The sequence below is a fragment of the Rhinoderma darwinii genome, chromosome 4 (assembly GCF_050947455.1).
Source record: "Rhinoderma darwinii isolate aRhiDar2 chromosome 4, aRhiDar2.hap1, whole genome shotgun sequence".
NCBI classification, from domain to species: Eukaryota; Metazoa; Chordata; class Amphibia; order Anura; family Rhinodermatidae; genus Rhinoderma; species Rhinoderma darwinii.
Window position 1 is genome coordinate 39636545 of NC_134690.1, and position 144179 is coordinate 39780723.

At 42.7% G+C, this 144179-nt stretch overlaps 1 protein-coding gene and 1 long non-coding RNA gene across 6 annotated transcripts; one reads left to right on the forward strand and one right to left on the reverse strand.

The window, feature by feature from the left end:
- Nucleotides 1-18977: 18977 nt before the first annotated feature.
- Nucleotides 18978-69130, reverse strand: TDRD15 (tudor domain containing 15). 4 transcript variants are annotated; one of them, XM_075861041.1, is made up of 6 exons: nucleotides 69064-69130; nucleotides 57576-57646; nucleotides 56098-56152; nucleotides 43529-43578; nucleotides 32201-37903; nucleotides 18978-19287 (listed from the first exon to the last, which is right to left on the reverse strand). In XM_075861041.1, the coding sequence occupies exons 4-5, from the start codon at nucleotides 43542-43544 to the stop codon at nucleotides 32238-32240; spliced, it is 5682 nt and encodes a 1893-aa protein (XP_075717156.1). In that variant the 5' UTR covers nucleotides 43545-43578; nucleotides 56098-56152; nucleotides 57576-57646; nucleotides 69064-69130; the 3' UTR covers nucleotides 18978-19287; nucleotides 32201-32237. The 4 variants fall into 4 exon arrangements, with proteins under 4 accessions (XP_075717156.1, XP_075717154.1, XP_075717155.1 ...); XM_075861039.1 differs by having other exon boundaries at nucleotides 43529-43582; XM_075861040.1 differs by lacking the exon at nucleotides 69064-69130 and adding an exon at nucleotides 61673-61759 and having other exon boundaries at nucleotides 43529-43582.
- On the forward strand, nucleotides 54076-75685 carry LOC142759149 (uncharacterized). Of its 2 annotated transcripts, none has more exons than XR_012883102.1 (2): nucleotides 54076-54093; nucleotides 74770-75685. It is a non-coding gene; the product is annotated as an uncharacterized LOC142759149 (long non-coding RNA). The 2 variants fall into 2 exon arrangements; XR_012883101.1 differs by lacking the exon at nucleotides 54076-54093 and adding an exon at nucleotides 54100-54194.
- The last annotated feature ends 68494 nt before the right edge of the window (nucleotides 75686-144179 follow it).

The following is a 144179-nucleotide window of genomic DNA, read 5'->3' on the forward strand; positions in this document are numbered from 1 at the left end:
AATGTTTGAGGGGCTATTGAGGGACTATATACAGGATTATGTGACAATAAATAGCATTATAAGTGACAGCCAGCACGGTTTTACTAAGGACAGAGGTTATCAAACTAACCTAATCTGTTTTTATGAAGAGGTGAGCAGAAGTCTAGACAGAGGGGCCGCTGTGGATTTAGTGTTTTTGGACTTTGCAAAGGCATTTGACACTGTCCCCCATAGACGCCTAATGGGTAAATTAAGGACTATAGGTTTAGAAAATATAGTTTGTAATTGGATTGAGAATTGGCTCAAGGACCGTATCCAGAGAGTTGTGGTCAATGATTCCTTCTCTGAATGGTCACCGGTTATAAGTGGTGTACCCCAGGGTTCAGTGCTGGGACCACTATTATTCAACTTATTTATTAATGATATAGAGGATGGGATTAATAGCACTATTTCTATTTTTGCAGATGACACCAAGCTATGTAATATAGTTCAGACTATGGAAGATGTTCATGAATTACAGGCAGATTTAAACAAACTAAGTGTTTGGGCGTCCACTTGGCAGATGAAGTTTAATGTAGATAAATGTAAAGTTATGCATCTGGGTACCAACAACCTGCATGCATCATATGTCCTAGGGGGAGCTACACTGGCGGATTCACTTGTTGAGAAGGATCTGGGTGTACTTGTAAATCATAAACTCAATAACAGCATGCAGTGTCAATCAGCTGCTTCAAAGGCCAGCAGGATATTGTCGTGTATTAAAAGAGGCATGGACTCGCGGGACAGGGATGTAATATTACCACTTTACAAAGCATTAGTGAGGCCTCATCTAGAATATGCAGTTCAGTTCTGGGCTCCAGTTCATAGAAAGGATGCCCTGGAGTTGGAAAAAATACAAAGAAGAGCAACGAAGCTAATTAGGGGCATGGAGAATTTAAGTTATGAGGAAAGATTGAAAGAATTAAACCTATTTAGCCTTGAAAAAAGACGACTAAGGGGGGACATGATTAACTTATATAAATATATTAATGGCACATACAAAAAATATGGTGAAATCCTGTTCCTTGTAAAACCCCCTCAAAAAACAAGGGGGCACTCCCTCCGTCTGGAGAAAAAAAGGTTCAAGCTGCAGAGGCGACAAGGCTTCTTTACAGTGAGAAATGTGAATCTATGGAATAGCCTACCGCAGGAGCTGGTCACAGCAGGGACAGTAGATGGCTTTAAAAAAGGGTTAGATGATTTCCTAGAACAAAAAAATATTAGCTCCAATGTGTCTGAAGAACCGCTGTGGGCAGTTGCAGATTTAGATGATTTGTTTTGATGCTGTATCGTTTGAGAACTACTGGTTTCAGGAGAGACACATGGAAAGAGTTGTGAATTTTGAGGGTAGGAGGCAGACATACTTTGTAGTTCACAGGATTAATTTGTCGCAAGACTTCAAAGAGGGACTGAGAACTCTAGGAGCAAATCTGTAGGAAGGAAACTTCAAGCGAACATTCGAAGAGGTCAACCAGACATTAGCCCTGGGGAAAAATGAGGAGGTGGCCTTCTCTTTCTATCAGTGTATCTCTTCATCCGCGCCACCGCCTGTAAGATCGTTGACTTGGTCTGTTGCCAGATCTGGAGGAATCATAGGAAACATTGGCTGCAGGAACTTTGGAGGTAGCAGGCACACGAGGATCTTGGGTCTTAAACTATGAAAAATTGAGAAGTAGCAGTGGATTCGCTTGTATGATTATTATACGAGAATTCGGCCCACGGAAGATGTACCCAGTTGTCATGTTGAGCTGATACAAAATGGTAGCGATAGTTTTCGAGCACTTGATTAATTTGTTCAACTTGGCCATTGGACTGTGGATGGTACGCAGAAGAGAAGTCCAGTTTTACGTCCAGAATTTTACATAGAGCTCTAATTTGGATGTGAAATGGACGCCACAATCAGAGACAATGTGGAGAGGCAATCCGTGCAGACGAAAGACATGCTGAATGAAGAGGCTTACCAGGCGAGGAGCTGAGGGAAGACCAGACCGAGAAATGAAATGTGCCATCTAGGAAAACACTACAATGACCCAGACAGTGGTGCATCCAGCGGAGGGAGGAAGATCTGTAAGGAAATCCATGGCAATATGCTGCCAGGGACTATTAGGAACCGGCAGAGAGTGGAGTAGACCTGCATGTTTGGAATGGGTAGCTTTATTTTGGGTACACTTAGTACAGGTGGAGACAAAGTTCTGGACATCCTTGGGTAACGTGGGCCACCAATAGTGGCGGGTGATGAAATCCCGGGTTTTTCGAATGCCAGAATGACCTGCCAATTTGGAATTGTGACACCAGGAGAGAATTTTCCTCCTGTCTGCAGGAGGGACATAGGTTTTCCCTGGAGGAATGTCTTTGATCTGCAGAGGCGTAACAGCTATTATATGTGAGGGGTCAATGATGTGCTGTAAATCCGCTTTAGTGGTCTCAAATGATTGGGATAGCGTGCCTGCTTTGGTGTTTTTGTCCGCTGGATGAAAATGAAGTTGAAAATTAAACCTAGCAAAGAAAAGCGACCACCTGGCTTGACGCAGATATAGTCGTTGGACCGACTGTAAGTAGGTAAGGTTCTTGTGGTCTATGTAAATGACAACTGGTGTGCTTAATCTTCCAACAAATGTCTCGACTCTTCTAGGGCCAACTAAATGGCTAGAAGCTCACAATCTCAAATAGAATAATTCCTCTCTGCAGCATCAATAAAAGAGGCGTCAACCTCCAACGAGAACAGACGGGAGACATTTGGATGGTGTAGAATGGAGGCAGAAGTGAAAGACTGTAACGGCCGCTGACCACCACCTTCTCTTACCTCCCATCAGACTTCTGAGCTCATGCCAGTGTCTCCCTCCCCGGAGACGCCAGCACACACGGCGGTACTGCCCTACAGCCTCTCTTAGGGTGCATGCGCGCGCTCATCCCCGACCTTAAAGAGCCTGCACGCGCACCAATAAAAAGTTCCCTAACCAATCCCCAGATCACACTGGACTATAAAAAAGGCTCTGCCCTTCCACCCCTTGCCCGAGTGTTATTGTTGTTGTCTACCCATGTTCGTATAGCAAATGGTCCTGTAGTTGTATCCTGTTCCCAGTGTTCCCGTATCCTGCAACTGTGTTTGTTCCTGAGCTAAGTCTAGAGATGGAGTCAAGTGCATTCTCTGCGCTATGTATTATCTGAGCCAAGTGCCACTCTACGTGTCATCTGTGCCAAGTGTTTGCTATGCCACGTGTCTGCTACATCTTCTGTCTGCCAAGCCGAGTGTGCGCAATATCACCTATCCAGGTGCTCTTGTCCTAGAGACTGTTATTGACTTTTGCTTGGCCAGCTGGAACGGCCTAGTGGGTCCACATACACTACCGTTCAAAAGTTTAGGGTCACTTAGAAATTTCCTTATTTTTGAAAGAAAAGCACAGTTTTTTTCAATGAAGATAACATTAAATTAATCAGAAATACACTCTATACATTGTTAATGTACTAAATGACTATTCTAGCTGCAAACGTCTGGTTTTTAATGCAATATCTACATAGGTGTATAGAGGCCCATTTCCAGCAACTGTCACTCCAGTGTTCTAATGGTACATTGTGTATGCTAACTGTGTTAGAAGGCTAATCGATGATTAGAAAACACTTGAAAACCCTTGTGCAATTATGTTAGCACCGCTGTAAACAGTTTTGCTGTTTAGAGGAGCTATAAAACTGACCTTCCTTTGAGCTAGTTGAGAATCTGGAGCATTACATTTGTGGGTTCGATTAAACTCTCAAAATGGCTAGAAAAAGAGAGCTTTCATGTGAAAGTCGACAGTCTATTCTTGTTCTTAGAAATGAAGGCTATTCCATGCGAGAAATTGCCAAGAAACTGAAGATTTCCTACAATGGTGTGTACTACTCCCTTCAGAGGACAGCACAAACAGGCTCTAACCAGAGTAGAAAGAGAAGTGGGAGGCCCCGCTGCACAACTGAGCAACAAGACAAGTACATTAGAGTCTCTAGTTTGAGAAATAGACGCCTCATAGGTCCTCAACTGGCTGCTTCATTAAATAGTACCCGCAAAACGCCAGTGTCAACGTCTACAGTGAAGAGGCGACTCCGGGATGCTGGCCTTCAGGGCAGAGTGGCAAAGAAAAAGCCACATCTGAGACCAGCTAATAAAAGGAAAAGATTAATATGGGCAAAAGCACACAGACATTGGACAGAGCAAGATTGGAAAAAAGTGTTATGGACAGACATATCGAAGTTTGAGGTGTTTGGATCACACAGAAGAACATTTGTGAGATGCAGAACAACTGAAAAGATGCTGGAAGAGTGCCTGACACCATCTGTCAAGCATGGTGGAGGTAATGTGATGGTCTGGGGTTGCTTTGGTGCTGGTAAAGTGGGAGATTTGTAGAAGGTAAAAGGGATTTTGAATAAGGAAGGCTATCACTCCATTTTGCAACGCCATGCCATACCCTGTGGACAGCGCTTGATTGGAGCCAATTTCATCCTACAACAGGACAATGACCCAAAGCACACCTCCAAATTATGCAAGAACTATTTAGGGAAGAAGCAGGCAGCTGGTATTCTATCTGTAATGGAGCGGCCAGCGCAGTCACCAGATCTCAACCCCATAGAGCTGTTGCGGGAGCAGCTTGACCGTATGGTACGCAAAAAGTGCCCATCAAGCCAATCCAACTTGTGGGAGGGCCTTCTGGAAGCATGGGGTGAAATTTCTCCCGTTTACCTCAGCAAATTAACAGCTAGAATGCCAAAGGTCTGCAATGCTGTAATTGCTGCAAATGGAGCATTCTTCGACGAAAGCAAAGTTTGAAGGAGAAAATTATTATTTCAAATAAAAATCATTATTCCTAACCTTGTCAATGTCTTGACTATATTTTCTAGTCATTTTGCAACTGATTTGATAAATAGAAGTGTGAGTTTTCATGGAAAACACAAAATTGTCTGGGTGACCCCAAACTTTTGAATGGTAGTGTTCCTCACAGCCATGACAGTACGCTCAGGCCATGGATCCCGCTGGTCAACCTAAGACGCCGGTCCAGTTGATGCAAAAAGACATGCGTGATCTCCGGACACGTCAGGATCAACTACTACAGGCAATGAACTCCATCATAAATCGTTTGGATCATGATCCTGTACCTACTCTGTCTGTTCCCGCTGCTCCACTACCTGTTACCCCGCCTGCCCTGGTTCTATGATCTCGCTGCCCCTACCGCCTCACTACAACGGGGATCTTAAGGCCTGTACATCAATCAATGTACGATACAGTTGAGGCCAAGGTTGCTTTTATTTCTTCTCTTCCCGCTGGCAAAGCCCTGGCATAGCCCGGAGTTCTCTAACCTACGACTATTTCTAGAGACTTTCCGTACGGTATTCGAGGAACCGAGCCAAACATCTTCTGCCATTGCCTCACTGAGGACCCTCAAACAAGGGGAGTCGGCTGTAGGGGAGTACGCCATATCCTTCCGTACACTGGCAGCAGAGTTGGTGTGGAATGAGGCCTCGGTGGCGACTTTCTGGCAAGGACTGTTTCCACACATCAAGAATGAGCTTGCAGCTAGCGATCTTCCTTCCACCATGGATGCCCTTATCCTGTTGGCAACACGGATCGACATGGAGAGACGGTCCTATAGACTGGCACCAACGTTCCAGAGACCCTTACTGCCTTCTCCATTTGTTCCACCTGAGGAGCCAATGCAGGTGGACAGACTCAATTTGTCCGATCAGGAGAAACGGTGCAGACGCTCTCTGTATTGTGGCCACAAAGGCTATTTTGTGCGTCAATGTCCACAGAAGCCGGGAAACTCCAGCACCTAGGGTTGGTTAGAGAGACAACCCTAGGTGGAACAACACCAAATACCAAATCCTCTCCCAAACTGTCCATCCCAGTAACCATGGTCTCTAGTGAGAAATCATAAACCGTCCCGGTCTATCTGGACTCTGGAGCGGCTGCAAATTTTATTCCGCAGGACTTAGTAGATAGTCTATATTTGGCCACTCCTTTGGAGAGACCCGTGGCAGTTGCCTCTGTGAATGGGCAACCACTGCCCGATCCTATTCTTTCCATCACTGAACCGCTGACACTACAAGTCTCAATCCTCCACTCGGAAAAAGATTGCCTTCTTCGTCTTGCCAAAAGCTATTAACCCAATCCTGTTGGAGCTGCCTCGGCCATGTCTACCTGCGCCAGTTCTCGACTCGAGTTCCGGAGAGGTCCTCCAATGGGGATCCAAGTGTGTTCATCACTGCCTGCCACAGGTTCGTCCTGTTCTGCCTAAGTCCCTCTGATCTACCCACACATTACGCCAGCTTTGCAGACGTCTTAGCAAGGAGACAGAAGTTCTTTCACCCAAACGTTCATACTATTGTCCTATTGAACTGCTCCCTGATGTCTCACCCCCTCGTGAACAAGTCTATCCTCTCTCCTTTCCAGCGACCCAGGCCATGTTGGCTTATGTGAAGAATAACCTTGAGAGAGGGTTCATATGGAAATCTTCTTCCCCGGCCAGAGCCGGACTTTTCTTCGTAAAGAAGATGGATCTCTTCGACCATGTATCGATTACCGAGATTTTAACCAAATCACGGTCAAAAACAAGTACCCCTTGCCGCTAATCTCAGAGCTCTTGAACAGAATTTGTGGGGCCAAGATTTTCACAAAGTTGGATCTACGCGGGACTTATAACTTGATCCGTATCCGCAAAGGTGACGAGTGGAAAACCGCATTCAACACACGAGATGGTCACTACGAATATCTCGTGATGCCCTTTGGACTGTGTAACCCTCCATCTGTGTTCCAGGAATTCGTAAACAACATCTTCCGGGATCTGCTGTATGTCTCTGTGGTGGTGTATCTGGACAACATCCAGATCTACTCACCAGATCTGACGACGCATCGGAAGCATGTTCTCCATGTCCTGTAGTGGTTAAGAGGGAATCGCCTATGTGCTAAACTTTAAAAATGTGTGTTCGAGAGGAACTCTCTGCCCTTCCTGGGCTACATCATCTCTCATCGTGGACTCAAAATGGATCCAGAGAAGGTGACATCCCTCTTAGAGTGGCCACGTCCACTGGGCCTTCAGGCAATACAGCGATTCCTGGGATTTGCAAATTTGGTGTCCTATGTTCTCTACCTACTGTGTTGCTTCTTGATTGGTGGCTGATGACCGGCCTCCATTCCGCGGCTCTGGACTCATGTGACCATGTTGGTTGAAACCCTCACGTTTCTGGCCCCTCGTGGTCAATGCTTCCGGAGGCCGTTCTTCCTGTCTCCCAGCATGATGCGACATATAGATGGACAGTGACAGAGTGTGAAGCGTCACAAACAAGGATAGAGACTGTGAGCGAGAGTTTAGGAGGTGATTTTATAGAATACATGGGTTCACCTAGAATAGTCTCTCCTATCAACCCTAGGTGCTAGAGATTCCCGGCTTCTGAGGACACCGACGTACATAGTGACACTTTCTCCCACAGTACATACACAAGTTAGCAGTGCGTCTGCTGCCGCTCCTGATCTGATATTCTGACCCGGTCAACCTGCATAGGCTCTTCAGAAGTAGTAGTAGGAGGTAGTAGGGGGGTCTTTGAAACGTAGGCACCAGTCTAGAGTACCTTCTCTTTTGGAGGGTTTCTTGAGAGCGTTCCCGGATCTCAGGTCAACTCTGGTGGCCAGCAGAATCAGGGGATTTAGAGAAGATCGGATATCACAACCTGCCGGTTCATCTTTGATCTTACTGGCTAACCCTTGCCAGAAGTTCACCACCAGAGCCTCATCATTCCAAGAAAGCTCTGCTGCGAGTATGAAATTGGATGGCATACTCTCCCACAATCGAACTTGCCTGGCGTAGAGCGAGAACGTAAGTGGTGGCTGAGGATTTACAGCCTTGTTCCTCAAAGACGATACGGAAGATGTGCAGGCAGTGCTGCAGATTATTGGACTCCGGTCCTGCACGTTCTCAGAGGGGATTCGCCTATGCCATGGCCCTGGCAGACTACAGGGAGATGAAGGATATTTTTGTCTGGATTGACCAGTGGGATCCATGGCCTGAGAAACCGGTAACATCCACCGGGGTTGTGGACCCACTGCAGCTGGCCAAACAAATATAAGACCGTCACTGGTCGCTGGTACCTGGATGCCAGGCTGGGGCCGGATAGCTGGTTTATGCTGGATTACCGGAAACAGAACTGGTCTCAGACACTGGACATGGACACTGAAGTTGTCACGGACGCTGGACTTGACACGGATACTTAAATCGTCACGGACACTGAACTTGACACGGACTCTGGTTTCAGGTACAGGCTACAGAACCTTTGAAGACTAACTCAGGGTTAGCAACAACATTGCTCAGGGTTATAAGGACCAGTGTGCAAAGGATAGGCTGGAGAGAACTTTACTGGTGCGCGCTGCCAGAATTGGCACATGCGCACAACCTACGTGACAGACAGGAATAGGAGGCAGAGCGCGCCGGCGTCCCTAGGGAGGGAGATGCCGGCGTGGAGGCATAGTGCTTCGGTCGAAGCTGCTGATCCGCGGCCATTACACCAAGCATCTAGTTTTACTCGGAGATTGCAAAACTAAATTTTATTTCCAATATACTAGGTGCCAGTACTGATGCACCTTACTCTTGGGAAAAACTACATTTCATTTTCAAAACCAAAACGTTGAATTGAAGGGGGAAAAAAAATTACTGTATTTATGAATTTTAATAAAAACTGCTGAAGTGAGTGATACCAATCAAACGTGAGGGACAAATTTGTAACACTAGCCCATTTAGGATGGAAAATGTACTGTAATTTTTGACATTTCATCACCGAAATTGTGAACATGAGCAGATGAAATCTATCAAGGCCAACTGAAGAAAATGAAAAATAATTTGGATCATAACAGTAACATTGTTTTATGGAAACTCTCATTTATTTTTATGCTTGTTTATTACTGGGAGCATGGAAATGATAAAAGGCTGTGTCATGCATCCATTTCCTCTTTGCGATGGTGTGACGTTAATTCTATTTGTATGTAATATGTAATTTGTGCGACGAACGATCTGGCAGAATAAAATATCGGAGGCATTACCCATTATCATTTATTAAGGCTACCAGTGAAGCATGAAACCAAATTGGAATAAAGATGTCGCTTTAATAGAAGCTTTGTCCTTGAATTCCAACCAATATTTAAGTTACACTTCTGTAAAACTTTTTAACGTGGGCACATATATCATTAAAACATGCTGTTTACATTAGGGATGTCATACTTATAGAAATGTGAGACTATTTTGAAATAAAAACCTTATTAAATACACAATTTGTATGCAGATGAAGTCTTAGTGATAGCAGGAGGTTGCGGCAATATAGACATGCAGCAAAGTAGTAATATACAGTAGTGTGCAAAAGTTTTAGGCAGTTGTGAAAAAATGCTGCAGGGTAAGAATGAGTTCAAAAAGAGAAATTAATAGTATTTATATATTAATAAAATACAAAGTGAGTTAACAGAGTAGAAATCTAAATCAAATCAATATTTGGTGTGACCACCCTTTGTCTTCAAAACAGCATTAATACTTCTAGGTACACTTGCACAAAGTCATGGATTTTGTAGGATTATAGTCAGGTCTATGATTAACCCCAATTATATTAAACGGGTAATAATGATCATCATTTTCATATCTAGGTTAAAACAGTCATTAACTGTAACAGAAACAGCTGTGTAGGAGGCATAAAACTGGGGGAGCAACAGCCAAACAATGCTATAAAGGTGAGGTAGGGGAAGAGAGTTTCGGGTCACAGCTCCACCATGGCAAAACACAAGGTAGTTACACTGCATCGGCAAGATCGCCCTCAGGCAAGGATTTCAAAGCAGACTGTGGTTTCAAGATGTGCTGTTTAAGCTCTTTTGAAGCACAAATAAACGGGGAATGTTGAGGACCGTTCGACCAGTGCAGCAGTTCAGACACATAATGCTTACTTCCCTTCAAAATTGGAAGATGTCCAACAGTGCCATCAGCTGAGAACTGGCAGAAACCAGTGGTACCCAGGTACACCCATCTACTGTTCAGAGAAGTCTGGTTAGAAGTTGTCTTGATGGGAGAATAGCAGCCAAAAAGCCATACCTTCTACGTGGAAACAAGGCCAAGTGACTCAACTATGCACAAAAACATGAACTGGGGTGCAGAGTAATGGCAGCAGGTGATCTGGACTGATGAGTCAAAATGTGAAATATTTGGCTGTACCAGAAGGCAGTTTGTTCGCCGAAGGGCTGGAGAGTGGTACAATAATGAGTGCAGGAAACAGTGAAGCATGGTGGAGGTTCCTCGCAAGTATGGGGCTGCATTTCAGCAAATGGAGTTGGGGATTTGGTCAAGATTAATGGGGACTTCAATGCTGAGAAATACAGGCAGATACTTATGCATCATGCAATCTCATCAGGGGGGGGCGTCTGATTGGTTCCAAATTTATTCTGCTGCAGGACAACGACCCCAAACATACAGCCAATGTCATTAGGAACTATCTTCAGCATAAAGGACAATGAGCCTTGAAAGTGAGGATATGGCCCCCACAGAGTCCTAATCTCAACATCATCGAGTCTGTCTGGGATTACATAGAGAGACAGGAGGATTTGAGGAAGCTTACATTCACCTCCAAGATGTTTGGAACAACCTTCCTGCCAAGCTCCTTCAAAAACTGTGCAAGTGTACCTAAAAGAATTTATGCTGTTTTCAAGGCAAAGGGTGGACACACCAAATATTGATTTAATTTAGATTTCTCTTCTGTTCATTCACTTTGTGATTTGTTAATTGATTAAAAAAATATAAGAGTTAATAGTTTTTTTTAAGCATTCTTACTTTGCAGTATTTTTCTACAACTGCCTAAAACGTATGCACAGTACTCTACATGTATTAATTCTGCTCACATACGTTTCTTATACCAGTGGAGTAGACTATACCTTTTAAAAAAAAAAATTATAATTCCACCATTAGTCAAATTCACTTAGACCATGGATGTGTCCACTATGTTGTCCAGCATCATGTTGACCTGTTATTAACTGAATGTTAAGGGTCACATGACTGACACCACGTTTGGTCCTATTCAGTTAGCTCATGGATGCATTGCACAGGGCTAATTTCTGGGCTATACCATTCTACCGTGAACGAATATTGCGAGCCAGGCCCTCTTGTCCAACATCAGTGTCTGATCTCACAAATGTTCTTCTGCATGAATGAGCAAAAATTCCCACAAACACACGCCAAAATCATCTAGAAAGCCTTTCTAGAAAAATAGATGCTGCTTTAGGGGGATAGATGCTGCTTTAGGGGGGGGGGGGGGGGACAAACAAATTATTAATGCCTATAGATTTTTTGGTCTGTGTCTGATATTGCATATAAGCACCATTCACTGCAATACCAGACACAGCCTATCAACAAAGGTGGTGCTGCTTTTTTTGTTTTTTTACACAATCATTTTCAAAAGGAAAAAACAGATTGTTTAGTTACAAAGACACTGAAAAAAAAGTTTTATAGGTGGAGAAAGGAATATGATTATTTAACATGAAATAATCCTCATTTTTAACGCTCTAAAATAAATATCCAAAACTTACTGCCTACCTTGGCAGACAAAGCAAAAAGTCAAAAAATACGGCCAGGGTATCAGGGGCCAGCTGGCTGGATGAACAGTATATGTAAATTCACAGAATTCATTTTCTTCTCTTCACTATGTCACTATGTATATGAAGCAGAAAGTGATTGTGTGAGCACTAAATTTCTAGTACGAGGACAGAGCTGCTGGGACCAACAAGACAGCTCTGAGTACGGCACACTAGAGGGCAGTTTAACTCCACTACAACATTTCGTGAAAGAATCCGCTCTCAAGGGCATTATTTTAGATTTAGAAACAGTAAACAACTTTTCTATTACTTAGATCATATGACCCGAGCTTACTCAAATCGTTCTCCATTTTACAGGTACCTCCAGGAATAATCAATCCTACTACACCCCTTTGTATCATCAACAAAAATGCTCATCTTAACACCAAAACCATCTGCTACGTCACTTAAAAACAAATGTGACAGGACAGGCCCTAAAACTGACTCTTGCAATCACCACTTGGAAGTTTACACCATTAACCACAACAAAAAAGTAAGAATATAATTATACTATGTACAGAAATATAACATGTAAAATTACTAGGGGATGTCTCATGAAGACAACCCCTGCCCGTATGCCCTATTAGGACAAATGGAAATCATAAAGGGGGTCCCCTGCTTGGTAAGAGAGTGAATATTTCAAAGAATAACAGTGCTCTTTCCTGTCAAAGGTCAAGAAGTTTATGCTGCAGACCTCTTCACTTTCCTAATTCACTAACTGAAAGTTGTCGTCTGCCATGTTACAGATACAGAGGAGCTGATGGTCAGTCGCTGGTCACGGATATACTCCTACACGTTGCTTGAACCAGTGCAACTGTAATCACAGTTCTTTATTAGCTTGCATATATTCCCTCTACACACACACGGCTTTTAATTCCATGTTTGATAAAAAATATGAAAAAGTTATTTTAGCTATCTCACTTTCAATATGTTCTAAAACGGACATCAGCAGGGAGGAAGTGAAGGGCTGCAGTAATTCAAGTCTCTTCCTACTCTACTCCAGAATGCTCCATCTTTTTTTAGCCTGTGAGCCACTTCCAAATACAAAAAAAGGTATTACTAAGAAACTGAGAATATTTAAATTACAATTAAAGATATTTTTGAAGAACATCTGACAACTGTCAGTGATATGGTATGCTTTGATCCTAGTGCTAGTATTGCTTTGACATACCAAATGTCTCTCGTGCACAAAAGTATATGAAGAGCCACATGCGGGGAGCTTGGCCAGCCACATGTGGTTCCAGACGAACTGGTTGGCGAACACCATGTATGCCTCATTAATTTCAATACACCACCCAAATCAATCGATTTTTGGGGAAATGAAAAAAAGCAGATAGTTTATGATCAATATGGATCTACTGTATTTAGGCAAATAAGTTTGTACTTATGAAAATTTTTTACAAATGAATTGAGCCTTGATTTTCTTACATTTTTCACTAATCAAAGCATCCACACTTAGCTGCTATCACAGCCGTGCAAACGCGGTGCATTCGCTCGGTCAACTTGTCAGCTCCAACTGCATTTCACTTCTCTTGTAGCAACTCCCAAATGTGATTTTGGATCATAACTTGCATATCTCGAACACCTGTACAGATGATCTCAAAGTAGTTCAATTGGATTGGAATTTGGACCTTGGGGTGGCCAAACCATGTTCTTCAGCATCTGAATTTGAAAAGACAGGAGATATGTTTTAGGTAGTTATCTAGCTGTAGTGTGAAACCACAACCAAGACGACGGGTGCCAGAAGGGATGGACCAGGATGTTGTGGAGTCGATTCCTTCGATCTTTAGTCAGTCATCCCCACACCACAATGGAACCTCCTCCATGCTTGATTACGGGCTGAATGCAAGCAGGAAGAATGTGCTCACCTAATGAAAGAACTTTCGCCTTCCAGATCTAAACAACTAAAACTTCATCTGTGAAAATAAACTTCTTCCACGGACTAGTGGTCCAGCTCCTGTGCTTTTTAACCCACAATAGCCATTTTAATTATCGGACCTAAGCAATGATTTTCTGGCTGCAACTCATCCCTTCAAGCCAAAGATCACTAGGCGGCGTTTGAGTCGCAATTTACAAACTTTTTTTCCTCATTTTCATCGCATCAGCACAGATCTGACGAGCTGTTTTAAATCCGTTTAGAACACACAACGATACATTTTTTCCTCCTGTTTTAGGGTTTGTTCACACACTTACTAAAAAACGTCTGAAAATATGGAGCTATTTTCAAGGGAAAACCGCTTGTGATTTTCAGCCATTTTTTTTAGCAACTTGCGTATTTATGAAAAAACAGCTCCAAAAACGCCCGTCGGAACACCGATTTTCCCATTGAAATCAATAGGCAGATGTTTGGAGGCGTTCTGCTTCCGATTTTTGAAACAAAAAAACGGCCCAAAAAGAAGCTGTGTGAGCATAGCTTTATAGTCACTCAAGGTTGCATAGTTTCGGGTTAATCATTTACACTCTTGTTTTTGGCGTTTCTTATGAGGGTACACGCCACCAAAAAAGTCCAGGCATGCAATTTTTGGCAAACTATGCCCTGCATGTCTCAAAGCGACTATAGCAGATCACTTTTCGATTAATAACGACTTCCTGACATTCATATAAATACTATGCATGCAAGTGCTGAAAGTGTTTAAAATGGACTCATTTAGGCCCTGTTCACATGGAATTTTTGGGCACGGTTTTTGCTGCAAAAACCGCGGAAAAAGACACGACATCTTGAGATGTTTTCCACATCAAAAACCCCATTAAAATCAATGGGAGACAGGGAAAACGGCAGCAGGGTTTTTGTTATGCAGTTTTTTTAAAATCGCCCGCGTTTTTTTCCTGTGCCTGTTGAAAAGGCAAAAAAAGCACCTAAAAAGAAGAAGCGGCAAAAATCGGACAACAAATGGAGCTGATTTTTCCAGGCAGAATTTTCTGCCTGCAAAAAACTGTGTGAACTAGGCTTTATGTGCAAAACACACGTATCATGTTTATGTTCTTTACAGAGAAATTTACAAATCGGTGGCTGTATTGAAATTAATGAGCAGTAGTGTATATATAACTTAATAATACTAAAATAAACATTATATGTCATTTAAACAGACACAACCAAATAGCCATTAAATAACTTACAGGGAAACTCATGTTGAACATCCTATCCAATTTTATAGCGCAGGAGGAGCTGAGCAGGATGATACAGTTATATGGGAAAAATTCATTACAAGTTGTTTTTTTTAATTAGAGGACTCCTAATCCAAAAATGAGCAGGTAAGTGGGCGGTCCTGAGTAGGACTGCCCACTGGACTCCTAAGCCAAGAATGAGCAGTGATTCAAATGAACAAAGTAAGTGAAACTTTTCCCATTAAGCTAATGAATCTGTTAACCTTCTCCTGCTGTGTAACGTGCTGCCCACAATCAGACTACATGTTCAATGTGACAGGTTCTCTTTAAAGCCTTCGCGACATGTGATTTACAGATGTAGCCATCTTTATCTTTAACACATTGAATAAACAGTGTCAAGCAACATTAACTTGACTTTTTTAATGGCTTTTGTTGTGAGATATCACGCTGCAGCAAGTGATCAGTCATGATAAAGATGGCTACATCCGTAACTGTACGTGACAGCCGCCAAGGAAAAGTGTGGAGCGGGCTCATGGTCTGAGCCCGCTCCATACTAAGCGGGTGTTGGCTGTATGATACAGCCAACACCTCACTGCAACAGCCGAGATTGGAGATAACGATCCTGGCCGTTTACCATTAAGATGCAACTTAAATGGCATCTAAGCCATTAGAAAGAGGGGGGCAGCCCCTTCACACAGCCCTTTGCGAGGTGCCGATTGTTGTCTTAGCCGCCTGGGGCCTAATGAAGGCCCCCAGGTCTGCCATACTTGTGTAAAATAGCACAATATAACGTACAAGCAATCCAACGATTGCTTGTTCAAGTCTCCAAGGGAGTACTAAAACAAAAAGTAAAAATATGTACCAAAAATTACCAATTAAAAACAAAAACAAAATAAACAAACACATCCCATTTATCACCTAAAATAATGTAAAAAAAAATATTAAAATCAGGGGTTTGATAAAGGGTGCAGAGAACATAACAGGAGGCCGAATGTACCCAATCCAGCTGGGGGACCGGGGATATATTGCTATGGGAGCGCCAGGGGATGTGATTGAAGTTTATTTTTGTCGGCTGATTTCCAAAGCGATAAATCTACGCAGAAAACTGCAACCAAATAAGCACAATTTGTGGCGGATATTTTGGTGGATTTCTCTGTGCTTTCGAGATGATCTAACCCGTGTGAATGCAAGAGTGATTTTGCTACATTAACAAAAACAGTTATTCATTAAACCAGCGTGTACCAAAATTCACTAAGGTCATTAACCCTTTCACTCCGAAGGACAAATGTAATACATCATAACTTTTTCCCCTGTCTAACATATAAGGGCTTGAACTTAGACATCATATTAAAGCCCAAAATCTTTTTTCATTGGAAGTCGGGAAGCAGAATAAAAAGTTTTACTTCCCGGTTCTGTGTCCGTGTAAGGCCCTTTATGTCACGTTTCTGCCCCACTTTCATAGTGTACGTCGGGAAAGGTTTTCTTTTTTAGAATTCGGGATTTGTTTCAAAAGTGCAATAATTGACCAGATTCTTAATACATTCAATTGTTGAAAAGTACTGCACTTGTGAGAATGCCTCTGGCAGCTTCTCTTCTGGCGCAACAAAGAGCTGGGCATGTGGAAATCCAAAATACCTTCTTCTTTCCCTGACAGGAATGACTGAACAACCATTTCCTTAAATGCAGTTCATGCTTAAAATGTAAATATTTCATAAGGTAAAAGCACATTTGGTTTCTCTAAAAAAAAAAATATTTTATTTGCCATGTTACAATCATTATTGCCAGAATGCAGCCTAAGATTCTCCTACACAGAATTGTACTGCCACCATGTGGTCATATTTTGCATGGTAAACTCTGCTTCACCTTAGTAAAAAAAAATAAAAAAAAATAAAAAACTTTAGAAGGATATGTAGACTTGTAGCAGAGCCAACAATAAAAGATCACCAATCACCACAGTGCTCGTGTTTAAACGGATTTAAAACGATAAAATATATTCTGCATGGAGATGTTATTTTTCTTCAAATAACTTCTCCTGGATTTTACCCAGCCCCCTAGGATACATAATTTAGCAGCCTCCCTTTTGACCTTACCGTTACTGCTGAACAGGTAATGTGATAGGTTATAACGCTCACTGAAGCTCCAGCATTTAGGCTTCATGCACAAGGTTAAAATAGGGCTCCAATACTAGTGCATGCGTAAGCTAACATACGGAGGTTTTTTCTGTCTGATTCCTATAACGGCTTTTTTTCCTCATTGCAAAGGTTTTAGTTAAATACATGTAGTGCAATGGGGTTTCACTAAAAACATTGGACGTTTGTCTTCTGCAGCTTGTATGTTTTACAATAAAAGCTGCTGGATGCCGTTCAGCGTTCATTTAGACGAGCTTACTGTCAGATCAGTCTCCAGCCCATCTCTCTGCTCTCCTGAATGTTAATTTGCGCCGACATCTTTACAACCAAAGGAAACCATCTTAAAGAGGCTGTGTCACCAGATTATACGTGCCCCATCTCCTACATAATCTGATCGGCGCTGTAATGTAGAGAACAGTGGTTTTTATTTAATTTTTGAGCAATTTTAGATTTATGCAAATTAGTTTCTTAATAGACAACTGGGCATGTTTTTACTTTTGACCAACTGGGCGTGGTACAGAGGAGTGTATGACGCTGACCAATCGGCGTCATACACTTCTCATTGATCAAGCCCAGCTTCTTTCACTGCACGATCACACCAACAATGGGCTGGAACAATGAGAATTGTATGACGCTGATTGGTCAGCGTCATACACTTCCCTGTACAATGCCCAGTTGGTCAAAAGTAAAAACACGCCCAGTTGTCTATTAAGAAACTAATTTGCATAAATCAAAATTACTCATAACTTACTCAAAAATTAAATAAAAACCACTGTTATCTACATTACAGCGCCGATCACATTATGTAGGAGATAGGGCACTTGGTGCAGTTCAAAACTCATGAATTGTTCCCGGAAGTCCTTGAGCTTTTCTAACAATGCTGACGCTTCGACACGGCCCCACGTGACTGAACTAGTGCTTCATGAGCTGTTCGTGAACATGACCGCAAGGGGCTGTCACATTGCCTATTGCTTGAGTCCCGAGCAGAACATCAGCTAGCGCTTTGCTCATGACTCCAGAACTGCTCCAGAGCTACCGGGGACTCCAGCACTTCTGCCCACGTCCCTGTCAATATATGGACAGTGACATCGGGAGCAGTACTGGAGACCGTGAACAGAGCATCAGCTAATGCTCCGCCCGGAGACTCCAGCCCTGCTCCCGACGTCACTGTCCATATATGGTCAGTGACATCAGGGGTTTCCTATCACTGGAGTTCTCAAGCAGAGCATCAGATGATGCTCTGCTCGTAGGGACTCCAGTACTGCTGCCAACGTCATTGTCCATATATGGACAGTGACTTTGGCAGAAGTGCTGTAGTCCCCAGGCAGAGCATCAGCTGATGCTAAGGCTCGGGAACTACAGCGATAGGAAACCCCTGAATTGACCAAATATGGATGTCGGGAGCAGTGCTGAAGTTCCGAGCAAAGCGCTAGCCGATGTTCTGCTTGGGACTCAAGCAATAGGCAGTGTGACAGTCCCTTGCGGGCTTGTTCACGAACAGCACATAAAGCGAACCCTCAGTCACGTGGGTCCGTGTCGGAGCATCATTATTAGAAAAGCTCCAGGAATTAGAGAAAAATTCACAAAGTTTGAACTGCACCATTTCATACAAAATTTTTAATTAAAGTACATTAGTAAGTTACTTCATTTCACATAAATATATTATTGCAATGCAATTTTTGGTCCCCAGATAACCCCTTTCAATTAGAATTAAGGAGAACAGAGAAAGAAGCTGGTGACTGATGGGAGTATGCTAGTTTGACGGAATGAGAACTGAATGGCATCGAGTAGTTTATATTAGTATTGCAAGACACACAAGATGCGGAAGACAAATGGTTTATGTAAAACCAAATTGTAGAGATATTTTATTTAATAAAACGCAGACAATGCAAAAAAACAACAACGTCTGCAATGGTATTTGGCAGAAAAGAGTGGCATGCTCCATTAGACGCAGTATGTGTAGTACTTACATACACCAAAAGGAGCCCAGTACAGGGCTCTGCCATGTGTATGGTGCCTCAGACAGGCAAATAACAGACCTTTTTGCTCCTTAGTAAAACCACCTAAAAAACGGCAAATGGGAAACTAACCAAGTAATTAACAAAATTAGCTTGACATAACATCATTTATTACATGACAATTACATTTTTAGCCTAGTAGCGAAAGCTGCACGATAGAAACACTAGGTCTTCGACAGTACATGACCAAATTAAGCTACAAAAATTTCTATATTGTCTGTTCATATTATTAAATTAATACATTAACCGCACTTGCAAAAATTTTTTTTAACTGAAAACAGAAGTCTTAACTTTACATATTTTTCTTTTAGAAATTGCAACTTTGTCCTTTCAATTCACTTCATACTCTTTCCTTTAGAACAGTTTGCAGCAAATTAATCTTGTTTAATATCTTCTTAGTCTCCTGAAAAAACAACCACATCAAATTAAAAGATTTAGGCAGACAAAGAGATTAAAAAAACAATATAAATTATAATATATAAAACATCTGAAAATCCACATCAGCAGAAACAACGTATGGGCAAAGCTATAGTCCTATTCACCTGTAAATATTGGACTAATGAAATAACTTTGTAGCCCAACGTTTTTGGCTACGCCCAGTACCATATCCCTTTAAGAAAAATTATGTTTCATCTAAAAGCTCAATCAGGCATCTCGTGGTTTTCTGTGTATGCTCAGACTAGTGGGGTGCTAGGATTCTTCTTAGAGGAATATGTTCGTGGAGTAGGCAGTCTGGTGTTGCTGTTCGCACTTCATCTGTGTACCTGACTTAGTTGGGTGAAGGGGTTCTACTTAAAAAGGAGGCTGTGTCACCACATTATAAGTGGGCCACCTTGTACATAATATGATCGGCGCTGTAATGTAGATTACAGCAGTGTTTTATTATTTAGAAAATCAATAATTTTTGACGGAGTTATGACCTATGTTAGCTTTATGCTAATGAGTTTCTCAATGAACAACTGGGCGTCTTTTACTATATGACCAACAAAGGGGGCGTTGTACAGAGGAGTGTATGACGCTGACCAATCAGCGCATACACTTCTCTCCATTCATTTACACTGCAGATAGCGATATAGCTATATCGCTATCTGCAGTCTCATACACACACAAACTAACACTACTGCAGCGTCCTGATAATGAATATACATTACCTCCAGCCAGGACGTGATGTGTATTCAGAATCCTGAACACTTCTGTAGCGTCTCTGTGATTTACAGCACAGTAGGCATAGTCTCGCGAGATTACACTGTAAACTGTCATTCACAGCGAGATCTCGCTGTGCTGTAGTCTCACAAAGACGTGCAGAGAAGTGGTCAGGATTCTGAATACACATCACGTCCTGGCTGGAGGTAATGTATATTCGTTATCAGGACACTGCAGTTAGTGTGTGTGTGTATGAGGCTGCAGATTGCGATATAGCTGATAGTGTATGATTGTACACTCCTCTGTACAACGCCCACTTGGTCATATAGTAAAACACGCCCAGTTGTCCATTCAGAAACTCATTAGCATAAAGCTAATATAGGTCATAACTGTCAAAAATGATCGTTTTCTAAATAAAAAACACTGCTGTAATCTACATTACAGTGCCTATCACATCATGTACAAGATAGGCCACTTATAATGTGGTGACAGAGCCTCTTTAAGGAAATCTAGTTAATTTATAGAAGGCAGCAGATGGTCCTCTATACTTGATGTACTTCCTTTAGTGAGGCATTGGGGGTTCTCTTCTTTTTAACGTCTATTTAATCTCTTGTAGAAAAGATTTGTGCGAGTGGATTATATAGCTAGGAAAAACACCTCATGCTCCAGTGTCAGACATTGTCAGCCTCCGGCCACACAGCCAGTCGCTTTAGAACCAATAAGGGCAGGGATTGGGAATAAGAGCGGGAGCACCAGCAGAGTTGTGATTCAGGGCAGAATTAGGGATACTAGATGGATACAAGTTGTGTGTGCCACGGCAAGTGTGCATGGAACCCCGGAAACAATGGACTAGATATACGGATTGGGCAACGCCCAACATGTGAAATTATGACGCCACAAGCAACTCTGCTAGTGAAGCAGTCATGCATGGCAACACACCCTCTCATATCTGCCAAGCACCCTCCATGTTGTTGTCTCATCAATAAGTCCCAATTCTGTGTTGTCCGTACCACCTTGTGCTGGCAATCAGGTGGAGGAGTTGGTGTAAGTGCTGCGTAAAAGACCTCAAACCCAGGCATCATGTAAGCCAACGGTTAGAACAAGTAACGGGTGGCCAAAAAGGGAGCACTGGCACCAACATGACTTTCTAACCAATGGGGAACGGGCTGACAATTTAAAGCAGTACTGAAAACGCCAGAGGTAGTGGTGGCCCCCTCCAATGAAATCATGTGGTAAAAAACAGTGGTGGCAGGCCCCTCCACATTATCTGATAAAGGTGATGAACTGCAGAACCAGAAGTGTGTAAGAAAGAGTTGTAAATTGAAGGACCGAAATAGGACAATTTTCAATTGCAAAGGGTTCACATGATAGCAAAAATGATGGTGTATTAAGAGGTTTCTGCTAAACAATAACAGGGGCCGCTACCTTTCAATTTGGCAAACAAACACATGTTCTCTGCAGTGCTTAAGCAGGCTGAATATGGTTGTGCAGCACTTTAAAAAAAAGTTGTTTACGATAATAAATTTCTGGAGAGTAAGCTTCGACTTCAGCAGATCTTATGTTTAAAAAAATGATCTCTTGGACCTGCAGCGACAGATCTGGCTTCCGCATCATGCATTATGTGATGTGCATACAAGGAAGAAATCCACACTGTACATAGCTTGCTGGTTGTGCAATCTGGAAACCGTCTTCGACTACCTACTGCAGCTGAGACACTGGCAACTCAAGATGGATTATGGATACTTACTCAGACCGTTGGAGGATGCCACTTTGTTCATAAATAAAAAAACTAAATATTGCAGATGGATCAATCGATAAAAAAAAATTATGTTTGTGGCGACTCTTACGGTGTGCTTGACCAGAGATTGGACAAATCTACTAGCCTGTACCTTGCTAGCATTCTTCCTCCACCCTCTGCTTTTTGAAACCATCTTTCATAGTTCGTACGGTTGAAAAGAGACACATGTCCATCCATTGTAAGGTGGCAATATTATATCGCTGTCCCGCGAGTCCATGTCTCATTTAATACACAAGATCTTGCTGGCCTTTGAAGCAGCTGATTGACATTGCTGTTAGTCTATGATCTACAAGTGCACCCAGATACTTCTCAACAAGTGACTCCCCCAGTATAGCTCCCCCTAGTACATATGATCTGCAAAAATAGAAATAGTACTATTAATCCCATCCTCTATATAATTAATAAATACTATAAACACTATATCCACAGCGACCCCTCTGTCTAGGCTTCTGCTCACCTCTTCATAAAAACATATCAGGTTGGTTTGAAAATTTCTGTCCTTCGTAAAACTGTGCTGGCTATCAATTATAATACTATTTTTTGTCACAATCCTGTACATAGTCCCTCAATAGCCCCGCAAACAATTTTCCCACAATTGATGTTAAGCTAACTGGTCTATAATTACCCGGGGAAGACCGAGAGCCACTTTTGAAAATAGGCACCACATTTGCCCTGCGCCCGTCCCTTGGCACTATACCAGTCACTAGAGAATCTCTAAATATTATGAAGAGGGGGACAGAAATAACTGAACCAAGCTCTTTAAGAACTCTAGGGTGTAACCCATCTGGTCTCGGGGCCTTGTATACATTTATTTTATTTAACTTAGTTTGGACTGTATCTACATTCAGCCAATTAACTATATTAAATCGATGTATTAACAGCACTGGCACCGGCTACATCCGCTGCTCTCTTTCTTATGTTATTTATACAGAGCTAAAGAACCCATTTAGTAACTCTGTCTCCTCTTGATCCCCTGTAACCAACTCCCCATTATCACTAAGTTCAGACCTTGGTTTCTTCTCATTTACATACTTGAAGAATTTTTGGGGAATTGTTTTACGATCATTGACCACCTGCCTTTCATTTTGTATTATTGCTAATTTTTATAACGTTAGTTTTTTATTAAGCTCTTTATCATTTACAAGGGCTAGAGATGTAACCTCAGATTTGTATTTTTCAAATGCCCTTTTTTTTGTCATATATTGCCCTTTTTACAGAAGGTGTAAGCCATGTGGAGTTTAATTTTAGTCATTAATACTGGTTACCTATAGGAATAAATTTTGCACTATAATTATACAAAGTAGATGTTAAGATCTCCCATTTATCATTTGTACCATTATTAGTCATTCGTTCTTACCAGTCTATATCCTGAATTGCAGCCCTCATCCTGGGGAAGTTGGACTTCTTAAAATGAAGTGTTTTTGCCCTCCCAGCCTGTGTTTGTTTTTTACAGTATAGGTAAAATGTAACTATATTGTGATCACTGTTACCAAGGTTCACACGAACATTGACATTCCCAACAATCTCTGCATTATTAGAAATTAGAGGTGAAGCTCTGTTGGATCTGGTAGTCGGGTCTTACACAAACTGGCCCATAAAATTTTCCTGCAACAGGTTGAAGAAATTTCTCCCCTTCGCAGTTGAAGCCAAACCATGACACCAATATCCCGGTAATTAAAATCTCCCATTATCACTACTGTACCCGTCTGTGCAGCCCGCTCCATCTGTTTATATAGCTGACCTTCCATCTCCTCAGATATATTGGGGGGGTCTATAGATTACATCAAAATATTTTTTTTTTCAGTGCTTACCTCCCTTTGGAATTCCACCCATAAGGTTTCAACCTCCTCACAATCTTCACCCACTATTGTCTTGTTCACACTCACCTTCATATCACTTCTCACATAGAGACATAAACCACCACCTTCCCTATTTGCCCTGTCTTTCCAAAAACAGTGTAAAACCCTGTAGATTTACAGCCCAGTCATGTGAAGTTTAGCCATGTTTCAGCAACACCAACTATATCTGTATGTTCCTCCAGCACCAAGGCCTCCAGCTCCCCCATTTTGTTTGCTAGACTTCTGGCATTTGTGAACATACAATACCTTAACTTGCATTTCAAATTGCCACGTTTGGTATCAGAAATGTGATTTGACGACATTATTTGAGAATTTTTATTTTCATTGTTGTTTTGTAACAAAAGGATCTCCTTATATGGTTGTCTAGTCCTCTCCCCACAGTCTATCCCCCCCCCCCACCAATATAGTCTGACCCCTCTCTAACCTAACTACCCCTTTAATTTCTACATTGACCTCCCTTCTCAGCCCTATTTTAAATACCGCGCCACCCAGCTAGAATCCTCTCCGTCAGCACAACGGACCCCCTTCCATTTAGGTGCAAATCTGCAGAATACAGTTTGTACCCCAATGAAAAGTCAACCCAGTGCTCTAGGAACGCAAAGCCTTCTCCTCTACACCAAGACTTAAGCCATGCATTTAACTCCCTGAGCTCCCAAGGTCTTTCCTGTGATGTGCATGGCACGGAGTATTCCAGAGAATACTACCTTGGAGGTCCTTTCCTTCAGCTGTCAGCCTAGTTCTTTAAAATTATTCTTAAGGCTCCTCCAACCTACCATTTATTCTGTGGTTGGTTCCCACATGGACGACAGCTGGATCACCACCAGCCCCTCCCAGTAATTTATCCACCCGTTCCATCACATGCCAAACCTTGGCACCAGTGCGACAGCAAACCATTCGGTTGAGGCGATCTTGGCGACAAATTATTCTATCCGTCTTCTGGAATATAGAATCCCCCTACAACTACTAATTGTCTTGCCTTACCTGCATTACGATCCCGCCGACTACTAGCTGGGCTGTTCTCCCGGCTGTTAGGGAGATCAGGATCCACTAGGGCTGCCGCTTCGGAGACTGACACCCTCGTATCACCACCAAACTTGGCAATTTTGCTTGGAAAAACAGAAACAGGATTGGCCTTCCTTTTCTTGGACTCATTTCTACTGTCCCTAACTACATTAACCCAGCTACTTGCCTGGTCCTGCTGCATGTATTCACCCTCCAAGTCTACCCGACTAACTGCTTGCTCAGTGAGCAGCATGCTCCGCTCAAAATTGTCTATCGCCCTTAGTGTTGCATTTTGTTCCTCCAGATCTCTAATGCGAGCTTCCAGGTGAATAACATGCTCGAATCGGTCACAGGATGTATTCACCCTGGAACTCATGCTCGAGTCGTGCATACATATGGCAAACTGTGCACTGAAGAAAACCTCCAATCTCGCTGTCCATTATCCCAGTTAGAAAAAAAAACTGTGAACAATTCAAAAAGTAAAGAGTACTTACAGGGACTGTAACTCCTCCTTTTAACTCCGGTTTAATAACTCCACTTGTTCACAAGCACTTAGTCTACCAAGCCCAAATGAGAGCAAGCTCAAAGAGAGTCCTGCAGGCAAATTTATATATCACAAGAGAGTAATTAACCCCTTTCCCTGGTTAGCTACACAGCAGGAAAGCGGAGAAAAAATAAAAAAAGGGTTTTAAATTGTGTCAGTTTTCACCAACCTTCGACAAGTCAATGGGTCGATGCATGCAGAGAACTCAATCCCACCAACAGAAACTAGATGTTCTACTCACCTAGACTTCACTTATACACTAGGATAGATCATATCTTGTTTAAACCCATTCTTCTACCTAACATACAGACGGCCACCATCCATGGTCGGATCATAGTCCCGTATCGCTCACTTGTCCTTCCCACTTATTATGCCCCGCACTACCAACTGGACTCTTCACTCCCTGCTCTCCTATCCATAAGTATCTCATGCTCTGGATGCTCAAATTAGGCAATACTTCGAGCTTAACTCTCCCTCTGTCTCCTTCTCGGTTTACCTGGGGGAAGCCCATACATTGTTTTTGCTTGGCTTCCTTATCCATGAAGAGGTTTGAAAGAACATATAGCACGCCAATCCCAATTGAAAGCTAGAGTACTCATTCTAGAGTCTCAGATAAAACAAAACTATACCTCACAAATAGCACAAGAACCTGGCTGTGCCCGGCAAGAACTGGATCTTTGTCTCACCGAAAAAGCTTAACGAATAATACACGCTGGTCTCAGAGAGATTATACTCTCAATAATAATTTTAAAAAAAGTTCTCCTGGCCAGCCGACTTATTGTGCACTGTACAAACATTTTCTCCTATTAAATTGCGCACTCAGATTGGACACATGTCATCTAACCCACATACTATAGTAATAGAATTCTCAACATTTATCTTCTCTATACACGGAGGATGCTGTACCTGATGGGAATGTAATCAATAATTTTATCTCATCTACCCACCTGCTGACTTGGCAGACATATGGAATCGAAAAGTTCTCTGAGGAGGTTGAAACCATTATCAAAATGCTGAAGATTAATAAACTGCCTGGTCCTAATGGCTTCGCAGCCTTACTTTAAGAAATATGCTTTGGTCCGGTCAACACCCCTTTCGAAATGTTTTAACTCTTAGGAATAATAAAATGCCTGACCATACTACTCTCACGGCCTCCATCTCTATGATACGCAAACAAAAAACAATCACCTGTGCTGATCCATTTACTGTTCCATATCCCTAATTAATATAGATGTTAAGTTACAATGAAATTGCGAACAAAACCAACTTGCTCTCTATCGACAGGCTTCGGACAACATACAAAGGGATTCCCACCTGATACATTACAGGAAACATAGGGGCATTGAGGCTATGTTTCTCTCACTTAATATCCAAAAAGCATTTGACACCATCCCCTGGTCATATCTATTTGCAGTTCTGAACAGATGGTTATCCCCTCTTATTTTAAAACTTGACTCAAAACTCTTTATAGATCTCCCAAAGCCTTTGTCAGATACAATGGGCGTTCCTCAGATTTGTTAACTATTTATCGAGGCACCTGCCAACGTTGCCTGCTTTCACAGTTGCTGTTTATTCTCGCCCTAGAACCCCTAGCGATTCACCTCCGTCGAGTTACTAACATTAAGAGTATTGAGATAGTCTCGGTAACCCATAAATAGTGTTGGTTTGCGGACGACATTTTATGGACTATAATATTCCCCCCCCCCTTACTATCTGACTTCGCCTTCCAGTGGATGGTAGACAGGTTGGACTATCAGGGTGTTAGCCTTACGAACAATGTTCATACTTTGAATATGTCGACCTATCCCCTGTTGATTTGCAAACTTAGGAAACATGCTGGAAGACTGACCGAGCCATGAAATATGGCATTTTCCCCAGATACATGCATTGAAAATGGCGTTCCTGCCTAAAATCTTACACATATTTCGGCGTCCTCCCAGTTCCAGTTCCTAACCATTACCTTAGAATCTTCCAGCGGTTAATTAGTACGTTTTTTTGCAAGGGGATATTCCTAGAGTGAACTACACTACTCTTTACCTACATAAATCAAAAGGTGGCTTGGTAATGACCAAATACTATGAGGCAGCCGAGATAGCCCAGCTAGCCATATTTGACCACTATTGAGCCACCTATATGGTTGACTCTTGTAGCCACTGAATGCTACTCAATCCCCTTGAATGAACTTTTGTGGCTCCTGCCCTCGCTGAGATCTTTCACTACTAATCCCATTCTAGCACATTCCTTACAAATCTGGGACTCTGCTAAATACTCCGCCAAATAAATTCCACCCTTTTTACCGCTGGCTCCGCTCTGTGGTAATACCTTATTCCTCCAGGACTTGACTCTCCCAACTTGTTTCGAGCTTGGACTGCGGCAGAACTTCCAAAAGTTCATCAGTATATGTCAACAGGTATCAAATCCTATTTAGTATTGCAAGAAATATATTCCCTCCCTAATAGAGAGCTATACTGCTAGCTACAGATTCAACACTATTTCTTCCTTGATGAGAACTAGTCCTACTCTTCTGGCACTTACTCCTTTTGAATTACATTGTCATCAGAACCAACACTCCCAAGGCACTCATATACTTCTCTATCCCAATCTAGCCATCAGCCTCCCTACGTACGAAGGTGGGAAACAGATTTGGGTGCGGTACTGTCAGACTCCAAGGGGACACAAATTTGGCATTCCAGCGCTAGTGGTTTATTGAATACTCTGATGCTCAAAACTATTATTAAAAGGTACTCATGAGATGTACCCGACTCTTACCAGTGTTGCTACGCGGTCCCGGGGTACACACACTATTGCTTTAGGGGATGTCAGGAGCCATAGAGACATGTTACACACATGGTGCAATTGCCCTAAAGTGCGAAGACTTTGGGTCAGAGCATACTTTTTGATCTTGACCCTTACTGGGAATAACTTGGTCAAAAAATCTTCGGGCTGCCCTTCTTCCTAAAAGAATCCCAGCTGTCCCTCCCCATACTCAAACGCTAATTTATTTGGGCTTTCTGGCAGTCAACCAAATCATAGCAATGGCCTGGAAGATGCCCACTCTTGGTTTTGCTAAGGTTAGGAGATGGCTGTCCTGGTACATGATTAATGGAAAAATTGACAGCTATACTAGATAAAGTAGATAGGTTTCAAGCCCCTTGGGCTTATTATGTCAGCAACACACCAGTTGGTCAATATGCTCAATCCTCTGTCATATAGTGAGTCAGGTTTGTTCACTTAATGATAGTTTGGGCCCATAGCGAACGGGTTCTCGTGCCTTTCCCTTCTATCTCATTTTCTTTCTTCACCCTCTTTGGTGCTCTTTTCAGCATATGATCAATGAAATCCTGTGCCTTATTTGTCCTGTAAGAGACTTGGATTTCTCTAGTTAATTAAATGTATTGTTCACGCATTCCAGACCTTCGAGTTGACTGACTTACAACATTTTTTGCATATGATTGGACAATTGTTACTATTCTCAGCTTCTATGACTTTCTGCAATTTTGTACTTTTGAAAGTTTATAATCTTCTCTGCAATCCCAGTGGCAATGCTAGATTATAATACATTGGGAACATAAAGCGCTAGTTCCCATTGATACAATCAATTTAGAATCAATATTTCTGCCAGACTCAAACAGTATTTTAACTTTGAGCTGACATAATTTATTTTAATAAATGAAGTGATATATTTACGTTCTCTAACCAATCCCTTTTCCTACATGACCCTATGAATTTAGGCAGAATGGCTTCTTCATCATCGCCCGACATGTGCAGTACCCACACGGCTCTGCTCTCCCGGTTGTATGAACAGAGGAAAGCTGTCAAGTACCTCAAGGCACAGCAGGAAACAAAATATTTCTGGAGTGCAGACATTAGAAATGTTGCACCATAATTCGGGGTGTTATTACCACCTTCCATGATGGCAGTCATGTAGACATTGGTAGGAGGAGTGAATGCTAAAGTTGATGCAAAGGACCAACATTTGGGCAGCATCATGTCTGATAACAGGAGATACTAGCCACCAGTTAGTAATAAATCCCAGCCTGAATTTCTGTGCACCACAGTCAGTTGGCTAATAAGGTTCTCATTCCTAGAAAGCAAATGCCAAGAAATACATTTACACAGCTCTTAAAATTTTAACACTAACTTAGAAGGCTACTACTTGGTGTCTTCCCAGGGAAAAATACATATACCCCAGCAGATGGCTCTTTGACATGGACACACCCACTTGACATTGGAAATGGTAACACCCAGTACTTTGACAAAATAAAAAAGCAAAAAAACATAAATAAAAGATAAAAATATCCACAAAGCACTCAGAGCTTATATTGACATTCTACTTTCGTGTGAATACAAAATTAACATTTCTAACAGATACCGGTCACCTCGTCTACCAGAACTAATTTGCTAACAAAAAAAAAAAAGGTAAAAAAGGGAGGGGAAGCCAACATTACTGCTTACATAGAGCCCCACACCTGGAGATGAGGCGTCTTGTCGCTGTTCCTGGTATGAGACTCAGACGAGGCGAGATAGCAACACAAGGAAGCTAATTACAGGCATGTACTAGGAAGCTAAACTTGTGCTCTTTAGGATCAGTAAAAATTAATGTGCCCCCCCTCTAGTTTCCTGATCAATGAAGGCAGCTTCATAACTAAATCTGTACAGTGCTGCGGAATATGTTGATGTCATATAAGCAATGGGAAATCAACCAGAAACATTCTTGGGACACCATTTTTCACAAGAAAGTTTAGGTGGATTAAAACACGGTTTACTGTCCCCGAGTTTGACAGGCTCCCTCTGAACACTTGGTGCCACTTTATAAATGTATGGGAAAATGCATCTTATGGCGGTTGATCAAATCCGTATCAGACAACTTTAAAATATATGTCTTTTTTCACGGCTAGAAAAAGGCAAGTTTACCTGGTAACATATCACCAAACCCAGGGAGCGGCCAGGTATTTAAAAAAAAAAGGTTAGTTACAAAATAATTCCGCCTTGAAGGCGGACAACATGCAGAAAAAGTAATATATAGGAGCACCATCTGTTACTATTTACGCCCAAAGAAGTCAGGGAAATGGATGTTTTACTTAGGGCTCAAGCACACATCATTTATTTGCTTCAGCGTGCTACCTTATTTTATTTTTTAAAGCACACTGACCGTTTAAATTCTAAGGGGCCATCCACACCCTTTTTCTTGCGGATCAGTGTGCCGATCCGACAAACTCAGAGCAGGTCCTATTCCGGTCAGTTGTTAATTTTTTATCAGTCTAGCCCATTCTATTCAATGATCTGTTAAAAAACAAAACAAAAAAAAAAACAGACCCCACATGGAAGTCATCCGTGCGCGATCCGAGTTTTGCGGCCTAAGACCCCATGCGCACTACGGTATTTTCATCTATCTGTAAATACGGTCCGTAAATACGGATCCGTAGTCATCCGTATATACCGAACGGTATCCGCAAATACAGCCGGTAGTGCATCCGTATTTTATCCGTATATACGGATTCGCTAAAAAAGGCTGAAAATGTCACCAACATGATGCATAGCAACGCTTCCATAACTACATTTTACGGACACACATCCGTAGCCGTCCGTATTTACGAAAGCACCCATAGCCTTCTATGGAAGAGTCTGTGCCGTAATTACGGACAAGAATAGGACAAGATAATTCTTTCAGCACGCACACCCATCCGTAAATATATATAGGGAAAGGTGCCTGTGGCCAATAGAAAGCAATGGGCCCGTAATTACGGTTATAATATACGGTCGTGTGCATGGGGCCTTATAAATTAAATAGAAGTTAAATATTAAAAAAGTTTTCCTAGGACTAAAAAATGAATGGCCTATCATTAGGAAAGATTATTAGTAGTGTTTGTTCGGTGTGGGTACAAGTCCTGTCTATCATACGTACGAGGGGTCGAGTCTGCTACTGCAACTCAGCCCCATTCAAGTGAATAGAGTCGAACTGCAGTACAACCACTTGTGCTGATGTGTCTGAATAAACAATGAAGGAGCCATCATTCTGCTGATCGGGAAAGGTGCCAAGGGTCGGACCCCAACGTTTAAACATTGCTAGCCTATCCTAACGAATGAACATCAATGTTTTAGTCCCAGGGAAATGGAGTTCATTGGTGCCGATTTTGATATGGAAACCATCTCATTCAGATCCACAAAAAAAAAAAAAAAAAAAAAATGGTTTTCGGCCACTCGCGAAAAAAAACAACAAAACGGCTTACCCTATATTGGAGTGGTTTCCACCTCTGAACCTCAATTGAAAGCAATGGGAGGGGAGTTTTTTGACCAAAAACAGACCGGTATTTTTGCATTTGCTCCATTAAAAAAGCCTAAAATAAAACTCATTAAAAAAAAAAAAAACGGAAAAAAATGTAAAAGCCTCAAAAAAACACTTGCATTTCAAAATCCGCCTTAAAAATCCTGAAGGAATTTCGAGGCAGTTTTTCTACCTGACAAAAACCTCAGAGAAAAATTACAAAGATAGTATACAAACATCGCAAATGCTCTACTTTTGAATTTACAGGTTTACCTCTGTGTTGGGACTTCCGTTCATGGGTTCCGTTCGACCTTTCCGTCAGGGGAACCCATGAACGGAAACCATAACTTCCATTTGCATTACCATTGATTTCAACAGTAATGCTTACGTTACAAATAGATTCAGTTTGTCACCGTTTCGTAAGGTTTCCTTTTCTTGGCGGAATCAATAGCATAGTCGACTGCGCTATTGTTTCCGCCAAAAAAACTGAAACATTACGGAACGGAGACAAACGGAAACCATTTGTAACAAAAGCATTACAGTTGAAATCAATGATAATGCAAAAGGAAGTTATGGTTTCCGTTTGGCTTTCAGCTCAGGGGTTCCCCTGACAGAAAGGTCTAACTGAACCGATTAACGGAACCTGACACAGATGTAAACAAGGCCTTACTACAGAATACAAGTTATGCTATATTCAATACTTACAAATAGTCTTTGGGTAAGTTGACTATTTAGCAGATTGCTACTCCTGAACACCGTTCTGTTGAAGTGGAAATCCAGCCTTACAATCCTTTCCGGCCTCTTCGTACATGTTCAGTCTCAAAGGGCTCAACTTTTCTTTGCATGAAGAGAACTCAACGTTTGTTGAACATTTACTGTAACCAACATTTTGTAAATGCTGATTAGGTTCCAAGCAGATGGAGGGGAAATTATACACCATTTCAGATTTTTCTCTGTCTTTAGCCTCCTTAGCAAGACCTCTTGAAACTAAATTAAAGGCCAGATTTCCTTGACCATAAACAGATACTTCCAAAATGTTTTTTCCAATATTTTTAACAGGCAAAATCATCAAGTCATTGTTTTGTACAAAACAGACACAATAACTAATGGCCTTTTTGGACCAACAGTTTCCTTCATCTGGGATCACGCCATGTAATGTGCAATGGTAGGTTAGTGCTGGTAGGCAAGAAAGTTCTGTTGGAATCTTTTTCAGTTCTCTATAATCTGAGTACGGAATTATTTTGTCAATGCCATAGTCAAGCAGATACAATAAAATAAAGTTCTTGTTAATGCTCATTATTTCTGCCCTGCACCACTCTTGTTCGGCAAATGACTGTACAAGACAAGGAGAACCTGGTTTTAATGAATCCCCGGCTAACTGGGTAAGGTCATCCAGTATTTGCATTGACTGTGATAAAGTATTCATTATATTAACACAGTCACTCAGCTGAACAAAAAAACTGGAGGGGTCATGAAATGAAGTAACAAATCCAGGACAAACTTCTAAAGGTTTAAGATACCGCCTTGGAATTTGGGACGATGAAATACTGGCTTTTGAGTGAGACTTTGTTTCATCAAGCTTTGTATCAGCTGAGCTTTGCGCGTTATGAAGGTAATGCAATAGTAGAAGACCATCAACTAATATTTCCACTTTCCATACACTTACAGACTCCAAATATTCAAGAAAAATCATTTGAATTTCTTTCTGCAAAATCGATTTGAAGTGTGTTTTAAGCACATTTTCATCAATTTGTTCAGTCCCAGACCACTTACAAGCAATTGCTTGCTTAGGAATTGAACATGCTTCCAAAGACAGCATTTTGGCATTGTGCATGCTTATTATTTCATGCGCACCGTGGTCAACAAAAAATACTTCCATCTTCATTGTACTTGGCATGAGTTTTTCAATGGAAGCACGGAGCCAAACTTGCATTCTCTCCGATTTTGCTAAACAGGTCATTCCCTCTGATATTTCCTTAACTAGAAGTCGGTTGGTAATCTGCTTGACAGTGGCGGCAATGTGTGAATTTATTTCGGACTCTTCAGAACAATTGGCTAAGGTGACAAAAAGTGTTCCAAAATCTGCAAGACTAATGTTTTTGATTTTTTCTATCAGACCAGACTTTATTGTCTTGTTAGCAAGTCTGTGAATGTTTTTATCAACGGTTGCTTCCTTTCTTGTGTCTTTACTTGAGATATTTAAATAGCTAAGGTCTGATTTTGGAAGATCATCCTTTTTAACTGCAGTAGATTGTTTGGAAGAACACTCATAGCTTTGAAGGAGTTCTTCTGAAAGTGACTGGTCTTCGAAGGTTATACTGACCTCCCACTGAAGGCCATGTTTGCACATAAACTTGCAATTGAATTGCTCGCTCTCAACTTTCTCAGAAAACATTTTTGTAATGTTTTTACTCCACTCAGTATGGCACTGAAGTTTCTGAATTTCAGTGAGAAAAACAGGGATACTTAACCTGGGTATAGTTAAGAACTTTTCTGGAAGAGTGAAAATACATGAAGCATCCACATTTGCTACATTACCATAATCAATAAACTCAACACACAAACGGTCTTGTAGTAGGTCTTTAATTTCTGCTCTGTAGTACGCCTCATCATCCGGATACTGAGCAACAACTACAAGACCTCTCGCAATATCTTGTTTTTGAATGAGTTGGAATGACATTGAATTTAGTTCCTCAACTAGCTTAACGATATCTTCCTCTTGTTTGGCAAGTTGCACAAAAAAACGGAGAGGACTGTCTATGTGGGAAGCATAAACAAGACAGGTGGTCTCATCCTCTAGACATATCGGAGGAAGATCCGAAGACTTTACAAGTTTTGAACTGCAAGAAAGGTTTCCATCATTGACCCGGTCTATAGACTTTGCAAGATGCGTTGAATTTGTGTTTTTCTGTAATGTGTTTATAGGTAAACAATCAAGACTGTCTGAACCATGATGATTTTGGATAGTGCTTGAATCTTTGCAACCGTTCGGTTTATCTTTGCTCATAATGGATCTAATGCCTAATAATTTTTGAATTTCTTTGTTTATGGAGATATTTCCATTATACAAATCCAACTCCAGCTGTCCTTCATGGTCTCTAGCCACTACATTAGCACTTAATCGTTTGCCAATGCACTGTTCTTCAAACCAGGCTTTAGCCTCTACTGTAAAAAGGAATTGTTTAAGACCGGCCAAATAGCACGGAATAGCTTGCATTGCTTGAAATAAAAGATCACCAGCGTCCTGGGGAATAGGAAGCAATTCGTTTTTTTCCACCATTTGGCTGTCTCCAAAATCTACAAAAAAGGCCAAGAATAGAGATGAGGACTCCACGGGCAAGGTCAGTGCCCTGTACAAATTGCCATCTTGAAAGTATTGAACGATACATAGCTCATTCGATTTAGTTACTGGCTTTACCTTTTCACCTACCTCCGCTGCATTCTTCATTAAAACATCAAAGATCTTGTCATTTTTTGCAAGGTGGCAATAAAATCTTCCAGTATCAGATATAAAAGTAACATATACATCTTCTTTACTTCCTTTCTCAAGGTCAAAACTGGAGTAACAAAACGTATGCAAGTGAATAGATGGAACGGTTCCTCTTAAAACCAGATGACCTTTGTCAGTCAATATTTTGTTTGCATTGCCAAATCGAGTTTCCAAATTTACTGCGTTACACAGATCCCCAGTACCACTACTGAACAAAGCAATCATAGTGCATTTCATTACATCGGGAGTCGATTGAACTAGATTTTTAAAATCTTCACATGCATTAGCAGACCACACATGATGAGCATACGGAGGAGAAAACACTTGACTTAAACAGCATCGAAAAGCTTGGCCTTCCAATTTAAGAAACTGTGGTTTCATTTCACGAAGATCGGAAAACAACACCTTCTCAGATTTCCCATAGTCAATAAAAATAACCACAACTTCATGAGGTGAAACATATTTCACAACGGCTGCTCGATAATACTTGCCAGTACTGGAGGACTTTGCAGCACAAGCAACTTGACCATGTTGGTAACTGCTCTGAAAGCAACTATAACATTTCTGCATTTCATCCATTAAAGTGGATATTTTGGAGATGTTGCTCGATACTTGACACCAGAAACTGGCTGGTGAGTCCACATGAGAACAATTCACATCCATAACAGCTCCAGGTTTGAATATTTGCTGTTTATAACAAATTGCAGAAAAAACAGGTGTTAGCGAATCGCTGTCTGGTGTACAGAATGAAGACTTTTGCTCAGTTGGTTTTAGTTTCAGAGTCAAAGTATCCAATGATACATGTGCTTCATTGGATGTGTGACTGCTCCTAGATATGGTTCTTTTTAATGTACCAGTGTTTCTATATTTCATGTTGTAGTCTGAGGACAGAAACTCCTGCTTTACCGAGTTCGAATTTAAATCCACTTCCCAGAATTCAGCAAATCCAGCTTGCACCAAAAGAGCGACAATATCCGAAGAGTCGGAGTTCTCCGAAAGTCGCATTTCCACCACATAATTGTATTTTTGTTTTGAAAAAACATGGCAAAGAAGAGTTTTCCCACTCACTGTTTGTTTAAAAAAATCATTTGCGGTCTTAACCCACACATCATCTATTGGATAGGCATTTGCTAAAGAGCAGCACATTGCTAATGCAGGCAAAATACTGAACTGAGGCAGCAACACCTTCACATCATAGAACGGAATGGTCTCTGTATTCCCAAAGTCAATGAAATAAACGGAAATTTGTGGACTAAGCACTTCGGTGACAACAGCTCTGTAATAATGTCCATCTAATGCATAAAGTGCACAGCAAAGTTGACTGGGTTTAGGATCTTGCAATACCATCTCCATCTCCTCACATTTATTATATTTTTCTGCAATCTCAGTCATCATCGCTTTAAAGTCCTTTTGACACTCATCAATTCTTATCCAAAAATTTGAGGGGTTTAATACGTATTCGACATAAGCTACGTGGACCGACTCCAAGTCCATCTTCATTGATTTGTAGACAACGGTTTCATTGTACTCCATCTCTATGGATGTGGACGTCTCAGGCAAAGAAATGTTTTGACATTTCTCATCAGTTACGGATTTTGCAAGGTCTGTATAAAAATGCGGAGAAAAAAACGGAACTTGCTTATTCGTCAAATGGCAATTTGCACTGAACTCAAACTGTTTATCATACAATGATACGTAATACAGACGTTCTTCACTGCAGTAGTCTTTTATATGAACGATGACAATATGTCCCATCAAGGCCTCTTTAAATAGAGCCAGCTGCTTAATTCTAACACTTTCTATATGGTCACTGTCCCGGGATAACGCACATGGGATCGCCATCATGGGTAAAGACAAGAATTCCGGTAGCAGCCTCTGCACGTTGGAGGATTTTATGGTTTCGCTACTACCAATATCAATAAACCAGACTTTCACATAAATACAAGAGATCAGTTTCTGGATTACGCCTCTATACCATAAGCCATCTTTCCGTTTGGCAGCGCAAATGACTCCAAAACTGCCAAGGGTGGAACTTTCTCCTGTTACTGTAGTTTTATAATGAGAACACATAGAAGAAGTCAGTTTTCTTAACTCAATTTCCCAAGAGAGAACATGACAATAAAAGCGATCTGGACTTACGGCAGCAGAAATTTTAATTTTTTCCATGGTATCGATACTAAATTCAGGTCTTAGATGATCTAATATCTTTTGGAAACGGGGAAGTGTGTTAGCAACAGCTAGCGTGATGTCCGAGCATATTTCCTTCTGTTGAAGCAAGTCCGGCATTTGTTTGCAATGAGAGTTTGCTGGGAACTTGTGTACAATCTCTACAAGAAGGCAAAAGGACTCAGAATCAACATACTTTGCCAAACAGAGCTCAATGGCATGGCTTATGACTTTCGGTATCTCTAAAAGAAGAACTTGATGGGGTAAGAAAGTTTTTACATTTCCATGAAGCTGCTCACCGACCAAAGACGAAAAATAATTTATGGCTCTTGAGGTCCACTTTTCTTCAAGTGGAAGTAAATTAGCAATTATTCCATTGACCACCTTAGGAGGGAGAGTGAACAATTCACCAGTGGCAGAAGCAATTTGTAGAATATTAACTTTGATTACATTGCCTTGATCTATGAGCACGGCTTCAACTGTCTGATTGACTTTATCCAAAATTTTTCCTCTGTGCCACATTCCATGAGGTTTATCTTGCACCAAGCAAAACTGCCCGATATCAATGTCCTCATTATTTTTTGCGACTAGCTGTATTTCTTTCTGTAGTATATGATAGTCAAATTCAGAGTCGGATATGTATTTTCCTTGAAATTTTACTAAAACATCAGCCGGATGGCAACTGAGATTTAAGATCTTCAAGTCCATTTGCAAGTTACACTTCTCTGTTAACGACATATAATCCATTACATCTGAAAAAAGAAAAAAAAGGAAAAAAGTTACTGTAGCATAACATAAGGGCTAATGATTGTAACAGTTTAATCATTTAAGATATTACAGAACCTCTATTTGAAGATTTCTCCACTCTAGTTATAGAGGCAGAGTTCCGAGTGGGAAACCCCGTTCTGATGTCCATACGCCTAAAGGGTACGTGGAAATTAGCTAATTTACCCAACATTCATTCCCCAAACACAAAGGGCCATTTGTGGTGCCAGGAGAAAAATTTATGGAGCAAACCTTTTAATGAGTAGTTTAAAAAAAGTATCTCTGATGATATTGCTGGCAGTTTCTCCCACCAGAAGTTTAAAAGGTACATTGAGAGGACGAAAGCCTTTCCTGTAAAGCTCGTTTCACTATGACTCCTCTCCTAGCATACAAGACTTCTTTTGCGCTTCCCTTTCTTTGAGAATTTCCTTCCTCATTCCATCCGACGCACTGCAACAATCCAAACACTCTTACGACATGTTTATAAAACATGGTCTTAACCCCTTCCCGACATTTGACGTACATGTACGTCATGGAAAGTACTGACTTCCCGCATCTTGCCGTACATGTACGTCAAACGTTTGGCACCGGCTCAGAAGCTGAGCCGGTCCCATCATCACCGGATCTCAGCTGTATCTTACAGCTGACATCCGACTGTAACGGCGGGGACCGAAATTAGCTTCGATCCCCGCCATTAACCCCTTAAGTGCAGCGCTCAAACGCGATCGCTGCACTTAAGGTGTTTGCAGCTCATCGGAACCCCAGTAATGAAATTGCCGGGGTTCCGGTGGCTGCAATGGCAACCGGAGGCCTAATACTGGCCTCCCGGTCTGCCTAGCACCGAAGCCGGTCAAGATCCGCCCGGCGGCGGAGCCTGATCGGCTTCCGTAGCTGCCGGCAAGATGGCGCCGGGTCAGGAGCTGATCCGGCGTCATCAGCGGTGGAAGTCAGCTGTACTGTACAGCTGACATCCACCTGTAACGGCAGGAACCGGAGCTAGCTCCGATCCCTGCCATTAACCCCTTCGATGCAGCAATCGAAAGCGATTGCTGCATCGTAGCGGTTACAAGCAGATCGCCAGCCCTGACAGGCAATCGGGACTGGCGACTGCTGTTATGGCAACAGGAGACACAATGGTCTCCTGCTCTGCCATTACGGAAGCCGATTTAGGCCCCGCCGGGAGGCGAAGCCTAAACGGCTTGCTGTCAGTGAATGACTGACAGATCTAATACATTGCACTACATAGGTAGTGCAATGTATTAGAAAAAAAAAAATCTGACCGTTGGACCTTCAAGTCCCCTAGTGGGACTTGAGAAAAAGTGTAAAAAAAGTATAAAAAAGTGTAAAAAAAAGTGCAAAAAATAAAAGTTTGAAAACAATAAAAGTTTCAAGTAATCAAATAACACACAATCCCCCTTTTACTCTTATCAAGTCCTTTATTATTGAAAAATAATAATAAACCATATGTATTTGGTATCGCCACGACCGTAACGACCGGAGGTATCAAAATATTATATTATTTATTGCACGCGGTGAACAGCGTAAAAAAAACCCGTAAAAAACGTTACCAGAGTTTCTGTTTTTTAGTCACTTTGCCCTACAAATATTACAATAAAAAGTGATCAAAAAGTCGCACGTATCCAAAAATGGTACCTATAAAAACTATAGCTCGTCCCGCAAAAAACAAGCCCTCATACAACTCCGTCGACAAAAAAATTAAAACGTTATGGTTCTCACAACTTGGCGACAGAAAAAATACATTCTTTTTACAAAAGTAATTTTATTGTGCAAAAAGTTGTAAAACATAAAAAAGTTCTATAAATTAGGTATCGCCGGAATCGTACTGACCCGCAGAATAAAGGGAACATGTAGTTTATAATGCGTGGTGAACTCTGTATAAAAAAAAACAAAAAAAAGCTGTGCCAGAATTGCGTTTTTTGGTTTACCTGGCATCCCAAAAAATAGGATAAAAGGTGATCAAAAAGTCACATGTACCCCAAAATGGTACCAATAATAACTACAGCTCGTCCCGCAACAAACCAGCCCTCATACCGCTACGTCTATGAAAAATAAAATTAGTTATGGCTCCAATAAGTCAGGAAATAAAAAAATATGCAGTTGTGCCCGAGGGGAACATTTCTTCTGTTTCAAGAGGCGATTTATCAAGGACCTAAAATTAGGGAACCAGGAAGGGAGGGCCCAATCATATCCGATGGAAGCGACGGTGCCCGTATTATACCAGGATAATACTTTCCCAGCAAAATTCCCCAAACTACAAAGGCGCGGAGTGTGGACCAAAAGGGGGATAAGAAATGACACCATTTATCAGTGCGACACCGGCCTGTGCAGAAAGGATTGCTTCACAGCGTAACACACATCTATGGATTATTTTTATTTTTTTATACCACCTGACTATGCCCCTTATATACTCCGCCCCGCTTACATGTACCCCCACATTATAAAACACCAGCAATACTCAAACAAATATAGTACCAAGCAAAATCCGCTCTCCAAAAGCCAAATGGTGCTCCCTCGGCCCTGAACCCTACAGCGTGCCCAAACAGCAGTTTCCTTCAACATATATGGCACCGTCATACCCGTGAGAACCCTTTTAACAATTTTTGTGGTGTGTGTCTCCAGCGTCATAAGCTGGGCATGACATATTTGCCACTGAATGGCATATCTAGGGAAAAATATAAATTTTTAATTTGCACCATCCGCAGCGCATTCATTTATGGAAAAGACCTGTGGGGTGAAAATGCTCACTACACCCCTTAATAAATGCCTTGAGGGGTGCAGTTCCATAATGGGGTCACTTATCAGGGGTTTCTTTTTATTATTTCACATCTGAGCCTCTGCAGTTGTGAACCAATACTTTGTAAATCGCCAAATTAGGCCTCCACTCCGCATGGTACTCTTCACTTCTGAGCCCTGTCATATGTCCAGACAAAAGATTAGGGCCACATGTAGGGTGTTTCTAAAACCGGGAAACACTGCATAATAATTAGAGAGCTGTCTTGTTATGGTGGCACAAGCCGGGCACCACATATTGGCATATCTATGGAAAAAAATCCCATTTTCACTCTGCAACATTGAGCGCACACTAATTTCTACAAAACACCTGCAGGGTTAAAATGCTTACTACACCCCTTGGTAAATGCATTGAGGGGTGTAGTTTACAAAATGGGGTCACTTCTGGGGGGTTTCCACTGTTTTGGGCCCACAGGTGCCCAGAAACCAATCCAGCAACATCTGCACTCCAAATGGCGGTCCTTCCCTTCTGAGCCCTGCCGTTTGCCCAAACAGCAGTTTATGACCACATATGGGGTATTGCCGTACTCGGGAGAAATAGCTTTACAAATGTTGGGTTCTTTTTTTCCTTTATTTGTTGAGAAAATGAAAAAATTTGCGCTAAAGCTACGTCTTATTGAAGAAAAAGGACTGTTTTTATTTTCACTGCCTAATTCTAATAAATTCTATGAAACATCTGTGGGGTCAAAATGCTCACTACACCCCTAGATGCATTCTTCAAGAGGTGTAGTTTCCTAAATGGAGTCCCTTTTTGGGCGTTTTCATTGTTTTGTCCCCTCAGGGGCTTTGCAAATGTGACCTGGCCTCCGCAAATCATTCCTGCTAAATGTGATCTCAAAAAGTCAAATAGTGCTCTTTCCCTTCTAAGCCCTGCCGTGTGTCCAAACAGCCGTTTATTACCACATGTGGGGTATTGTTTTACTCGGGAGAAATTGCTTTACAAATTTTGTGGTGCTTTTTCTCCTTTAGTCCTTCTGGAAATGAGAAAAAATTAGCTAAACCTACATTTTCTTTGAAAAAATGTAGATTTTCATTTTCACAGCCTACTTGCAAAAATTTCTGCAAAAAACCTGTGGGGTCAAAATGCTCACTATACCCCTAGATAATTTCCTCAAGGGGTATAGTTTCCAAAATGGGGTCACTTGTTTGGGGTTTTCACTGTTTTGTCCCCTCAGGGGCTTTGTAAATGTGACATGGCCTCCGCAAACCATTCCTGCTAAATGTGAACTCCAAAAGCCAAATGGCGCTCTTTCCCTTCTCAGCCACGCCGTGTCTCCAAACAACCGTTTATTACCACATGTGAGGTATTGTTTTACTCGGGAGAAATTGCTTTACAAATTTTGCGGTGCTTTTTCTCCTTTAGTCCTTGTGGAAATGAGAAAAAAAATCGCTAAACCTACATTTTCTTTGAAGAAATGTTGATTTTAATTTTCACGGCCTACTTCCAATAATTTCTGTAAAAAACCTGTGCGGTGAAAATGCTCACTACACCCCTAGATAATTTCCTTGAGGTGTCTAGTTTCCCAGATGGGGTCACTTTTGGGGGATTTTGACTGTTTTGGCACCGCAAGAGCCCTTCAAACCTGACATGGTGCCTAAAATATATTCTAACAAAAATAAGGCCCCAAAATCCACTAGGTGCTCCTTTGCTTCTGAGGCCGGTGTTTCAGTCCAGTAGCACGCTACGGCCACATGTGGGATATTTCCTAAAACTGCAAAAACTGGGCAACAAATATTGAGTTGCATTTCTCTGGTAAAACCTTCTGTGTTATAAAAAAAATTGTATTAAAAATGTATTTCTGCAGAAAAATATGAAATTTGTAAATTTCACCTCTACTTTGCTTTAATTCCTGTGAAATGTTTAAAGGGTTAAGACATTTTCTAAATGCTGTTTTGAATACTTTGAGGGGTGAAGTTTTTAAAATGGGGTGACTTTTTTGGGGTTTCTAATATATAAGGCCCTCAAAACCACTTCACAACTGAACTGGCCCCTGTAAAAATAGCCTTTTGAAATTTTCTTGAAAATGTGAGAAATTGCTGCTAAAGTTCTAAGCCTTGTGAGGTCATAGAAAAATAAAAGGATGTTCAAAAAACGATGCCAATCTAAAGTAGACATATGGGGGATGTTAATTAGCAACAATTTTGTGTATTATAACTGCCTGTCTTACAAGCAGATACATTTAAATTGAGAAAAATGCTAATTTTTGCAATTTTTCGCTAAATTTTGGTGTTTTTCACAATTAAATACTGAACATATCGAGCAAATTTTGCCAGTAACATAAAGTCCAATGTGTCACGAGAAAACAATCTCAGAATCGCTTGGATAGGTGAAAGCATTCCGGAGTTATTACCACATAAAGTGACACATGTCAGATTTGAAAAATGAGGCTCTGTCAGGAAGGTCAAAAGTGGCTAAAGAGGGAAGGGGTTAAGAGTCCACTAATTGGTTCTCCAACATCGCCTCCGCCTGACATGTCTAGAGCTGCTTATTCCTTTCCCAGACCTTCTGTATTCTTCCCCTATTCCTTATAGAATATAAACTCAGTTTATATATTTTGTAAGCAATTGTTTTTACTTGTACCATACTGTATTTTGCAGTTGTCACCCCAACATCGTGCTATGTATAATGCGGAAGTTCACGGCGCTATATACATAACAAAAAGTGACCATGACATCAAAAAGGAGGTAAAAGCAATACAACAGTTTTAGTACACTATTAAAAGTGTAAGAAATTGTATGAGATTATACAGATGCAGCAAAGTTTAACTTGACTGAAAACGTGATCAAACATCAAATCTTACCTGGTAAATCTGACATTGTAGTAAAGGTGAAAGCTGTGGCGTTGAGGTTTCTACCTTAAAAAAAAAAAAAAAAAAAAAATCAGCACATTCTAATTGTAACAGACAATGAGAAAATTAAAGAAAACTGAATTACTGATTGGGTTTTTTACATGCAGTAACGCAAAAGTAGTTTTCCATAGAAGCGGTTCAAGGATACATTTTCCTAAAACTGTTCTTTGAAAAGGTTTGATTACATAGTCTCCTTCTGCTTGACCCCCAGCGATCAGCTGTAATCTGTGGGGAAACCTGGCAGTGAGTACCCAATTGTGTCCATTAGAGGAGTTGTCCGTGTAATTCAGGACAGGTCCGCCAGAGAGAGAGACGTTCTTTGTAACCACTTTCTATTAATCTTTCACAATCGTGAAGCAACGACTGCGGCCTCCATGAGCCATCAATTTTCACCCCCCAATCGGACATAATGCTACTCCGCTCACTTCTCCCCTCCGCATGCTGCACTCATACAAGGTCCTGACATCAAGCAGCGTGAGGACCTTATATGCGAGGTAGAACTCAACATCAGTGCTGCGTAAAACATCCTGAGGCTGCCTTGCGTCAGTACGTTGTATGACCAGTGTCATGTTGAGGGGACCTGGAGGGTAGAAAAGTAAACGGTGGGAGGTGAGTACAATTTTTTTTCCCATTTGATTGTCCAAAGAAGAAAATGAGGGAAGATACGGGCCTCTATTTTGCTACGTCCCACAGAGTGAAATCACCACCAGCTGGGAGCTGGTGTAGATCTCCACTTTAATTTACAAATGTTTCCTGGGATAAATTATAAAAAGTCTGTTGGGTCGCTGTGGCCCAACCCCTTTTAGGAAGCCACGCCCATGTTTCAAAGCTGGAGGGCAGCGTAAAAAGGCCAAAAGCCATTTTGCAACATTTCTACACCAGAAAACTAGCATAGAAAGATTGATAAACTGCACCTTAATGGCATCTTAACTCAAGAGTTTATTCAGAGCCATAATACGCCCTAAGGATACATTCCTAGCTATAGAATATTTTATAATCCTAAAACTGCACAAACTGTCCCGAGTGAACCCGATTTAAGAGTCTTTAATCTCAAAATCATATTTGGACTGTGAAGTGCATTTGGACATGACTAATTTTCTGGATATTTTCCATACTCAATTCTCCACCTTAACCCCTTCAAAACGCAGCCGGTTTTGGCCTTGTGGCACAGCCGATTTGTTCAAATCTGACATGTGTCACTTATGTGCTAATAACTTGGGAATGCTTTCACCTATCCAAGCGATTTTGAGAATGCTTTCTTGGAACATATTGTACTTTATGTTAGTGGAAAAATTTGGTCTATAAATTCAATGTTTATTAGTGAAAAACACAAATTTTGAGAAAACTTGCAAAAACTTCCATTTACATTTAGTAAAATGCATCTTCTTGTAAAACAGATAGTAATACCACACAAAATCATCACTAGTTAACATTTCCCATATGGCTACTTTATGTTTGCATCGTTTTTTGAACGTGCTTTTATTTTTCTATGACCTCACAAGGCTTAGAACTTTAGCAGCAATTTCTCACATTTTCAAGAAAATTTCAAAAGGCTATTTTTACAGGTACCAGTTTAGTCCTGAAGTGGTTTTGAGGGCCTTATATATTAGAATCCCCCAATAAATCACCCCATTTTAAAAACTGCACCCCTCAAAGTATTCAAAACAGCATTCAGAAAGTTTAACCCTTCAGGAGTTTCACAGGAAATAAAGCAAAGTAGAGGGGAAATTTTCAAATTATTATTTTTTGCCGAAATTCATTTGTAATAAAAACAAATTTAGAACACAGGTTTTACCAGAGAAACGCAATCAATATTTATTGCCCAGATTCTGCAGTTTTTAGAAATATCCCACATGTGGCCCTAGTCTGGTAATGGACTGAAACACCGGCCTCAGAAGCAAAGAAGCACCTAGTGGATTTTGGGGCCTTTTTTTTTTTAGGTTATATTTTAGGCACCATGTCAGGTTTGAAGAGGTCTTGTGGAGCCTACACAGTGGAAACCCCCCAAAACTGACTCCATTTTGGAAACAACACCCCTCAAGGAATTTATCTGGGGGTATATAGTGAGCATTTTGACCCCACGGGTATTTAGCTGTATTTATCGGAGTTAGTCTGTGAAAATGAAAATCTACTTTTTTTCTGAAAAAACAGAAATTTGTAATATTTACAAGGAATACAGAAGAAAATGCACCCCAGCATGTGTAAAGCATTATCGCCCGATTATGGAAATACCCCATATGTGGTAATAAACTGCTGTATGGTCCAAACAGCAGGGCTCAGAAGAGATGGAGTGCCGTTTGGATCTTGGAGCGCAGATTTTGCTGGATTGGTTCATTGTCATGCCGCGTTTGCAATGCCGTGGAGGGACCCACACAGTGGAAACACCCCGAAAGTGATACAATTTGAACAACTACACCCCTCTTAAGAATTTTTCTAGGGGTATAGTTAGCATCTTGACCACACCGTTTTTTTTGCAGAATTTAGTGGAATTAGGCCGTGAAAATGAATATCAACATTTTTGTCCACTAAAATGTTGCATTTTTTCATTTTCACAAGGGATAAAGAACAAAAAGCCGCCCAAAGTTTGTAACACAATCTCTCCCGAGTATGACAATAACCCCAAATGTGGTAATAATTGTTGTTTTTTAATTAGAAATTAAACTTTTCAGGACTGACCCTTTTTTGCTTTTCCATTTTAGTTTTTCACTCCCCACCTTCCGAGGGCCATAACTTTATTTTTCTGTCAACAGAGCGCTGTTAGGGCTTTTTTTTGTGGGGGGGGGGGGGGGGGGCATTGCAGTTTCTATTGACACCATTTAAAAGTACCATACAATGTATTGGGAAACCGAAATTAAAATTCTTTGCGAGGTGAAATTGGAAAAAACTGATTCCTAAACAGTTTTTTGGGTTTCGTTTTTTCCCGCTTTCACCGTGCTGTAAAAAAGACAACGTAACTTTGACGTCTCAATACGATTACGGTGATACCAAATGTATATAGTTTTTATAATATTTGACAAAGAAAAAAATAATAAATTGTTTTGTATCAACACATTGAGAGCCATAACTTTATTTTTGGGTAGATTGAGCGGTGTGAGAGCTTATTTTTGGCGTGACAAGCTGTAATTTTTATTGGTACCATTTTTTGGTACATACAACTTTTTGATCACTTATTACATTTTATTTAGAGTGAAGGTGACCAAAAAAAAGTTATTTTGGCGTTATAAATTATTTATTTCTTACGGTGTTCATCATGCGCTACAAATGACAGTTTTACTTTATTCTGCGGGTCGGTACGATTACGGCGATACCATATGTATACAGTTTTTTTATGTTTTGCAGCGTTTGCACAATAAAAAAAAACTAACACTTTTTTATAAAATAATTTATTTTTTGTGTCACCATATTCTGAGAGCCATAACTTTTTGCTTTTTCTGTCAAAAAAACTGTTTACGGACTTGTTTCTTGCGGGACGGGTAGTAGTTTTTACTGGTACTATTTTTGAGTACATGCAACTATATTCTATATTTTGGGATGGGTGGTGACCAGAAAAATAGTGATTCTGGCATTGCTTTTCGGGTTTATTGCGGTGTTCACCGTGTGGGAAAAAGAACATTATAGTTTTATAGTTTGGGTCGTTACGAACGCGGTGATACCAAATATATGTACTGTCTAACGGTTTAATTTTTTCCCTATTATAGGAGAAAAAAAAACCTTATTTTTACACTTTTGTAAAACATTTTTATACTTTTTTTTTTTTACATGCAGCTCTGATCGCTGCTAGAGTACATTACACTACCTAGTGGTATAATGTATTCCAACTGTCAGTGTGACGTCACAGTCACTGACAGTAAGCCTATGAGGACTAGCCAGAGGCTAGTCCTTATAGGCTTCCATACATGGCAGACCCGGAGGCCGTTGTCAGGCCTCCGGATGCCATCACAACCATCGGCAACCCCCACAATTGCATGGGGGCTGCCGATGTGCTACAAACCCCCTAAATACGGTGATCGCAATCGATCGCCGCATTTAAGGGGTTAATTGCCGAAATCGGCGGCAATGAGATGCTGAATGGCAACAGTGGACAGCTGACCTCCTGGTTCCCGATGCACACTGTCACCTGATAGGCTTCTATACATGGCAGACGCGGAGCCCAATTTTTTGGCCTCCGGTCACCATGCTAACCATCAGCAAACCTCGCGATTTCATTGTGAGGTCTGCCAACGTGCTAGAAACCCCTAAAGTGTGGCGGATGCAATCGATCTACGCACTTAAGGGGTTAATTGCCGAAATCAGCTGCAATAAGCCACTGATCGGCCATAGCAGAGTGTCAGATGTCGAGGACAGCCGTCCTCCCGGTTCCCGGCTGCACTGTCACCGACAGTGTGTACCGGGAACAGAAGTAACTGTACGTCCTGGTGCGCTAGGACACTGGCCATCAGGACGTACAGTTGCGTCGTGGTGCGCCTAGGGGTTAACAATTTTGTAAATCCCAACAAAAAATACACCAATAAAGTTTTGCCTGCTTGCACTACGAACCTATTTGCCTAATGCTCGACATACGCCATACGACATACGCCACAAGAATTTGTTTTAAAGTGTTTGTAAACAAGCAAGAATTAGCAGATTATGAAATGCATTCGGAAAGACTTCAGACCCTTATAATTTTTTCACATTTTGTTATGTGGAGGCCTTGTGCTAAAATAAAAAAAAAATTCTAGTTTTTCCCATTATTCTGCACTCAATACCCCATCATGACAAAGTAAAAAAAATAATGTTAGTAATCTTTGCTAATTTAATCGAAAAGGAAAAACTAAAAGTACGGTATTGCATAAATTGACATAAGTATTCAGACCCTTTACTCAGTACTTCGTTGAAGCCCCTTTGGCAGTGATAACGGCCTCCAGTCTTCTTGGCTATGATGCCACAAGGTTTATACACCTGGAATTGGGGATTTTCTGCCATTCTCTGCAGATCCTCTCAAGCTCTGTCAGGTTGGGTGAGGAACGTCGGTGGACAGTCGTTTTCAGTTCTCTCCAGAGATTTGTTTGGGTTCAAGTCAGGGCTCTGGCTGGGCCACTCAAGGACATTCAGAGTTGTCCTAAGTCACTCCTGTGTTGTCTGGCTGTGTGCTTGAGGACATTGTCTTGTTGGAAGGTGAACCTTCGGCCCAGTCTGAAGTTCAGAGCACTCTGGATCAGGTTTCCATTAAGAATATCTCTGTACTTTGCTCCATTCATCTGTCCCTCAACCCTGGCCAGTCTCCATGTCCCAGTCGCTGGAAAACACCCCCACATCATGATGCTGCCACCACCATGCTTCACCGTAGGGATGGTATTGGGCAGGTGATGAGCAGTGTCTGGTTTCCTCCAGACATGAGACTTAGAATTAAGGCCAAAATATTCAATCTTTGTTTTATCATAACACAGAATCTTGTTTCTCATAGTCTGAGAACCCTTTAGATGCTTTTTTGCAAACTCCAGGTGGGCTTTCATGTGTCTTTTACTGAGGAGAGGCTTCTTTCTGACCACTCTGCCATAAAGGCCAGATTGGTGGAGTGCTGCAGTTAGGGTTGGGCGATCAATCAAATTAATCTCACGATCCTTTCATATTTTTTTTTAACAGAATCGTTGACTCGATTCTGTAGTGGCACCGTCGCGCTGTACTGCAGGGGGAAGCTCTGCCCCGCCGCCTCGTCACTGCATGATCTGCCCCGTCCTGTCTCTGCTTCCCCATGGAACAGCATTTACGTGGGGAAGCAGAGACTCAACGTACATAGCCACGCCCCCTTGCATATCCCACCACCCCCACCTTGTAGATTGTGCTGCTGTAGCTCCCACTAGGAGATGAATCCCCGGCCAAAGCGTCAGCAACCTCTGGCTGGGGATTTAGCGAACTACAAGGAAGGAGGGATGAGTGCGATTTGCAAGGAAGAGGGGGTGGGTGCGATCTGCAAGGAAGAGGGGGTGGGTGCGATCTGCAAGGAAGAGGGGGTGGACGCGATCTGCAAGGAAGAAGGGGTGGGTGCGATCTGCAAGGAAGAGGGGGTGGGTGCGATCTACAAGCGAGGAGGTGCTGCGATCTACTAGGGTGGGTTGGGTGCTATCTGCTAGGGTTGTGGCACTATCTACATGGGCACTGTGGCACTATATTGGGGGGTAACACTATCATATGTGGGCACTGTGGCATTCATTACGTGGGAACTATCATTACATGTGGTCACTGGCACGGTCATTACATATGGGCACTCTGCCACAATATGTGCGCACTGGCACTATATATGAGCAGTGTGGCACTATGTGGGCACTAACTACAGGGACATTGCGGCACTATCTACATGGGCAATGTGGTGTTTTCAGGGGATTGTGACAAAAAAAAAACTTTTCAACGGCCATGAAAAACAGATGGTAAATGGATGAAAATTTGGACACGGATGCAAAATGGACATGAAAAACTGACAAATGATCAGTTTTTAATGACCATCTTTTTTCACTGTCATGTGCCTAAATGACTATGATGCCAGGAGTCCCTTTCACAGGTACCGCGGTCAGGCTGGTGGCTGACACACGGACGGTTTTTCACAGTCCAATCATGGTCATGTGAATCGGGCATAATGTAATTTACTTAAAACACCATCGTGGGCTGGTACTGCACAGGGTCCTGTTCACACTTCAGACACTATAATGTAATCTCGCCCCAGATTGCTCGCTCGGCGCCATCTGCCCAGCTCTGCCGCAATTTACACTGCCCTTGCCTGCAATGTCGGAGACCGGCTGAGGTGGAGAATGGCAGAGAGGGATGTTCGTGCACGCAATGCAACATTGATTATAGATTCTGTTAACCTGTTCCCTGCCTGGGAACACAGAATATATAAATCAATTATAAAGACATTTTTCTAATTTTATTTCTGATAAAGTATTTGCAGAGGTTAAAGGTTGTGAATTCACATATAATTATTATAGCAATATATGTTATGTAAAAGTTACTTATATAAAGAAAATGTATTAAATTATCTATTGGTATTACTGATAAACAGGAAAAAAAAAAAAGATTCAAATCGAAAAATCGCCCAAAGTGTTGAAAAAAAACACTTTTTCAAAATTTGTTTTTGTGTCTCCATATTTGAAGAGCCGTAACGATTTTATTTTTTCGGCAATGCCGTTGTGGGAGGGCTATTTTTTTTGCGGGACGACTTGTAGTTTTTATCGGTACCATTTTGGAGTTGGTGCGACTTTTTAATCACTTTTTATCATTTTTTTTTTTTTTTAAGTCAGGATTCAAAGAAAACAGCAATTTTTGCATGTTTTTTTATTTTATTTTTTACGACGTTCACCGTGCGGGTTAAATAATGTAATAGATTTATAGTCAGGGTCGTTACGGACGCGGCGATACCAAATATGTGTAACTTTTTTACTTTATTTTGTTTGTTAATAATAAAGCAGTTTGTAAGGGGGAAAAGTGGGTTTTTCATTTTTTTTTTCACTTTTTATTAAACTTTTTTTTAAACTTTTATACTAGTCCCACTAGGGGACTTCACTATGCGATTATCCGATCGCATTTATAATACACTGCAATACTTCTGTATTGCAGTGTATTACTGCCTGTCCGTGTAAAACGGACAGGCATCTGCTAGGTCATGCCAGAGGCATGATCTAGCAGGCATTCACGACAGGCAGACCTGGGGTCCTTTATTAGGCCCCCGGCTGCCATCGGAGACACAGACACTCGGCGATCTTATCGGCGGGTGTCGGTGGGATGAGAGGGAGCTCCCTCCCTCTCTCCATACCCACTCAGATGCGGTGCTCGCTATTCAGCACCGCATCTGAGGGGTTAAACGGGTGAGATCGATACTAATATCGATCTCACCCGGCAGAGCAGGGACGCCCCCAGCCCTCAGCTGCCTCTAGCAGCTGAGAGCAGGGAGATTTGACAGCTCCCTGCTCTGTTTACTTATTCCGATGCAGTGACGTAAAAAGTCTATTGCATCGGAATAAGGACCGTTAGTGACCGACGTAGAAACACTATGGGCCGTTCACTAACGGGTTAAGGAGAAAAAAAAACAAAAAACACCCCAACATTTGAAAAGCAATTTCTCCCGATTACGGCAGTACCCCATATTTGGACATAAACTGCTGTTTGGACCCACGGCAGGGCACAGAATGGCAGTCGCACCATTTGCCTTTTGGAACTCAAGTTTTGCTGTAATAGTTTTCGGTGCCATGTCGCATTTGCAAAGCCCCAATTGTACAATCAACACAGTCGGTAGAAATGTGATACTTACACTATATCATATACTACAATTTATTAAGTTTATATTATTTACACATACTGTTTTCACAACTATCCCTCTATAATATGCACCTCATACAGCGGTAGTTCAAATATCCACTTTCTGGCGCGGTGACGAACGCTGTTTAGACTTACACAACACACATACATATATATATATCCTGTCATTCTTTAATTATTTTTTTATTTATATGCATACAGTTATGATATTCACATTTTATCACTCATCATATATCCTACACGGATGTATATCTGTTTCGTTAGGATGTATTCACAATTTCTGTGAACCTCGTCTGCACTCCACGTACTTTATTATATATGACACTGATGTACTCTATGTACATTTTTGGATCCATGGAGCCGACACATTTATATCTTTACTAACATCTATGTTCTATTGTTGGTCATGAGATATATATATATACATACACACACACACACGTTTTGTCTCACCTTTCCATTCCCCTTTCCCCCTCCCCATCCCTCCCTTTTTCCACTTCTCTTTCATGTTCTGATTCCTATTATGATCATGGGATGTAGGTTTTGTTAGTACCTCCTAATATGTCAGCCACCGTCATTTTCTTGAACATAAATGTTCTCTCCAGGTAGTCGTCATCGTTAGTTTATGCCATTCATGGTGTGATCTGTGATGTCTGTTCACTTTGCATCTCCGGTGACGCACGCGCAGTGTGTAATGTCCCCTCCACCTCTGGGTTGTTGCTTGCGCCGCACCCGGACAACGGCGCACGTGACTGCGTCAACACGAGCTCGCGGGCCCTGTGTACATTTTGTGGTTCTCTCACAACTTCCAGTTGGTGGGCGGACATGACGCTGCGCTCGTGCGTCCGATAATTACCCCGGTAAGCGCGCTTTTATTAATAAACGGGACACACACCTGGCTCCTCACAATTCTATTGGCTAAATTTAACTTAAAAAGCAGTTTGCATTTGTAGAACGCCCCAGGCGAAGGCAAGTGCGCCTAAACGCGCTTCGGGGTGGACGTCCATTACATTGCTCCAGCAGCTTATGGGTCAGTATGGTGATATTTTCTCCATTATTTCTCTTTTCACACAGACCATTGTCGTACATGTATTTATACTGGGCTTTGTCCGTATTTGCTCTGTTTGTATATGCCATACCTTACTCTCTGACCCATATACATACACTGTGTATTACTCCTTAGAAGGAGTTCATGTGATGGTCGTCATTCTGTTAGTGTGTCTGTGGACCTTTTTATATGCCTTATTTTAATATTTTCAATAAAATCTATATTTGATACAATACTTATGCGTCATTGCATCTTTTTTCGCTCTTTGGTCTGGATATCTCGTTTTGATGTAGGCAAATATTATTTAAATGAATCGCTTTTGATCAACCCTCCTAATAAAACTATATTGGTCTGATATACAAATCACTTACAATTGGTAGGTGATCACTACTACATCTCTTTTGGTTATATTGCTTTAAAACGGTGTCTGCAGACACAGTACCCTGTTATTGCTATGATGTAATAGCACGTCAGTTCGCGTGAACAGTCCACCGCCCGTGATGTAATAGTACGTCACAGGGCGTTAAGGGGTTAAGGACAAACTTATGGTCCTTAAAGGGGTTGTTCCAAGAATGAATGTATGATCGCTGCAGGACTGACCTCTGGGACCCCATCGATCAAGAAGGACCCATGTCCCGCCATTTGAATTGAGCACTGATCACGCGTCCCGTCAGTTCTGTAGAGAATGAACGGAGTGGTAGGACAGTACTATTCAAACGAGGGGCACCGTACCCTCATGATCACTGGGGCTACCAGAAATAGACTTGCAGCCATTTATCACTTATACTGTGCATATTTATTTTTTTTCTGCTACATATGGATGGGGTTTGAGAAAACCTACAGAAATGTATAGTACTGTATTTGCTACAGATTTGCGGCGCTAGATCTGAACTTGGCATAATAGTACAACAACAGTCAGCCACATTGTCCTAGTCTAAAAGTATGACACGGGTAGTCCACATTTTCTGTTTATGAAACATTCTGGATAAACATCACCACGCTCTGAGATTTTGCTCTGAGCACGTTCCAGGATTGCTCTTTTCCTAAATGATTTTGTCCAGCAGAAAAAATATATAAATTAATGGTTAATCTTTCCTCAGTAAATCTTTAACATCAAGGCTCTGTTTATAAACAAAATGTGACCTAGAACTGTCCATTCCTCGTAATGGACACAGAACAACAGGTAAAACCCAGTTCATCGTCCCAGATTTATATCGACATCATGCCGGGCGCAAGTTAACAGCCTGCCAAAGCGATCAAGGCGTCAAAGCGCCGTCCTCATTGGTTTGTTTCATTTTGTATTTACTTCAAACGGTCTGTACCTGGAAATGTTTTAACCCCTTAGTGACCAGCCTATTTTAGACCTTAATGACCAAGCCGTTTTTTAAGTTTTTCCATCGTCTCATTCAAAGAGCTATAACTTTTTTATTTTTGCGTCGATATAGCGGTATAAGGTCTTGTTTTTTGCGGGACAAGTTGTAATTTTTAATAGCACCATTTTGGGGTACACAGAATTTATTGATTAACTTTTATTAACTTTTATTGGGGAGGAAATAGAAAAAAAAACTGCAATTTCGCCACACTTTTTTGCGTCTTAAATTTATACCGTTTACCGTGTGGTATAAACAATAACTACTTTATTCAGCGGGTTGTTCTGATTGCAACGATACCAAATCTATATAGATTTTGTATGTTTACTACTTTTACACAGTGAAAACACTTTTCAAAATTATTTGTTTTTGCGTCTCCATATTTGAAGAGCCATATCTTTTTTATTTTTTCGCCGATGCAGTTGTAGGAGGGCTTTTTTTTTTCCGGGACGACTTGTAGTTTTTATCGGTAACATTTTTGAGTAAATGCGACTTTTTGATCACTTATCACATTTTTTTTTAAGGCAGGATTCACAGAAAACAGCAATTTTTGCATTGTTTTTTATTTTATTTTTTTACAACGTACACCGCGCTGGTTATATGATGTAATAGCTTTATAGTTGGGGTCGTTACGGACGCGGCGATACCAAATATGTGTAACTTTTTAACTTTGCTTTATTATTAAAAAAAACAAAATAGTTTGTAAGGGGAAAAAGTGGGGTTTTCATTTTTTTTTTTTACACTTTTTATAAAAACTTTTTTTTTTACTAGCCCCACTAGTGGACTTCACTATGCGATCCTAGGATCGCATTTATAATACACTGCAATACTTCTGTATTGCAGTGTATTATGCCTGTCCGTGTAAAACGGACAGGCATCTGCTAGGCCATGCCTCTGGCATGACCTAGCAGGCATTCACAACAGGCAGACCTGGGGGCCTTTATTAGGCCCGCGGCTGCCATCTGAGTCACAGACACTCGGTGATCTTATCGCCGGGTGCCGGTGGGATGAGAGGGAGCTCCCTCCCTCTCTCCATAACCACTCAGATGCGGCGCTCGCTATTGAGCACCGAATCTGAAGGGTTAAAACGGGTGAGGTCGATACTGATATCGATCTCACCCGTTCGAGCAGGGAAACCCCCAGCTCTCAGCTACCTCTGGTAGCTGAGAGCAGGGAGATTTAACGGCTCCCTGCTCTGTTTACTTATTCTGATGCAGCGCCATAAAAAGGCTTATGCATCAGAATAAAGCCCGTTCGTGGCCGCCGTGAAAACACTATGGGGCGGTCACTAACGGGTTAAACAAACTCGCTGAAGGATTATTTATTAACCGAGGACAACCACTAAAATCTTGGCGTTCAATAATCCAGATACTACACTGGACAAATGTTGGCCTTTTGTCTTATCTAAAACCCAAGCTCCAAGAATATTTTTTGCAGGTATTAGTAGCCAAACTCGACAGGTGAATGTTTTTCCAAATACTGAGGGATAAGATTTACCAAGTCTACGGCCAGTAAAATATAGTGAAGTTGCCCATAGCAACAAATAAGATTCCCACATGGGCAACCCCTCCACTACATGTGCTTCTTAAAGGCTCTTCGAGACTTCAGACGGTCAATACTTCCAATACAGTCTATAGTATTTCCTGTATCAATAAATCTAAATAGAAAACAAATGAAACTGGCTCCCTGAAGTCACAGCGGCTGCAATCTGGAGATTCATCTCAGGAGATTATAATCATGTATATTGCCAATACCATGTTCCATAGGAGAAGTTTTGCTCAGAATATTTTTTTAGTTCATTCAAATTGTGTGGTTACCTGTCTTCATTTACTTCATTTCACTCTTCCATTGTTGTCACCGATGACTCCAAGTCTGAAGAGTAATGTAGAATAAAAATATTTATTATAATAGAACAAACAGCGATACTCTAGATCAGCGGTCCCCAACCTTTTCTTAACCAAGGACCAGTTTCACGCAAGACAATGTTTCCACGGACCGGCGGTGGGGAGGGTGAGCGTCTCGAGGGTTAGTTCCCATGTTGCGTAAATACTGCCGATCTACCGCAATGGAATTTGTTGCGCATAATCCACAGAATAATACAGTAGCAGCAAAGTGGACGAGATGAAACAAATCTCATCTAAACGCTGCAGAAATAGTGAGCGGAAAAAACTCAGAACTTGACCTGCGGTGCGGAGTTTTATTCCGCAGCACATCAAATGTATTTGCGCAAACGCTGCTTATTTATTGCAGGTTTTCGCAATTGAATTCAATGGGGAGATAAAACCCGCAACAAATACTTATTTATTCCGCCGCAAAATATGCAACTCAGAAACAACAACAAAAAAATCTTAAAAATTCAGGCCGCCTGAATGCTCAGCAGTTATCCGCAGCGGACATTCCGGGCGAAAAACTGCACCACAATATGGTGCGTTTTTCTGCCTGGAATTCCCTGCGGCCAACGCGGCGGTTACCAGATACCGCAGCCCGGTACCAAATGATCCACGGCCTGGTATTGATCCATAGCCCGGTGGTTGGGAATCACTCCTCTACAGAGAATATATATATATAACAATGCATAATTACTGATGATATCAACACAGGCCGTTCATCAGATTACTGCATCCGAGATTCTCTTGGCTGCTCAATGTCCCCAGTATATAGTGTTGCTTTGGATGCCCATTGATGTCATTCTTTAGGGTATGTTCACACGTAGTCAACAAAAACGTCTGAAAATCCAGAGCTGTTTTCAAGGGAAAACAGACCCTGCTTTTCAGACGTTTTTTTACCAACTCGCATTTTTCGCAGCGTTTTCACGCCGTTTTTTACGTCCGTTTTTGGAGCTGTTTTCATTGGAGTCTATGAGAAAACAGCTCCAAAAACGTCCAAAGAAGTGTCCTGCACTTCTTTTGCCGAGGCTGTATTTTTACGCGTCGTCGTTTGACAGCTGTCAAACGACGACGCGTAAATAACAGGTCGTCTGCACAGTACGTCGGCAAACCCATTCAAATGAATGGGCAGATGTTTGCCGACGTATTGCAGCCCTATTTTCAGACGTAAAACGAGGCATAATACGCCTCGTATACGTCTGAAATTTGGCCGTGTGAACATACCCTTAGACTGTATTCACTACATTTTTTTGCCGTTTTTGTGTCATGATTTATGGAAAACTGCCACAAAAAAAATTGTTTTACAAAACCGCCGTGTTTTCACAGAGGTGGCAAAGCAACAAAACCGTGAAAATCATGACATGCGAGCGCACCCGTATTCTTCACACACCATTTGCAAAAGCACTTACCCGTAGCGAACAGATAATTGGAGGCTTTCAGTCCAGAGAACTTCCACCACCCCAACTTGTGATCATCATATCTGGAAAGGCAAAAAAAGAAAATTTAAATAGGAGAGTCTACAAATTGCCCCTAAAGAGATAGAGTATTCAAAGCCATTAAACACATTCTATATTTTTTATATTGTAATGTAAATAATAAAGTGATAGGGTAGGCCCTCACTGGTAATTTGAATGGCATGAAAAGCATACAGCCGGCGGCAGCTTCCTCTCGGGGTTTCTGAATCCAGACCTGGAGCGATCATATGATCAGTAGGCAGACTTCGGGTTAAAATAAAATTGTGATGTAACCAATGGGATGCAACCCCTCTAACCTATATAACTTCTCCACTGGCTTATTACTGTAAGGTTTACGACCGCTGGAACCCCCACTGATCGCAAATTACAAATGGTTTCTCTGCTACAGCCTCGATTATAGTCCAGAGTTGCATTAACAATTTTGGAGGCTTCAGAGCTATCATTTCTTATTTCCTGCTGGTGCATTGTGTGAGGATTTGAATTCTGGAAACTGTAGTCTTCACACATGGCACTATATAGCAATTTAAACATAAGAAAATCTAGATCCTCTGGATTGTCGGGGTTCAGTTTAATAGGCCGTCACCTCCGTAAATAGCTGAAACGACGATTCTCATTCTGCAACTTTTCTATATCTTTATACTCCCTTGTATTTTACCGCTGTGAACCTGCAAACAGGCTAAGCATGCTGATGAGAGAACTACTGAGCTCAGTAATATAACGGGGAGGACTACTAGGACTCGTCAGCCGAAAGCAACACGCGGCCTGTTTGTGGGTTTGAAGCGGAGGAATAAAGAGAGTAGAAAAATACAAATTACAGATTTGGAATCTGCGTCTTTTAAGCCATTTACTGATTATTGGAGTTGGGGGGGGGGGGGTTTGTGGAGGACAGATTCACCTTAACCCTTTTCCCTCCGCAGCCATTTTTAGGATTTTCAATTTCGCTTTTTGCGCCCAACCTTCCAAAAGCTATAACTTTATTTTTCTGCCCATAAAGCCGTATAAGGGCTTGTTTTTTTTTTGTGGGACGAGTTGATGCACGGCACCATTTATTGAACCATATAATGTATTGGGAAACTGGAAAAAATTATTTGTGGGGTGGAATAGGAAAATAAAACAAAATAGTGATTTCTCAATCTTTGGGGGACGAGGGTTTTCCTTTTTACAGCCTTCACTTGTGGCAAAAACGGCATGTTGACTTTATTCTGCAGATCAATACGATTATGGCGATACCAAACTTATTTTTTTTTTTTGTTTTACTACGTTTACAAGGAAGAAACTAAAATTTGGGTTTTGTCCCCATAACTTTTTACTTTAGAGGAAAAATGTAAAAGGGGGGGGGGGGGTTTGAACTTCTCATATATTTTGTTTTTTTACACTACTGAAAACTTTAATAAACTTTTTTTATTTTTTTACACATTAGTCCCCCCTGGGGGCTTGAACCAGCGCTCATTAGATCGCTGGTACAATACACTGCAACACTAATGTATTGCACTAGATTGTACTGAGGCAGGGCTTAAAGAGGCTCTGTCACCAGATTTTGCAACCCCTATCTGCTATTGCAGCAGATAGGCGCTGCAATGTAGATTACAGTAACGTTTTTATTTTAAAAAAACGAGCATTTTTGGCCAAGTTATGACCATTTTTGTAGTTATGCAAATGAGGCTTGCAAAAGTCCAAGTGGGTGTGTTTAAAAGTAAAAGTCCAAGTGGGCGTGTATTATGTGCGTACATCGGGGCGTTTTTAATACTTTCACTAGCTGGGCGCTCTGATGAGAAGTAACATCCTCTTCTCTTCAGAACGCCCAGCTTGTGACAGTGCAGATCTGTGACGTCACTCACAGGTCCTGCATCGTGACGGCCACATCGGCACCAGAGGCTACAGTTGATTCTGCAGCAGCATCAGCGTTTGCAGGTAAGATCGACTTACCTGCAAACGCTGATGCTGCTGCAGAATCAACTGTAGCCTCTGGTGCCGACACGATGCAGGACCTGTGAGTGACGTCACAGATCTGCACTGTCACAAGCTGGGCGTTCTGAAGAGAAGAGGATGTTACTTCTCATCAGAGCGCCCAGCTAGTGAAAGTATTAAAAACGCCCCGATGTACGCACATAATACACGCCCACTTGGACTTTTACTTTTAAACACACCCACTTGGACTTTTGCAAGCCTCATTTGCATAACTACAAAAATGGTCATAACTTGGCCAAAAATGCTCGTTTTTTTAAAATAAAAACGTTACTGTAATCTACATTGCAGCGCCTATCTGCTGCAATAGCAGATAGGGGTTGCAAAATCTGGTGACAGAGCCTCTTTAAAGAGAAGCTTCCACCTGCCCATACATGTGCAGCTGAGTGCAGCGTGTAATGGGCAGGGCTGCACAAACACTGGAGCACTTTAAAAAAAAAATTCTACCCTCCTCCGTTATTTAGATACCGTTGTATTTGGCACACAATACTTAAAATAACCCCCTGAATGGTCAATGGGATGTGTAATGGCAAGGGGGCGTGTTACTATGGCTGTGACACTGTCCAATCAGGTGCGGACAGTGTTACAGCAAGAGCTGGAGAGAGGAGAGCGAGAGATCAGTCTTGTACTTGTCTTTCGAACTGGCAAGGCAGTGTGTAATGACAAGGGGGCGTGTCACTACTGCGGACAGTGCAAGAGCTGGAGAGAGAGAGCGCGCATGCTCCTTAGTCTTCAGCTCTTGCAAGAGATCAGTCTTGTACTTGTCTGCCGAACTGGCAAGGGGGCGCGCGCTCCTCTCTCTAGCTCTTACTGTTCGTAGCAGTGACACGCCCCCTTGCCAGTTCGGCAGACAAGTACAAGACTGTGACCTCTCGCAAAAGATCACAGTCTCGTCTGCCGAGAGCTGAAAAGTGAGGAGCGTGCGCGCTCTCTCTCCAGCTCTTGCACTGTCCGCAGCAGTGACACACCCCCTTGTCTTTACACACCGCCTTGCCAGTTCCAAAGAAAAGTACAAGACTGATCTCTCGCGAGAGATCAGTCTTGTCCTTGTCTGCCGACAGCTGAAGAGTGCGAGTGTGCGCGCGCACCTCTCCTCTCTCCAGCTCTTGCTGTAACACTGTGCGTAGCGGATTGGACAGTGTCACAGCCATAGTAACACACCCCATTGACAGTTCAGGGGGTTAAAGATCGGGCGCCAAATATAACAGCACCGATATCTAAATAACGGAGGGTATAAAAAAAAAAATGTAAAGCGCCCAGGGTTTGTGCAGCCCTGCTTATTACATGCTGCAAATGTATGGACAGGTGAAAGCTTCTCTTTAACAGAGGCAGAGAGAAGGCAGACCTGGGGGCATTCATTAGGCACCTGGGCCGCCATAATCATCGGCACCCTCCGATTGTGTTTCGGGGGCGATGAACCGTCGGAGAGGGACACCCCCTCTAAGGCCTTACATGTGGCGGTTGAGATTGACCGTGGCATTTAAAGGTGTTAAACAGCGCTATCGCTGTTCCTGGCCGTTAGTCCGCTCCATACATCAACCCAACGCACCAGGTTGTACTATTCCATTGTGGCACAGTAAAGGGTTAAGGTGTTAGGGCGATTCTGACGACAAGCTTGGTGACCGTTTTCAATAACCAGTAGACTTGTGAATGCAGGTCTGGAGAATTATTAAGGTAGTCACTAGGGATGATATGATAACTAATGCAATGTATTTACAAATTTACTCTACATACATTTTACGTAGCTGGTCTCTAGATAAACGGCAAAATGGTGTTTTAAAGAGGTGAACATACTCTTTTAGGAAACTTTGTAATTTGGGTTTGCAAAGTGCAATCCATTTCTAAAAATAAAGCAAAGTCGATGTGACTATACAAGGAGTCATTTGCAAAAAAAACACATCCCATTGTTTCAAAAGCACTTAATGTTTGTAAGAAGAAAGCGGTCATAATTTACTACACTCGGTGAAGGACTTGACATTCAGGAAAATTACCTTGAGAAAAAACTAAAATCTCCACAACATTTCTATTTATTGTTAAATATCAACGAATCATGAGCGAGGCAGTACCTGCTTTTGTTAAAATAGTCAATGAATAATAGCAATGTCACAATGTAAAGGTTCCGGCATACATCCTCCGGCTGCGCCGCTGTACATTAGTGACCTGGATAAAAATGTATATAAATCTAAAAGCCGGCCTCAAACCACAAACCAAAATAGCATAGATACAAATGTTGCCTGCTTCAGGTACAATAAATTTAACAACTCAAATTTATCACAACAGTAAGAGTTTTGTCAAAGGATCTTAAAGTTTACCTACACATACACGCAGCTTAATCAAAATGTCTAAGTACGGCGGAGGAACTTTGTTTATTAATGTATCCAACTTTTGCATAGTTTACAGTTGCAAGAAAAAGTGAACCCTTTGGAAATACCTGACATTCTGCTTTAATTACTAACAAAACTTGATCTAAAAGTTACAATTATAGACACACACAATCTAACTAAACTAATAACAGGCAAAGCGTTGTACTGTTCATGTCTTCTATTGAGCACATTGAATAAACATCCGCAGTGCAGGGAGAAAAAGTAAGTGAACTTCTGTGTTAATAAATTTTACAAGAGCTAATTAGCAAAAGGTAATTCACGTTAGCAGATGAAATGTGTGGGTTTCACAGGTGCTCTGTCCATTAAAGAGAACCTTTCACCTCCCCATACATGTGCAGCTGAGTGCAGCATGTAATGGGGAGGGCTGAACAAACCCCGGGGCACTTTACATTTTTTTTTTCTACCTCCCTCCGTTATTTAGATATCGGTGCCGTTATATTTGGCGCCCGATATTTAAATAACCCCCTGTACAGTCAACGGGGCGTGACAAATATAACGACAACAATATCTAAATAACAGAGGGAGGTAGAAAAAAAAATTTAAAGTGCCCCAGGGTTTGTTCAGCCCTCCCCATTACATGCTGCACATGTATGGGGAGGTGAAAAGGTTCTCTTTAAATAAAGTGACAAATCTTTCTTTCTGAAGACCTCATAAGACGTGTTAGAGATGCATGAAGCTGTAAAAGGCTACAAAAAATTGCTTAACCCCTAGGCGCACCACAACGCAACTGTACGTCCGGGTGGCCAGTGTCTTAGTGCACGGGGACGTACAGTTACTGCGCAGTTCCCGGTGCACACTGTCGGCGATAGTGTGCACCGGAACCCAGCTGTTCCAGACAGCGGACACTCCACTGTATGCCGATCAGCAGCTTATTTCCGCTGATTTCGGCAATTAGCCCCTTAATTGCGGTGATCGACTGCAATCGCCGTATTTTAGGGGTTTCTAGCACATCGGCAGACCTCACAATGAAATCGTGTGGTTTGCAGATGGCTAGCATGGCGACCGGAGGCCAAGTAATGGCCTCCGTGTCTGCCATGTACGGAAGCCTATCAGGACCAGCCTCCTGATAGACATCCTGTCAGAGTAACAGGACGTCACTGCCGTTCGCGATGCAGTCGGTGACAGTGTGCATCGGGAACCGGGCGGTCAGATTTCCCTGACAGCTGACACTCCACTGTTGCCGATCAGCGGCTCATTGCAGCCGATTTTGGCAATTAACCCGTTAAATGCGGAGCTCGATTGCGATCTCCGCATGTAGGGGGGGTTGTAGCACATCAGCAGCTCCCATGCAATTGTGGGGGCTGCTGATGCTTGTGATGGCCCCTGGGTCTGCCAAGTATGGAAGCCTATAAGGACCAGCCTCTGGCTGGTCCTCGTAGACTTACTGTCATAATGACTGTGACGTCACACTGACAGTTGGAATACGTTATACTACCTAGGTAGTGTAATGTATTCTAGCAGCGATTAGAGCTGCAGGTCAAAAAAGAAAGTGTAAAAAGTAAATAAAAAAGTAAAAAAAAAAAAAAAAGTTTATAAAAATGTTTTACAAAAGGGTAAAAATAAAAGATTTTTTTTCCCTATAATAAGCCTCTTATTATAGGAAAAAAATGAAAACATTAAAAAAAACTGTACACATATTGGGTATCACCACGTTCGTAACGACCCAATATATAAAACTATAATGTCCTACATGCATTTGGCAGTAAGGTGCAAGAACCCGCTGCCAATTGCGAGGAGCCTGGAAGTCATTGACAGCATTCAGCGTAATCTCTCCAGGAAGAGGCGATCATAGACAGCTACTGCATGGAAGAGAGCACAGTGGCTGCACGAAAATAAAGAAGCTGCTGCTGCCTGGAAGGTAATTTGTCTAAAAATGACTTACTGTATCTACAGGGCTTATCCTTTGTGCCAACTGCCAGTTGTGATCTTCACTTGGATGAAGGACATTTCTCTGTTTACAAATAAACACCAGTGGGCAAAATTCACAAAGGCAAATGATGCCATTAAAAGTTGTGAGTTGGGCATTGATGAGAACAATTTGCCCGATTTACAACTCCTGGAGGAATTATGGCAGGCAGGCCAAAAGGAGACAAAAACTTAAAGGCCAAAAGTACTGATTGATGTGCCCACAGAAAGATTCTGCAGTCAACATATCATGCAATGGTCTCTAAAAATCTGATCTTTGGATAACGGAAAATAAAGAAGCAAAAAGTTGCGATTGATGGGCACATAGGACAATCAAAAAATGTGCTAATGTTCTTCAACCATAATGGGGTATATTCAGTCTTGATTCGGACATTGGTGACATAATCTTGGTCTTGTGGGGCCAAAGCAATAAAGACCCCCAAAAGTGACCTCATTTTGAAAACTAGACCCCTCAAGGAATTTATCTAGGGGTATAATTAGCATTTTGAACCAACAGTTTTTTTGCTAAATTTATTTGAATTCGTTTGTGGAGATGAAAATCTACTTTTTTTCTGAAAAAACTTAGAAATTGTTAATTTTTTCAAGGAATAAAAGAGAAAAAACACCCCAACATATGTAAAGCAATTTCTCCTGATTATAGCAATACCCCATATGTGGTAATAAACTGCTGTTTGGACCCACAGCAGGACTCAGAAGGGAAGGAGCACCATTTGGATTTTGAAATTCTGATTTTGCTGGAATAGTTTTCAGTGCCATGTCGCGTTTGAAATGGACTGGAGGGAACAAAATAGTGGAAACCCCCGGAAAGTGACCCCATTTTGGAAACTACACTCATCAAGGAATTTTTCTAGGGGTAAAGTTAGCATTTTGACCCCACGGTTGTTTTGCTGAATTCATTGGAATTATTCTGTAAAGGTAAAAATCCACTTTTTTTCTGAAAAAAGGTAGCCATTTTTAATTTTTACAAGGAATAAAGGAGAAAAAGCACCCCAACATTTGTAAAAAATTTCTCCCGATTACGGAAATATGCCATATGTGGTAATAAACTGCTGTTTGGACCCACAGCAGGGCTTAAAAGGGAAGGAGCGCTATTTGGCTTTTGGAGCTCAAATTTAGCTGAAATGGTTTTTGGGTGCCATGCCGCATTTGCAAAGCCCCTTAGAGGCCAAAACAATGGAAACCCCCCAAAAGTGGAAATTACACCACTTAAAGAATCTATCTAGGGATATAGTGAGCATTTAGACCCCACAAGTCTTTTGCAGAATTTATTAGAATTAGGCCGTGAAAATGAATATCAACATTTCTTCCACTAAAATGTTGCATTTTTTGCAATTTCACAAAGGATAAAGGGGGAAAAAGCACCCCAACATTTGTAAAGCAATTTCTCCCGAGTACGGCAATACCCCACGTGTGGTCATAAATGGTTTTTCATTAGAAAGTAATTAACCCTTTCTGGACTGATCCATTTTTTTCTTTTCCTTTTTAGTTTTTTCCTCCCCGCGTTCCAAGAGCCACAACTTTTTATTTTTCAGTCAATAGAGCGGTATGAGGGTTTATTTATTGAGGGACGAGCGGTTGTTTTTATTGGTACCATTTTTTGGTACATACAACTTTTTGAGCACTTTTTATTACATTTTTTAGGTAGAGCCAAGGTGACCAAAAAAACAGTGATTTTGCCGTTTTAAATTCTTTATTTTTCACGCGAGACGCTCCATACATCACCCCCCACACTAAGACATGCTATGCGAAGGGGTTAATGTGCAGCGGATGGTGCAGAGTGAAAATTAAAATTTTCCACTCCTATGCCATTTTAGTGCACTACATGTTATGCCCAGTTTGTGCCACTGAAGACAAATACCTCATAAAATATTAACCGGGTTCTCCCGGGTATGGCGATGCCATATCTGTGGACGTAAACTGGTGTTTAGGCACGCTGCAGGGCTCAGAAGGGAGGGAGCGCCATTTGGCTTTTGGGGCGCAGATGTAGCTTGGTAGTTGTTCTGTTTGGGGTTTTGCTGGTATTTCAGTTTATAATGTGGGGCATATGTAATCTGTGCGGGGAACATCAGGGTATAATAATGAAGTAAATAAATAATAATCCGCAGATATGTGGCCGGTGTCGCACTGATAAATGGTGCCCGATCTTATCTGCTTTTGGACACTCTGCACGTTTTGCATCGCCATATTCTGAGAGCCAGAACTTTTTTATTTTTTCACCACCGGAGCTGTGTGAGGGTTTATTCTTTGCGGGACAATCTGTAGATTTCATTGGTACCATTTTGGGGTTCCAGAAATTTTTTTGATCACGTTTTATTCCATTTTTTTGGCAAGCCAGGTGACCAAAAACCATCAATTCTGACAATGTTTTTTATTCTTTTTTTTTATGGCCGTCACCCTGGACTATAAATGACCATTTTACTTTATTCTGCGGGTCGATACGATTACGGCGATACCAGATGTATATCATTTTTTTATGTTTTGCAGCATTTGCGCAATAAAACACTTATTTATAAAATAAATTATTTTTTGTGTCACCATATTCTGAGAGCGATAACTTTTTTATTTTTCAGTCAAAAAAGCGGTGTTAGGGATTGTTTTTTGCGGGACGGGTTGTAGTTTGTATTGGTACCATTTTGGCGTACACGCGACTTTTTGATCACTTTTTATTGTATATTTTGGGAGGGTTGGTAACCAAAAAATTGTGATTCGGGCACTGTTTTTCGTTTATTTTTTTCGCGGTGTTCACTGTGCGGGAAAAATAATATTACAGTTTTATAGTTGGGGTCGTTACGAACGCGGCTATACCAAATATGTGTACTTTTTTTTAACGTGTTAATTTTTTTCCTATAATAAAAGACTTATTATAGGAAAAAAACGCATTCTTTGTTTATGTCACTTATAACTTTCATTTTTACACTTTTTAAAAACATTTTTATTATCTTTTTTTACTTGTCCCACTAGGGGACACTTCGCCTTGCAGCTCTGATCGCTGCTGAAACACATTACACTACACACGTAGTGTAATGTGTTCTAACTGTCATTGTGACGTAACTGTCACACTGACAGGAAGCATCAGAGGACCAGCCGGAGGCTGATCCTCCGAGGCTTCCGTACATGGCAACCCGGATGTCATTTTCTGGCCTCTGGTTGCCATGATAAGGATCGCCAGCCCCCGCAAATGCATGTGGGGGGCTGCCGATCCGCTGTAAACCTCTTCGATGTGGTGATCGCAATCGACCACCGCATCGAAGGGGTTAATTGCCGATTTCAGCGGTGACAGGCCACTGATCAGCAACGGGAAGAGCAGGGCAGACACCCTGCACAGTTAACCGCAGCTGCGGTGTAGCGCCGCGCGGCGGTTAACTGTTAAAGCGCGGACGTAACTGCACGCCCAGGTGCGCGAAGTTACTGCTCACCTGGACGTGCATTTACGCCAAGGTGCGGGAAGGGGTTAAGGGTATATTCAGTGTAGTCAAATAATAGTTTAATACCGCAGAATCGGAGCAAAAACCGCGCTGGAGCAATAATTAGCACTGATCTCATTTAGGAAAAGAGCAACTAACAGATGTGGTTTCTTACAGTGATAGGTCCGTCCGGTAAAACTAGAATTAGCCATGTGACTTGCTAAGCAGAGGCTGAAATAGTGGTGGTCCGTTGCTTAGCAACAGAGGATCCAGGATGAGGGTGACTACACCAGGTCTCCATGTTCTTATGGAAATCCCACGTCTTCACTTAATCCTTGGTCACACGCCACTCAAAAAAAACAAAACACGTGTAAACGGGTCAAAAAACACTAACGTTTTTGTAGAGCGCTTTTTAAAGTACAGGCGTTTTTGCCGCATAATTAACACTCCCATTGACTATGGGAATTAGACGCATTTTCGCCATGTTTTACACACCAAGAATTGATTTGACGCTTCTTTTTATACACATTTTTCAGCATGCGGGCGTAAAAAAAAACGTGTCTTATGAACTACAATGCGTTTTCCCATTGATGTCAATGGGAAGCTTAAAGCATGCGTTTTTGAGCGCGTAAAACGCGGCGAATACACGCCATGTGAGCAAGACTTTGATCTGTGTTCACACGCTAAAGTAAAAATGGATGTAAAATACGGAGCTGTTATCTAAGGATAAGACCGTGATTTTCAGCCGTTTTGAAGGCATCTGACGTTTTTTTTTAAGCTGTTTTTCTATAGACAATAAAAAACTGCTCCAAAAACGGCTCAAGTGACATGCACTTTTTACCGAGTTTTTTTTACGTACCGTTTTTTCAAACAGCCGCGTAAAAAAAACACCCCTTCAGAACGATATGCAGTTTTTCCTAAAAAAAAAAAAAATAGGACATGTCCTATTTTTTGGAGATTTTACCGACAATATTCCCATACTTTATAATGGGAGCACGGCCGTAAATACGGATGGCTGTCCGCGGCCGGCTGTGCCCATAATTACAGGTCGTAATTATGGACACGGTCGTGTGCATGGGGGCTTAGGCCCTGTTCACACAGAGTTTTTGCCACGGAAATCACAGATTGTGCCCCCCCCCCATTGATTTCAATGGGAGGTGAAGTTTTCTTACCGCGAGCAGGAAAAAAAACACTCGCGGGAAAAAGAAACGACATGCCCCATCTTGAGGCGTTTTCCTCCTCAAAACCCCATTGAAATCAATGGGAGACGTGAAAAAAAAGTCACGAACGGCTGCAGCTTTTTTACGTGTTTTATGGCAAAAAAACGCATCAACACACACCTGTGGTGCAAAACCACTTAAGAAAAACAAATCTGAATTCCCTGCCTGCAAAAAAAACTCCGTGTGAACAGGGCACAGTGAGCAAAAGGGAGGCTGCAAAATATTTATACAGTCCCGTCTGCCAGGACACAACCACTGGTTCTGGACTTGATGGTAATTATTTTATCAGAAGGACTGAGACAGTTTTCAATTTACATTCCTGTTGTACAATTTTAACCACCTCACATGTGGTGTAGCCCGTCCTAGTGTACAAGACATTGCTGATAGACCATTAATGATAGACAACCCCTTTTATTAAGCAGATAATGGCGTGTGAGAGGTGTCATTCTTATAATACGACCGGACTGTTCTGAATGAGCCGCCAGCGCCCTCCGCTCATGCACACAGGAGCCGCGTCACTTACTTCCTCACTCTATTCACCGGCAGTCACGCGGCCACAGCCAGCCATGCGGAAGTGACGTCACCTCACAGGCCCTAGGGGGCTCAACGCGGGAGCGGAGTCACCTGATGATACGTCAGTACCACATGATGCGATTGCAGCCAATGAGTGAAGACGCAGCGCAGGCCTGCGTGTGACGTAATGTGTTGATGTGTTTCTGAGGAAATATGACGCGTTTTTCCGCTTCAGTTGCCATTCATGAGCCTGTAACTAGCCAATAGTAACTCACGTCATGAGAAAAGTGTTATTTTACCTTATCAAGCCTGTAAATTGTCCTCCATAGACAAGTTGGCTATTAATAGGCAAAGCTGTAATACCTGAAGCCATGGCAGGACGAGAGTGGCGCTATGTCTGTATAAAGCCTCATTCACACCAGCGTATCCGATTCACGCGCGTGAATCGTGTGCGTTGCGTTATACATCTGTGCTTTGCGAGTGGCATACGTTTTTCACGCACTCGCAAAGTACATCTTTTTTTTATTTATAACTGAATTGATAAGCAAATCACGCACTCATTGACTTCAATGGGCATGTAGGTGCAGGATAACGCACCAATATAGGACATGCAGTGAGTTTGACGCTGCGGACTCGCTGCGTGAAAAATAACGCATGTGTGAATGGCCCCATTGAAATCAATGGGTCCGTGTACTGTGCGTTATTTCAACGCACAGCACACGGACGTGATTCACGCTCGTGTGAATGAGGCCTAAGGCTATGTACACACGCTTAGCAAAAAACGTCTAAAAATACGGAGCTGTTTTCAAGGGAAAACATCTCCTGATTTTCAGCCGTTTTTTAAGCAAACTCGCGTTTTTTACGGCCGTTTTTGGAGCTGCTTTTCTATAGAGTCAATGAAAAACGTCTCAAGAAGTGACATGCACTTCTTTTTACGGGGCGTCTTTTTATGCGCCGTTTTTTCAAAACGGCCGCGTAAAAAAAAACCCTGTCGGAACAGAACGAAGTTTTCCCATTGAAATCTGGGCAGATGTTTGGAGGCGTTCTACTTCCAATTTTTCGGCCGTTTACGGGCCGAAAATAAGCCGTGTGAACATACCCTTAGATGTGCTCTGGTGGACTGATTTATTGCTTGTTCGGGGGAAATGTCATGGTTGTTATAACTTGGAAAACTGTTTACGGTTCGCACCATGTAAATGAATGGATTCTTATGCTATTTATTTTACTTGTCATGTTGCTTCTACCTTATGGCATTGCCAGAAGAACTCATGATGTCCCTGATGACATCACAGGGGTTCCCTTGGGTGAGTGGGGCTAGATCATCAGTAACATTCATCTAATAGACAGCTAGGGTGGGGCTACATGGCGACTTTGGCCGCGACAAAGTCTGCATGATCAAAGATCGCTGTGTTGCCCTGCCTGCATCGCAGGCTATGAAAGTCAATGTGTTTGCTTTGCGAGCGGAAGCAGAACGCCTCCAAACATCTGCCTATTGATTAAAATGGGAAAAACGTTCCGACGGGGCGTTTTTTTTACGTGGCCGTTTTGAAAAACATCCGCGTAAAAAAACTCCCACGAAAAAGAAGTGCATGTCACTTCTTGAGCCGTTTTTCATTGACTCTAGAAAAACAGCTCCAAAAACGGCCGCGAAAAACATGACTTTGATTAAAAAACGCTTACTGCACTCCCTGGTTGTGGCCCTGTATATGACGCATTCTCTGGCTATGGCCCTGTATGTATGACACACTCTCTGGCTATGGCATTGTATATATGACACACTCTCTGGCTATGGCACTGTATATACTGTATGGAGGAACTCTGGCTGCGGCACTGTATATATGGGGGCAATATCTGGCTATGGCCCTGTTTATATAAGACACTCTGGCTATAGCACTGCATATGTAGACACTACCTATAGCACTGTATATATGACGCACTCTGGCTATTGCACTGTATATACTATATAGAGGCACTCTCTGGCTGCGGCACTGTATATACTATATAGAGGCAATCTCTGGCTATAGCCCTGTATATATGAGACACTCTGGCTGTGACACTGTACATATAGACACTCTGGCCATAGCAGTGTATATATGATGCACTTTCTGGCTATGGCATTGTATATATGACGCACAGTGTATATATAGAGGCTCTCTCTCACTATAGCACTGTATACAGTGAAGGAAATAAGTATTTGATCCCTTGCTGATTTTCAGCGGGACAGTCCCAGGCGGCCATCAGCTCCCTGCTTCAGAATTAGTTCAGAGCGGAGGAGCAGGGGGAGCTACTCTGCTCGCCGAGGACTTCGCAGGCACATCGCTACTTTAAGAGCAGTGCTCGGGGGAGCCCTTGATGTTACTGTCCATATGTGGACAGTGACGTCAGTGGCTACTCTTGGAGCGGAATCCCCGGCCAGAGTCGGTAACGGGGATTCCACTCAAGGAGTAGCCACTGACGTCACTGTTCATATATGAACAGTACCATCAAGGGCTTCACCGAGCACAGCGCTTACAGTAGTGCTGTGCCTGCGGAGTCCTCGGCCATATATATGGACATTGGCGTCAGTGGCTCCTCCTGGAGCGGAATCCCCAGCCAGAGTCGGCCGCTAAAGGAGTAGCCACTGACATCACTGTCCATATATGGACAGTGACATCAGGGCTTCCCTCTGGTAGGGGAATCCCAGGCCTATACTCTGGCTGGGGATTCCGCTCCCAGAGGGAGTCCCAATGGCGCTATCTACAAGGGGGGTTGGCACTATCTTCATGGGGGTGTGGCACTATCTACATGGACATTGTGGCATTATATGGGGGCAGTATCTACAGGAGACACTGTGGCGCTAGGTACATGGGCACTATATACATGGGCACTGTCCCTATCTACAAGGGCACTGGCACTAGGGGCAGCAAAGGGGGGATTATACTGTATTGGGCAGCTAGGGGGGCATTATGCTGTATGGGGAAATTTTGGCATTAAACTGCATGGGGGCATCTGTATGGGCATTATACTGCATGGGAGAATATGTGTGGGCATTATACTGCATGGGGGCATCTGTGTTGGCTTTATACTGTATGGTATTATACTGTGTGGGAGGCACTATGGGAGCATGATACTGTGTCGGCTGAATCGGGGGTGTATGGGCGCGGATTGGGTGGCTTAAAAGAAAAAAAATGAAAATGTGAAATGTTAGAATAATACTAAAAACAATGATTTATTTCCACTTTTATTTCTTTCATCACATACCCAGTGGCTCAGAAGTTTACATACACCAAGTTGACTGTGCCTTTAAATAGCCTGGAATATTCAATGCATGTTTTACCTCTTCCTGCGCCACGATGTACTATTGTGTTGTGGTGAGGGAGGTAATGTTCAGAGCGGGTTCATCCGCTGAGCCCGTTCCGTACGCAGCGGGTGTCAGCTGTGTTTGACAGCTCATCGCCCCCTCGCAAAGCGATTGGGGGGGCGCCATTGGTTGTCATGGCAGCCCAGGGCTGACTTTCTTCATCTCATGTTAACCCGTGTCTCTGGCGCGGCTTAACAGGAGCCTGTAAAAATGACAATACACTGCAATACATTAGTATTGCGGTGTATTGTACCAGCGCTCTAACGATCGCTGGTTCAAGTCTTCTAGAAACAGCGATTCTGGTGTTTTATATTTTTTCATTTTTACAGCGTTCACCGTGCGCATTAAATAATGCTATAGTGTAATAGTTTGGACTTTTATGGACGCAGCGATACCAATTTTGTAGTTTTTTGTTTTTTTTTTACATTACTTCAGAGGAAGAATGGGAAAAGGTGATTTTTTTTGAACTTTTAATTTTTAATACAATACTAAAAACTTTATTTACCTTTTCTTTACACGTTTTATTAGTTTCTTTTTTATAAAAGTAGTAAAACATAAAATACTATACATAAGTTTGGTATCACCGTAATTGTATTGACTGGTAGAATAAAGTTAACATGCCATTTTTACCGTATGGTGAAAGACGTAAAAACGAAACCCCTCAAAATAATGAGGAACCACTGATTGTTCCTATTCCACCCCACAAATTTGTTTTTTTTACAGTTTCTCAATACATTCAATGGTACAAATAATGGTACCGTTAAAAACTACAATTTGTCCCGCAAAAAAAAAGCCCTCATATGGCTATAATGACGGAAAAGTATAAAAGTTATAGTTTTTTAAAGGTGGGGAGGAAAAAATGAAAATGAAAATCCCCAAAATGTCTGGGTCCTGAAGGGGTTAAACACTATGGAACCACACAGCTATGATACCATTTAGGAAGGGGACGCATTCTATCTCCTAGAGATGAACGTACTTTGGTGCCAAAAATACAACTCAATCCAAGAACGACAGCAAACAGCCATATTTGCCAACAGTCCCGAATTTGCAGGGACTGTCCCGAATTTACAGAGACAGTCCAGGCAAATTACTACCCCCGGCAACTGCTACATTCAATTGTCTCTGCGTCCTCAGGACACAGATACAATTGAATACTATGGCAGAGCAGGAAACTATCCGCTTCCTCTTCCTCCTGGAGCGCCAGAATCCTTGGCCAAAGCGTTGCCGATGCGCTGCCTCGGATTCCGCTCATAGACGGAGCCCCTGACTTCACTGTCCAAATAAGGGCAGTGACGTCAGGGCAGGGCACCTCCTGAAGCGGAATCCCCGGGCAGAGCATTACCGATACTCTGCCTCGGATTCCGCTCATAGATGGAGCCCCTGACTTCACTGTCCATATATGGACAGTGATGTCAGGGGCTTCCCTAAAGAAGGAGTCCCAGAGCAGAGACTATACTAGCGCTCTACTCCGAGACTCCTGCTCTGGGGAATCCCCTGACATCACCGTCCATATATGGACAGTATGTCAGGAGCAGAGCAGGAGTCCCAGGTAGAGTGCTAGAAGCGTCTCTGCTCCGTGACTCCGGCTGGGGGAGCCCCTGACATTACTGTCCATATATGGGCAGTGATGTCAGGAGCAGGAGTCCCAGGCAGAGTGCTAGAAGTGGATCTGCTCTGGGACTCCGACTGAGGAAGCCCCTGACATCACTGTCCATATATGGACAGTGATGTCAGGAGCAAAGCAGGAGTCCCAGGCAGAGTGCTAGTAGCGCTCTGTCCGGGACTCCTGCTCTGGGGTTGCCCCTGACATCACATTCCGGTCAGGAGGATCCCTTGACGTCACTGTCTATGGACAGTGACGTCAGGGGCTCCTCCAGCAGAGGAATCCCCGGCCAAAGCGTGGCATCTACAGGGCGGCTTTGTGGCATCATCTACAGGGGGCTGTGTGGCATCAAGTACAGGGGGGCTGTGTGGCATCAAGTACAGGGGGACTGTGTGTCATCATCTACTGGGAGGGCTGTGTGGCTCTATCTACAGTTTACTGTGTGGGATTATCTACAGGGGGCTGTGTGGCTCTATTTACAGGGGGCTGTGTGGCACTATCTAAGAAACATGTGTGCCACTATCTACAGATGGCACGGTGGCACTATGTACAGGAGGGCCATGTGGCTCTATCTACAGGGGACACTGTGGAATTATCTACAGGAAGCAGTGTGTGGCAATATATACAGGAGGGCCATGTGGCATTATCTACTGGGGGCAGTGTGGCACTAATCTACGCTGGTTTTTACACTACCATTAGTGGTCAGCACATATCGCCTAGCCCTAGTGATAAAGTGAGACATCACCTGCCTGTTTTTGTTTATTTGCATGCAGAAATTCTGGAAAGCCATATAAACTACGCCCCCATGAGTTACATCCACCAAAGACGTCACACCCAAGTGTCCATGGATTTTTTTTTTTAAATGTTAGCAACTATGAAACAGCCTTGTGAAGATGCTCAAGGAAAGAGGTACAAATGCATCTATATCAATAGTAAAACGTGTCCTATATTGACGTGACCTGAAGCTCAGCAAGGGAGAAGCCACTGTTCCAAACCTGCCATAAAAATCCAGGGTACGGTTTGCAAACTGCGCATGGGGACGGACGAAGAGCTTAAGTTTTAGAGAAATGTCCTCTAGTTTGATTAAACAAAAATAGAACTGTCTGGCGATAATGACTATTGTTCTGTATGGAGGAAAAAGGGACCCTTACAAGACAAAGAACACCATGCTAACCTGGGGTGGCAGCATCATGTTGTGGAGGTGCTTTGCTACAGTCTGCTCTGGTGCACTTCTCAAAATATATGTCATTATGACGAAGGAAATTTATGTTGAGATATTGAAGCAACATCTCAAGACATCAGCCAGGAAGCAAATGGATCTACCAAATGGACCATGCGACAAACATACTTCCAAATTTGTGGAAAAATGGCTTGAGGACAACAAAGTGAAGGTAATGGAGTGGCCATCACAATGCCCTAACCTCAGTCACATAGAAAATGTGTGGGCAGAACCGAAAAATTTCTGTGCGGGCAAGAAGGCCTACAAACCTAACTCATCTACACCAGTTCTGTCAGGAGGAATGGGCCAAAATTCCAGCAACTTGTTGTGATAAGCTTGTTGAAGGCTACCCCAAATGTTTGAGCCAACTTACACATTATAAAGGCAATGCTACCAAATACTAACTACATGTATGTAAACTTCTGAGCCCTTGGGTATGGTATAAAAGAAATAAAAGCTGAAATAAATTATTGTCTCTAGCATTATTCTGACGTTTTACATTCTTAAAATATAGTAGTGATCCTAACTGACCTAAGAGATGGAATGTGTACTAGGATTAAATGTCAGGAATTGTGAAAAATCGCGTTTTAATGAATATGGCTATGGTGTATGTAGACTTATGAGTTCAACTGTATATAGGGGCCCTTTCTGGATGTCGCTTTTTATATAGGGACACTTTTTTGCAGGCACTGTCTAAATGGGGCACTCTTAGGCAGGCACTTTATAGAAACAATTTTTGTCTGGCACTGTATATATGGCGCCACTCTTTGGTAGGCTCTGTTATAGGCAGTTTGCAGACACTGTTTAACCCCTTCCCGACCACCCCACGTAGATTAACGGGCTGCAGAGCTGGTCCTTGTGCCTGCAGCCCGTTAATCTATGTGTGCTCCTAACAGAGCGCACAGGCGCTCCCCACAGCCCGGCATTTCCTAGTACGGGCTGCTACTAGCAGCCTTAGTACTGGGGGAAAACATCGGGTCGGATCACAGCGGTGATCCGAACCGATTAACCCCTTAAATGCGGCAGTCAACAGCGACCGCCGCATTTAAGTTGTTATAGAAACATCGGCAACCCGCTACGCGATTGCAGGGGCCGATTGTTGCGGGGGGGCGATTGCTATGGAAACCGGAAGCCTAACAAAGGCTTCCGGTCTGCCATCTATGGAAGGCAATTAGTAATATGCCTCCTGTCAGTGTGAAAATGACAGGTATAATACCCTGCAATACATAAGTATTGCAGGGTATTATAACAACGATCCAACAATTGGATCTTCAAGTCTCTAGTGGGACTAACAAAAATAAAAGTTACAAAAAAATTTACAAAAGTAAAATGTCAAAATAATAAAATTCAGAAATCGCCCTTTTTCCCTTATAAAGTCCTTTATTATTAGAAAAAAATAAATAAACTATGCATAATTGGTATCGCCGCGGCCTGAACTATAAAAATATAATGTACTTTATCCCGCACAGTGACCGCCATAAAAAAATAATAAAAAAACCATACCGGAATCGCTATTTTTAGCCACTTCAGCTCCTAAATAATTGCATAAATAGGGATCAAAAAGTCGCATGTACCCAAAAATTGTACCAATAAAAATTTGTTTGTTCCGCAAAAAACAAGCCCTCACACAGCTTTCCTGATAGAAAATTAAAAAAGTTGTGGCTCTTAGAATATGGCGAAACAGAAACAAAATAATTTTTTGAAAACCGTGATTTTATCGTGTAAACACCGTAAAACATAAAAAACCTATATACATATGGTATCGCCGTAATCGCATCGACTCTCAGAATAAATTAAATATATAATTTATAGCACACGGTGAACTAAGTAAAAAAAAAAAGAATAAAAAACAATAGAAGTTTTGACTCCCTAATTACACTAAATTCAGCAAAAAATCTATGGGATCAAAATGTTCACTATACCCCTAGATGAATTCTTTTTTGGGCTGTAGTTTCCAAAATGGGGTCACTTCTGGGGGGTGTCCACTGTTTTGATCCCTCAGGGGCTTTGCAAATGCGACATGACACCCGAAAACCAATTGAGTAAACTTGAGCTACACAAGCCAAATAGCGCTCCTTCCCTTCTAAGCCCTGCCGTGTGTCCAAACAGCCGTTTATTACCACATATGGGGTATTGCCGTAATCAGAAGAAATTGCTTTACAAATCTTGGGGCGCTTTTTCTTCTTTATTGCTTGTAAAAATTGATAATTTCCAAGTTTTATTGGAAAAAAATTAGATTTTCATTTTTACGCACTAATTCCACTAAATTCAGCAAAAAACCTGTGAGGTTAAAATGCTCTATACCCCTTGATGAATTCCTTGAGGGGTATAGTTTGCCAAATGGATTACTTTTGGGGGGGTTTCCACTGTTTTGGCACCACAAAACCTTCAAAGCTGACATGGTGCCTAAAATATATTCTAATAAAAAGGAGGCGCCACAATCCTCTAGGTGCGCCTTTGCTTCTGAGGCCGGTGCTTCAGTCCATTAGCACACTAAGGCCACATGTGGGATATTTCTAAAAACTGCAGAATCTGGGCAATAAATATTGAGTTGCGTTTCTCTGGTATTACCTTTTGTGTTACAGAAAAAAATGAATTAAAATGGATTTTCGGACAAAAAAAAGAAATTTGTAAATTTCCCCTCTACTTTGCTTTAATTCCAGTGAAACACCTAAAGGGTTAAGAAACTTTCTGAATGCTGTTTTGAATACTTTGAGGGGTGCATTTTTTTTAAATTGGCTGACTTATGGGTGTTTCTAATATATAAGGCCCTCAAAGCCACTTCAGAAGTAAACTGGTGCCTATAAAAATAGGTTTTGGAAATTTTCTTGAAAATGTGAGAAATTGCTGCTAAAGTTCTAAGCCTTGTATCGTCCCAGATATTCCAAAAACCATGGCAACATAAAGTAGACATATGAGAAATGTTAATTAGTAACTATTGTGTGTGGTATTACTATCTGTCTTAGGCCTCATTTACACGAGCGTGTGCGTTTTGCGCACGCAAAAAACGCAGCGTTTTGCGTGCGCAAAAAGCACTTGACAGCTCCGTGTGTCATCCGTGTATGATGCGCGGCTGCGTGATTTTCGCGCAGCCGCCATCATAGAGATGAGGCTAGCCGACGTCAGTCACTGTCCATGGTGCTGAAAGAGTTAACTGATCGGCAGTAACTCTTTCAGCACCCTCGACAGTGCATTCCGATCACCATATCGAGTAACCTGTTTAAAAAAAAAGAGGTTCGTACTTACCGAGAACTTCCCGGCCGTTGCCTTGGTGACGCGTCCTTGGTGACGCGCCTCTCTTGACATCTGGCCCCACCTCCCTGGATGACGCGGCAGTCCATGTGACCGCTGCAGCCAGTGCTTGGCTTGTGATTGGCTGCAGCTGTCACTTGGACTGAATTGTCATCCCGGGAGGTCAGACTGGAGGAAGAAGCCGGGAGTTATCGGTAAGTCAGAACTTTTTTTTTTTTTACACGTTCACGTATATTGAAATCGGAAGTCACTGTCCAGGGTGCTGAACCAGTTTAACTCTTTCAGCACCCTGCACAGTGACTGTCTCCTGCCGGGTTCGGTCAAAACGAGTTCGGCCGAACCCGGTAAAGTTCGGTTCGGTCATCTGTAAGACCCTCCGTTCGGATGTTTGTAAACAGAAAAGCACGTGGTGCTTTTCTGTTTACATTCAGTTTGACAGCTCTTGCGCGAATCACGCAGTTCGCACGGAAGTGCTTCCGTGCGACCTTCGTGGTTTTCACGCACCCATTGACTTCAATGGGTGCATGATGCGCGAAAAACGCAGATTTATAGAACATGTCGTGAGTTTTTTTCAGCACACTCACGCTGAGCAAAACTCACGGACTGTCTGCATGCCCCCATAGAGTAATATAGGTGCGTACGACACGCCTGAAAAGCTCGTGTAAATGAGGCCTTACAAGCAGATACATTTAAATTTAGAAAAATGCAAATTTTTGCAAATTTTCTCTAAAGTTTGGTGATTTTCACAAAAAAAATACTGAATTTATTGATTACATTTTTCCACTAACATACAGTACAATATGTCACAAGAAAACAATGTCAGAATCGCTTGGATAGGTAACAACATTCCCAAGTTATTACCACAAAGTGACACATGTCAGATTTGAAAAAAATTGGCTGCGTCCACAAGGCCAAAACAGGGGAAACTAGCAGGCATTTTTATGGGTGCAGAGCGGCTGTTATATCTATATGGACCCTTTGTCTGTTAGGGCATTTAGAACATTTGTGTCTGTATGCGCTTCCTGAGAGTGGAGAGAGCCAAAAATGTACAGATGTCAAGCTCTGTTGCTGGTGAAATCCTTTATGACTAAGGCCTCATTTACACGAGCGTATTATACGCGCGTGCGACGCGCGTGCTTTTCACGCGTGTCGTACGCACCTATAATAGTCTATGGGGCTGTTTAGACGATGCGTGAATTTTGCGCAGCGTGAGTGCGTTGCGTAAAACTCACGACATGTTCTATATTCTTGCGTTTTTCACGCAACACGCACCCATTGACTTCAATGGGTGCGTGAAAACAACGCATGCCACACTGACGGTCCTGCGTTGCATGCGCGAAAATCACGCAAGAGCTGTCAAAGTCCTGAATGTAAACAGAAAAGCACCACGTGCTTTTCTGGTTACAAACATCCAAACGGAGTGTCAAATTAGAGATGAGCGCACCGAACTTCACCGGGTTCGGCCGAACTCGTTTTAACCGAACCCGGCAAAAAATGTTCGGGTACGCGACGTCAGGAGACAGTCACTGCCCACGGTGCTGAAAGACTTAAACTGTTTCAGCACCATGGACAGTGACTTTCGATCACAATATACATATACGTGTAAAAAAAAAAAAGAAGTTCTGACTTACCGATAACTCCCGGCTTCTTCCTCCAGTCCGACCTCCCGGGATGACAATTCAGGCCAAGTGACAGCTGCAGCCAATCACAGGCCAAGCACAGGCTGCAGCCAATCACAGGCTGCAGCGGTCTCATGGCCTGCCGCGTCATCCTGGGAGGTGGGGCCGGATGACAAGAGAGGGACGCGTCACCAAGGCAACGGCCGGGAGACCGGACTGGAGGAAGCAGGCAGTTCATGGTAAGTGTGAACGTCTTTTTTTATTCACAGGTTGGTGTAGATTGTGATCGGCATTCACTGTCGAGGGTGCTGAAAGAGTTACTGCCGATCAGTTAGCTCTTTCAGCACCTTGGACAGTGACGGGCGTCGACTACCTCATCTCTATGATGGCGGCTGCGCGAAAATCACGCAGCCGCGCATCATACACGGATGACACACGGAGCTGTCAATTGCCTTTTGCGCACGCAAAACGCAGCGTTTTTTTGCGTGCGCAAAACGCACACGCTCGTGTAAATGAGGCCTAAGACAGATGAAAAAGAAAGGAAAAGTGAAGGACTAAAATCAAAAGGGACATCGACTATGAGTCATCGGATTTAAATGTTGTTTATCATGCATTTGACTGAACCTCATCAATTACCGTTACTGTCTTTCTTTGGATAATATGTTGGGTAATGATGTCCAGCAAACGACTTATATGGTGCTATTATTTGGACACTGAGTAATGGTATTTTTTTGAGTTATAATAGAGAAATTACCTATAGATATGCGTAACTTAGAAAGCGGGTGGAAATTTGGTGGTGAGGATAAAACCTAAAAAGGAAAACAATCACTGCCTGGTGCCCCAGGGTGTTTTGCTCGGCTTAGTCCCGGATTGATATGTAAGTGTAGGGCAATGTTGGACCTTGAAATCTTACTCAGGTAGCCCACTATAATCTCCGCCAGTGTCTCCCTTCCCACGGACACCGGTGCGCTCTGCTCTCTGCCTTCCCCAGACTGTGCCCGTAGGGCAAGTTGCCCTGGTGCATGTTCTTAAAGGGCCAGCGCGCGCACCAGTAAAAGTGTCCCTAGTCATTTCCTGGGCACCCTGGACTATTTTAGTAACCCTGCCCATTAGGCCAGTGCCTGGGCGACGTCGTTTCTAACCTTGTGTTAGTATGCAAAGGTTCCATAGCCGGTTCCTGTATCCAGAGTCGACTTCAGTATCCGTGTCTGGTGTCCGTGTCAAGTCCAGTGACTGTGACGAATTCTGTATCTGTGTCCGGTGTCCGTGCCAAGTCCAGTGTCTGTGACAAGTCCGATAATCCAGCACAAACCAGCTTCCGATAATCCAGCACAAGCCAGTTTCCGATAATCAGGCTCAAACCAGCTATCCAGGTACCCTCGTCCAAGTGACTGTTATACATATTTGCTTGGCCAGCTGCTACTCCGTTACGGCGGAGTGGCCCAGTGGGTCCACAATCCCCACAGTCGTGACACCCATGACTTGGACTTTGTGACCAGAAGCCATTCAGTAGAGAAGATGCAGAAGGGGGCAAGTATTTTTTCACAGTATTGAGTGTACTTTAATTAACTTGTCAAAAATGAAAACAGCCTCTAGTTTACAATGTAATTGGAATCGTGTAATATTACTGAGACACGTATTCGCCTCAATGATGGGGTAATGGCAGTTTACTTGGATATGTTGAAAAACAAGTTTGTGGAGTCACAGGAGGACACCAGATCAGGGCAACAAATATTTAAAGGGTTATTGTCTATAAAATAAATGTGTTCTGCCAGCTGTTAACTCACATGCCCTACTACTGTGTTTTTCTTCTGAGTCTTATTTAAACTTCCTGTGTTAATGATTAGCAATTATATGTATTGACATCCCTTACCATATAGACACGGTCACGGATATTTATATAAGAAAAGTCAGAGGTATCTAATGTCTTGTCACTGTACTTTATCTAATGTCTTGTGGTAAAATTTTGTGACACATTTTACAAAACATATTTCCTAGTTGACTCAGAATTCGGACCCCCACCAATCAAAACTTCTAACAATGGGCAATGTATGCAATTGTGTGGGATATAGTTGCATACATTGGGGCTATATGTTTGACATATATGTCAGGAGACTTTTCTGGAGTGTAGGGGTGAATAGAGCGTTAGCTGTGTAACTGAGCTTCAACATTGCTTCGCTATCTGGTAAGGTAAATGGAGACTAGAGCAACATATAAATAAAAAGCATTACAAAATAAGTGAAGCAAAATATTTACAAAGGTGCTCAACATTATACTGTTTGTAGCTAAGGGGGAGTTCACAAAGAGTTTTTTTACTAGTTTTTTGATGCGGAAACCTCGTTGGAAAACTCGCCAAAAAACGGCCGAAAATGACCTCCATTGAGGCGGAGGCGTTTTTTTCCCGCGAGCAAAAAAACCGACTCGCGGGAAAAAGAAGGGCCCTGTCTTCGGGCGTTTACGTCTCTGACCTCCCGTTGACATCAATGGGAGGCAGAGAAAGCATATTTCGCAGCGTTTTTTGACCGCAGCGCTCAATGGCCGTGGGCGAAAAACGCAGCGAAAATCGGCGTGCAGGCAGAGCAAAATCTGCCTCAAAATTCCAAATGGAATTTTGAGGCAGATTTTTCGCCTGCAAAAAAACTCTGTGTGAACCCAGCCTAAAGGAGTTTTAAAAAGTGCTTAATTTGGGGCTACACATAAAGATAACAAATGTACTTTTTTTTGCTATAAGTAAGAAAAAAAATCTTGATAAAATATAAGTGCATCTCATATCTCAAAGTAAGGGGCAGCGCTAGACTCACTCTGCCGAAACATGGACAGAACTGTGTGTCTGGCCCCACACTCCACTGATCTGCATAAGTACATTGCATTCAGCGTCCTCTCACAGAGACATGTCACAGGTGAGTATAGCCACTGGACATCAGGTATTAAATCTTCCACTACACTAGACAATCAGGGTAGCAGACATTAACGCTTCTTCTACCCTATACCACTAGGGATGGTAGCATTAACCTCTTCACTGCCCTAGACCACCAGGGAGGCAGGCATAACCCAGAGACATGGCACCAAGTAAGGGCTATTTATCATATGGGTTCTAGACTTCCGGGCTTCTTGGGTTGCTGTATGGTTTTGTGGCTAGACACCATAGTTCAATGTTGCAGCTGGGAATGTTCGGCGGAGTGTATACCCGCACTGAGATCTTAAAGCTATGCTTACAGGCATTCCCAAGTGTAACTGTGGAAGCGTGTGTGGGGAAAGGTTCAGAAGCCACCGGAGGTCAGAATGATGGATGCACCGGAGGTCCTTGGTTGAGAGGGAGCCAGGAAAAAGATGGTGTATTGACGGCTCCAAAAATACATCGTTATCCCATCCCCTTCCCGTATTATGATCGTAGCTGAAGTGTGGATAAAGCATATGGAAGGTATGAAGAAGTTGACTGATCTGGTTGGAGAACTGGCAGAAAGTATGTATGCGCTGGTGGAGGAGGTCACTGGGATTAGACAGTAAGAGGACGTAGATTAAGGGGGATTAGGAAAGGCGAGCATGTCACTGTGTCAAGTATATTTTTGGCAAATGTACAATCATTACCTTAAAAGTTGGATAGCTTACATGATCTGTTGAGACTCAGAAGGGTGTTCAGAACTGAAGCGTGCTTTGTTTTTTACTGAGATATTACTGCATGAGCATACGCTGGACCTTGCTATACAGCTAACAGGGTTTATTCTATTTAGGAGAAACCATGTTGGAAAACTGATGTGGAAATACAAAGTCGAAGGAGTTTGCATATTTGTAAACAGCAGATGGTGTGGTGATGTGGGGATATTGGCCAACGTGTGTGGGTTGGACATGAAATGTCTAACTATAAAGTGTCACCTATTTTATTTGCCATGTGAATTTACTGAACCTTGGTCATTATTTCAGGTGTTTATGTCTATCCACAAGCATTGGAGGATTATGTTTTTGGGGCCTTGTACGGTCACATCATCCACCTAGAACGTGTCTACCAAGAAGCGCTGTAGGTTCTTTTGGGTAACTTCATTGTAATCTGAAATTTATGCTACCAAAATTTTATCAGGATATTGTAGAGCCAAGAAGAGGCGCAAAGATTGTAGATCACTAACTCTGCTATAAAAAATTGCCTTTCGTAGCGTTAGACCTGGTCTGAGGATCTCTGATCACCGTGCGCTGCTTGTGCTTATAGATAATTGAAGCAGGCACTGCTGGCGGTTAAAACTGTGCAAATATGAATTAAGGCAACAGATGATTGTTTTAAGGAATCTGCTAATAAATTGCATTAATATGTTGATAATGTTTAAGCTCTCTGCAAATTTGTATGGATGTTATAAACCAGCATTCCTGTTAAAACTGTGAAGGTTTATCAGCATCAAAAGCCTTGGATCAATGAGGTTAGAGACAATTTGAGGGCAAGATCTTCACCTTTGCCATGGAAGATGCAGATCTGCTGCAGAAGGCTAATTATGAAATCTATTAAGGTGAAAAGGGATTATCCTGTAAAGTTGGAGCATATACTAAGTAGCAATTCTGAAGGTATATGGAGGGATCTGAGGCAACTTACATATTGGAAGAGGAATGTGAGATCCCTTGTGTCATAGCATAAAGAGTTGGTGGAACAACGGAATTAATGCTATCAGAGATTAGAGACGTCAGTTGTATGTGACATCGATCATGAACAGGCCATGGAAGTGGAGAGGCCTTTTAGGATTTCCCATGATGAGGTTTATAAAGCTCTGAAAATAGTGGGTGTGAAGAAGGTGGCAGGGCTGGATGATATCCCACCCTTACTTTCACTATGTGCGTTTGATCTAGCACTAGTGTTTTGTGAGATTTTCAATCTGTCATTGAGTTTGTCAGTGGTCCCTCTGCCTTTTCAGGCATGTTATTTTGCCCGTAACTAAACAGTAAATTCTTGTTTTGCTTAATGATTATTGACCTGTAACCTTAACATCAGTGGTGATAAAAATGTTTTAAGAAATTAGTTTTAACACACAAGGGTAAAAAGGATCATCTTCAATTTATAGGCAGAATAGATTCACAGAGGATGCTGTTGCTTTAGCCATGCACGCTATATTAATTCATGTGGATCCCAGTTGTAATTATGTAAGGGTCTTGTTTGTGGAGTCCTGCTCAGCTTTTACTACGGTGGTGCCATCACGGTTGGTGGCTAAGCTTTGAAAACTTGGGCTGTCATGACTATGCTACTAGCTTTTTGACTGATAGAAATCAGGTAGTTTAGTGTTGGTATTTTGTTTACCAACAGTAAAAAGGTTACCCTTAGGGGTCACACAAGGGTGTTGTTTGAGTCCGGCTTTTTTTCCTTTTTATACCTCGGGTTGTGAACATGCCGTAATGATACCGTCCTTCTAGTATATGCGGATGACATAAAGCTGATTGGCCTGATCACTGGTGAGAATGAAGCCTCGTAACGATCTGAGATTCAGCATCTGGACAGGTGGTCTAGGGAGAATAATTTCGTTTTGAATGCAGAAAAAGCAAAAGAGATGATTTATAATTTTACAAAGAATGTACACGAGTATCTGAAGATAATTATGGAAGAGTTTGTTGTGTAGAGTGGCTAAAATTGCTTGTTCTATATTTGGTTAAGCAATGTTTCTAGGTAGAATACCATGTACCGCCATGTAAAATCAGGGCACTGGCTATGGGGACTGTATTATGGATCCGTCTAAAATGAATCCATAATGCGGCTACGTTCATGAGCACTAAGAAGAATATTTAACATGTTGTAGCCCAAAAAAGACACATACTGGGGCAGATTTACTACTGTGAGTCTAGAATGTGTCAAAAAATGCATCAAATTTTGGCGCAATTTAGTGTAATTTTTATTAATTGTATCTCACTAGACACATTTTAAAAGTATCTCAAAAAAGGACAAAGTGCGCCAAAAAACCTATAACAAGTTCACACTGTCTAACTATTAAACATCTTCAGTAAACGTGGGTCAGTGGCCCTTGAAAATATATTGTTATTCACTATTGTGCTAACGAACCGTAGCACCTATTAAAAACTTAGCCTTTATGAAGAATTATGTGTTTGATATTTTTATTCTATGTATTATATTTGTTTAATGATATAGTTTTACTAAACGTAGAGGTGCCCAGGTACTTGTTCTCCAACAGGAGACTCGAGTTTGTTCCAATAGAACTCAATGGAGAAACCTACCAATTGATTTCTATGGAGTGCGACTATCATGTGTCCAATCCTAAACGACAACATTAAAGGGGTATTATCTCCTATCAATACGATCGATGGGGTCCCAGCAGATCAGACAATTATCACCTATCCCATGGATAGGTGATAATTGTCGATTCTAGGAAAACCCCTTTAATGACCCTTTGCTCGCTGGATGGCTCCCGCTCCGTATGGTTGTTGTCTACATTCATTCCTAGTCTATCTAATGGTTCATTAATCCTGATCCATCGCTGGAGCACATGATACCTACAGGTGGTTAAATGTCAGATAATAATGCTGACTCAGACATCATTTATCAGTAATGCTTGCAGGTTAAGTTTATCGTTATGAGGTGGGGGAAGAGACGGAGTGAGTGGACAAGCAGTTTTAGTTACTTTTATCTGAGAAGTTGTAAAGAAGCTGCTTTATCTCATCTCTCTTGGATTAGAAAGAAACTGGGGAAAATCAGCCTTTATTACTAAATATGAACTTTGGCCCAAACAATTCTGTTGGCTTCAACCTTTGGTCGCTGTCATAAATATATGAGCTGCGTGGCAGTGATTTTTTTTTTTCATAGCAGCAAGGGAACAAAGAACATGTTACTTAGTCATGCTCATTTAACTAGGAAAACAGGCTGACTGTTTCTTTGGGATGGATAGGAGACATGACGAAGGATAAATCTCCCTTCAGTTTCAAAACATTCCTTAGGAGTGTCCTATAACGGTTACACATCCTGTGCCCGCTGGTCTTCTGCTAGAAACCTTGCCACTTTAATTCAAAGAGGACAGGCTGGATCTTCTACAGGATTGAAGAAGCACGAGATGACCACTGGTGATGGCCAAGATGTTTTTTTATTAGGGTATGTTCACACAGGGTGGATACGCTGCGTAAAAGCACACAGACTATCCGCCCTGCTGGCCGCAGAGAATTCTGGACGAAAAACAGCACCAAATTGTGGTGCAGTTTTTCAACCGAAATGTCCGCTGCCGCAAACTGCACGTAAAAAAAAAAGTTTCATACTTACCCTTAGCCATGGCGATGCGTCCCTCTGCCGTCCTGCAGCCTAGCGTGCTGGGATGACGTTTCATCCCATGTAACCGCTGCAGCCTGTGATTGACTGCAGTGGTCACATTGGATGAAACGTTATCCCAGGAGGCCAGCCTGTACGAACAAGCACAGAATTCTGGGTAAATATAAGATTAATTTTTTTTCTGAGTTGTGTTTTTGCGGCGGAATCGCAGCTTTTCTGCTGCAAAAATCGCAACATCTGCGAGTACACAAATACAATTGACATGCCGCGGATTAAAAAAAAAGGCCAATTTCTGAGCGTTTTTTTCCTCTTGTCATTTACGCATCGTGTGGATGAGATTTGTTCAAATCTCATCCGCTTTGCTGCTACTGTATTATGCTGCGGATTTTCCGCAGTGAAATCCGTGTGAGCCTGGTCTTAAAGAGGTTTTTCCTAGTATAATATAAATACAGTTTTGCACATCCCTTATACCCATTGGCTCATTCTAAGCCAGGCTAAGTAAAGGAGGTAGTTGGAGTGTCTTTGACAGTCAGAAAATCAAATCTACACGTAGATTTGTGCCAGAATATGCCAAAAAGGGTATGTTAACAGATCGCAGATTTAATCCGCCCCGTATGAACAACGAGTAGGTATCTCATTGAAAATAATTGTAGGCATTTTACAAGCAGAATTCTGACGTGGAAAACATGTTGGAATCCACGCAAATTTTCCTACATGTAAATAGGGCGGTGCACCCTGCCATAATATGGCTATACACAAGCATCGAGTTTTATGAAGGTCCGATTTCATACATGATCTAACAACAAAAAATCAGATGCCTACAACAGAGGTATTCACCCGTATTTGCTCCATACGGCAGCACATGAAGTGTCTATTAGACAGTTCTACAACTTTCTGATATACTCTGTATTTTAATTCCTCGTCATTTTTAAGATCTTTACTTGCTGAAAACACATCCTGATGTAATATTTCTCACATATTATAAGATTAGTACAATGTATCAGTGCAGTCAAACCTTTTGAGAAACACATAGCATCAGGGTTATTCTCCCTCCTGCCCTGAACTCCAGTCTGATAGCTGTTATTTACTGTGACACAGTGTAACAAACTGCAGGTGTTAAAAGGACGGTTTTCAGCCTCTGGTGCTTCCATTTACTGACAACAAGCAGAGTAATTCAAACACAAAGCCAGAAATGTATTAAGACTGGCATTTTATACGCCAGTTTTAAGATGAAGAGCGCTGGAGTAAAATACGTCTCAAATATACTCCAGCTCCAAGTTTCTGCTGTAAATCATAGTAAATGTTTTGGGCTACAAGTAAACCTGCCCCTTTCTTCTAAGCCGCACCCTCTATTTTGAAAAAAAGTAGAGGCTGCGTAAAAATGCAAAAGACACAAATTTTTAGCACAAAAACGAAATTCTTATATTTTTTTTACGCCAGAAAAGTGATGCCGAGTACTCATAGTGGACCAGTCATGTTTTTAAAAAAAAAAACAACACACAAACTACATCCCTTTTCTTATTCCCGGCATCCTCCCCATTCCAGCTCTGTAATTTCCCTCCCCGTATCCCCCTACAGTACTTATTCCATTTAGTGCCTAATACGCTATTTGTAAGTAAAGGGGCAGAGAGGAGACTTTCTCTCTTTCTTCAGTAGCCGTTGCCTTGTACATCGCTGTGACGCTGTCCAATCAGTTCACACAGCCTGAAAGCGATGCTTCGCTGTAAGGCCGTCCACAACGAGGCAATGCCTACTTTACTCAAAATTAGCATGTTAGGTGCCAAATGTAGCAGGAAATGGGGGGCAATAACATTTTTTTAGGCAGGGAATCGGGAGGAGGCAGGGAATCGGGAGGAGGCAGGGAATCGGTAGGAGGCAGGGAATCGGGAGGAATGTGGTTTAAGAAAAAAAAAAATAACAGGTGTTAAATTCACCCCAAAGTCTATTAGAAAGTTGCGGAGCTTTTCATTATGCCATGAAAACCCCTTTTACTCAGTTCTAAAATGCAATGACACAAGTTCGTCTGTGCAGCAGCAATATAAATATTTTGTGTTATTTTATATAGAAGCCTACATAATTTGTAGATTTTTTAAATTTTGCTTTATTACATTGAAAGTGTTTTCCATCATAAACAAGACATAACTGCAATTGAAATCGAATGGATGCCTGGAAGAAATGATAAGAGTGCTCATTTCTGAATGTATAATTGCCATAAATTTGCAAACCCAGGGGATAAAATAATGCACTGCCATAAAATACATATTGCAAAAGAACTAGAGTATAACATATCCAATGTAAGAAATGTGTTTAATCAAAACCATAATGTGTCAAAATCATCAGGCACATTAGTATGAATCTGAGTGTAAATGATGGATCTCTGTGTCATTGCCGATGTCCCTAAGAACAGTGATGTTTACGAACTGCCAGCAGTGGGAGCCAATGAGATTGGTAATCAAACTAAAACTTTGACCCCTTATCTGCTAGGAAATAATGTAAGATTGTAGCACATTATTCTAGCAATGGTATATTCTGCTGTATAGTTGATAGACAAGGATATGCGCTACTCCCCACAATGTATTCAAGTATATATACACCGATCAGCCATAGCAGTAAAACCACTGACAGGTGAAGTAAATAAGATTGATTATCTCGCTACATTGGCATCTGTCAAGGGGTGGGAAATATTAGGCAGCAAGTGAGTCAGTCCTTGAGGTTGATGTGTTGGAAGCAGGAAAAATGGGCAAGTGTAAGAATCTGAGAGACTTTGACAAGGGCCAAATTGTGATGTCTAGTCGACTAGGTCAGAGCATCTCCAAAACGGTGGGTCCTCTGAGGTGTTTGAGGTATGCAGTAGTTGGTACCTATGAAAAGTGCTTCAAGGAATGACATCTGGTGAATTGGCAACAGTGTCCTCGGCACCTAAAGACTCATTGATGCACGTGGGGGGTGAATGCTGGCCTGCCTAGTCCAATCCCACAGAAGACCTATTGTAGCATAAGTGTTGAAAATGTTACTGCTGCCTATGATAGAAAGATGTCACAACACACAGTGCATCGCAGCTTGCTGCTTATGGGGCTGCGTAGCTGCAGACCGATCAGATTGCCCATGCTGACCTCTGTCCACCGCCGACAGAATCTGCAATGGGCACTGGTTTATCAGACTTGGACCATGGAGCAATGGAGGAAGGAGGTCTGGTCTGACGAATCGCGCATTCTTTTACAACATGTGAATGGCCGGGTGAGTGTTCATCACTCAAATGGGTAAGAGATGGAACCAGGATGCACTATGGGAAGAAGACGAGCCGGCGGAGGCAGTGTGATGCTCTGGGCAATGTTCTGCTGGGAAACCTTGCGTCCTGGCATTTATGCTAATGTTACTTTGACATGTACCATCTACCTAAACATTGTTTCAGACCAAGTACACCTCTTCATGATCATGGTATCCCCTATTGGCCTTTGTTCAGAAATGCTATGAGGAACATGAAAAAGAGTTCAAGGTGTTGACTTGTACTACAAATTCCCCAGATCTCAATCCTACCAAGCATCTGTGGGATGTGCTGGAAAAACAAGAAGTATCCATGGAGGCCGCACCTCACAACTTACAAGACTTAAAGGGTTTACTGCTAACATCTTGTTGCCAGATACCAAAGCACACATTCAGAGGTCTTGTGGAGTCCATGACTTCATGGGTCACAGCTGTTTTAGCGGCAGGTGGTTTTAAGGAACTAATCCAGTCTGAAGCATTTTTCACATATACACAGCGCTCAGCTGCTACCATCAGCCAGGGCCGGCTCTAGGTTTATGTGGGCCCTTGGGTGACATAGACTTAGTGGACTCCTTTGCGGGGGAACTCACGGCGGCAGTAAAACGGCAAAAAATAGTAGTTTGTGCCCACGTATGAAGTTAGACCCACAGCTTGTTCCCCCATATATGCAGTGCCCTCTGTAGGTAGTGCCACACAGCCCCCCTTGTAGGTAGTGCCACAAGCTCCCCTTGCAGGTAGTGCCACACAGCCCCCCTTGTAGGTAGTGTCACACAGCCCCCTCCCAGGTAGTGCCACACAGCCCCCTCCTAGGTAGTGCCACCCTCCTCCATTGTAGGTAGCACCATTGGGTCTCCCTCTAGGAGTGGAATCCCCAGCCAGAGTGTTGCCGACGCTCTGGTCGGGGATTCCCCTTCAGGAGAAGCCCCTGATGTCACTGTCCAAATATGGATAGTGAAGTCAGGGGCTTCTCCAGGAGCGGAATCCCCGACCAGAGCGTCGGCAATGCTCTGACAAGGGATTCCGCTCCTGGAGGTGCCTGGATGGCAGCGTAAGCACCTGATGGCTGAGTGGGCCCCCCCAAGGGTAGTGGGCCCCAGCACTTGCCTGGATTCGCCGGGTTCTGACGCCGGCCCTGCTATCAGCCCCATAGATTTTGATTGGTGCGGCAACGCTGTCTGGCGCTGCTTCATTCAAACGAACTACTTCATTCCGCCGTTTAGCATCTGCGGGAAATGAGAAATTCTTTGGGCCTAAATAGCCTTTAATGTTATGGCTGATCGGTATATATATATATGTCTTTCCTTTACACTACCCAGGGACTAATTATTTGGCCCGACCATCTGCACATATGTTCTGCCCGTTGCATAGCAACTCTAGCCTTGGCCCCGGGTTGACACACACATATTTCTTGGGAACTGCATGTGTTGCCTACATTGACTATAGAAGTAGAATCATAGTTTTTGGTGCTATACCACAGCAAAAAGGTATGGATTAGCAAAACGACTGTGTTATTGCTGCAATTTCATCGCAAACTGTGAATACACCCCAAGTGCTTGTGCATGAAACAGAGAGGAGAGACAGCAATATGGTCACCACCTGAATAGGGATATCTAGGTAAGTACTTCATTATTTTTGGCATCGTGTAATTGATTTTAGATTGTTGTGGTCTGTCTGCTGGGTCTTCTATGATGTCTAGAAGAAAGTGCCACAGATTCTTCAGTTTTTTTAAAAAACCACTCCACTGTTGGTACAGTGCGGGTTTAGAAGTGGCGCAGTTTTCGGAAAAAAGTTTGAAAGGGCTGTAGCCCCTTTATTAAAATTTTTGGTGTTTTCTCGAAATTGAATCCTTCCTAGAATCTTGAATGACAAATCTTTCTCATTATTGAGTGATGTACTCCATGTCCTATAACTTTTTTTTGTAATTTAAAATGGCAGCCACAATGGGAACTGTGGCACATAAGAAGCAGCTGTACATTTTCAGAAGAAGAACTTCTCAAGGAAATGTGAAATCACCAGTTTTTTTTAAGTTTACCGTATATTTATATTAATACATCTCAGTAATCAGAGGTCAAAATAATATACTCTAAAAATAAAAATTAAAATATAAGGCACCTGTGAACTTCCTGAAACTGTTTGCTCGGACGTGCAGCACCTATCTGTTGTTTCAATCATCACGTTGCCATTATGTTCAGGCTTTATCTACAGGAGATATTCACGCTAGTGATTAATGGATGAAACTTGAATCCATATATAAGGTCACAGTTTAACTACTTATTTTTATAGTTCAAGTGGCTAACAGAAAAAATAAGGAAAGCTTTGCACTGCGGCACCAACTATATTATATGAGTACTAACAATAAACACATTTTTTAATGTACAGGGTGGGCCATTTATATGGATACACCTAAATAAAATGGGAATGGTTGGTGATATTAACTTCCTGTTTGTGGCACATTAGTATATGAGAGGGGGAAACTTTTCAAGCTGGGTGTTGACCATGGCGGCCATTTTGAAGTCGGCCATTTTGTATCAAACTTTAGTTTTTTCAATGGGAAGAGGGTCATGTGACACATCAAACTTATCGAGAATTTCACAAGAAAAACAATGGTGTGCTTGGTTTTAACGTTACTTTATTCTTTCATGAGTTATTTACAAGTTTCTGACCACTTATAAAATGTGTTCAAAGTGCTGCCCATTGTGTTGGATTGTCAATGCAACCCTCTTCTCCCACTCTTCACACACTGATAGCAACACCGCAGAAGAAATGCTAGCACAGGCTTCCAGTATCCGTAGTTTCAGTTGCTGCACATCTCGTATCTTCACAGCATAGACAATTGCCTTCAGATGACTCCAAAGATAAAAGTCTAAGGGGGTCAGATCGGGAGGCATTTCTTCTGCGGTGTTGCTATCAGTGTGTGTGAAGAGTGGGAGAAGAGGGTTGCATTGACAATCCAACACAATGGGCAGCACTTTGAACACATTTTATAAGTGGTCAGAAACTTGTAAATAACTCATGAAAGAATAAAGTAACGTTAAAACCAAGCACACCATTGTTTTTCTTGTGAAATTCTCGATAAGTTTGATGTGTCACATGACCCTCTTCCCATTGAAAAAACTAAAGTTTGATACAAAATTGCCGACTTCAAAATGGCCGCCATGGTCAACACCCAGCTTGAAAAGTTTCCCCCCTCCCATATACTAATGTGCCACAAACAGGAAGTTAATATCACCAACCATTCCCATTTTATTTAGGTGTATCCATATAATTGGCCCACCCTGTATATTTTTGGGTCCCTAAACACCTGGCAAACCTTGCAAAAGATTTTGTCCTAGTGGTTGAATCTAATTAGTTCCATTCCCTATGCTAGTATTTCCAGTATATCAATGGCCAAATTTTCTGCTCTGTACAAATGTTTACATATGTTATATATGTTCTTTGTTGTAATCACTCATCATTACTATAATGGAATACCTGTGAAGCCGACGTCCCTTTCCTTGTCTCATCACTTTCACCAGTCCCACTGTAACGGCCGTAGTCGTGGACCGCCGCCTTTCCTTACTTTGTGACGGCGGCGACCACAGACGGTTGGCATCCTGCCAGCGTCTCCCTCCTAGCCGTCCGGCCCTGTTCTGAGTGTTTAAGTGCGTGCGCGCGCTCGGTCCCGCTCGCACATGTTAAAGTTCTCTAATTAATCCCTGTTCATCCTGGACTATAAGAAGGCCTCCGCCCTTCCACTCCTTGCCTGAGCGTGTTTGTACTTTTCCCATGTCTGTATTGCAAATGGTCCCTTAGTGTTTTCCTGCCCCCAGTGTTCCCATTTCCAGCATCCTATCTCTTGTATCCAATGCTGTGTTTCACTCCTGAGCCTGCCTTGTATCGAAGTCGTGCCACCTGCTGGATACACCACGTCTAGGGTCGTCTGTCATCCCTGGTGCCATCCGCCACGTCTGGCTCAACCTGCCTCACCTAGCCACTTCTGTGCTGGAGCCCTGCCGTTTTCTGGACTATCTCAGGTACCCTTGTGCTACGAACCTCTTCCACAAGACTGTGCATAGACTGTAAGTTGGCCAGCTGCCTCTTCGCTACGGCGGAGCGGCCTGGTGGGTCTATATACTCTAGATCGTGACACGCTCCATAGCAGCGTGTGCAAAAACTCTTCTACATCTTAAGGGAAAATGCAGATGTGGCGGAAAGAAACTCACTGCGGATTTCGTTGCACATCTGCGGTATCATTATCTAGGGGTTTGTGGACCCACTAGGCCGCTACGCCGTAGAGGAGAGGCAGCTGGCCAAGTCACAGTCTATGCAAAGTCTTATACAAAGAGTTTGTAGCACTCTTGGCATGGATGGGGCTAGATGTGGCAGGTTGCACCAGACGTGGCAAAAGATACCATGAGTGGGAGATGACACCAGATGTGGCGTATAACCGCAGGTGGCACAAAACGACTCCAACACTAAAGGGCAGCGGAACACTGGAAGCAAGATAACACTAAGGGACCATTTGCAATACGAACATGGGAAGACTACAACAATGCTCAGGCAAGGAGTGAAAGGGCAGAGCCTTTTTTATAGTCCATGGTGAATAGGGCTATTAACAATATTTTACATGTGCTCGCTGGCCCTTTAAGGCCGGGCACAAGTGTGGAGAACAGAGGCTGAGGTGAAAGCGCTCTTGAGGTTAATGAACACTGATTCTGCCTCCGGGGACCAAACCTTGGCGTTGATCCCCTTCAAGGTGAGGGGCGAGATTGGAGCAGTCAGAGACGAGAAGTTCGGGATAAATTGCCGGTAAAAATTAGCGAATCACAGAAAACGCTGTATGGGCTGCAGGCCCTGTGAACGTGGCCATTCTAAGAGGGATTTCACCTCAGGATCCATCTTGAGTCCACGGTCAGATACAATGTAAGCCAGGAAAGGGAGAGAGCTCTTCTCAAACACACATTTCTCGAGTTTAGCATATAGGCGATTACCCCTTAAGAGCAGCAGAACTTGGCGAACATGCATCCGATGCGTTATCAAATCAGGAGAGTAGATCGGGATGTCGTCCATATAGACCACCATACAGACATACAACAAGTCCCAGAAAATTTAATTTACAAGCTCCTGTCACACAGAAGGAGCATTGAGTAAAATGAGCGGGATCTCGCTCGAGCGCAATGCCGCTCGTTACACTGAAGTGTCGGCTGTAACATACAGCCGACACAGGCATCGTATGGAGCGGTTTAACTCTGTGAACCCGTTCCATACTTCTCCTACCCGACTTTGGCGTATGGATACGTCAAATGTCGGGAAGGGGCTAAATGAAACCATGCATGAAGGTATAACTACAGCAGCCTAACAATCAAAAAAACAATAAATATATGTGTAAATTTATATGGCATTGTCCAATGATAGGTGTAAAATACCTAATGTTATCTCTGCAAAATGCAATGGAACAACTTACCCATATTGCAAACAGCACTGTCTGGCATCACACCCGACGCGCGTTTCGGCAGGAAGCCTTCGTCTGGGGGTCTGACGAAGGCTTCCTGCCAAAACGCGCGTCGGGTGTGATGCCAGACAGTTCTGGTTGAAATATGGGTAAGTTCTTCCATTGCATTTTGCAGAGATAACATTAGGTATTTTACACCTATCATTGGACAATGCCATATAAATTTACACATATATTTATTGTTTTCTTTGATTGTTAGGCTGCTGTAATTATATCTTCATTCATGGTTTCATTTAATAGTGGGGGAGCATGATTTTCTTGGCCCTTTTACATCTTTTGTATGTCACTGTTTGGTGTCCATCTGTACTGTGGTAATCATCTCTATGTTTTTAACTTGTTTGTTTGTTGTTTTATTGTCATTAATTAATAAATTTATACCTTTTTAACAATTTTTGGTGTGTCAGACTCCGATTTTTAGGTTGTTGTTCCCTTAATGAGGTATTTAACAGCCGCTCCTACATAGTGCCAGCGTGGTTGTTGGCCGCGTTGCGACCGCATCAGGGACGCTCCGTGTGGCCGTACCCGTATCATATTGCATGAACTCCGCCAGCCCTAACCTCAAACGTATATGACCACGTGTCTTTATATAGATTCTATTACCTCGCTTCTCAAAAATATCTGTAAGGGCCTGTGTAAAGGATCTGCCAGGCACAGCTTTGGGGTTAACTCCCATAATTAATCAGTCAGCACCTGAATCTACATCCCTGAGACTGACTCCAGCTTCCACCACTCAGGCTGGCAGGCTTAGGAGTGGGAGAGCCTATCGCAACCTGGCCAGACTCAGCTAGCTCCCGCCCTCGGTCTATTTAAGCCTGCCCTTCCTGTCCCTCGGTGCTTGTGATTCTTTTCGTGTGGTTTCCTGGCCCAGCTACAGCTCCTTCTATTTTGATCCTGCTCCATACAGACCCTGGCTTACTGACTACTCTTCTGCTCTTCGTTTGGTACCTCGCACACTCCTGGCTTGACTCGGCTCGTTCACCACTCTGTTGCTCACGGTGTTGCCGTGGGCAACTGCCCCTTTCCCTTGCTTGTATTCCCTTGTATGTTTGTCGTGTTTGTCGTGCACTTACTGAGCGCAGGGACCGCCGCCCAGTTGTACCCCGTCGCCTAGGGTGGGTCGTTGCAAGTAGGCAGGGACAGAGTGGCGGGTAGACTAGGGCTCACTTGTCCATTTCCCTACCCCCCGTTATTACAGGCTGTTCACATCACCGTTCATTTCCGTTCTGGGGTTCCATCGGAGGGTTCCGTCGGGTGAACCCCGCAACGGAAAGTGAAACTGACAGCACACCTTCCGTTTCAGTCACCATTGATCTCAATGGTGACGGAAACATCGCTAATGCTTTCCGTTCGTTACCATTCCGTCTGGTTTCCGGTTTTCCGACGGAATAAATAGCGTAGTAGATTTTGGTCCTGTAATTTCAAGTGATCATCTCTCAGCTTAGAAGTAAGATATGAAAAGCAGTTTTAACATATTAATATACACTAAAGAGCCATTTTTTATTATTTTCTCTTAAAGGGAGTAGTCGGTAGGGATCACAAAAGTTGGACCCCTAAAATCAGCAAGTGATGGCATATCCTTGTGATATATTATGTCTTGCTTAGGTGGAACCTTGTAAAATGATCTCTATTCAGCTTATACTTAGTCACTAAAATGGTAATAGGTTAAAAAGTTGATCTAAGGCCAAGTACACATTACATAGTGGTTATAAAACCTGTGAACTCTCAGTATCAGATATGATAAACACTTACTGATGAAGATAAATGTTTGCTGTGGTCATATCCGATGCATAGCCCGACTATTAGAAAGATGGAGAGTTGTATCCAAAAAACATATTGCCCATGTGTCAAGCCACTATTATCTAGGCGGAAATCAATAAGGCCAAGGCTCCACAGCAACTTTTGGTCACGTGATGGTCGAATTGGAATTCTTGCAATGTTGCGTGACTTTTCCCACTGAGGGAAACATTGAGGTGATGCCAATTTTACTGCAAACATCTCGCAACCATAAATCGCTGTTGAGATCTAGGTTAAAGGGTTACTTCCATCTCATAGCTAGGATATGCTATCCCTTTCTGATCAATGGAGGTCCAACCTCTGGGACCCCAACTGATCCTGAGAATGTCTTTTTACACAGCCCCCGATGTGCAGGGAACTGCAGCACGGCCCCCATTCAAGTGCTAAAGCAGCCCTGCGGCCCCTTCATTGTCAGGATCTGTGGGGTCCCAGTCGTCGGACTCCAAGGGCATAACTATACATGGTGCAGAGGTAGCAGTCGCATCTGAACCTAGGTGCCTGATAGAATCCTTCTGCTATATAAGATAACACCAGTATTATAAATGCCACATGGTTGGTGGGGCTTTGTTACAATTTTTTTATTGGGGTTCAGGAGCTCCCAGCTACCCCTCTGTCAGATCCCCACTGATCAGAAATCGATGGTATATCCTACCTATAGAGAGGGTCCCCTAAAAATAGTCCTAGTAGTCTGATCCTGCAGTCATATGTATTAACTTGACTATTTTTTGTTCTATTTTTTGCCACGATTTAAAAAAAACTAAAACAAAAAAAAATGCTGCGATTTTCCCCCATCCATCCCCCCTCTTCTAATGTCTCCAGGTTATCAAGAAGAGGGGGCTTAGGGAGTGAAGTGATACTTGATTGCAGGATAAGACTTCACAATGTTTGTGTATATTCTGTCATCATAGAGGCATACTGGTCTGCATAGGAGCTGTAGACACAAAACGGTAGGATATTTTTTTAACAAGACTCAATGAAAAGTTGCTTCATTTTTTTCATTTAAGACGCATTGGAACAATAAAAAAAAATAATTGCAAAAGTGTACATTGCCTTTCAGCCCTTGACAACTCCATGTAAGCTTTCCATCAGAAGGTACGGATCATTTATATAACTACTAAACATTTTATGTAGAATTAAAATGTATAATTATATTCCGGAGCGGAGCTACACTATAACTTCTCTTGACATAAATAGCTTCATTAGTAAAATTCACTATATAAAACTATTAACAGGCAGACTTTGATGTGCAGCTAAGGACATGTTCTACTCAACCTTAAAACTTACGATAATGTATCAGGAATCTCTAGTTTAATTATCTCTGTCAGCAGTGCGCATATCTTATAATGGGAAAGTCATGGCAGCTATTGGACTTATTAGTGTAGATGAGGTAGAGAAAAAAAACATTATTACTAGCTGACCCGATTGACAACAACCAGATAGAGCAGGGTTCCTTGTGATATCCCCGTGATACGTGATATTGACAAGCAGAAACTGGAACAGACAGAGCACAGTACAGTGAGAATGTTCTATTCAAATGAAAATATATATATACTAACACGAGAAACGAATCGGGTATATCACATGAAAGCTACATAAATTTGTTGCGGATTTGCGACGCAGTATTCACATCATAAATCCATAGCACAAGTACAATATTATGCAAGTAAATAGGTTTTTACCAAAACCTATTCACATGCTGTGGAAAAAAATCGTTTGAATATACAGCACATTCTGACACGGGTTTGATACAGATTTCGTTGTGGATTTACCCTATGTTCACACAGAGTTTTTTGACGAGTTTTTTGACGCGGAAACCGCGCTGCAAAACTCGTCAAAAACGGCCCGAAAATGCCTCCCATTGATTTCAATGGGAGGCGTCTTTTTCCCGCGAGCGGTAAAACCGTCTCGCGGGAGAAAGAAGGGACATGCCCTATCTTCGGGTATTTATGCCTCTGACCTCCCATTGACATTAATGGGAGAAAGAGAAAGCGTGCTTTGCGGCGTTTTATGCCCACGGTGCTCAATGGCCGCGGGCGAAAAACGCTGCGAAAATCGGCGTGCAGGGAGAGGAAAATCTGCCTCAAACTTCCAAACGGAATTTTGAGGCAGAATTTCCACCTGCAAAAAACTCTTTGTGAACATTAGACTTGCAGAGGAGGAAATCCACGCATAAATCCACACCTGCAGTGGAACATGACCGTATTATAAAAGGGAAAAATTTAAAGTGACACCCGTATTATAGGGAGGGAAAAAAGGGGTCATGGGCCTTCACCACTTTGGAACCATCACCTCTCACTTCCCTCAAGTGCCTCCCTTTCATTCCCATCAGCAAAACTTAGAAATGTTAAAAGATTTCAAGCGTACCTCGAACAATACTTAAAGGGTAACTAAACTTTCAAACAACTTTTGACATGTCCTAGTGACGTGGCAGAAGTTTTGATCGGTGGGGGTCCAAGTACTGAGAGCCCCATTGAATGCTAAAACATAGCGGTAGAAGCCTCGTTTCTGATCGGTTCTCCTTGGAACGATGTACTGGCTCAATAGAAAGTTTATGAGTCCGTACACCACAGGTTTGGCTTTCCGAGAAAAGCTGATCATAAATGAAACAGCACAGTGCTTCTGTAGCTTTGTTTTAGCGATCATGTGGGTCTCACTGCTTGGACCCCCACCGATCTAAACCTCTCACAAGTGACTATGATATGTCAATAGTTTTCTAAAAGTTTAGTTATCCTTTAAGTTTTAATATGTGACAACTCCATTATCCTAGATCCAGCCCTGTATAAGGTGTACCTGTCATTTCTATGTTGAATACATTTTTAGCCGAACAACAACTAATTGGTCCCACAAACATAATCACGTATTAGAACATATAGTCAAGGAGTGGATAGGAAAGGAAAGAAATCCACTGTTGTTCGTGCCACCGGCCTCTTTTCGGCTGATACTCTCATAGGACTGATTGTCAGAAACATTTTTCCAGGACAAAAGACTTAACAAAATTTGGGGTAACGACAGATACGGAACGCCAAATCCCCCCTTTAAAACACGTATAACATATGCTTACATCGGTATTTTGAACACTTAAACTTCAATGGGTGTTTTCCATCCACAAAACGGATGAAAATAGCCTATGCTACATTTTTAAATACATGCATATTTCAAAAACCCATGTGAAGAGCCTCAAGGATTAATATTAGCTCCTTATTATGCATCAAAATATATGGATGTAATACCAATAAAAATATGGTTGTGTGAAAGAAGCCTTTATAGTGTAAAAATCCAATGGGATAAAAAAAAAAAGAATTTAAAGAAATGAACACAAATGTAATTCTTGTATGTATTCCAAACCTAAGGCTGGGTTCACACAACCTATTTTCAGACGTAAACGAGGCGTATTATGCCTCGTTTTACGTCTGAAAATAGGGCTACAATACGTCGGCAAACATCTGCCCATTCATTTGAATGGGTTTGCTGACGTACTGTGCAGACGACCTGTAATTTACGCGTCGTCGTTTGACAGCTGTCAAACGACGACACGTAAATTGACTGCCTCGGCAAAGAAGTGCAGGACACTTCTTTGCAACGTAATTTGAGCCGTTCTTCATTGAAGTCAATGAAGAGCAGCTCAAGATTTACGAGCGTCACAGACGCCTCGCAAAATACGAGGAGGAGCTTTTACGTCTGAAACGAGGCAGCTGTTTTCTCCTGAAAACAGTCTGTCATTTCAGACATAAAAGGCACTTCTCGTATGCACATACCCTAAACTGCAATCCAATGAACCACTGCAGTCTTAAGTACCACTGCATTATAGTAGGGTTGTCAAGATACCAGAATTTGGACTTTGATACCGATACTTTGTGTAGTATTACCATTTCGATACCAAAACGATACTTTGCCAACAGTAATAATAAAAAAAAAAAGTTTTTCCATTTTCTGATGTGAGGCGCGAGGTGTGATGAGGAGTTTTGAATGTGCCTCACATTAGTAGTAATTAACTCCATCATGTTTCATAATTGGTTAATGTGTAAGGTACATGATAGGGTTAATTACTATTAAAGTGAGGCACATGGAGGTTAAATTCATCATACAAAGCAGTTTTTGTTTTATTTTTTTACAGCGTACGCATTATAAATGAAGCAAAAAAATTGTTATTCAGGTTATTACGGCCGCGCAAATACGGATTATGTGTATATTTTATGTGTTGAGACTTATTTTAAAGTTTATTGTAAAAAAAGGTGTGTATTTATTTTTATTTATTACTTTATGCTTTTACTTTATTTTTAAACTTTAATGTACTGGCATATATCTATATACTGATAGTACAAAGGCAGTTGTTAGGACATACCTAAGTATGCCCTAACAACAGGAAATATGGTAAGACAGCCCTGGGGTCCTTCAATGGACCCTGGGCTGTCTTCCCATATATGGTATGTCCCTCAATCGCGTCACAGGAATTCCTGCGATGCGATCCAAGGGGCATCCCCTTTTCACATCACCTCATGCTCACCACGCGCGCACTTATTGTCAGGAGCGGGGCAATGGCTGTATCACACAGCCGCAGCCACGCTCTCATACATTCATGTGTTACAATGCTAAGCTGAACCATTTGGGGGTGCACGGTATCGAAACAGTATCGAAGTTTCAAAGCATCGTGCATCCCTACATTATAGGATCTCATCTAAACTGTCTCCATTAGCAACTAGCAGAATTGTGAATGCAGCTCTGGAGTAAAATACAGGCTATAACTCAGGATAATATAAGTTATACAGTAAGATGTACCAGTATTTCCAAAGTTATTCTGTATCTCATGTTCTCTTTGGATGAACATGTATGTCGTTAGTGGAAGGCATTTTCCACATGCCAGCATATACAGTTCGGTCCAAAATTATTTGGACAGTGACACAATCTTCATGATTTGGGCTCTGCTGCCACCACATTGGATTTGAAATGACACAACTGAGATGCAATTGAAGTGTAGACTTTCAGGTTTAATTCAAGGGGTTGAACAAAAATATCCTGTGAAACTACAGCCATTTTTCTACGCAGCCTCCTCATTTCAGGGGCTCAAAAGTAATTGGACAAATTAACATTACCATAAATAAAATGTTTTTGGGAATACTTTGTAGAGAATCCTTTGCAGGCAATGACTGCCTGAAGTCTGGAACCCATGGACATCACCAAACGCTGGGTTTCCTCCTTTGTGATGCTTTGCCTGGCGTTTACTGCCGTTGTCTTCAGTTGTTGCTTGTTTGTGGGTCTTCCTGCCTTTAGTTTTGTCTTAAGCAAGTGAAATGCAGCTCGATCGGGTTGAGATCTGGTGATTGACTTGGCCATTGCAGAATATTCCACTTCTTTGCCTTACAAAACCCCTGGGTTGCTTTCGCAGTATGTTTTGTGTCATTGTCCATCTGTCCTGTGAAGCGACGTCCAATCAACCTTGACCACTGACCACTTCAGAATTCATCCGGCTGCTTCTATCTTCAGTCACATCATCAATAAACACTAGTGACCCAGTGCCTTTGGCAGCCATGCAATGCCCATGCCATCACACTGCCTCCACCATGTTTTACAGAGGATGTGGTGGCTTTGGATCATGAGCCGTTCCAAGCCTTATCCGTACTTTCTTCCACCCATCATTCTGGTACAGGTTGATCTTAGTTTCATGCTGTTCCAGAACTGGGCGGCTTCCTTAGATGTTGTTTGGCATAGTCTAATCTGGCCTTTCTTTTTTTGAGGCTGATTAATGGTTTGCACCTTGTGGTGAACCCTCTGTATTTTCTCTCATGAAGTCTTCTCTTTATGGTAGACTTAGATACTGATTCACCTACTTCCAGGAGAGTGTTCTTCACTTGGGTAGATGTTGTGAGGGGGTTTTTCTTCCCCATGGAAAGGATTCTGCGATCATCCACCACTGTTTTCATCCGTGGACGTCTAGGCGTTTTGGGGTTCAAGAGATCACGAGAGCACTCTTTTTTTTTTCAAGAATGTACCAAACTGTTGATTTGGCCACTCCTAAAATTTGTGCTTTCTCTCGGATGGATTTCTTCATTTTTTTCAGCCTAACGATGTTCTGTTTCACTTGCATTGAGAGCTCATTTGACCTCATGTTGTGGGTTCACAGCAACAGCTTCCACATGCAAATGTCACACCTGGAATGAACTCCAGACCTTTTACCTGCTTAATTGATGATGGATTAACGAGGGAATAGCCCATGCAGCCCATTAAATAGCTTTTGAGATAATTGTCCAATTACCTTTGTTCCCTTGAAAAAGAGGCAACTACATATTAAAGAGCTGTAATTCTTAAACCCTTCCTTAAATTAGGATGTGAATACACTCAAATTAAAGCTGAGAGTCTGCACTTTAAGCCCATATTTATTATGTAACTGTATATTTAATATGTTTTGGTAAACAGCTAAAATGCCAAAACTTGTGTCACTGTCCAAATTATTCTGGACCTAACTGTAAATATGTCTTCTACTGACCTATAGGGATATGCCAGCACACTATGATGTAAAAAAAAAAGAGATCAAAAGTAAAATTCTCAGAATAGTAATAAGAATGTAAATAAAACCAACATTAATAAAAAAATATATATATAAAACAATACACATTTTAACCCTTTAACGACATGTCACGTACTGGTACGCGGCTGCCGTTAAGGGGAAGTATGGGCTGAGCTCGCTCCATACACAGCGGGTGACGGCTGTGTTACACAGCCAACACCTCACTGCAACGGGCGGAATCAAAGATTACTTTGATTCCGCCCGTTTAACACCTTAGATGCCGTGCTAAATCGCGACCGCAGCATTTAACTTGTTAGAATCAGGAGGGTGCCCCCTCAAACACGCCATCGCGCACCCCCACGGCATGATCGACCATTTACAGTGGTGGTTATGGCAGCCTGGGAGCCTAATAAAGGCCCCCAGGTCCGCCATCTTTATACTCCAGGGGACTGTCAGAATCAAGATATACTGCAATACATCAGTATTGCAGTATATCGTGGAAGCGATCCAAACTTTGCTGCTTCAAGTCCCCTAGGGCACGACTTTCTCAAGCTAAATAGGTTTCATCAGCAAATCCCGTTCTGGGACAAAAAATTACAAATAAAATTAATTCAGACAAAGGTTAATTAAGATAAAAATAAAAAGTTACATATGTAAAAAAATAAATTAAGAATAAAGATTTTTTTTTCAATAAAATTATTTTTGTTGAATAAAAGTGATCGAAGAGAAAAAAATATCTTATTTGATATCCCCAAAATTATAACATCCAGTGCAATTAATTAAAGGCTCTGTTCACATATTGTTTATGCCCTCTGTTGGAAGTATAGGTCGAGAGAAAATTTCCAGATGGATGCCAAAAGGACACTAACAAATATGTACTTTAAATTATTACATTAAGAAATCACAATTTGTCCCACAAGAAAATAGGGCTTCATTATGGAAAAAAAAAAAGTTATGGTTATCCGAATTAATTGAGGCAAAAACGAAAGAATTTGCTGCGTACTTAACCCTAATATTGGCTTCCTCTTTAATGGGTTAATGAGTTAAACACTGGCACTCAAAATTATTTTTCTGATTTCGTGGGTTTCAGTCAGTTTTACAGAAAACAATATGTTTCCAAGTAGGACTGGTTTTTGGAGATGGAAAACTAAGCACTAGCATGGTCCCCATTTCCCAGGGACTCAGAGGTAAGAGACCCCTAGGAGCAGCATTAGTGAAGCAGAAACTTTCCGCTCCAGTTCTCTTTATAGGTGGTATAATTTTTGGGCAGGGAATGGTAGTTTTTATGGATATTGTGCCAGTAGTGTTTTGGGCAATATATTGCAGAGTTATGATGGTACTGCATGGTGGTATTATTTGGATAATGTATGGAGGTACTATTTAAGCATTGTATGGCGATATTATTTTATATCTGCAGCTTTTGAGATAGGAAAAATGTCTAAAATAACAAGTGAGGGGGCCTTACTTTATTTGTTGCCCAAAGCCCCATTTTCTGAAAAACTGACAATGCTTCCAAGATAGGCATGCCCCCCCCCCCTTACATAAGTGATATTATTCCGTAGAAGTTACTAACTTTGAGGAGAGTAATATGTTCTTCTCATTCCTTCTACGAGTCATAGTATGGCAAATTGATGGATAAGACCTTGTATATGACCAAACAAAATGAGGGGAAAACCAAATAATTATGTCCAATATACTGTATACCATGGAATAAAAAGTCCTGCACAAAACAATGTCTTGTGTAAGACTGATTAATTAGTAACCTATAGACAAGGGCTACCTGCGTTCATGCAATGAGTTTGTCTATTGTGTTTGCACAGACATGGGAAATTTGAAGTAAAAAACCTGGGGTTAGAACCATTACAAAATACCCAAAGTGGAGTAAAAACAGATGTTAATGGTGACTGTCCAAAGATCATACTGATTGATTTCTAAAAATTTCAAAAATCAAAGTCAAATCTTTTTTAAATCATTATTTTGTTTATCCCTTTTGATATGTCCATTAGGATTTGTTTAAAGCTTCTACAGTAGACAATGTTACACATGCTAATTGGGCCTGTTATTTTCTAATAAGGAGATGTTATTGGAGCCTATGGCTACATTTAAACCTTGACTTAAGATTTGCAGAAAAATAGATAGATCCAGCAATATAACTATACAGTAATCTGCTGGCAGGTCTGTCGAGAAGCTGCCAGGAATGTTATAGCTCTGCATATTAAAGGTGCTTTCTGGTCTTTAAAAATTGTGTGCAGATGGTGTAACTGCAATAAGATTAGTCACTTACTAATGGGCTGTCTGTAGCTGAAATGTCTCTGTAAGCCAGTATCACATGCAGTCACATGACCATGCTCCTGGTGTTTTCTCCTGCATGTGTGACGTCCTGTACACTGAACACGTGGTTATCGCCTCTCCCCTCTGCCCTGTAGAGCGTCCCACACGTATAACATGCCTCTTATCGCCAATGCTACTTCTCCTCCTCTCCCTGTTTCTGGAAGAATCGTGTTTCACATGCTGGATGTCACGCTCACAGGGTATGTGGACCCACTAGGCCGCCTCGCCGTAGCGGGGAGGCAGCTGACCAGGTCACAGTCTTCACGAAAGTCAATACTGGATAGCAACGCTTGGGTACCTGAACTAGTCCAGACAGTGGGTGTGTTGCTTCAGCACGGATGGAGGCCGGTGCGGCAGGTAGCGCCAGACATGGCGGGCAGTATCCGATGTGGCAGAAGACACTGGACGTGTCAGAAGGCACAGGACGTGGCAGAAGGCACTGGACGTGGCAGAAGACACTGGACGTGGCAGAAGACACTGGACGTGGCAAACGACACTGGACATGGCAAACAACAGCAGGTGCAGTAGACACGACTCCAACACCGGTAGGCACAGGAACAAGAACAATACGGGATACAGGAACGGGTAACAGGGCACGGGTAACAACTGGAACGGGGAAACACTAAGGGACCATTTGCAAGACAGACTTGGATAGACTAACAATGCTCAGGCAAGGATCAGAAGGCTTGGGGCCTTCTTATAGACCAGGAAATCATGGCAGTTGATGATGATGACGATTTCCTTTGTGCACGCGCTGGCCCTTTAAGGCCGTGCACGGGCGTGCACGCACACACCCTACGGGACACAGCAGAACGGAGCGGAAGTGAGCGCTGGCGTCTCCTAGGAAGGAGATGCGGACCAGCGCTCACGGATCCATGGCTGCGGGCGTCGGGAGGTGAGTAAACCCGACGGCCCGCGGCCATGGACGCTACAGTATCCCCCCTCTTACGCCCCCTCTTGTTGTGGCCAGAGCGAGAGAGGAACTTTTTAATAAGAGCAGGAGCCCTGAGGTTCTCTTCTGGCTCCCAGGACATCTCCTCAGGACCAAACCCTCTCCAGTCCACAAAATAGAAAGTCCTTACTCCTACCCTTTTGCAGTCCAGGATCTCCTTTACCTCAAATATATCAGAAGGACCGCTGGGAGCAACTGTGGAACTAGAAGTCTTGCTGTAGCGGTTCAGGACCACTGGTTTCAGGAGGGACACATGGAAGGAGTTGGGGATTCTGAAGGTAGGAGGCAGCCGCAGCTTATAGGAGACAGAGTTGATTTGTTGCAGAATCTCGAAAGGACCAAGAAACCTGGGAGCAAACTTGTATGAGGGTACCTTCAAACAAATGTTCCGAGAGGACAGCCATACTTTAGTCCCCGGAAGATACTGAGGCGGTTCTCTTCTCCTAGTATCTGCCTTTCGCTTCATGCGATCTACTGCCAGAAAAATAGGGGACCGGGTCTGTTGCCAGATTTGCAGGAAGTCCCCATATGCAGAGTCAGCAGCGGGTACCTGAGATGAAGTCGACACAGGAAGAGGGACTCTTGATGTTGCATCCTGCTGAGGGAGGAAGGTCTGTGACGAAGTCCATTGCAATGTGCTGCCAAGGGGCATTGGGTACAGGCAGAGGTTGAAGCAGGCCGGCAGGCTTGGAGTGAGTAACTTTGTTAGAGGCACACACCGTGCAAGAAGAGAAAAAGTCCAGAACATCTTTAGGTAGCGTGGGCCACCAGAAGTGACGAGCAATCAGGTCTTGGGTTTTACAGACACCAGCGTGCCCAGCCTGTTTAGAACTGTGTCCCCAGCGGAGAATTCTTCTCCTGTCTGCCAACCGAACAAAATTTCTCCCCAGAGGGATGTCTCTAATCTGCAGAGGATTAGCGGTGACAACGCAGGACGGGTTTATGATAGTCTGAGGGGACTCCACCGTGTCTTCCGTCTCAAACGATCTGGACAGGGCATCGGCCCTCACATTCTTGTCAGCAGGACGGTAGTGGAGCAGAAACTGGAAACGGGTGAAGAACAGCGACCACCTGGCTTGACGAGGATTCAGTCTTTGAGCGGACTGAAGGTAGGTAAGGTTCTTGTGGTCGGTGTAGATCAAGATGGGGTGAGCTGCGCCTTCTAGAAGATGTCTCCACTCCTCCAGAGCCAATTTGATGGCCAGTTATCCCAATCTCCAATGGAGTAATTGCGCTCAGCAGAAGAAAAAAGTCTCGAGTAGTAGCAGGTCCTCTGGAACAGAAGTGCACCTGCACCAACAGAGGAAGCGTCCACTTCCAGTGAGAACTGCCGAGATACGTCAGGGTGATGGAGGATCAAAGCGGAAGTGAAGGCTTTCTTGAGGCTAATGAGGCGTTCACACCCTTCTTGGTAAGGGTAGGGATGGGAGCCGTCAGAGATGAAAAGTTCGGAATAAACTGCCGGTAGAAAGTGGCGAATCCCAGGAACCGTTGTATGGCCCTTAGGCCTTGAGGACGTGGCCACTCCAGGACAGTCTTTAGTTTCTCAGGGTCCATCTTAAGACATTGATCCGCCACGCCTCCCAGAGGTAGAGTCTACCCTTTGTCTTTGCCCGAGACAGAAGCCATGTCTCGGTATATCCAAGAGAATCTGGAGAGAGGATTCATCCGTAAGTCTTTTTTTCTTGCTGGCACACGTTTTTTCTTTGTGGGGAAAAAATATGCCTCCTTGCGTCCTTGTATTGATTACCGTGGGTTAAATAATATCACGTTAAAGAGGCTCTGTCACCAGATTTTGCAACCCCTATCTGCTATTGCAGCAGATAGGTGCTGCAATGTAGATTACCGTAACGTTTTTCTGGTTAAAAAACGAGCATTTTTGGCCAAGTTATGACCATTTTTGTATTTATGCAAATGAGGCTTGCTAAAGTCCAACAGGGCGTGTTTAAAGTAAAAGTCCAACTGGGCGTGTATTATGTGTGTTACATCTGGGCGTGTTTACTTCTTTTACTAGCTGGGCGTTCTGACGAGAAGTATCATCCACTTCTCTTCAGAACGCCCAGCTTCTGGCAGTGCAGACACACAGCGTGTTCTCGAGAGATCACGCTGTGTCGTCACTCACTTCCTGCCCCAGGTCCTGCATCATGTCGGACTAGCGAGGACACATCGGCACCAGAGGCTACAGTTGATTCTGCAGCAGCATCGGCGTTTGCAGGTAAGTCGATGTAGCTACTTACCTGCAAACGCTGATGCTGCTGCAGAATCAACTGTAGCCTCTGGTGCCGATGTGGCCGACAGGAAGTGAGTGACGTCACAGCGTGATCTCTCGAGAACACGCTGTGTGTCTGCACTGCCAGAAGCTGGGTGTTAACGAACAGAAGTGGATGATGCTGATTCGTCAGCATCATACACTCCCATTCCTAACGCCCAGCTTGTAAAAGAAGTAAAAACGCTCCGATGTACACATATAATACACGCCCAGTTGTACTTTTACTGTAAACACGCCCAGTTGTACTTTTGCATGCCTCATTTGCATAAATACAAAAATGCTCATAATTTGGCCAAAAATGCTCGTTTTTAAAAAATAAAAACGTTACTGTAATCTACATTGCAGTGCCTATCTGCTGCAATAGCAGATATGGGTTGCAAAATCTGGTGACAGAGCCTCTTTAAAGAACAAGTACCCATTACCGTTGATTTCTGAACTCTTTGACCGCCTACAGGGGGCGAGAATTTTCACAAAACTAAACATTTGGGGAGTTTATAATCTCATCCGTATCCGCGAGGGAGATGAATGGAAAACGACATTCAACACGTGTGATGGGCATTTTGAATATCTAGTCATGCCCTTGGACTTTGTAATGCTCCTGCGGTTTTTCATGCATTTGTTAATGTCATTTTTCGAGATCTGTTGTACAGCTGTGTGGTGGTATATCTAGATGACATTTTAATCTTTTCTCCTAATATTCAGACTCATCGTGTGCATGTGTGTCAAGTGTTACAGCGTCTGCGAGAGAACTCTCTGTTTGCTAAACTGGAGAAATGCCTCTTCGAAAAAAACAGCCTGCCTTTCCTGGGGTATGTCATTTCCGATCAGGGACTTCAAATGGATCCAGCCAAGCTATCCTCAATTCTCAACTGGCCTCGTTCGCAAGGACTCAAAGCTGTCCAACGCCTGCTGGGATTCGCAAATTATTACCGCCAGTTTATTCCTCACTTCTCCTCTATGACAGCTCCTATTTCCGCACTGACCAAAAAGGGGGTTAATGCCAAAGACTGGACCACGGAGGCCGATGCCGCATTCCAAGCTCTTAAAATTTCCTTCTCTTCTGCTTCACTCCTACATAGACCGGATTCCACCAAACCCTTTGTTCTGGAGGTTGATGCTTCATCTGTGGGTGTCGGAGCTATTCTTTCGCAAAAGAGTTGTAGAGGGAGACTTGTGGCCTGTGGCTTTTTCTCGAAATCATTTACACCTGCTGAGAAAAATTATGGTATTGCAGATGAAGAACTTTTGGCTATTAAATTGGCCCTTGAGGAGTGGAGACATTTGCTAGAGGGTGCGCGGCATCCTATTATCATCTGCACAGATCATGAAAACCTCCTTTACCTGCAATCTGCTCAACGCCTGAATCCTCGCCAAGCACGGTGGCCATTATTCTTCTCCAGATTTGATTTACTTCTTCACTACAGACCCGCTGAAAAGAATACCAAGGCTGATGCCTTATCTCGCTCTTTTGACCCCACAGATCAAGAGCCCAGTCCTCAGTTTATTATAGATCCAAAACGCATTATGATCACTGCCCCAGCAGAAGTGGTACACATTCCCCGAGGGAAGACCTACGTACCCATAAACAAAGGGATTGTGTTCTTCACTGGGGTTGTGCCTCCAGGGTGTCTGGGAACACTGGCATCAAAAAAACTCTCAATTTGTTTGGCCGCTAGTACTGGTGGCCTTCCATGTCTCAAGATACTAAAGACTTTGTTTCAGCCTGCTCCACCTGCTCTCAGAATAAAGTCTCCCATTTAAGACCAGCCATTTAAGACTACCCGTGTCTGACTCTCCCTGGTCGCACATTGCCATGGACTTCATTACCGATCTGCCAAGTTCTGCTGGGTGTACCGTGATTTTGGTACTCATGGATCGATTTTCCAAAATGGTGAATTTCGTACCCCTTCCAGGCCTTCCGTCATCTTCCGGACTGGCTCCACTGTTCATCAAGCACATCTTTCACCTTCATGGTCTTCCTAAGCATATTGTTTCTGACAGAGAAGTACAGTTCACAACCAAGTTTTGGAGAGCCTTGTGCCAACGGCTGGAGGTCAACATTGACTTCTCTTCCGCTTACCATCCTCAATCCAATGGTCAAGTAGAGCGGATTAATCAAATACGTGAAAGTTTCCTCAGAAATTTTGTGTCTCCATGACAAGATGACTGGGCAAATCTACTTCCATGGGCCGAATTTGCCTACAACAACCATACTGAGGAATCTACCCACTCCTTTCTTCTTGGTGTATGGCCAGCACGCAGGAATACCTCTACCAGTTTTTGCACCTTCTGGGGTTTCAGCTGCTAACATGGTCCACCGTGACTTTGTATGTATATGGCAGGAGGCCAAGGACTCCATCCACAAAGCCGTAGCCAGGTACAAAAGTAACACGGATAAAAAATGCAGGATACCGCAGCTCTTTCCTGGGGATAAAGTCTGGCTGTCCACCCGGTACATACGTCTGAAGACTCCTTGTTACACACTGGCTCCTCGTTTTCTGGGTCCTTATTAGATAACAGAACAAATCAATCCAGTAACTTTCAGACTTCGCCTTCCCCAGTCTCTGAAAATATCTAATTCCGTCCACATTTCTCTGCTTATTCCTACTATATTCAACCGATTTTCCCCAAAGATTCCTGCCCATCCTGCTCTTGCGGCTAAGGCCGAGCTGGAAATGAAAGAGATCCTAGATGTCAAAAGAACAAGGGGGAGATTGTGGTACCTGGTGGACTGGAAAGATTATGGTCCTGAGGAGAGATCATGGGAGACCTTGGAGAATGTCAACGCCCCAGCTCTCATCAAGGACTTTGAACGCAGGTTCCCTAGCAGGCCAAAAAAAAGGGGGCGTAAAGGGGGGTACAGTAACGGCTGCCGCGCCGTTCCCCGCCTCTTCCACAGTCTCTGCTCAAGTTCCTGCGCCCTCCACTCCCTCATGCTCATCCCGTGATCCACTTACCCGATCCGGACGCTCTGCTGGCTTTGGGCGGTATCAGGTAAGTGCTTCTCTTACCTCCCTCCGCGTGCTTCTCTTACCTGCCTCCGCGGTTGTCATCCACGATGTGCAGCTGCAGCCGCTAGAGGGCGCGCCTCCTGACTCTTCCCTTCTTAAAAGGCCAGTGCTTGCCAAAATTTCCAAGTTTTCCTATTTAAGGAACCTCTTCCCTCTGAATCCTTGCTTGTTCAATCAAGTTCCCCGTGAGCTTCCCTGTACCCAGTTTCCCTGTTACCTTGCCTTCTGCCTTTATCTGGATTTACCGTTGTGACCTCTGCCTGTACTTGACTATCCTTGCCTGCCGCCTGCCTTGACGTATTGCTAACGATACCTGTTACGACGTCTGCCTATACATCCGACTGCCTCTAGTCCCTGCTGTGCCAAGCATTGCCCTGGGTTACAAGCACCATCTCCCGGACGACACATAGGATCCACAAACAAACTGGTGAGAACCGTTATAGGGGGATAAGCTCATGTTGGCCTCATACTGCTTTGTAATGGGCTATTTGTCCCTTTACAGGGCTCCCCCTCCTCAAAATCAGAGCAAGATGAGCAAGTGAGTAAGAAAGAAATAGTCACAGGTTCATACCTTAACCCCTATCCGCACCAGGACGTAACTGTCCGTCCTCGCGGAAAGTTACTTCCCGCACGAGGACGTACAGTTACTGAGTTTTTCCCGGTGCACACTGTCGGCGACAGTGTGCACCGGGAACCGGGAGGTCAGCTGTCGACGACAGCTGACACTCCCCTCTTGCCGGCCAGCGGTCCTTTGCCGCTGATTTCGGCGAATTAACCCCTTAAATTTGGCGATCGGGTGCAATCGACGAATTTTAGGGGTTTCTAGCATATCGGCAGACCCCTGTCCGAAATCGTGGGGTCTGCCGATAGTTAGTATGGCAAGCGGAAGCCAAACAATGGCTTCCGGGTCTGCCATGGACGGAAGCCCATCAGGACCAACCTTCGGCTGGTCCTGATAGGCTTCCTGTCAGTGTGACAGGAAGTCACTGTGTCCTTCCCGATGCACACTGTCGGCGACAGTGTGCATCGGGAACTTGGAGATCAGCAGTCCCCGACAGCTGACACTCTCCAGTGTTGCCGATCAGCGGCTCATCGCCGCTGATTTCGGCAATTAACCCGTTACATGCGGGGCTCGATTGCGATCTCCGCATGTAGCGGGTTTGTAGCGCATCAGCAGCCCCCATGCAATCGTGGGGGCTTCTGATGCTTGTGATGGCACCCGGGGGCCGGACAACGGCCCCCAAGTCTGCCATGTATGTCAGCCTATGAGGATCAGCCTCTGCTGATTCTCGTAGACCAACTGTCAGAGTGACTGTGACGTCACACTGACAGTTGGAATACGTTACACTACCTAGGTAGTGTAATGTATTCTAGCAGCGATCAGAGCTGCAGATCAAAAAAATAAAGTGTAAAAAGTAAAAAAAAAAGTTAATAAACAAAAATATAAAGTGTAAAAAGTAAAAAAAAGTTAATAAAAATGTTTTATAAAAGTGTAAAAGGTTTTGTTTTCCTATAATAAGTAATTTATTATAGGGAAAAAATGAAAACGTTAAAAAAAAGTACACATATTTGGTATTGCCGCGTTCGTAACGACCCAATCTATGGAACTATAATGTTAATTTTTCCGCACAGTGAACGCCGCAAACAAAATAAACGGAAAACTGTCAGCATCGCTATTTTTTGGTCACCACCCCTCCCAAGATATAGAATAAAAAGTGATCAAAAAGTCGCATTTACCCCAAAATGGTACCAATAAAAACTACAACCCGTCCCTCAAAAAACAAGACCTCCCACACCTTTTTGGACGAAAAAATAAAAAAGTTACGGCTCAGAATAGCGTGTCCTAGAAAATAAATTATTTTATAGAAACTTAATTTTATTGTGCAAACGCTGCAAAACGTAAAAAAAACTATACACACATGGTATCGGCGTAATCGTACCGACCGGCAGAATAAATTAAAACGTAATTTATTGCGCACGGTGAACGCTGTAATAAATAAAGAATTTAAAGCGCCAAAATCGCTGTTTTTTGGTCACCTTAGCTCTAAAAAAGAGCCTGAGGGGCCAAAATGCTCACTATACCCCTAGAAAAATTCCTTGAGGGGTGTAGATTCCAAAATGGGGTCACTTTGGGGGGGTTTCCACTGTTTTGGTCCCTCCGGGGCGTTGCAAACCCGACATGGCACTGAAAACCAATCCAGCAAAATCTGCGCTCCAAAATCCAAAAGGCGCTCCCTCCCTCCTGAGCCCTGCTGTGGGTCCAAACATCAGTTTACGACCACATATGGGGTATTTCCGTAATCGGGAGAAATTGCTTTACAAATGTTGGGCGGCTTTTTCTCCTTTATTCCTTGTAAAAATGAAAAAAATTCTATGTTTCCACAGAAAAATAGCTGACTTTCATCTTCACAGACTAATTCCACTAAATTCTGCAAAAAAACTGTGGGGTCAAAATGCTAACTATACCCCTAGAAAAATGCCTTGAGGGGTGTCATTTCCAAAATGGGGTCACTTTGGGGGGGTTTCGACTGTTTAGGTACCACAAGACCTCCTCAAACCTGACATGGTGCCTAAAATATATTCCTAAAAAAAGGAGGCCCCAAATCCACTAGGTCCTCCCTTGCTTCTGAGGCCTGTGTTTCAGTCCATTAGGACACTAGGGCCACATGTTGGATATTTCTAAAATCTGCAGAATCTGGGCAATAAATATTGAGTTGCGTTTCCCTGGTAAAACCTTCTGTGTTACAGATGTATTTTTATTACAAATGAATTTCGGCAAAAATGAAATTAGTAAATTTCACCTCTACTTTGCCTTAATTCCTGTGAAACGCCTAAAGGGTTAAAATACTTTCTGAATGTGGTTTTGAATACCTTGAGGGGTACCGTTTTCAAAATGGGGTGATTTATGGGGACTTTCTAATATATAAGGCCCTCAAAGCCACTTCAGAACTGAACTGGTCCCTGAAAAAATAGCCTTTTGAAATTTTATTGAAAATATGAGAAATTGCTGCTAAAGTTCTAAGCCTCGTAACGTCCTAGAAAAATAAAAGTACGTGAAAAAAAATGATGCAAACATAAAGTAGACATATGGGGGATGTTAACTAGTAATTATTTTGTGTGGTATTACTATCTGTTTCACAAGCAAATACATTTAAATGTAGAAAAATGCTAATTCTTGCAAATTTTTGCTAAAATTTGACGTTTTTTAAAAAATAAATATTGAATTTATCGACCAAATTTTTTCACTAACATAAATTACAATATGTCACGAGAAAACAATCTCAGAATCGCTTGGATAGGTAAAAGCATTCCGGAGTTATTACCACATAAAGTGACACATGTCAGATTTGAAAAAATCATCTGTGTCCACAAGGCCAAAACAGGCTGTGTCCTAAAGGGGTTAAATATACCTGAGGAGATGATGAACACCATATTAATCAATCTTCCCTCCTATGTTTAGCAACACACACAAGCATTCAATATACCCGATAACATTACTATTTATTTCCTAAATGTACATTTTTTTAAAGGGTTTTTCTGGGAAAAAGCATTGCTTCTCTATTCTTAAGGCCCTATTACACAGGCCAGTAATTCGGCAAACAAACGTTCATATGAACTCATTCCCGATCATTGCCCTTTGTAAACAGGGCCACGATCAGCTGATGAACGGGCAAACACTCGTTCATCGGCTGACCCGCTCGTTTATGCTGCAAGAAATATTATAGTTGTCGGCAGAAAATCTCCCTGTGTAAACAGGGAGATGTGCTGTCGACATAGAAATTAGTTCATGAGACATGTCCAGAGAGCGTCTGAGTGAGGACTCTAACTTTTGAACTTTCACCTGCTCCGTTCATCTACTCTTGATCTACTGTTTGTTCTTATTATTTATCATATCTGACATGATAGAAATGTATAGGGACAAGCGATCGTAGTAACGTTTGCTTGTCCCCATGCATTGCTCCTTGTGAAAGGAGCAAACGAGTGCCGATCAACGAGCTGTCTCGACCATGTCGGGCTGTGTGATGGAACCTTTAGGATATGGCATCAATGTGTCCCCGGTGAGGGTCTGAGCTCTGGGACCCCTCTCATTTGTTGAATGAAGAGGAATTTCACAGGACGCCGCTCGATACTGGGACCCTGTGGGGTTACATGATCTGTATTCTGACAACCCTAATTCTACAGTGTCTCCTAAAGGAGTCAGAGTTCAGTCTCTCAATGAAAGTGTAAAGCATTTGCCAGACACAGGTTCTGTGTCGACGCCCGTGGGCAATCAGTCTGCACCTGCTCCTATGTCTGTGAGACTGACTCCATCTTCCACCACTCAGGATGGCAGGCTTAGGAGTGGGAGAGCCTATCACAGCCTGGCCAGACGGAGCTAGTTCCCGCCCACTGTCTATTTATACCTGCCTTTCCTGTTCCTCCTTTGCCTGTGATTCTTCTATGCTTGTTTCCTGGCTTGCTGCTGCTGCTTGTACTACTGATCCTCTGCTTGTTATTGACCTTGGCTTTCTGACCACTCTCCTGCTCAGTGTTTTGTACCTCGCTCTCTCCTGGTTTGACTCGGCTCGTTCACCACTCTTGTTTCTCACGGTGTTCCGTGGGCAGCTGCCCCGTTTCCCTAGCTTCTGTGTACCCCTGTCTGTTTTGTCTGTCTTGCACTTACTGAGTGTAGGGACCGTCGCCCAGTTGTACCCCGTCGCTTAGGACGGGTCGTTGCAAGTAGGCAGGGACTGAGTGGCGGGTAGATTAGGGCTCACCTGTCTGTCTCCCTACCCCGTCATTACAGAAAGACTATGAGACTCACATCAAGGCTCTCATAGACTTGCGCTGAGAGTCTGATTTACGGTCCCTACAGCAGGCATAGTAGGATACATGGGTACAGAATGAAGAGCATGTGACGCCCTGGCGTCCTGTGAAATACAGCACCTGGTAAGTCAAAACACGTTTACATTGCACTTAATTACATTTGCAAACGGGGGAGCTGGAGTACTTCTTTAATGTTACACTTAAACAGCTAAAGCTTACCAATTACATTCTCAAATCTTTCTATACATTTACTGCAGTTTTGTACTCTTTAATTTTCACTCACAAATTTTTTTATTTTTAGGTCAGGTCTATGTATGGTCCTACTGGGACTGTGCACAGATAAAAGCAGCTATAACCTATCACACTTAAGAACTTAACCTTTTAATACTCTCCAAACACAATCTGTTTTTCCTACTTCATATATAGAATTATAACTTTTGGTTATAGTCCAGAAACATAATCTAATAGTAATGAGGCAGGTTCAAAAAGCCACACAACAGGTTCAGAAAGTCAGGCTGCTCTAGTTCTGTGACTTATTATTTGCTAACTTTTATTGCATGGACATCTCCTACTTTTATGGATCTCTGCCAGTTGATATTTTGTTTTACAAACAACACTGAAGGAGTAAAAAGATAAGGCTTTGGAATAAAGATATCAAGGTGGGGGAGGTGATTGATTTAATTTAAATATTGTGTCTCTTATGACAACTCTATTTTTTCAAAAACTATTGAATCAAATGCTAAAAAAAAATTAGAATAATTTTGTATTTATTTATAATAATTATGTGTACTGAAACTCAACCGTGTTCACCTTATACTAAAGATGATGGAAGGGGTCAAGATGTTGGCATTGGGTAGATCCTTGTTGGACTAATCCACCAGATCCCACATGCCCAACAACAACAGGGCCCATTCGTTTTTGTAGCGGCCGCGGACCGCCAGTGTAGCGTCCACGGCCGCGGACCGTCGGGATTCCTCACCCCCCATCAGCCGCAGCCATGGATCCCTAGGAGATGCCAGTGCTCACTTCCGCTCTGTTGTGCTGTGTCCCGTAGGGTGCGTACGCACGCTCGTGCCTGTCCTTCAAGTGCCAGCGCGCACACATTAAAATAATCATCAATTAGCCTATGATCACCCTGGACTATAAGAAGGTCCCTGCTCCTTTACACACTGCCTGAGCATTGTTGTGTTTTCCCGTATTAGTCTTGCAAATGGTCCCTTAAAGGGGTTGTCCCAAGTTGATAAATCGAGCTATAAAGCTCCCCCATGTAAAAATAAGAAGAATTCTAATTACCTGTCCGTCGTCCAGCGATGTCGTTTTCTTGATATCGTTGATTGAAGTTGCGGTCGGTCCCTCTTTGTATCCTGCTCGTTACCTAGGTTCCCGGCCACCGCTATTTACCTTTAGCGGTGGCCGCGCATGCGTAATGACATCCTCTGCGTCCGGAGCAGAGGATGTAATTTGCTCGTGAACGCGCATCTCGGCGCTTCTCGGCGCATGCGCAGAAGATGCAGTGGAAGGCACCCGTCGCAAGGAGAAGTCTGCGCTCCGCTAAAGGTAAGTGTGTATATGTTTGTGTGTGTGTGTGTGTCTGTGTTTGTGTATATATGGGTGTGTTTGTGTATATGTGTTTGTGTATATGTGTGTGTGTGTGTGTGTGTGTTTATGTGTGAGTGTATATATGGGTGTATTTGTGTGTATGTGTATATTTTTGTGTATGTGTGTGTGTGTGTGTGTGTATATATGGGTGTGTTTGTGTATTTGTTTGTGTGTATGTTTGTGTGTATATGTTTGTGTGTGTGTGTTTTTGTATATGTGTGGGTTTGTGTATGTGTATATATGGGTGTGTTTGTGTACATATGTTTGTGTATATGTGTATATGTTTGTGTGTATATGTGTGTGTTTGTGTATATATGGGTGTGTTTCTGTATATGTTTGTGTGTGTGTGTTTGTGTATGTGTGATTGTGTATATTTGGGTGTGTTTGTGTATGTTTGTGTGTATATGTGTGTGTGTATATGTGTGTGTGTGTGTGTGTGTGTGTATATATGGGTGTGTTTGTGTATATATGGGTGTGTTTGTGTATATATGGGTGTGTTTGTGTATATGTTTGTGTGTGTGTGTATGTGTATATTTGGGTGTGTTTGTGTACATGTGTTTGTGTGTATATGTGTGTGTGTATATGTGTGTGTTTGTGTATATATGGGTGTGTTTGTGCATGTTTGTGTGTGTGTGTATTTTTGTATATGTATATTTGTGTGTTTGTGTATATGTGTGTTTGTGTATATATGGGTGTATTTGTGTACATGTGTTTGTGTATATGTTTGTGTGTATATGTGTGTGTTTGTGTGTATATGTGTGTGTTTGTGTGTATATGTGTGTGTGTATGTGTCTATGTGTGTGTTTGTGTAATATATGGGTGTGTGTTTATATGTGTTTGTGTATATGTTTGTGTGTATATGTGTGTTTGTGTGTTTATGTGTGTGTTTGTGTAATATATGGGTGTGTGTTTATATGTGTTTGTGTATATGTTTGTGTGTGGTTGTTTGTGTGTGTGTGTAGGAGAGTATAAGTATCGGTATTGTTCACATTGATAACTTTTTTTTAATGTTGTTGCAGATTTTGATGTACCAATTGGACTACGTCTTCGATTCGTTGGACTACTGCGTAGATCTACGTTTTTTGAAAATTTTAATAAAATGGTTAACGAGGGTTTTGTTGGGGATTTCTTATTTCAATAAAAAAAAAATTGTCTTTGTCTTTTTTTTTCAAACTTTATTAGTGCCTAGATAATGGCAGTTGGCTGATTGACAGCGTCCATTATAAAGGCGGTACTTAGTGTTAGCCGGTGCAGAGGCTAGCACTAACCACCCATTATTACCCCGGTACCCACCACCACCAGGGGTGCCGGGAAGAGCTTGGTACGATCCAGTACCCGACCATCTGTTGTGATGGTCGGGTACTGGGGCGGCCGTAGGCTGGTATTATGAGGCTGGGAAGGGCCAAAAACAGTGGACCTTCCCACCCTTGTAATGCTAGGCTGCTGCTGCTGTGTTGTATCGGGCTGGTTATAAAAATGTGGGGGATCCCCACATCGTTTTTTTTTTAAATTTAACAATAGACGTTGGGTCCCCCACATTTTTAATAACCAGCCATATACAAGGCCGCAGCAGCCTGGCATTACACGGGTGGGAGGGGCCACTGGTTTAGTACATTCCCAGGCTAATAACACTGTTGTATGTGGCTGGTTATGATAAATTGGGTGGAACCCCATGTCTTTTAATAAAAATAATAAATAAATAAATAATAATAAAAAAATGATGTGGGGTCCCCCCCATTTTTATAACCAGCCAGATACAACACAGCAGCAGCAGCCTAGCATTACAAGGGTGGGAAGGTTCACTGTTTTTGGCCCTTCCCAGCCTCATAATACCAGCCTGCGGCCGCCCCAGAGCCCGACCATCACAACAGATGGTCGGGTACTGGATCGTACCCAGCTCTTCCCGGCAGCCCTGGTGGTGGTGGGTACCGGGGTAATAATGGTGTTTAGTGTTAGCCTCTGTACCGGCTAACACTAAGCCTCCCCTTAGTAATGGACCTTGTCACTCAGACAGCGGCCCTTACTAAAGTGATAGTAATAAAACTTGAAAATAAAACACAAAGATATAGATAAAATATTTTATTGAAATAAAGCACCCCCAACACAACCCTCATTAACCATTTTATTGATGAAATAAAAAAGCGTCATCTAAGTAGTCCTCGAAACCGACGTAGTCCAAACACCAAACCTGTAAAAAATCAAAAATATAAAAAAAAAAATGAAATAAAACATGTCGTAGGCTTAGTTTCACTTTCATGTGTGATACTGACTGTTATACCATGTATAGAAGCCTGCGGCAAAGTTGGCTTAGATACAGGGCGCCAGCAGACAGTATCATACATGGCCATACAGACATTTATACAAACAAACATACATACATACATGCAAACATAAATGCACATATAGACATACATACAAGCAAACATACATACAAGCAAACATACATACAAGCAAGCAGACATACAAGCAAGCAAACATACATACATACATACATACATACATACATACATACAAGCAAACATACATACAAGCAAACATACATACATGCAAACATACACATACATGCACATATACACATACAAACATGACAACATACATACAAGAAAACATACATACAAACATACATGCAAGATAGATAAATAGATTCCAAGCGTATATTGGTTACAGGCTAGGTAAAGTTTAAGAGACCAACTTCCCCCCATAATGTATCAGATAGACTGCTCCATAATTATTGAACCATACCGAAGAAAAAAGCTAGAGCATAACGTCTGAGTATACAAGAATATATCAATTTTTATTTTTAGAAAATAACATACAATTAAAAACACTTCATAAGAAGACTCTAGTACCAATACCGTGATACATCAAACAGCACAGGGCAGTATTACGTATTAAACTGGTATAAAGGGCAAGAACATATATGCCACCCACACAGTTAGATATATAAAGTATCTCATCCAAGTGGATTGTGTACTGATAATCCACAGTGTCCTCTCAGTTATATATAAATACAGTAGATATTACCAGGTCACAAGGGGATCACATAGGGTAAATCAGTAAATAAACGGTGAGCAGTTGTAGTAATGCAGTCTTACCCATTCAAAACGAGAATATCAAAATACGTCCGTGCTGGATGGTCCACAGAAAAAACCCCAACGCGCGTTTCGCTGTTTTCAGTCGCTTCCTCAGGGGGTACATGATGGTTTTTCCAGTCTGTTCTGGAATGGCCACTCCCTCAAGGCTTGAGGGCCATACAGCGCTTTCTGGGATTCACCAATTTTTACAGACAGTTTATTCCAAACTTCTCCTCACTGACTTCTCCTATTTCTAACCTCACTAAGAAGGGCATGAGCGCCAAGGTGTGGACTACTGAGGCAGAGTCCGCATTCCGTAGCCTGAAGACTGCCTTCACGTCAGCCTCTATCCTCCATCATCCAGATGTCTCTCTACAGTTCTCGTTGGAGGTGGACGCATCCTCTGTCGGTGCTGGTTCACTCCTGTTCCAGAAAGGCTCCAAGGGCAAGTCAATGGTATGTGGATATTTTTCTATGCTCTTTTCTTCTGCAGAACGCAACTACTCGATTGGGGATCGAAAGTTACTGGGCATCAAATTGGCTCTGGAGGTGTAGAGACATCTACTAGAGGGCGCAGCTCATCCCATCCTGATTTTTACGGACCATGAGAACCTTACCTATCTTTAGATGGCCCAAGGGCTGAACCCTCGTCAGGCCAGGTGGTCACTGTTCTTTACCAGGTTACTGTTTAAGCTCCATTATCGCCCGGCCGACAAGAATGTGAAGGCCGATGCCTTGTCCAGGTCTTTCAAGACAGAAGACACCAAGGAGATTCCACAGAACATCATTGATCAGTCTTGCATTGTCTCTGTCAATCCCCTGCAAGTTGGGGACATTCCTCCAGGGAGGACTTTTGTACGCCTGGCTGACCGTGGAAGAATCCTCCGCTGGGGACACTCCTCTAGACTGGCAGGTCAAGCGGGGACCCGTAAGACTCGGGATCTGATTGCTCATCATTTCTGGTGGCCCACGCTGCCAAAGGACATTATGGACTTTGTTTCTTCCTGTTCAGTATGTGCAGCCAACAAAGTCGCTCACTCCAGACCTGCTGGTCTGCTCCAGCCATTGCCTGTGCCCAATGCCCCCTGGCAGCATATAGCTATGGACTTTATTACAGAGCTGCCTCTCTCTGCCGGATGCAGTACTGTCTGGGTGGTGGTGGATCGATTTGGCCCACTTCGTTCCTCTGACCGGTCTTCCTTCTGCTCCTCAGCTGGCCAAGCTGTTCATCCAACACATTTTCCACCTACACGGCTTGCCGTAGCATATTGTGTCTGATCGAGGGGTTCAGTTCACCTTGAAGTTCTGGAGAGCCCTCTGCGGACTCCTAGATATAAAGTTGGACTTTTCCTCGGCCTACCATCCTTGATCCAATGGTCAGGTTGAGAGGATCAATCAGATCTTGGAGAACTACCTACGCCACTTCATCTCCAAACAGCATGATGACTGGGTGCAATTGCTTCCGTGGGCTGAGTTCTCTTACAACAATCATACCAGCGAGTCCACTCAGAAGACACCGTTCCTTATTGTCAATGGCCAGCACCCATGAATTCCTCTCACCGGTCCCTGTTACGTCCGAGGTGCCAGCTGCATGAATCGGCCTTTGGGGACTTTCTGCAGATCTGGCAGCAGACTCGATCCTCCATCCTGCTGGCGGTCGACCGCATGAAGCGGAAGGCGGACACAAGGAGAAGAGAACCCCCTCAGTTTCTTCCTGGCACGAAGGTCTGGCTGTCCTCCAGGAATATTCGACTGAGGGTGCCGTCGTACAAATTTGCTCCCAGGTTCCTCGGAACCTTCCAGATCCTGCAGCAGATCAACCCTGTTGCCTACAAGCTTTGGCTGCCTCCTACCCTCAAGATCCATAACTTCCATGTTTCTCTCCTGAAGCCAGTGGTTCTGCAATGCTTTACCAAGACTCCAAGCCCTGCCGTTGCCTCCAGCGACCCTTCAGACACCTTCGAGGTTAATTTTGATCTTGGACGTTAAAAAAGTAAGAGGAAGAACCTTTTATTTAGTAGATTGGAAGGGGTTTGGTCCAGAAGAGAGGTCCTGGGAGCCAGAGGAAAATCTCAACGCTCCTACCCTCATTAAGAGGTTTCTCTCTCGTTCTGGTCCAAAGAGGAGGGGGCATAAGAGGGGGGATATGGTAACGTCCGTGGTCGCTGACCACGAACTCCTTCCATCCAGTCGACGCCCTTCTCTCAAGAGATGACTGACTGCACATACGGCCGTCCTGCTCCACAGTGACCACCAGCGTGCGCTCACGAGTTCAGTCCAGACTTGAGAAGCCAGAGCACAAACATGTTGGTGATTGAGCAAATTGGTCCACAAACCCCACGTGACAGTTGGCAGAAGAGACTACCCTAGGTAGATCTACGCCAACTGCAAATTTCTCTCCCAAACTATATTCCTGTGACAATCTTCATTGGTGAAGAATCGGACTCAATTCCTGCTTATCTGGATTCTGAAGTGGCTGCGAATTTCATCCAACAGGCCTTAGTAGACCGTCTCTACTTGCCCATAATTCCTCTGGAGAAACCTCTGGCGGTGGCTTCTGTGAATGGTCAACCTCTGCCTGAGCCAATTCTTTCCATCACTAAACCTCTGAAGTTGCAAGTGGGAGTTTCCTCACTCGGAACAAATCGAATCGTTTTTTATATCCTGCCAAAAGCTATTAACCCAATCCTGCTGGGACTACCATGGCTTCGCCAACACGCTCCTGTCCTCGACTGGAATTCCGGAGAGGTCCTCTAGTGGAGATCCTGATGTCCTCACCTGTCCTGTCCCCGATGCCTCAGTCATTCTCTGGACTGCCTCCACAGTATGCCAGTATTGCGGATGTCTTCAGCAAGAAAGAGGCTGAGGTCCTTCCTCCCTGTCGTCCCTATGATTGTCCAATTTAATTGCTCCCTGAATCTTCATCTCCTCGTGGATGGGTTTATCCTCTCTCCTGACCAGAAACCCAGGCCATGTCGGCATATGTCAAGGAGAACCTCGAGAGGGGGTTTATCAGGATGTCTTCTTCTCCAGCTGGAGCCGGATTCTTCTTCATAGAAAAGAAAGATAGATCTCTCCGGCCATGTATCGACTACCATGGTTTAAACCTAATCACTTTCAAGAATAAAATACCCCTTACCGCTAATCTCTTAGCTTTTCGACAGAATTCGTAGGGCCAAGATTTTCACAAAGCTGGATCTACACAGGCCTTATAACTTGATTCGTATCCGAAAAGGTGACGAATGGAAAACCACATTCAACACCAGAGACAGTCACTACGAATACCTTGTGATGCCCTTTGGATCGTGTAACGCTCCAGCTGTGTTTCAGGAATTCGCGAACTACATCTTCCGGGATCTACTGTATGTCTGTATAGTGGTATATCTGGACGACAGATTGATTTACTCAGCAGATCTGACAACGCATCGGAAGCATGTTCGCCAAGTCCTGTCGCGGTAAAGGGGCAATAAAGTGCGTGTTCAAAAAAAAAATCCGTGCCATTTCTGGGATATATAATTTCTGATCGTAGACTCCAGATGGACCCAGAGAAAGTGCAGTCTTTCCTCAAGGTCCCCGTGCCATAAAGAGATTTCATGGTTTCGCAAATTTCTACCACCAGTTCATCCCAAACTTCTATTCACTTACCGCTCCTATCTCTGCTCTTACCAAGAAGCTAATGAACACTAAGGTCTGAGCCCCTGAGGCAGAATCGGCATTCTCCAACCCCAAGAGAGCCTTCACTTCAGCTTCCGTTATTTACCATCCTGATGTGTCTCTGCAATTCTCGTTGGAGGTTGACGCTTCTTCCATTGGTACTGGAGCACTTCTCTTTCAAAGAAACTCCAAGGGTAAGGCAGTATCCTGTGGCTTCTTCTCAACTACTCCATTGGGGACCATGAGTTACTGTCTAATTGGCCTTAGGAGAGTGGAGGCACCTGCTCTTCCTATTATCATCTACCCTCTGCTCCATGTTTGGCAAAACTGTTTGTTCAATATATATTTCGTTTGCACAGGCTACCCCTCCATATCGTGTCTAATTGGGGTGTACAATTTATGTCTAAATTCTGGAGAGCCCTGTGTAAACTTTTGGATGTGAAATTGGACTTTTCTTCTGCTTATCACCCACAATCTAATGGCCAATTGGAAAGGATAATTCAAGTACTAGGGAATTATCTTCGTAATTTTATATCTGTTTAACATGACAATTGGGTGCGTCTTCTTCTATGGGCCAAATTCTCTTACAATAATCACACGAGTGAGTCTACTGCTTCTTCTCCATTCTTTGTTGTTTACAGCCAATATCCACGTGTTCCTCTTCCTGTACTGGCTACATCTCACTTTCCTGCAGCCAAGTCTTCTTTCGGAAGCTTTTTTCACATCTGGCAGCAAACCAAGTCCACGATTCTGCAAGCAGTGGATCACATGAAGAAATATGCCGATAGGAATAGAATTCCTCCTCAATTTTTTCCCGCAGTCAAAGTCTGGTAATCTTCAAAAAACTTTCTTCTGAAAATCCCCTCCTACTAATTTGCTCCCAGATTTCTTGCTCCCTTTTGAGATTCTACTACAAATCAACACTATGTCTTAGAAGCCACGGCCACCCCCTTCTCTCAGGATTCCCAACTCGTTCCATGCGTCCCTCCTGAAGTCTGTGGTTCTGAACCAATACAGTAAATTTCCTGGCTTTACAATTATTCCCAGTGGTGCTTCAGATATCTTTGAGGTAAAGGAGATCCTGGACTACAAGAAGATAGGAGGGAAGACCTTTTACCTGGTAGATTGGAAGTGTTTTGGTCCTAAAGAGAGGTCTTGGAAGACAGAAGAAGATGTGGATGCTCCTGCATTCCCCTCTCACGAGCGGCCACGACCGCAGGACTGTGTCCCTTCACCAGCGTCCCCCTTCCGAGGGACGTCGCCATGCTGTGCTCTCTGCTTTCTCTCCCTTGCTGTCCTATAGGGTAATATTATCCCCAACCTATCCCTGAGCATCCTGGCCTTTAAAAGGAAACCTGCCAGTTTCCTCAGTGCATGAGCAATGTTGTGTCTTCCCAGTATATGTCATGCAAATGGTTCCCTAGCTGTATCCTGTGTCCCGTATCCAGTATCTGAGTCCAGTGTTCATACCAAGTTCATTGTCCGAGATTACTTCTGTGCTCAAGTCCTGTATTCAAGACAAGTTCCGATAGTCCGGCGCAAGCCAGCTTCCAATCGGCCGGCACCAGCTTGCTTCTGATTATCCGTCACAAGCCAACAACCCAGGTACTTTCTCCCTAGTGACTGTCATTGGCATTTTGTTTGACCAGCTGCAACTTCACTACGGCGGAGCGGACCAAAGCCATGATAGTTCTAGAAGTAGAGAACACCATCTCAGGCTGCCAATGGTACATATTATATGTCCTTGTTCTATATGGTTGGAGGGTGGGCCCTCAATCATTATCTGGGCCCATCATAATCCAGTCTTTCATAGTAGTAAATCACTGAAGAACTTGTCATGTTCCTCTAAGTGTTTGCTGATTTCATATGAATTTTATTGAAATACAGTAGCGTGGATTCAGCATTGATAAATCAGATAAAGCAGTCTAAATAAAAATATTAATACCTTTACTGATCTAGACCACAGACAAAAGTCTCCATAAATGTCCACACATATCAAAACATAGAAAATCAATACCTATATATGTGAGAACATATCAATATCCAAGAAAAAGTAATACTACAAAGTATAAGATGTGTACCATGCAAAATTCAAATACTTTATTAGAATTGTCATAAAAACAGATTGGCCATCAAGACCTAAAATTAGACATACAATTAAAATACAATAGTGTGGTGGTGAGTAGGGACTACAGAAATGATATACAATTGTTATACAAGCAGAATAAGACGTAATACAGCATAAGTAAACTACACAGAAAAAGCAAATTGCATGTACATAGGTCAATTATGAAACAAGAATACAATTTCATAGACACCAGAAAATAACCGAACATGGAGGCCCTAGACCAAGTACCAACCCGTGTGCTGCATGATGAGCCTATCGGAAGCTGGCTTGTACCGGACTATCGGAAGCAGACTTGTGCTGGATAACCGGACTTGAACACTGAAGTCGTCTAGGACACTTGACTTGACACGGACACTGGATGTAAAGGATCTGCCAGGCACAGCTTCGGGGTTAACGCCCATAGATAATCAGTCTGCACCTGCTTCTATGTCTGTGAGACTGACTCCATCTTCCACCACTCAGGGTGGCAGGCTTAGGAGTGGGAGCACCTATCACAGCCTGGCCAGACGGAGCTAGCTCCCGCCCTCTGTCTATTTATACCTGCCTTTCCTGTTCCTCCTTTGCTTGTGTTTCTTCTCGTGTGGTTTCCTGGCCCTGCTGCAGCTTCTTGTACCATTGTCCTTGCTTCATATTGTCCCCGGCTTGCTGACTACTCTCCTGCTCTGCGTTTGGTACCTCGTACACTCCTGGTTTGACTCGGCTTGTTCACTACTCTCCTGCTCTGCGTTTGGCACCTCTTACTCTCCTGGTTTGACTCGGCTTGTTCACTTCTCTTGTTGCTCACGGTGTTGCCGTGGGCAACTGCCCCTTTCTCCCCCTAGCTCTGTGTACCCTTGTCTGTTTGTCTGTCGTGCACTTATTGAGCGTAGGGACCATCGCCCAGTTGTACCCCGTCGCCTAGGGCGGGTCGTTGCAAGTAGGCAGGGACTGAGTGGCGGGTAGATTAGGGCTCACTTGTCTGTCTCCCCACCCCCGTCATTACACTGGACATGAACACTGAAGTTGTCTCAGACACTTGACTTGACACGGACACGGATTGTGCTGTCGTCTCAGACGCTGGACTTGACTCGGACACCAGGCACAGATACGCGATACAGGATACAGCTAGGGAATCTGTAATGGCAGGGGGTAGGGAGACGGACAAGTGAGCCCTAATCTACCCGCCACTCTGTCCCTGCCTACTTGCAACGACTCGCCCTAGGCGACGGGGTACAACTGGGCGGCGGTCCCTGCGCTCAGTAAGTGCACGACAAACACGACAAACATACAAGGAACACAAGCAAGGAAAAGGGGCCGTTGCCCACGGCAACACCGTGAGCAACCAGAGTGGTGAACGAGCCGAGTCAAGCCAGGAGTGTGCGAGGTACAAAACGAAAAGCAGAAGAGTAGTCGGTAAGCCAGGGTCTGTATGGAGCAGGATCAAAAATAGCAGGAGCTGTAGCTGGGCCAGGAAACCACAAGGAAAGAAACACAAGCAATAACAAGCACCGAGGGACAGGAAGTGCAGGCTTAAATAGACCGAGGGCGGGAGCTAGCTGAGTCTGGCCAGGTTACGATAGGCTCTCCCACTCCTAAGCCTGCCAGCCTGAATGGTGGAAGCAGGAGTCAGTCTCAGGGATGTATTCTCAGGTGCTGACTGATTAGTTCTGGGAGTTAACATCGAAGCTGTGCCTGGCAGATCCTTTACAGTACCCCCCCTTTTATGAGGGGCCACCGGACCCTTTCTAAGTGGACCTGGCTTACTGGGGAAACGCAGGTGGAACCTCCTGACCAATACCCCAGCGTGAACATCCCGGGCGGGTACCCAAGTCCTCTCCTCGGGCCCGTATCCTCTCCAATGGACCAGGTACTGGAGGGAGCCTTGGACCATCTTGCTGTCCACAATCCTGGCCACCTCGAATTCCACCCCCTCCGGGGTGAGGATGGGAACAGGAGGTCTCCTCGAGGGAGCCAAGGACGGGGAGCAGCGTTTGAGGAGGGAGGCATGAAACAGGTAGACTAGGTATGGGCTTGTTATTATGTAATGGCAGGGGGTAGGGAGACGGACAAGTGAGCCCTAATCTACCCGCCACTCTGTCCCTGCCTACTTGCAACGACCCGCCCTAGGCGACGGGGTACAACTGGGCGGCGGTCCCTGCGCTCAGTAAGTGCACGACAAACACGACAAACATACAAGGAACACAAGCAAGGAAAAGGGGGCCGTTGCCCACGGCAACACCGTGAGCAACCAGAGTGGTGAACGAGCCGAGTCAAGCCAGGAGTGTGCGAGGTACAAAACGAAAAGCAGAAGAGTAGTCGGTAAGCCAGGGTCTGTATGGAGCAGGATCAAAAATAGCAGGAGCTGTAGCTGGGCCAGGAAACCACAAGGAAAGAAACACAAGCAATAACAAGCACCCAGGGACAGGAAGTGCAGGCTTAAATAGACCGAGGGCGGGAGCTAGCTGAGTCTGGCCAGGTTACGATAGGCTCTCCCACTCCTAAGCCTGCCAGCCTGAATGGTGGAAGCAGGAGTCAGTCTCAGGGATGTATTCTCAGGTGCTGACTGATTAGTTCTGGGAGTTAACCCCGAAGCTGTGCCTGGCAGATCCTTTACAGAACCTTTGAAGACAAACACTGGGTAAGACACTACATTGCTCAGGCAATGTGGTAGTGGGCAGGGTTCCTTTTTAAGTCCTGGCTATGCTGAGATTGGTTTGGGATGAATTTCCTGGTACACACACTGGCACTTTAAGCCCGGAACGAGCAAGCGTGTGCACCCTACAGGCATCGGCCGGAAAAAAAAGCAGTGTGTGCCGGCATCTGAGGGGACGGAGACGCCAGCAAGGCTTCAGAGTCCAAATCACATAAAAAACAAACTGAGGTTGTGGTCACACATACTATACCCAATATATAGTACATAGTTACATAGTTATATAGTTAGTACGGTTGAAAAAAGACACATGTACATCAAGTTCAACCAAGGGATGGGATAAAGGGAAGGGATGAAACAAAATTTCTACACATTGACATACAGTGAAGGAAATAAGTATTTGATCCCTTGCTGATTTTGTAAGTTTGCCCACTGTCAAAGACATGAACAGTCTAGAATTTTTAGGCTAGGTTAATTTTACCAGTGAGAGATAGATTATATAAAAAAAACAAACAGAAAATCACATAGTCAAAATTATATATATTTATTTGCATTGTGCACAAAGAAATAAGTATTTGATCCCTTTGGCAAACAAGACTTAATTACTTGGTGGCAAAACCCTTGTTGGCAAGCACAGCAGTCAGACGTTTTTTGTAGTTGATGATGAGGTTTGCACACATGTTAGATAGAATTTTGGCCCACTCCTCTTTGCAGATCATCTGTATATCATTAAGATTTCGAGGCTGTCGCTTGGCAACTCGGATCTTCAGCTCCCTCCATAAGTTTTCGATGGGATTAAGGTCTGGAGACTGGCTAGGCCACTCCATGACCTTAATGTGCTTCTTTTTGAGCCACTCCTTTGTTGCCTTGGCTGTATGTTTCGGGTCATTGTCGTGCTGGAAGACCCAGCCACGAGCCATTTTTAATGTCCTTGTGGAGGGAAGGAGGTTGTCACTCAGGATTTGACGGTACATGGCTCCATCCATTCTCCCATTGATGCGGTGAAGTAGTCCTGTGCCCTTAGCAGAGAAACACCCCCAAAACATAATGTTTCCACCTCCATGCTTGACAGTGTGGACAGTGTTCTTTGGGTCATATGCAGCATTTCTCTTCCTCCAAACACGGCGAGTTGAGTTAATGCCAAAGAGCTCAATTTTAGTCTCATCTGACCACAGCACCTTCTCCCAATCACTCTCAGAATCATAAAGATGTTCATTTGCAAACTTCAGACGGGCCTGTACATGTGCCTTCTTGAGCAGGGGGACCTTGCGGGCACTGCAGGATTTTAATCTATTACGGCGTAATGTGTTACCAATGGTTTTCTTGGTGACTGTGGTCCCAGCTGCCTTGAGATCATTAACAAGTTCCCCCCGTGTAGTTTTCGGCTGAGCTCTCATCTTCCTCAGGATCAAGAATACCCCACGAGGTGAGATTTTGCATGGAGCCCCAGATCGATGTCGATTGACAGTCATTTTGTATGTCTTCCATTTTCTTACTATTGCACCAACAGTTGTCTCCTTCTCACCCAGCGTCTTACTTATGGTTTTGTAGCCCATTCCAGCCTTGTGCAGGTCTATGATCTTGTCCCTGACATCCTTAGAAAGCTCTTTGGTCTTGGCCATGTTGTAGAGGTTAGAGTCAGACTGATTAATTGAGTCTGTGGACAGGAGTCTTTTATACAGGTAACCATTTAAGACAGCTGTCTTTAATGCAGGCACCAAGTTGATTTGGAGCGTGTAACTGGTCTGGAGGAGGCTGAACTCTTAATGGTTGGTAGGGGATCAAATACTTATTTCTCTGTGCACAATGCAAATAAATATATATAATTTTGACTATGTGATTTTCTTTTTTTTTTTTTTTATATAATCTATCTCTCACTGGTAAAATTAACCTAGCCTAAAAATTCTAGACTGTTCATGTCTTTGACAGTGGGCAAACTTACAAAATCAGCAAGGGATCAAATACTTATTTCCTTCACTGTAGGAGCTGATATTTTTTCGTTCTAGGAAATTATCTAAGCCTTTTTTAAAGCCATCTACTGTAGCTACTGTGACCAGCTCCTGCAGTAGGCTATTCCATAGATTCACAGTTCTCACAGTAAAGATTACTTGATGCCTCTGCAGATTGAACCTTTTTTCTCCAGACAGAGGGAGTATCCCCTTGTTTTTTGAGGGGGTTTTACATGGATCAGGATTTCACCATATTTTTTGTATGTGCCATTCATATATTTATACAAATTAATCATGTCCCCCCTTAGTCATCTCTTTTCAAGGCTAAATAGGTTTAATTCTTTTAATCTTTCCTCATAAGTTAGATTCTCCATGCCCCTTATTAGTTTAGTTGCTCTTCTTTGTATTTTTTACAACTCCAGGGCATACTTTCTATGAACTGGAGCCCAGAACTGAACTGCATATTCTAGAGGAGGCTGCACTAATGCTTTGTAAAGTGGTAATATTATATCCCTGTCCCGCGAGTCCATGCCTCTTTTAATATACGACAATATCTTGCTGGCTTTAGAAGCAGCTGATTGACATTGCATGCTGTTATTTAGTTTATGATCTCCAAGTACACCCAGATCCTTCTCAACAAGTAACTTTCCCTGTATAGCTCCCTCTAGGACATGATGCATGCAGATTGTTGGTGCCCAGATGCATAACTTTAAATTGATCTACATTAAACCTCATTTGTCAAGTGGATGCCCAAACACTTAGTATGTCCAAATCAGCTTGCAATTTTTGCATCGTCCATAGACTGAACAATATTACATAGCTTGGTGTCATCTGCAAAAATAGAAACAGTGCTGTTAATCCCATCCTCTTTATCAGGGGTCCCAAACACATGGCCCGCGGGCTGCATGCGGCCCCTGAGGCTGTCATCTGCGGCCCGCAGGGCGAAGGAGGAGTGCGCCGGTGCTCCTTCATGACATCCCAGAGCAGAGTATACTAGCGCTCTGCCCGGAACTCTGGCTCTGGGCTTTCCCCTGACATCACTGTCTTTATATATGGACAGTGATGTCAGAAGCAGAGCTGGGGTCTCAGGCAGAGCGCTAGTAGAGCTCTTCCCAGGACTCCGGCTCTGGGCTTGCCCCTGACATCACAATATATGAACAGTGATGTCAGGGGCTTTCCCAGAGTTCTGGAGCAGAGCCTATACTAGTGCTCTGCTCTGGGACTCCGGCTCTGGGGATGCCCCTGACATCACATTCTGGTCTAGGAGGATCCCCTGACGTCAACGTCTATGGACAGTGACATCAGGGGCTCCTCCGGCAGAGTGTGTGTGTGTGTGTGTTTGGCACTATCTACAGAGGGCAATGTGGCACTATCTACAGAGGGCACTGTGGCACTATCTACAGAGGGCACTATGGCAATATCTACAGTGGGCACCGTGGCATTATCTAGGGGGTGTGGCATTATCTACAGAGGGCACTGTGGCAGTATCTGCAGAGGGCACTGTGGCATTATCTAGGGGTGGTATGGCATTATCTACACGGGGCACTGTGGCATTATCGACAGGGTACTGTGGCATTATCTACAGGTGGGTCTAGCATTATCTACAGAGGGCACTTTCGCATTATCTACAGAGGGCACTTTCGCATTATCTACAGAGGGCACTGTGGTAATATCTACAGAGGGCACTGTGGAATTATCTACTGAGGGCACTGTGACATTATCTACAGAGGTCACTGTGGCACTATCAAAAAAGGGGCTGCCCAATCTTGCCATTCTTGTGTCTGCCAAATGCTGCCAATGGAGCAGCTATGAGGGACAGTGTCATATGCCTTTGCAAAGTCCAAAAACGCTATATCCACAGCGGCCCCTCTGTCTAGGCTTCTACTCACCTCTTCAAAAAATTTGGTCAAGTTGGTTTGACAACTTCTGTCCTTAGTAAAACCGTGCTGGCTGTCAACAATAGTACTATTTTTTTTGTCATGTACTCTTGTATATAGTCCCTCAATAGCCCCTCAAACATTTTTCCCACGATTGATGTTAAGCTTTTTGAAAATAGGCACCACATTTGCCCTGCGCCAGTCCCTTGGCACTATACCAATCACTAGAGAATCTCTAAATATTATGAAGAAGGCGATAGAAATAACTGAACTAAGTTCTTTAAGAGCTCTTGGGTGTAACCCATCTGGTCCCGGGGCCTTGTGCACATTTATTTAATTTAACTTAGGCTTCATTCACATCTGCACTATGGCTCCGTTCCAACGTTCCGTCTGAGCTTTCCGTCGACTATGCTATTTATTCCGTCAAAACGACGAAACCCTTGCACAACGGAGACAAACGGAAACCATTGCCACTGGATATGTCGCCATTTAAATAGCTGGTGATGGAAACAGAAACCTATGGTTTCCGTTTGTGTCTGTCAGGGCTCCGTTCTGACAGAAAGCTTGTTTTTTCAACAGATCTATTTTACAACTTGGGAACTATGGCACTGTATTGTGGATTTCCTCAATAATATAAATATTATGTTATGTACTGATTGCACTTTATAACTATGTATTGGATATTGTATGTGACCTCAGTTTGTGTTTTATGTGATTTTAATTGATTTTATGAGACAGCCTTGTTATCTACTTTTTGTATTATATGTACTAATGAAGATATCTTGAAGATAAATTATGTGTGGATCTACTATATAGTCGTGTGGTATACATTTCTAGGTGTTATTGTTAGATGGCATACCACGATTTAAACTAAGAGGGACAAATCAAATTTTTGATAGGTATAAAAAGTAAATAAAAGGTCCAAGCTTTCTAGACATAATGATTTTGTCGAGGGAGAAAACAAATTACAAGTTTAACATCTGGATAACTAAATCCAACAGAGTACCAAAGATAAATCTGGTAAACCTAAGGAAAGAAAAAATTGAAAAGAGAAGAGGATGAAAAATTGAGTTGTCGTCTGTTCCTAAACCTGAAATAACCTTTGAAAGCCTGGACAGGATAAGTTGGAACAATTTTGGATAAAGTATTCTTCAATCTAACAGTCAGCTTCACTAAAATGTATAAATAACTCACTGCTCTAATCCAGTAAAGTGGTAGATTGCCAGCGTTAAGCTGTTAAATGGTTATTCCCATTTTATAAAGTAATGGAGGTTTCGACCTCTGGGACCTACACTAAGCCTGAGAATGAAGGGCGTCACAGCCATAATTTAGTGCTGCATCCCCTTTTAAGTATTCCCTGCACAACAGTGCTTCTGCCCACCTGGCTGTGCAGGGAATACTTAAAACTGTAGTTCCCTACACAGCGGGATGCCGGAGTGCCACTGTCCAGGGAAAACAGTGATATCTAATGCAGCCCTGTGGCTCTTTCATTATCACGGTCGGTTAGGTTATCAGACGTCGTTTAATCCAAGAGAGATTGATCAATGTCTTCATAACACAGAGGGTTTGAGATATGTGCTATTCAGGAGCACTAGGGCATTTAAAAAGTGCACATTAGTTTTAAAACCAGTGTTAATAAACACTTGTGCTCTTCAATCGGCCAGTGATGTACGACTATCATCTTCAGTTTCTTCCCACTGTGGCAGCTGCAGAGGAAATGTAGTTGTCATGAGGCCCATTGAATGATCTGTACCGGGGCCAGCAGAGGGTGGTGTGAACCCACTTTGTCACCAAGGAATTTTACGTAGGGATAAACTGGGGAGTGGAGTCTAAGGGATTCCTTGGTACCGTATTCACCCTTTAACCCCTCTACAGGGATTTGGACTTTGCTGCAGGGGAATCACAGGTTTATAATGGGTCACTTAGCAAGAGGTCAGGGCAGACGGAAGGCAAGGATGGTCAAAGGTACAGGCTTAGGTCAAAACACAGGAATCCAAAAGACAAAACAGCAGAGGTACACTAGGAACATGGGGAAGACTAGTAAGAACCAAATTGCTCTGGCAAAGAGCATAGAAATGGGAGAACCCCTTTTTCATCCAGGGAAAGCTGGGTGAAATTAATTTGGTGCAGGCTGCCCTTTAATGAAGGTGAGAGTCAGCACACACTAAGACCCAGAGCAGAGCGTAGGCCGCAGCCAGATGCTGACCTAAGAGAAGATGAGCGGCATCGGCCAGGAGCGAGAAGAAACCATGAGGAGGTTAGTATATGATGCCGGTGGCGGTGAGCAGAGGGCAGGCGGAGAGAGAGGCCAAAATAGTATTATTGCAATCAGCCATGTAAGATATGAATAAAGCTGGGTTCACCTGAGCAGAAGCCGCTGATACTCTCACAAGTGGCTTCTGGTCTCTGTTATTACATAGTCACCTAATTTTCTCCCATTGGGAGGTTTATTTTCGTTACCAAAATAGATGGTTTTCTACATCCTTGTATTGTTTACCTGGAACTAAAAAAGGTCACGGTCAGGAGTCAATACCCACTCCTGTTGATCAAAGATCTGTTTAGTCAGATACAAGGGCCCAGTATTTCACTAAATTAGTTCTTAGAGGTATGTACAACCTTATCCGCATCTGTGAGGGGGATGAATAATGGACTGCTTATAAAACCCCGGAGGGGCATTTTGAATATTAGGTCATGCCCTTCAAATAATACACTGCCCTGGCAGTTTTCTAGAACTTTTTGGATAATATCTTTATAGATACTGTATCGTGACCAAATTTGTGGTAGTGACATTTTGATTTATTCTACATATCTGGTCAACTATAAGGTCCCTGCACGTACAGTATTCAAGAAATTTTGTGAAACCCATTTGTTTTATAAACTAGAAAGTGTCTTTGAGGTACGGGAGCTCGCTTTTCTGGAGTACATTGTGTCAGCTGCAGGGTTTTGAATGGACCCTGCTAAGCTACACGCAATCCTACGGATATGCCATCCCTTTATAAGATGGGAATAAACCATTAAACAACCTAATCCACACCAACTGTTTGTTGTAGAGGTAGATGCTTTCAAAACAGTAGTGGAAGCCGTCTTGTCTTAGATTCCTCAGACGTTAACTAATTTGCATCCTTCTACTTATTTCTCCAGTAGATTCTCCCCTGCTGAGGCCATAGGGATTTAGAGAATGAAGAGCTGTTGGCCATTAAGTGGGCCTTTAAAGAATGGAGGTATTTTGTGGAATGGGCTGAACATATGGGGTATTGGTCATTACCAATAAGAAAAATCTCCTATACATTGAATTGGTGAAAATACTTAATCCTAGGCAGACTAGGTGGGCACTGTTTCTCACCAGATTTAACTTTATTGTCACATATAGAACAGGCATTAAAAATGTGAAGCCTGACGCCTTGTCTTGTAGATTTTGTATCTATTCAACATGATAAGGTTGAGGAAATTCCTATTCTGTCTGAGAGTATTGTAGACTTCCACTGAACTGGTGAGGTGGAGTGAAGCCTCTCAATAATTTGCTCCTAGGTCAACTCCTGCTGGGATCTTACAGGGTTCAAGACCTTGTGTTTGATTGACATCCAGGTGTCACAATCTTTTGGGTGGCCCACATGTGAGACTTGTGTTTATTTCAAACAGCCCAGCATGTTGACCACACATCTTCTCCAACCTCTGTGTGGTGGTTGACGGGCTTAGTAAGCAGCTCTGTTACAGTTTCTCAACTCCCAAACTTTAGCTAAATTACTTATCCAACACGTTTTCATGTTATGGAGATCCTTCTGCTCTAGAATCAGTGTTGACCTATCGTTTTCCTCAGCATACCAACCTTAAACTGATGGGCAAACGGAGCTCCAATTTACAACAATTCATGTGGTTCTATGAATCTCTGCATCAAACTTACATTCCGCTCGTTGAGTTTTACCTAAACAACCATTGTAGGAGTCAATAAATACCTCTCTCTTTTTTTGTAATTATGGGTATCATCCATGGTTTTGATAATTTTCCTCTATCAATGTATGCAAACCACACACATTTGCAGTTGTCACCAAGTGCATTCGATTGCCCAGGCATGAAATAGGAGTGCCATCAAACATAGTGATTACTACAAGTGAGAATTCACGCAGGAAGCCAAGGTTTCTCTTTAAGCTGAGGATTACCCAATTAGTCTTGGTAGCAAAGACGTTTTGTTTTTTTTCCCCCATTCCTATGTACCCAAGTTTGCCTATAAACAAACTTCGGACTTTGCTAAAATAGGTTAAATCTATGTAATCCAAGGGAATATTTCACATAATAAATACATTTTACGATGGCTCAGCTTTGATTTGAACAACAACCATTTTTCTTCTATCCATTGTGCTGTTCATTCTTCATTGTTTTATTTCCAGTTAGAAATCTTACCCATACCGGTGCTTGCACCCGCCGCATTCTGTTGTAATACTTTTCTGCCCTACCTCACATCGCTATAGAATTTAGAAATGTTGAAGAGGAAACTCAAGTGGCTTGAACAAAAAGATATAAAAACATACAACCTTCCCGCATTTATTTTCCTGAACAGAGTTCAGATAACTGGATACAATACTTGAAGTTTTTAACCACTTATTCCTGAAGTATTCCCCTTTAGATTCATCTGCAGTGGTTTTATGAGTTTGTACAGTACCGAATTTTTTCCTAAGTCATTTGTTCTTACATTGTCTTTATCCATTGAAATTATTATGCAGTTGCTTTGGTTTTTAAATTGTGCCTAACATAATAGTTTTTTTTTACCAGTGCTTCTCAAACTGTGAGGCACGTTTCAGACCAAAAAACAGAAATTCTGATGTTTTTAATTTTTTACGTCGTTCACTGTGCAGACTAAAGAATGATATATTGTAATAGTTCAGACCTTTACAGACGCGTTGATGCCAGTTATGTTAGCTTTTTATTTTTTTTTACATTATGCTTGAGGGAAAATGGGAAAAGTTTTTTTTTAAACTTTTAATTTTACATTTTTTTTTATTTATTAAAAAAACTTTATTTTACCTCTTTAACTTTTTTTACTTGGCCCCCTTGGGGACTTTAACCAGCGATCAGGGCTACATAGGATTACAAAAATGGCAGACCTGGGGGCCCCCTGATCTCACGGCGGAGGGGTCGTTAGACTGTTACAACTTTCCACAACGTTACAACGTTGGATCGCACCCTGTTTTTAGTCATTTAAATGCCACGGTCGCTATTGACCGTGGCATTTAACGGGTTAAACAAGTGGGATCGCGCTCCAGCGGGATTCCGCTCGTTACCCGGAAGTGTCGGCTATAACACACAGCCGACACATTCGCTCTATAGAGTGGGCTCAGCCCCACTCTGCGTGCACCGTATATATACGGCGATTGTCAGGAAGGGGTTAATCTTGATGATTTTGGCTAATAGTTCATGAAAACCCAAAATTGAGTCTGTCAGAAAATTAGAATATTATATAAGCCCAATGTAAAAAAGGATTTTTTAATACCGAAATGTTGGCCTACTGAAAAGTTTGTGCAGTATATGCCCCCAATACTTGGTCGGGGCTCCTTTTGCATGAATTACTACATCAATGCAGCGTGGCATGGAGGCGATCAGCCTGTGGCACTGCTGAGGTGTTATGGAAGCCCAGGTTGCTTTGATAGTGGCCTTCAGCTCGTCTGCATTGTTGGGTCTGGAGTCTCTCATTTTCCTCTTGACAATACCCCATAGATTCTCTATAAGGTTTAGGTTAGGCGAGTTTGCTGGCTAATCAAGTGCAGTGATAGTGTGGTTATTAAACCAGGTATTGGTACTTTTGGCAGTGTGGGCAGTTGCCAAGTCCTGCTGAAAAGTGAAATCAGCATCTCCATAAAGCTTGTCAGCAGATGGAAACATAAAGTGCTCTAAAATTTCCTGCTGGATGGCTGCGTTGACTCTGGACTTGATATAACACAGTGGACCAACACCAGCAGATGACTGGCTCCCAAACCAGCACTGACTGGAAACTTCACACTGGAACCCAAGCAACTTGGATTGAGTGCCCCTCCACTCTTCCTCCAGACTCTGGGACCTTGATTTCCAAATGAAATGCAAAATTTACTTTCATCTGAAAACAGGTCTTTGGACCACTGAGCAACAGACAGTCCTTTTTCTTTTTAGCCCAGGTAAGATGCTTCTGACGTTATCTCAAGGAATGCGACAGTTGTAGTCCATGTCCTGGATACGTCTGTGTGTGGTGGCTCTTGAAGCACTGACTCCAGCCGCAGTCCACTCCTTGTGAATCTCCCCCAGATTCCTGAATGGCCTTTTCTTGACAATGCTTTCCAGGCTGCAGTTATCCCTGTTGCTTGTGCACCTTTTTCTACCACACTTTCCTTCCTCTAAACTTTCCATTAATATGCTTGGACACAGCACTCTGTGAACAGCCAGCTTCTTTAGCAATGTCCCTTTGTGGCTTACCCTCCTTGTGGAGGGTGTCAATGACTTTCTTCTGGAAAACTATCAACTCATCAGTCTTCACCATGATAGTGTAGCCTACTGAACCAGACTGTTGGACCATTTAAAGGCTTAGGAAACCTTTGCCGGTGTTTTGTGTTGATTAGCTGATTAGAGTGTGACACCATGAGTTTACAATCTTCAACTGTTACCCAATATTTTAATTTTCTCACAAAATTTTGGATTTTCATTAACGGTTACCATAATCATCAACATTTAAAAGAAAAAAAATGCTGGAAATAGATCACTCTGTGTGTAATGAATCTCTATAATATATATTAGTTTCACTTTTTGATTTGAATTACTGAAATAAATTTACTTTATGATGGTTTTCCAATTCTTTGAGAAGGACAAGTGTGTATATATATATATATATATATATATATATATATATAAAATATATATATATATATATGTATATATATACATATATATGCTACATATATATATATATATATATATATATATATATATATATGTATATATATATATATATATATACGTATATAAAATTGTTGTTGTTTTGTTTTATTTGTTTTTTATAACCAAATATTTATTAAAGCAGGCAATGTGCCATTATTTTATTAATTTGACATCTTTTGTTTGCTCAGTTTGTTTAATGTTATCGCAATCTGATAAGGACCAGGGCAAAGGGAACCAAATTCTGTTTACTAATGACATTACTAAATGTATCTACAGTTGCACACTTTAACCTTTCATTTGTGTTTTAGAAATTATTGCTGGTTATGTAAGACAAAATATTTAATACATGTTTTATGTACAAACATTATATATAAGCATTAATGCACAGTCCTGCCCAAAAGTTTTGAGACTGACACAAATTTTGTTCTTCAAAAAATTTGCTGCTTCAGTGTTTTTAGTTTTGTGGTGCTGCTGCTGAGGAGGATAATCGTCCTGGCACAGCTGGAGGCGATGTCTGGTCCGTCTTCTGTCGCTCTGGTGAAGAACCTCCGGGAGTAAGTGACGTCACAGCATGGTCTCGTAATTCTAGCTGAGATCACGCTGGGCTGGACTGAAGAGAAGTGTATGATGCTGATTGGTCAGCGTCATACTGTTTTCTATACAACGCCTACATTGTAAAAAGAAAGAAACGCCCAGTTGGCCATTAGGACAAAATTAGCATAAGTCTAAAAAAGAACATAAGGGCCTGTACACATTACCGTTCCTTTCCACTGAGGGGTTCTGTCTGAGGTTTCCGTCGGGTTAACGCCGCAACCGAAAGGCAAACTGAAACCTTAGCTTCCATTTCCCTCACCATTAAACTCAATGGTGACGGAAATCTAGCTAATGGTTTCCGTTTGTCACCGCTGTGACAGGGTTCCGTTGTTCTTGACGGAACCAATAGCGCAGTCGAATGCACTATTGATTCCGTCAGTGACAGAATGTCAGAAGTTTTTTGAAAGTTTAGTTACTCTTTAAAGCGTTAAAGAAATGTCAAAGTTCTTTTAGCTATGTTATCCTATATATATATGTGTGTGTGTATATATATACATATATGTATATTTAGATGTATTTATATATGTATGTGTATATATATATATACATATATATATATATATATATATATATATATATATATATATATATATATATACAGTGAAGGAAATAAGTATTTGATCCCTTGCTGATTTTGTAAGCTTGCCCACTGTCAAAGACATGAACAGTCTAGAATTTTTAGGCTAGGTTAATTTTACCAGTGAGAGATAGATTATAGAGAGAAAAAAAAAGAAGATCACATTGTCAAAATTATATATATTTATTTGCATTGTGCACAGAGAAATAAGTATTTGATCCCTTTGGCAAACAAGACTTAATACTTGGTGGCAAAACCCTTGTTGGCAAGCACAGCAGTCAGACATTTTTTGTAGTTGATGATGAGGTTTGCACACATTTTAGATGGAATTTTGGCCACTCCTCTTTGCAGATCATCTGTAAATCATTAAGATTTCGAGGCTGTCGCTTGGCAACTCGGATCTTCAGCTCCCTTCATAAGTTTTCGATGGGATTAAGGTCTGGAGACTGGCTAGGCCACTCCATGACCTTAATGTGGTTCTTTTTGAGACACTCCTTTGTTGCCTTGGCTGTATGTTTCGGGTAATTGTCGTGCTGGAAGACCCAGCCACGAGCCATTTTTAATGTCCTGGTGGAGGGAAGGAGGTTGTCACTCAGGATTTGACGGTACATGGCTCCATCCATTCTCCCATTGATGCGGTGAAGTAGTCCTGTGCCCTTAGCAGAGAAACACCCTCAAAACATAATGTTTCCACCTCCGTGCTTGACAGTGGGGACGGTGTTCTTTGCGTTATAGGCAGTATTTCTCTTCCTCCAAACACGGCGAGTTGAGTTAATGCCAAAGAGCTCAATTTTAGTCTCATCTGACCACAGCACCTTCTCCCAATCACTCTCAGAATCATCCAGATGTTCATTTGCAAACTTCAGACGGGCCTGTACATGTGCCTTCTTGAGTAGGGGGACCTTGCGGGCACTGCAGGATTTTAATCCATTACGGCGTAATGTGTTACCAATGGTTTTCTTGGTGACTGTGGTCCCAGCTGCCTTGAGATCATTAACAAGTTCCCCCCGTGTAGTTTTCGGCTGAGCTCTCAGCTTCCTCAGGATCAAGGATACCCCACGAGGTCAGATTTTGCATGGAGCCCCAGATCGATGTCGATTGACAGTCATTTTGTATGACTTCCATTTTCTTACTATTGCACCAACAGTTGTCTCCTTCTCACCCAGCGTCTTACTTATGGTTTTGTAGCCCATTCCAGCCATGTGCAGGTCTATGATCTTGTCCCTGAAATCCTTAGAAAGCTCTTTGGTCTTGCCCATGTTGTAGAGGTTAGAGTCAGACTGATTAATTGAGTCTGTGGACAGGAGTCTTTTATACAGGTGACCATTTAAGACAGCTGTCTTTAATGCAGGCACCAAGTTGATTTGGAGCATGTAACTGGTCTGGAGGAGGCTGAACTCTTAATGGTTGGTAGGGGATCAAATACCTATTTCTCTGTGCACAATGCAAATAAATATA

Excerpts from the sequence above, each read along its gene's own strand:
- TDRD15 (XM_075861039.1), bottom strand. Across the intron at positions 37,904-43,528 it reads TACAATGTCAGATTTACCAG|ATGTAATGGATTATATGTCG; the intron begins GTAAGATTTGAT and ends TTCTTTTTTCAG.